Genomic DNA, 144,179 nt, shown 5'->3' with positions numbered 1-144,179 from the left:
GTTTCTATTGATGGATGGAACTCTTTCAACCAGTGTAGATCTTTTTTCCTTTCCTTTTCTGGAAGTAAAGTACAAATCCTGTAGTGTATCAAATAGATCACACTTCTTGTTTGCTCCTCCACCTCCACTTCCTCATACATTTCACACAGATGAATTCGTAGCAGTCCTCGGCAGCCATCCATTCCACATTTTTTCCAGAGTAATTGTCCATGATAGCAGTACGGCATGCATCAGAGAATGCATGGACCTAAAGAAAAAACATCCCTTCCTTTGGGCAAGATATTTTAGTGCTTGGCAACAAGGCAGCTAATTTTTTAATAAAAGAGCTTGCATAAGGAAACTGTCAAGTTCTAATGACTCCCTCTCAAAATTCTAGTTCTGGATACAAGACAACACCTGACCTGGATAACCCAGGCCAGCCTGATCCTGTCAGATCTCCGAAAGGAAGCAGGGCTGACCCTGGATAATATTTGGATGAGCGACTGTCAAGGATTTGGATAGAGTTCCCCCAAGGAACACTAGGGGGTCATGATGTGGAGCCAGGCAATGGCAAGCCATCTCCGAATGTCCCTTGTCTGCCTTCCAGACAATCCTCAGATCTCCTGACTCAGATCTCCTGACTATGCTATACATGACATATCTTTAACACTTTTTGCTCCATTTATTATTTTGGAAACAGCCTCCTGGGTGGAGACTGTCCAGGGCCCTGTCCATCCTGTGCGCCTTCTGATTAGTCAGCCACCCTCAGGGCTGCCTTCCACAAACCCAGCAAAGCCTGTGGCCACCATTTGACCACTGGACATCACCAGGGAAGGAGGTCAGCATCAGGGTCCCCGGTCTGGGGGTGGGTGGTTGAGGGGCCTGCCTGCCACAACCCAGACGGCCCTCAAAGAAGAAGAAGAGTTAGTTCTTATATGCCACTTTTCTCTACCTGAAGGAGTCTCAAAGTGGCTTACATTCGCCTTCCCTTTCCTCTGAGAGAGCCCTGTTATCACTGCTCAGTCAGAACAGCTTTATAGTGCCGTGGCGAACCCAAGGTCACCCAGTTGGATGCAAGTGGGGGAGCGGGGAATCAAACCTGGCTTACCAGCTTAGAAGTCTGCACTCCTAACCACTACACCAAGCTGGGTCTCAAGGCTTGCCTCCAGTGTACCCAGCCTTCTGAGCTCAGTGGGGTGGGGGAGGTGAGGGGGCTGCCTGGCATGTTGGAGCCAAGCCTTGAAAGGCTTGCCTTCCGTGACCAGCCTTCTGCACTTGGTGGAGGGGGGGGGGAAGGCGAAGGGGCTTCCTGGCCTGCCAGAGCCAAACCTTGAGAGACTTGCCTTCAGCACACCCCGCCTTCTGTGGAGCCGGCCTCTACACCCGCATGCTGCCTCCCCATCCCAAACCAACCACTACCCTGCTAGCACCCACTGCATTGACAGCTGCAGCGGGCTTTTTGACTAGTAATAAATAAATAATACAAGACAAGAGAATGCTATTTGTTCAGTTTCCTATATCACATAGAAACAGTTCACAGGGAATAACTACCAACTCTGCATAGGCTCCTACAGACAAAATCAGGTCCACAACTTCTGCAGTAGTTCATGTTACGCAAATGCTTCACAACCCTAGAAGCAAATGATTCTTTCAGAGTCAATAAAATAAAAAGGGACATGGAGTACTTTGATAAGAGGAATTTGACACAAGCTAAAGAAATCCCTTGATTTATAAAAGAAAAGCCTTGTTGAAGGTATGTGAATACATCAATAAATGAACCTCAAAGGAGTGCAAACACATTTGGTACAGGGAGCCAGCCTGACAGCACTAGCATCCTCAAAGAATGGTCTGGGACAATATTTTGTGAGCTGCCTTAAATCTTCATAAGGAATATGGACTGGAAGTAAATAAATAAATAACTTGAAGGGAACCAGTGGAGGAGTGTAATCCAAAATGTGAATTCCCAGATCCCTTGCAATGAACATCTAAAAGCCCCCCCCCTTAAAAAACACTCCTATGTTTACATCAATCTGGCAACAGACCTATTCAAAGGGATGGCACTAGAAATACCAGCTGCATTTGAGATTGTTACAGTTAGTTAAATATAGTTTTAAATGGTTTAATGTATTATTTTAATTGTATATTGTTGCATTGATGTTGCACACTGCCCTGAGCCATATATCAAAAGTACGCTATATAAATGGAATAAATAAATAAAGATGCAGGGTTATGATTCTGGAATTGAGGTGCAGGAGAGCAAAATGTCTCCCTTGAGATAGATTTTTTGGTGTCGGTATAATATTCCTTTTTCAGAATGATTTTCAGAAGAATTGATTTTATTCAATGTGGAGTAGTCAGAATAAGATCTTGGCGACCTGAGTTCAAATCCCTACTCATGTCATGAAAGCTTGATGGATGGCCTGGGGCCAGTCACTCCCTCTGAGTCCCAGTCACTCCCTTCCTCACATTGATCATCTTGAAATATCAACTTATATTGATTCATCCATATAAGAGCCCCATCCTAAAGCATTACTCTACTCATTATACAGACACAATGGCAATCTGCTCCAAGCACAGGGCTATCAAACTCAATGTCTGGAGTTCTCTTGGAATAACACATGTTCCCCAGACTACTGGAGGAAACAGTATACTATAAAACCTAGAAGTAATGGAGTTCAAGGGCAGGGGTGGCCAAACAGTGGCTCTCCAGATGTCCATGCATGAAAATTACCATGAGCTCCTGCCAGCATGCTTGGCCACCTAGAGTGACTATAGAATGGGGATAATCTTGGACTTCCACTTTTCCCATGCTGTACCATAAAGACTAGAAGAAACTGACTGTTAAGACATCCAAGGTCAGGTGCCAGTTGGGGACTGAGAGTCAGACAGGACTGCAGTTGGCGGGTGTCTTCCTATGGGCAATGAGAATGGATTTTTCTTCTTAACACTGAGAAAACATTGAACAGAATTTTGAGAGGTTTTTGTTTGTTTGTTTTAAGGTTGAGTGAAACTAGATAGCGGCCAATTATATCAGCATAAATCTTTAAGATCAAGGAGTTAGTATGATGTATGCGATACGACATAAAAGTTTACTACTGGTGTAAGGTGGGAGAAAAAGTGAGGGGAAGTATTATGAAGTAGGAAATTAAAATTAGATTTTTGGTGTGAAGAAGGGACACAAGAAGAGAAGAGCTAGGGGAACCAGACATGCCATCACAGGATGTGGCATCACAGAAGGTGATATCACATCCCCACTAAGTTCCCTCCCTTCCCCCAATCCCCCCCCCCCGAGGCGTTGTCAGGAAATCTCTGAGAATTTCATGAACTAGAAAACCTACCCAATCTTGTAGAGCCCATAGAGGATAACAGTCATTTCAGCATCAGGAAAATATATTCTGGCATTTACTCCAAGGATATATGTGATAGACCCAGGCTAAAAAAGAGCCTTTCAGAAGATAGACATAATTACCTGCTGGGCTTGGTGCTAGTCACTGGATTATGGGTGACTTCATAGAAGCAATTAGATCAGGACTCTTTGGAAACACACTCCAGCAGTGTCTCTGTACAGCTATTAAAATTATTTTTGTTCATGCTTGTTCAATGAAAGTTAAATTAATAAGAAAAATAATTCTCTGTCTGTCAGAAGTGGTACTACCCATTCTACTGCTGCATGAGTAAATTAAACTTTAGACAGTCTGTGTCTTTGCATGAACTGGAGAGTAGGATTGCCAAAGTTTTGACTACAGGGACTGGTAGTGGATGAAAAATAACCCCCCAAAATCACCATCAGGCTGACAGCATGACATCATTTCTGAGGACCTAGGAGTGACGACATGCCATTGCTGATGGCACTACCACACACACACATGCCTCTGCCCCTGGAGACACCCACCAGTTGCTGGTCTGTGCCTGGCAACCCTACTGAAGAGGCTCCTTTCTGTCGTCTTGGTAACACTTCGAGTGGCACCACAAGAGGGAAGTGTTTGGCAGAAATTTAATTTCAATTGTGAATTGTTTAAGTAGAGTGAGAAAATTGCCCAAGATCCTTCAAAGGGATGTTCTCATGTATGTGAGGAGAAGTGATATAGGGAAATGTTGACGTTTGCCCCAGATGGGGATTACATGAACAAATTATATTCTCCTGTAATTATTAGGATTGCCACCCTGCACCTGAAAATCCAAGAGAGCCTAGAGAAGGGGAGTGTCATTGACATATGAGTACACAGCCTCCCTCATGCTACTCTAGGATTTTCCCCACTCTCAATAGCAAAGCATGGTAAACTGATGTCACTTCCAGTGACAGAACATACAGAAGTGATATCACAGCATATCTCAGATGTTCCCCCTCCCATTTTTTCTCCCTCTGCTGAGGTGAGCAACCAAGCGTGGCTAATGGAGAGCAGGATGGGAACTTGCCTGTCGTGGGTGAGTAACTAGCAACCTTATGAAGGACCATTGTCATGAACTGAAACACTCCCGTGGAGCAACTAGTTGCCTGTATGTTTGTCCCAAGGGTGCTACTCTATGGAGCTATTTCAAGTTAGGATAATGACACTGAGAAAAAGGAAAAAAACCCTTGCTTCTATTCTATTAGGTTAGATCCTAATATTCTGTTTTGCATCATGGCAGTGCTGTATTTGGTACAAAGAGCTTCTTATATTAGAAGTCTTCTTGTGCCAGCAGGGAACTTAGCTTTTAGAGAGGGGAAATTCAGAATGCAAACCTGTATATTTTTATATAGACTGTACACTTTTTAAAATGTACTTTTAACAAAGTTCTTTTACAAATGAGAAAAAAAATAGAACACAAATGCAATAATTAATCTTTAAAAAAAAGCCCATTACAGGAATGCAATATTTAATCCTCAGTGTGTTTTGACTTTTAAACAAGATCAAGAAATAATCACTTGATGAAAAAGAAACTAATAATAATTGGATTCTTTATTAAAACTGAGCTTCTCAGGTGCCAAATTACCACAAAAGAGAAATACTTTTCTTGCTGCACATTGTTTCCTGTGTAAGATTAAAATTTAGTACTTCTTCCTCTGCTGGATCATTTATTTTTCCATTTATTGTTTTTGACATCAATAAGAATGAGCTCAAAAATGCTGCATTCTTGCTGTGAGAATTAACACATGGGGCCTGGTTTAAAGCAATCAGTCCATAACGCAACGGCAAATTGAGATGAAAGAAGCTGCCTAGAGGGAATTGAAATTGGTTAGGCCCTTCTGCTGTGGCCACCTATGTGAACCTGGAAAGGGAAACAAGAGGAGGTATACCAATGTGAACCAAGGCAGCCAGCTGAAAAGCATCGCCAGAGGCCTTATGGCCCAAGCTGTACCCTTCCCCCATCTCACATTGGAGCAACTGGCTGGCAAAATACTGGGAGCTGCGGGGAAAGGGCTAGATAAGATAGAAGAATAAAGACCATAATAAGGCTACTATTATCTTTTCTTGCTTACTTTCCAGCTAGACTATTGTTACCAACTGCAGTTGAGTAACAAGTGTCTGAATTTTAAGCATTTTTTTTTGTATTTCTCCAGGATGTTTCTTCATCAGACCACACAAGATTGCCAGCAGCAATGCTCACCTACAAGCACATCTGGGATTCATTCAGGCTTACTAAAAGAAGCAGACAAATTAATATTGCTGTGGGTTATGATTGATGACTATAATAATATTGCACCTTTGTTATGCAAAGGGATTTGCACATATTCCTCCAATGAATACTGGAGTGGATTAATACTATTCCTGTGCCTCATAGTAGGCCATTACTATAATTGCCAAATAGGTGGAGCTTAATTACTTGTAAAGACAAAAGGATGAAAGTTGACATTGCTGTGAATTGCCTTGAATACTTGATAGAAAGATAACTTAAATTCTTATAAATCTTATAAATCTGTTTTTCCTTCCTTCCTTCCTTCCTTCCTTCCTTCCTTCCTTCCTTCCTTCCTTCCTTCCTTCCTTCCAAACAACCAAATTTCAGGTCTCTTAACACACTTTACATTTCAAAAGAGGCACAAGACATTGTGTTTGTGGAGAGGCCAAAGATGCTAAAATGCTTTTCTCTTAAAAGAGACATACACACCCCTACACCTCATTTCCCCACTCCCTTCTTAACCCATAGCATAGTCCTTTGTGCAAACAGGTGTTCATTTTGCTCTTGCTCCTTTTTTCTCAATCACTACACAGCAGATGGTGTAGCATGAGATGATGATGGTGGCAATGTATCTTGAGATGTATCTAAAGGTGTCAACTGAAGACCTGAATTGACCACATCATGATCAGGCCCAATCTTTTTTTGGATTACTAGTAACAAAAAAAAAGTAATCCGGCTCAGAACAAACTTCACTCCTATTAGAATTCAGGAGTACTATCTGACAACTTTTTTTCTCCACAATCTTAACAGGTGAAGTAAATTTACATTCTCCCTTCCACAGAATCTTACTCTAACAAACAAACCACATTTAAATTTAACATCCTTAGCACCCTATGTTTATCTGTGTAAGTTTTGCAATGCTCTTACTTCTGAAACACTCTCTCAAAACAGACTCTAACCATAAATCAGAAAACTCAACCATGGCCACAGGATTGGAAAAGGTCAGTTTACATTCCAATCCCAAAGAAGGGCAATGCCAAAGAATGTTCAAACTACCACACCATTGCACTCATTTCTCATGCTAGCAAAGTTATGCTCAAAATCCTACAAGCTAGGCTCCAGCAATATGTGGACCGAGAACTTCCAGAAGTACAGGCAGGATTTCGAAGAGGCAGAGGAAATAGAGATCAGATTGCCAAAATATGCTGGATTATGGAGAAAGCTAGGGAGTTCCAGAAGAACATCTACTTCTGCTTCATTGACTATGCTAAAGCCTTTGATTGTGTTGAGCACAACAAATTGTGGCAAGTTCTTAAAGAGATGGGAATACCAGAGCATCTTATTTGTCTCTTGAGAAACTTATATGCAGGTCAAGAAGCAACAGTGAGAACTGAACATGGAATCACTGATTGGTTCAAAATTGAGAAAGGAGTTCGGCAAGACTGTCGCCTTGCCTATTTAACTTGTATGCGGAGCACATCATGAGAAAGGTGGGATTAGAGGAGTCACAAATTGGGATCAAGATTGCAGGGAGAAATATCAACAACCTCAGATATGCAGATGATACCACTCTAATGGCAGAAAGTGAAGAGGAACTAAAGAGCCTGTTGATGCGGGTGAAGGAGGAGAGTGCAAAGGTTGGCTTGAAACTCAACATCAAGAAAACAAAGATCATGACATCCGGCCCTCTCAATTCCTGGCAAATAGATGGGGAAGAAATGGAGATCGTGACAGATTTTATTTTCCTGGGCTCCAAGATCACTGCAGATGGAGACTGCAGCAAAGAAATTAAAAGACGCTTGCTCCTGGGGAGGAAAGCTATGGCAAATCTAGACAGCATCCTAAAAAGCAGAGACATCACCCTGCCAACAAAAGTGTGTTTAGTCAAGGCTATGGTATTCCCAGTTGCAAAGTATGGCTGCGAAAGTTGGACCATGAGGAAGGCCGAGCGTCAAAGAATTGAGGCTTTTGAACTCTGGTGCTGGAGAAGACTCTTGCGAGTCCCTTGGACTGCAAGGCAAACAAACCAGTTAGTCCTAGAGGAGATCAGCCCTGCCTGCTCCTTAGAAGGCCAGATCCTGAAGATGAAACTCAAATATTTTGGCCACCTCATGAGAAGGAAGGACTCCCTGGAGAAGAGCCTAATGCTGGGAGCGATCGAGGGCAAAAGAAGAAGGGGACGACAGAGAATGAGGTGGCTGGATGGAGTCACTGAAGCAGTAGGTGCAAACTTAAATGGACCCCGGGGAATGGTAGAGGACAGGAAGGCCGGGAGGATCATTGTCCATGGGGTCGCGATGGGTCGGACACGACTTCACACCTAACAACAACAATATAAATCAGACCTTACCGATGAAAATCCAGTAACATTTAGGTCCATTCCGCACAACGGCTAATGTTGCCAAATGTTTGCAGTATGCGGAAACACTATATTTAATAGTAGAATTTAGGTCCATTCCGCACACCTGCAATTTTAGCGGAATGTTAAAGTCCCCAGTGGTGGTCTATTTATTCCCCACAGGTTTCTGGTCTCACCAGAATCGCAACAAAGGAGGCTTTTTTTTTTTTTTTTGCGCTTCTGCCTGTCCCTGGCCATCAATCAAACATAACAGCCAATGAACTGTTGTATTTATGCTCCCGGAAGCCCCTTTCCCTTTAATAATTGTTTTTTAAAAACTCAAAACTTCTGTAGCAACAAATATTTGTTCATTCATTGCCCAGAAAGACCTTTTTGGAGCTTGCGCTTAATTGTTTACACACTCTTCAAGTAAAAACAAATGTTTTTGTGTGCATGATAGGGGCAAGTTTTGGCCGAAATTATGGGCAGTGTCGAACTGGGGGCTGTATTGTGCTTGGAAAATTTAAAGACAATTGCAGAATGGAGCTTTGTTTTACTATTAAGCACTTTTGAATTGCTTGTGAAGGGACTTCAGCCAAAGAAGCCTTGCACTCGCTTATTCATTGCTTTCAGCGGTTTATGGGGGGGAAAATGGCAATCCTGTCTCCAGAAGCTCGGGGGCGGAAGCTAGGGAGGGACATTCTTTCTACCACTATTTTGAGAACGCACATGTCTTTTGCTGATGTGTTGCGTATTGTGCTCAGAAGTCACACACTTCTTTTGGGGGGAATCCACTTTTCTGGATCCCCCCTGAAGCGCTATAAAATTCTGATTGTTGCTGGAGTTTGGCAGTTTGTTGGCTTCATCATGCAGAATGCTAAAATTATAGCATTTACATACTGTAGAAGAAGAAGAAGAAGAAGAGTTGGTTCTTATATGCCGCTTTTCCCTACCCGAAGGAGGCTCAAAGCGGCTTACAGTCGCCTTCCCATTCCTCTCCCCACAACAGACACCCTGTGGGGTGGGTGAGGCTGAGAGAGCGCTGATATCCCTGCTCGGTCAGAACAGTTTTATCAGTGCCGTGGCGAGCCCAAGGTCACCCAGCTGGTTGCATGTGGGGGAGCGCAGAATCGAACCTGGCATGCCAGATTAGAAGTCTGCACTCCTAACCACTACACCAAACTGGCTCTCACTTCTGCTACAGTTAAGTTGTGCGGAATGGACCTTAATTTAGTATGCATCTCTCTCCCAAATAATAATACTAATAGTAATTTTTGCATTGTAGCATGTTGGGATGCCCTATACACTTGCACAAAATAATTTGTAAAAACAGTCCACACCTGCCCTTCCCATTCAGCTGTGTGCAAGTTATCTTTCAAACTTCTATTAAACTGCATCATTTCTCCATTCCCTAATACACCAAATACTTCCTATATAAAATATTTAATCTCACAAGAAATGTTTTGAGCTCCTAAAAGGTAACTTGGGCACCATCATCAGAGATTAACTCTCCTTCTCTACTGAAAACTACAGCCAAAAACTTGATCACAGCAGCAGAAGTAGTAGTAGAAGAAGAGCTGGTAGTTATATGCTGCTTTTCTCTACCCAAAGGAGTCTCAAAGTAGCTTACATTCACCTTCCCTTTCCTCTCTTCACACCCTGTGAGGGAGGTGAGGCTGAGAGAGCTCTGATATTCCTGCTCGGTCAGAACAGTTTTATCAGTGCCGTGGCGAGCCCAAGGTCACCCAGCTGGCTGCATGTAGGGAGTGCAGAATCGAACCCGGCTCACCAGATTAGAAGTCCACACTCCTAACCACTATACCAAACTATAGCTTGTGACATAACTGCTGTCTCTAACCACTTACTAAAATAATTATTACAGTAATAGCATAGTGACATTTAACGCGGGCAGTATCAAAACATCCCACACTAACAGTTGCAATGTTTTCCTATGCAAAATGTGGAAAGGAATTGGCTGCAAGCCTGCTGGGTGTGTTAATGAAAAGTGGCACAAGTCTTAATGGCTACTTCCACTTGGCCTCTTATGCACAGCGGCAGCCCTTTTGTGGATTCCCCGAAAAATATACTTTTGTGGATTCCCCGAAAAGTGCTACAATGAAGCGATTGTTGCGGGAGTGTTGCAGATTGTGTACGACGTCGTGCATAATGTTAAAAAAATAGTGTTACACAGTGGTAAGACTTCAGCAACATTAACGCTGTGCGGAATGGACCTGTATATCATCTTCTGTAGTAATACTGAATATGTTTACTTACATACTAGAAAACAATCAAATACAATCATTAAAAGTAACTTTTTCTCTGAGCTAAAAAGCTGGTCTTCAGAGATACACTTTCTTTTTCTTTTGCTTCAAGTTAACAATCTGGTTGTTACATTGATTGTTTGATATTCACAATACAGAAGTAGTGATTGCTTTATATTTTCTGACATTTTCTCAACATGAACAGAAAGACTCTCAGTCAGTCTCTCTCACACACAACCATCAAAAGCCAGCTGTCAAATGGAACACTCCCATCATGCATCAGCCTCAGAGTGTGCATGCAAGGATGCAAAACAAGAATTCCAACACCCTTCTCAGACTTGCATGCAGGAACTAGTAAGTCCTAGCTTTGTACGGAAGTTCTCGAATCTAACCTTTGGTAAAGGCTTGTTGAGGATATCACCCTTTGCAAACCATGCCCTCCCAAGGTCCAGGTCCAACCCAGCTTTGGCCACCCTCTGCGCTCCCTCTACCTGAGCTTCCACGCACCAGCACCATCAACCTGCCTAGCTTATCAATTTCAAACAGTGCTGGGGGAGTGTGCCCAGGCTTGCTAAAGAAGATATATCTCCCATAGCCCATAGCACACAGCAGCCAGCAAAGTTTGTGAGCAGGGACAGGAACTAGAGGGGGGTGACTGTGTCAGTCTATTACAGCTGTTGCAGCATATCCAAAGAGATAAGCTGTGACAAAGAAATACACATTGTGAACTGCGGTCATCAGTCCTTAAGGTACCACTGGTTTCAAGTTGTATTCTGCAGTTGAACAAAACAGAGGTCTAATCATGTAATATGAAGACTGAAAAGATTTTGTGTTGAATGTGGTTGGCCATTGCCCTAAGCACATACCCTCCATTGATCACACTCTTAGACACTCATTCAGATATATTTTGAGCCTATAAATTCCACCAGAAGAAGCAGCGCTACTTGCTCCATCTAGCCTTGCTTTACCTCTCCTACCAGGTGTCATTCCTGTATATGCCTAAGAATCTCTGAGACATGCAGTTAGAGTTGGCTAATTCCTGGAGATTTGGGGATGGAGCCTGGGGAGGATGGGGTTTGAGGAATGGAGGGACCTTGGTATGGTATTCGGCCATACAGTCCACCCTCCCATTTTTTCATGGGAACTGATCTTGGTAGTCTGGAAATCAGTTGTAATTCTTGGAGATCTCTAGGCACTACCTGGAGGTTTCAACCATACTATTGGATCTTAATATGCTAGACCGTTCTCACACAGTTCTGGGCCCATTCTGCACTTGTTGGATAATGCACTTTCAATGCACTTTAGAAGTAGATTTTCATGTGCCACACAGTGAAAGTGCACTATCCAACATTTGCAGAATGGGCCCTAGTTAACTGCACAAGCACATTCTATTCAAGAGAAGGGCTACGGCTAGTCAGTTTAGAACATTATTTGTGATTGCTGCTCTAACAGCTGCTTCTGATGGGTTCTAGCTAATCTCAGAAGGGATCTGAGAAACAGATACATAGATACAAAGACATAAGTTTGAATAAATATCCCCAGGTAAAGTCTCTAGTTTATCCTCAAGTTTTTCCTCATGGTAAAGGGGATTACAGCCTGGGCCAGTGCTAGGTGTTTCCGGACCTCCAGAATCCACTAAAGCATAGCCCTCCCCCTTCTATGTGGGGGCCCTGACCCTCAGGTCAGGCTGGAGTTCTTTCTCCCTCACTGGTCGCATCTAGCGGCAAATGTTCTTATATTCCTCCGGTACAAAGAAGGGTAGAGCCAAGCAGCAGGTTTCCTTCAGCCTGACTGGAGTTCTGTTTTCCCTCCAGCATAGGGATGGAAGAAAACCATCAGTACTAAATATGTTTCCACAATCAAGCCCATTATAATAAAAGAAACACTATTCTTCATTGAAAGAGCAGTTTCTATCAATAATCCACTTTATCTCTGATTCTGATGAAATGATATTGCTCTGAATGGTTTCACTATTTATTTTATTGGATTCTTTATAAACTGATTCCCTACCACCACCAGAAATGAATCCCAAGATTGCTCGTAATAAAATCAACAATTAAATAGTTACTATAGTCAAATCAGTAAGCAATTTAAAACAAGAACTGGTATCAAATGTCTAATATGAATATCAGTCCCCAATTAAACACATGAGACAGCTGAGAAGAACAATGTTGTAGGCCTTCCTATAAGCCTGTGAGACGGCCAAGCTCCAAACCCTTAAAGGTAGGTTGTTTTGCAAGGCTGAAGCCACCACAGAGAAAGAAAGCTGTTCTAATCACAACACAAGAAGACATGCAGATGCAGCTGGCAGACAAGTTTATATAGGGAAAGGAAACCCCTAAAGTACGGGGGTTTCAAAATGCGATGGACTTTGTACTTAAAGAACCTGCACCTTGAACTCAGCCAGTGTACTGATTTGATTATAAACAAGCCATAATTAAAAGTTATTTTAATATCAGATGGCTGCTATTTTCTGTTTATAGCTAGTTATAAAATATACAAAAGCACAAAGTCGGATGGATTCCAGTCAGTGTGGCATTCACCATCAGAATAGCCTTGTTGATATATTTGCATTGCTACTTCATTGAACATTTAACTCAGTATAATGTGAATTAAGCAGATATTCTACTTGTGTGGTGTAGTTTAGAACAGATGGACCACTGAGTACATGCGTCTGACAATCCCAATCTGGAAGCAAACCAGATCTTACCACTTTCATTTCACACTGCAACAAAATACAAGGTAGCTGGAGTCACATTGTGATTTGCACTTGTTGTGCTAATCAATAATTCTTGTGTGCTGACCTAGGAGGATTGAGAGCAATCATAGATGGCATATAGCACCATTAAAGTTCTGCTATATTTTGTCTAACTCATCCCCTTATTGTTGAAGGGGCTGTCAGTTTCAGGGAACATATCATCATGTGACTTAGCATAGCTTTTCTTAAGTGCTGTTTTTCTAGTTTCATGTTTATGAGAGATTACTAAAATAACAAGTTTGACTCAGCCTTCCATCCTTCCGAGGTCGGTAAAATGAGTACCCAGCTTGCTGGGGGGTAAGCGGTAATGACTGGGGAAGGCACTGGCAAACCACCCCGCATTGAGTCTGCCATGAAAACGCTAGAGGGCGTCACCCCAAGGGTCAGACATGACTCGGTGCTTGCACAGGGGATACCTTTACCTTTACCTTTACTAAAATAACTAGCCAGTGTTGCCACTTGGACCCATTATGCACGGTGGCTGCGTCTCTGGGCGCCACCATGCCGTTGCAGCGGGGCAAGATGCCCTGCCATTTCCCATGTATGCCCGGGGGCGGAGCTCCCCTGGCATACGCAGATGCCCCAGCGTAGCATGCACAAATGCACTCTGCAGCAGGGCTGGGAAGCCCGAAACGCTGCCCAGCAGTGGCAGCAGCTGGGGGGGGGAGTGAGGAGGGGCTGGGCCCCCACCGCATGCTTGTGGGGGCAGGGGGACATCCCGGCCAGCTCCGTGGCTCCACGCAGGGGTGTGTGGTGTCCCTACAGGGACACTGTACATTGGGGCAGGGCCAGGCCAAAAGACCATTGGGGCAGGGCCAGGCACAGTACAGGGGTGGGGAGATCATGGTACTCTTATACATAGTATAGTACATTATATTGACAGAATGGTGCTGTTACACACAGGGTAGTAAATTATAATGATCATAATAGCAGTACAGTGTGTACTTCCCATTAAATATCCATAATATGTACCATAGATGAGATGGGAGATCTGAGAAGCTTGAACCTTAATACCTTCCAGTTTACAAACTGCTTAAAACTGATTCTAAGTGGGTAGCCATGGTGGTCTGAAGCAGCAGAATAAATTTTGAGTCCAGTAGCACGTCTAAGACCAACAACGTTTTATTCAAGGTATGAGCTTCCACGTGCATGCACACATGGACACTGTATCTGTGGAAGTGTGCATGCACATGAAAGCTCGTACCTTGAATGAAACTTTGTTAGTCTTAGACGTGCTACTGGACTCAAAATTTATTCTGCTTAAAAGTAACAATGCTTAACACTTTAAAATCCCATTCATTTCAAGGGCAAAGCAATGAATGAGTCTTTGACCCCAGTTCTTTAATATTAAGTAGAGCACAGCTGCTTGGCTCTTCTTCACTGTATACAAATTATTGTTTCTGCAGGAGCAGCTCAAATAATTTTTTGCATTGTTCCAAGTAATCAAGCCAGTAGTCCTCTAGTAGCTATTGGGAATAAGCCATTCAGAATCAAGCACTCCTGTGTAACTGGATTGTGGATAAAAGCCTGTGCGTATTTGGGGCACCAATCACACAGCCGTTCTTTTATGGGTCACCGGTCACCTTGTTCAATAGAATTTAATTTCTGTCTTGTAATTTATGTGCAGATTTAAAGATTAAGTTTTTACCTCAAATGACCCCTGTATTGCACCAGAGGCCTGACCCTTTCCACAGACCTCCCTGAAGAGAAAGGTCTGCTCAGTGTCACTAGGATAATACCTTTTTAAACCCTGCAGCTATTATCTCCTTTCTTATCTGCTTTCCATAATAAGATTCTCTGAGGCTGCTGCTGTTGAGCTGAGAGTAGAAGCCTGTGGTGGTATGACGAGCAAGTAGGGCCTGGAACTGCACCAAAACCAAAGGACTGGTTTTCACCTACAGACTGATCTAAGACTTAGTGAAGGATATGGATGCCAGCCTCCAGGAATTATCTGGAATTACAGCACATCTCCAGATGACAAAAATCAGTTCCCCCGCAATAAATGGCGGCTTTGAGAGTGGACTCTATGACAATGTACCTCACTGAGGTCCCTGTCCTTCTCAGGAATTATCCAGTCTGGATGTGGCCACTTTACAATCCCTCCCCACATCCCCTGCTGATGTTCAGGGAGAACCTGGAAGACCCTGGCAAAGGGATAAATAAGTCCCAGGCAATATGAAATGATACTTGTTTTGTTACTTTTCAGGCATTTGAAAGAAGGTTCAATTGCTAAGATAGAGTTGTTACATTCTTCCCCATTCTGTATTTAGGGTCATCATCACCCTCTAGGTGGAGCCTGTTGTTCTCCCATAATTACAATAGCTTGTCAGATGGCAGATATCGGTTCCCTTGAAGAAAATTCTTTCCTTGGAGGGTGGACTCTGTGGTATTATACCCAGTTGAGGCCCCTTCCATTATGCTCCCTGGGCTTCACCCCTAAATCTCCAGGGATATTCCAACCTGGAGCTGGCCACCAGCTTTGTTACAATAATCTACTACTATACTTTTCTGTACAATTATTACACCATGGTATCTCCCCCTGTCTTTTGAGCCACATATGAGTCAGGAATTGATTTATCTAACAAAAAAACTTATAGACGCTTTTCTAGTTTAAAAAAAATCACCAAGTGTATTTAATAGGTTGCTAAACAGAACATCATTGAAACAGCACAAAGCCCCAACAATTGACTAGTAATGTCAGACCAAGGTCAGCATTAAAACACCCTTGCTTTACCATTCTTGTTTTTCCTGATGTTGCAAGCCAGGATGCTGACAGTTTCTTTCCTCCTAGCTCAGACCCTGACTCCACTACATTATAAATGGAAGAACAGACAATGGTAAGCATCTATGATCTAAACATCTTGGGCTTGAGTAGAACTTTTACTAGCTTCCACTGAAACAGGAAGCTGTTAATGCACAGTGCTTACTTTGGTTATAAAGGGAGACAATCTGATTCTACAACACTGCAGTGGATGTTAACAGGATTTGGAAGCCTTGGAATGTTTGGGAGTGACAACTGTGAGGTTTCACCTCCCTTTTTAAATACCATGTCCTCTATCTTCCTTTATCATGAGTTGCCCTGCCTTTTGTTTGCATTGTTTCCCAATTCTGTAATCCCAGTCTTACATTGTTTATTGGAAGTCTGATTAAATTGCTTTTGTATTTTGAAATAAGCCTTGAGTCAGTGAAAAAGCTGGGCTGGAAATGAAGTTAATAATAAAACAAGAAAACAAACTTTTATGGGAAAGGGGGAGATGTAGCTTAATGCTGAAACAAATACACCAGAATTAGGGCATTCAAACATATGTTAAATCTATAAATATAAGAATTTTTAAAAAATGAGCCTATACCAGCTGGTTTTCCATTTGTTAAAATAAGTTGAGTTTCCCATTCCTGCTCAACCATGCTACACTTTACATCTCTGTTTTCATTCATCTCTTCCATATAATATATTTCTGGTAAGGGAGGAGCTGGTCTCATGGCTTAAGTGCCACTCAGTGCTTAACACCCACTCAAGGCAGCTGTCTCACCCCTGAGTGCCTCCTCCTCCAACTGGCTTGCCTGTTTGTCCAGTGGCCAGCCAATCATCATCTGTCCCCCATCCCTGACCACCCCCACCTCCTTCCACTTCCTTCCGAGGCTCAGAGGCTGCAGATCCCTACCTCGTGGGAGCTGCCCCTGCCGGTGAGTTCCCAAACAGCTGCCTGTAGCCTTTCCAGGTCCTGAGGGGAGGAAGAGGCCGTCTGCAGAGGTCTTCCACCCACACCCCAATCTAGTGCCCGTGGTATTTCTGATTATAATGGGCTTGGCCCCTAGTTTTATATGAATCCAGTACAACCCAATTTGGGTCACATTGCCATAATATCTATTTGTCCCTAGAATACAAGTTGATTTCTGGTCATTGTGCTCTCAGAGTTTTCTTCCCTGGCAAAGTGAACTGAAAGAGGAAGAAAGGGCATAAACACTAAAAAACATTTGATCTAGATTTTATGCCTTAGCTATAAGCAGAATACAAACAGGATGTTAAAACATTCTTTAACATGTTAATCTCTCCTCTTAGGGTTTTTCCTTGATCCTTTCACTCTAATTAATAACAGCTATTTTATTTGAAATATAATTTTTTAACTACATTTACCCATGACGCAGCTATAATAAGAGTACCCGTGAAAGAACTTCTGACTGACTCTAAGACACAAACATGACAATTTTATGTTTATACTTGAGAGACTACAGCAAAATGTTAACTAGTATTATGATCCACCATGAAAAGTTGTAGGTCCACTGTAACCTGCCACCTCCTTGAACCTTCACAGAATCAGCCTCTGTCAGATGGCTATCCAGCCTCTGTTTAAAAATTTAAAAAGTTTAATAAATAATATAAATTAAAAATATCAAATAATGAATAGTCCTAGTAGAGGTCGCTAGAGAGAAAGGAAAAAAGGTGAGTGAAAGAGAATTGTCAATATTTTATTTGATGCATAATGATTACAATTATATTATTTATGACACAGAAAATAAATTATTTTTAAATTTGTTTTGAATTTGTTTTATATAACTAATATACACTGTCTCAGGGATGGTTGGAAATTGCAGAGGGCTCTTTATAACTGTTGGTTCTGATTCAATACAGTTGTAATAAGATGATGACTTCTCTATGCACCTTAAATATTTGAAGTATTATAGAAAAAACATTGTTAAAATTAACTATTAAAATTGTAATTATCAATAACATTTACCTTCCTCACGGGGCAGAGATAATCAAATGTAGTGCAGAATCAGTAACATGTATTATAGGTAGTGCTAGGTGTATGAACATTTTTATATGGAACAGACATGTTATCTCGGTAAGGAATACTCTCGAAAACAGGGAATTTCTTCTTCTTTAAGCGTTCTTCACAGTAGAGAAAAAAAAATTCCATCTGCTGTGTCTGTAAATTCATGAAGGCCATAAGAATACCTTGCATGTCTTCAGGCTGATTTCCTCCTGAGGCATTGTTGTTTCCAACTTGGATCTGCTGCTGCATACCTTCCATACCTTCATTAATGCTCGGCATGGTGAGTAGCAAAAGGAAACGTGGTCACCAGAGGATCCGCTGGCTCAACATGATCAAAGCTGATACGGGGATGACCATGAACCAATTAAAAGAAGCAGTCAGAGACAGGGACACATGGCAAAGACTTTCCTATAGAATCACCGAGGGTTGGACACAACTGAACGGATATCATCATGACCTTCCACAGGTTACCATGTTAACTTGGACTGCCCCAAGCTGGTATGCATTATGGCATTTCTAGCCCCAAACAGCTGCACAAGGATGTCATCCCCATGGATTTCTGTACCAGCTTATTCTCTCATTTCTGGATAAAGTTTACAAGAGAGGAAAATCCTTTAGAGAGTACAGTGAGTAGTTTGTCCTTTTATTTTACAGTTTCCTTCTTCACTTCTTCCACCTGGACCAATGAAGACCCCCCCCCCCCCCGTTCCTCTAGAGATGTATAGATTTTCCTGTATTCAGCCATTCTCTCATAGAATCATACAATCATCGAGTTGGAAGAGACCTCCAGGGTCATGTAGTTCAAGCCCCTGAACAATGCAGGAACTCAAAACTACCTGCCTACCCACAGTGACCCCAATTCCATGCCCAAGGTATCCCCACCACCACCAAAAATCTCAAGAATCCAGCCTTGCCTATAGGAAATTCACCTACCATCCCAAGGAAGGGCCACAAGAGACAAATACTGGCACATCCCTTCCTGCCCATCCACTCACAATCTGCCTAAGTTCATAAAATCAACATTTCTGTCAGATGAATCTGTAGCCTCTACTTAAAAACTTCCAAAGAAGGAGAATCCACCACCTCCCAAGAAAGCCTGTTCTGCTGAGGAACCATTCTGTCAGGAACTTCTTCTGGATGTTTAGCCAAAACATCTTTTGAATTAATTAAATCCCACTGGTTCCTGTCCAACCCTCCGGGGCAACAGAAACAGCTCTGCTCCATCTTCTATATGTCAGCCTTTCAAGTATTTGAAGATGGTTATCATAATCACCTTTTAGTAGTCTTCTCTCTAGACTAAACAGACCAAGCTCCCACAACCTTTCCTCATACCACTTGGTGAGGTCTTACCAGAGTAGAGTAAAGCGGTAACATCACCCCACGCGATCTAGACACTATATTTCTTTTAATACAGCCCCAAATCCCATTTGCCTTTTTAAAAATTTGTTTGTTTGTTTATTTGTTTATATGCCGCCCTTCCCGGAGGCTCGGGGCAGTTTACATGAAACGTATAAAACAATACATGAAACAATCCATAACATATAAATTACCCAACAAGTCACAATGCTGACTCATGTTCAGTGTCTGGTCTACTAAGACCCCTGGATCTTTTTCACATATACTACTGCCAAGACAAGTCTTGCCCATCCTATAGTGATACATTTGATTTTTCCTACCTAAATGAAGAACTTTACATTTATCATTATTGAAATTCATTTTATTCATTTTTAACCCAGTTTTCTAGCCTGTCAAGAGCATCTTGTCTTCTGGTGTGTTTACTACCCCTCCCAGTTTAGTGTCATTAGCAAATTTAATAACAACTCCCTCTATTCCTTCATCCAAAACATTTATAAACATGTTGAACACTGGGCTAGGACAGATCCCTGAGGCACTCCACTAGTCACTCCTCTCCAAGAAAATGATTTTATAAGCACTCTCTGGGAGCGATCTGTCAGCCAATTCTTGATCCACCTATCCATACCACATTTTACCAACTTATCCAATCTCATCATATATATGCCTCTGTCCACTGTTACCAAAAATGCACATGTGTCCAAGACACAGCCAGCCAGCAGCAATGGGTCCTGGATCAGAAGCACACTTTGACTTACCAAATCCAAAGTTTTTATATCTTTTTGAGAGGCGGGGGCGTGCTTGGCACATGGTGGGGGCATGGTTAGGGCATGGTAGAAGCATGATGGAATTTTACTACACATAACACCATTTTCCTCCTTCAGAGGCAAGATCCCCCCCTTTTTTTTTCTTTCCCTTTTGTGACTGAGCTGCCCTACTTAATCTGTTTTCTTCTTTCCTGAACAATTCTGGTTGTCCCAACCTGTCTCAGTATAATATTTTGCCTGTTCTTCCCAGGAACCTGAGGAAAGTAATGGAAGCCCCCTTTAACTTCTAGCCAGGTTGGTGTAGTGGTTAAGAGTGCAGCCATCTGGGTGAAAATGGGTCATTCACAGTTCTTTCAGGGTTCTCAGCCTCACCTACCTCACAGGATGTCTGTTGTGAGGGGAGAGTAGGGAGTAGGTGATTGTATGGTGCTTTGAGACTCCTTCCGGTAGCAAAAAGCTAGTTGCCAAAAACAAGCTCTTCTTATACAGCTTAAGTGGCACTTGAAATGTTTTATATTTGGCCCTTTAGTATAATTTTTATAATTTTTATAAGTTTTACGATAATAGCCAAAAAGCTGGCTTTTGATTTATATATATATTAAAGAAACAATGACTGTATGTTTATAAAAATTATAGGAGGTATGTACTATTGTAGACTAGAATAATGACTATGTTCAGTTAAATATGTTCTCTTCTGTTTTGTAAAAATGGTTGATAAGCCTGTATTAATTGTATGCTTTTGTATTTTAGAAGGACAACCACTGAGGAAAACAAAATTGAAAACGGTTTAATCTAGAGGCCGTTCTGGTTGTGCTTATACACATAAATATACAAGAAGAGATAAGAAACGTTTATTTGTATTTATTGTGGAATTGTTTAATATAGCCCGGGATAGGTTCTGTTTTCTGTTACAATAATTTTGAACCGTCCCTTTCTTTTCGTGATGTTTTATATTCCAAACAAAATAGTTTGTTGAACAGGTGAAATTAGGGGTAACTCTGAAGTAAAAGGAGTACATGCACAGGCTTATGTTTCAGTTTGAAGAGAGTTTCTTAAGCTTTTCACAGTGTTTGCAAAACCCAGACTGGATAGTCCAAACAAGCTTGCTCTCAGAAGCTAAGCAGGGTCATACCTGGCTAGCACGTGGAGGAAGGGTGACCTCCAAAGCATACCAGGGTTGTGACTCAGGAGCAGGCAATAGCAAACCATCTCTGAACATCTCTTGTCTGGCAGCAATCTTAGGATCCCTTGTCACATGTGCCATATGATAAACAGTGACCTAAACTGGTTCCAGAACACCTAACTAGTGTGATGATGGTTACCTCCAGGCTAGATTACTGTAACTCACTCTACATGGGCCTGTTCTTGTCCCTCATCCAGAAACTACAATTAGTCCAGGAAAGGGTTGTGCGTGGCGGCATCCAAATCAGCCTTTCCAGGCCGACAAAGCCAAAGCTGTGCCACAGTGTGTGTGTGTGTGGGGGGGGGAGGCACGGGTGCCAGTGCCTAACTCGGCACACACACGCAGGCGCAGCCCTGGCTGTGTCGGCCTGGAACAGGCATTTGATCCCTGGCCCAAGAGACGTGCTCTTGGCCTCAAGCAGGGCCAGGGCCTCTTCAGGCCTGGCCCCAATCTGGTGGAATGAGCTCCCAGGAGAGTTGCAGGCCCTATTGGAACTGTCACGGTTCTGAAGGGCCTGCAAAATGGAACTCTTTTGCCAGGTGTTCAGTTGAGGCCAATGAACTGTTAGAACAAGATCAAAAGGGCCCTCCTTAGCAACTCTTTCCCACCCTAGACTAAGAAGGGAGCTGCTCAATTGGGAACCTGGCAGCTGCAGTGATCTGAAATGCTTTAAGTGTTTTTAATGTTGTTAAATGGTTTTATTCTTGTGGTAAACAACCCCAAGACAACTGTGCTGAAAGGGGCAGATATAGAAATCTCATAAATAAAATAGATGATAAACTTTCTTGTACCGTAAGAATTCAAGCTGGAGCCTGAAGTATTCCAGATGTTACAGTCCATCATGAAATGGCATAGTATGTCAAAGTATACTAACTTAGCACAAACATAAAGTTAGCATGGCTTTCCATTGGCCTATATTATTATAGTTTTTTTCTCCTCTGATATCAGGTAGTCCTTGGGATCCAGTCATGAATCTCTTTTGATTAAGCTTTCCAGAGGATTTCAGCATCAGTTCCTAATCCCCTTCTCCCATCTGATTATGAAGCTGAGCACAGTTTCATATGATTAACCAATTACCTCATTCTTAACTCTGGCCTTGAAAGAGACAAGGATGGTATCTACAGGAAGGTCCAAACCATGGATACCTGCAACTGGAGCAGGCCTGCTAATAATCATGTTAACCCTTGAGAGAAATTATGGTGCTTTGCTTCCAGTATCTCTCAGCTTTCAAAGAACATCATGTTCTTCTGTTGTTTTTGTAACGTATTTGCCTCTAGTTGATCATTTAAGTACCCATTTCTGAAAGAATTGTGCTACTGCATAGGTATGTTCTTCAGCTCAAACATCAGTTTCCTGAGCTTTTATCTATTTCCTGCAAGAAGACATCCGGGTTCTGCATGCGTCACTGAAGTCCATTTCCTTTGCTTCCTGTGACTGAACCCCAGCTGGCTTTTATTGACTTCACCCAAATGAGATGTAAAACAAAAGAAAACCCATACCTTGTGAACAAAATTGCCTTCCGCTTAATGATGAAATACCTATGTTGTTCAATGAGCACATTAAAAAAAATAAATCTTGAAGCCCTTTTTTATTTAATTCAGACACTCTTTCTAGTAACTGGAACATCATGGTCAGATCATGTGTCAATTTTTATGTTTATCCAGACCAGAGCTGAAAGTAATTTACATTTCTAGCTGGTCTCTCTTGGGAAGTTCAGTGCAAAAGCTGGGGAATACAACTTTGGCCAGTATTTTACAATTACCCTGTACCAACTTGAACTAGCATACTTTCACCGCTGTATCAAATTGAAATTGGTGCTCAGATCCCCAGTGGATTGTAGCTGGACTGTGTGAGTCTACCACCGAGACTCACATGCACAACATCCCATGAGGCCTCATGGGAATTGTAGTCCATGGACATCTGGAGGACCACAGGTTGACTACCTCTGCCCTAAGGCGCTGCTGAGGCCTCCAGGATGTTGGGATTGAGGAATCACTTTTTACAAATCTGTTAATTTGTAGTTTCTAATTCTCAGTTATAGGCCTTTCAGATGTTTACAGGTTTTTCTTTCAGATGATATGAATCCTTTATACACTGAGAGGTTTCTTTACTGTGTTTATCCCATTTTTCTTGGAACTTTGTCTTCCATAGACTTCCCCTGAACTCTCCCTGGTTCCTAGAAAGTAGGCACTGTTAGCTTGAACCACTGCTTTCTCCCTTCCTGGATGAACCAGACTCTCGCTGCCTTCTGAGGTAACAAGCTCCACCTTATACACATGTAACTTGGGAAATACTTCCTTGATTTCCCCTCACCAGCTAAGCAGTGCTGCTGCACCTTGTCTTCCTTAGAAGGTTTCACCTCACATTTTGGCTTAATTTGGGAGCAAACCTCTGTCTATCCAAATTCTCTCAGTCAAATCACTGCCATAGTTGACCAGACACTGTGGGGATTCAATAAGATTTCTCCTCAGAGGAGTTTTTCAACTAAAGTTTTGTTAGACTGACTCATGAGTCAGAATCCAACTCAGAATTAACTGTATCCCATCCAGTCCTCATCTAGTATATCCACTCCCACTCACCTGTGGCTGGCCAGTCACAGGGCTCAGACTGTAGCCCTGGCTTTTTCTTCCTAGTGAGGCTTTCTAATACATTACTACCCATAGCTGTTGTTACAGCACTCAGAACTTCCTTTTCCAGGTGCTGTCCATCACATACATATTGGCCATCTGACTGATATAGTGACTGCCTACAACACTGGCAGATGCTCTGCTGAATCTACTAGATGCAGCAGCTGCCTGGGCATTACAGTACCCAGGATGCTTGTTCTAAGAGACTTCAATATCCAGGCAGATCTAGTCAGAATCTGGACTGAATCTGCAAGGAGCTTTTATTCCAATCCCAGGTCGCTTCAGTCCCTGCCATCTCCATTGAATGAGATTTCCATTTTGATTTTGTCTGATTTAACTTTGATCTCAGTTTCTTGTTCAATCCTGGAATGAGTATTTTTGTAGGGATTTCATTTCTCACTTGTGGAAGACTAGATGAATACATTTTATTTATTTATTTAGACAGCCAGCTTGATGTACTGGTTAGGAGCACAGATTTCTAATCTGAAGAGCCAGGTTTGATTCTGCACTCCCCCATATGCTGGGTGACCTTGGGCTCACCACAGCACTGACAAAGCTGTTCTGACTGAGCAGTGATATCAGGGCTCTCTCAGCCTCACCCACCTCACAGGGTGTCTGTTATGGAGAGAGGAAAGGAAAGAGATTATAAATCGCTTTGGGACTCCTTTGAGACTTCTGGTAGAGAAAAGCGGCATATAAGAACCAACTCTTTTTATTATTATTATTTCATCAATTTCTATACCAACCCTCTCAATTTCCCATCTCAGGGGGGATGAACAACCAGCATTCATTTTATACAATAAAACACATCAGTAAAATCTATAGACTTTAAAAATTATCAGAATTATCAGCATCAGCAATTCATTCCAGGAATGAAATTAATTGAAGAAGGTGTCAGAAGGCAGGAGGAGTAGGAGAGAAGAGATAGGAGGTAGGCCCAGTAGCTTTGGGAGATGTATTTTCCTGGCTCACGTCAACCATAACCTGGCGGAAGAGCTCCGTCTTGCAGGCACTGCGGAATTTAATGAGCATGGTGATGTGTGCGTGTGTGTCTTATAAGGACCTGTCTTTTGGTACTTCCTCTTAAAGAAGGAAATAGGCTGATACTGCCATTTGTTATTGAAAAATTTAAAACTATACATAAAACTGCCCAGAGCCATAGCGAACAGTGGTATAAAAATCTAAATAAATAAATATCTACCTGAGTTTTTTAGTATTAATTTTAATATGCAAATTAAGTAAGTTTCTTACAGAGATTTCTGGAGCACTGCAACATTATCACCAGAAATGGTCCATTTCATTCATTAACTATCAATTAACAATTAGTTTATTCAGCAGCCTACATGTGACTTTTCTTTGCAAAACATCTTTTAAAAGCAGGGTGAAACGGGAATGCCTACCTGTATGAAGCCAACCACAGTCTGATCTGCTGCAGTGAAGACTTCACAGATTGACCAGGAAACCTCACCAGCAGAAAGGTTTCTCACCCTAAGGGGCAGCTAAACCTCATGATTAGTTTCCTTCCAAAACTTTTTTTTTAAAGAAAAAGCTTCCAATCTGGGTACTCATTTTACCGACCTCGGAAGGATGGAAGGCTGAGTCAACCTTGAGCTGGCTGCTGGGATTGAACTCCCAGCCTCATGGGCAGAGCTTTCAGGCTGCATGCCTGCTGCCTTACCACTTTGCGCCACAAGAGGCTCTTGTGTCAATCCTTATCAATGCCTTATTCAATACTTTGCAACGTATCCTGCTTCTTATTTTAAAACACACCTACATTTTGAAAGCTGAATTCAGAAAAGAAATGGTCTAGGCACTGGTGTTGCATTAGGGAAACTAAACAACTACATATTAAACAACTAAATACCTAAGTATTTTTGGGTTTTGTATTCAATGTTGAGAGGCAGAGTCTCCCTTTTCCAGAGCATGATCTCTCTGAGTTTTCAGGGCTCTTTGGAGAGAGCTTTGCTGAAATGCTTAGGTTGAACTTTGTGGGAAAAGAAGATTAAGCATTATCAGTCAAGGGTACTCAGGTGTAGAGGAGGCTTCAAAAGAAGATAAGGTCATGCCAAAGCTTCTGTTTAAGCTGCAGTTTAAAAACAACACCAGTTAGCTATAGCCTACTGATAGGAAAGGTCAAATAATTGTTTGCTGTGTTTAATATTCCTATACTCCCATAGAAAATATATATAAAACTCACCTCTGAATTAGAAACAGGTAACAAAATGCAATATAAAAGCTATGTGGGATACAATATACCAAAGCAGCACAAACAGAACCACTAGCAGCAACTACGTTGTCCATCTGAGAGCACCCAGGTCAAAACAACATTTTACACTTCTGTCATGTTCTCCCATTACTCTCATATCAAATATCTAAATTACAGAGCCTGTATACAACTATAATTTGAAAGCTCCCAAAGAACAGAAAAGTTCCTTCATTAATATGGCTAAAAACCCTCTAAATTGATAACATTTCAACTTTCTGCCAGAGGTTTGTGCTTTTAATCCCATAAAGATTAAAAAATCTTGTTGGGTATTTATAAATTACAATAGAACCATTTTTCATTCAGTTTTTCATCAAGTTGCAAAAGCATTTTGTTATTATAACATACCTTAACACACTTATTCATTAGAATTTCCCTCAATATTCAATGTAGCAAATTGCCAGACCAAGTAAACATGACCACAGCCTATTCATTCTCTCATGTCCAATAAATTAACAACAGTGAAGCAGCACTTAAATACAGAAATTCCTGAAGTTGCTGGATCATCTTCAAGGAACAAAACTCAAATCAGATCCATAATGGAGTGGGGTGCTGCTAATTCGCCCATTTTACAAAAGAACCTATGGCTAATTTGTCACTGAAAATTACGAAAACATTATCCAGAAATCATGCACAAAAACTGAAAATATGATATGATGGATTGATTTCTAAATTGCACAGTCAATTAAGTTCCAATTCCAATATATATTAGCAACTACTTTATGACTTGTAAACATGATCATATGGATTTAAGATTCTTTGATCTGAAGGCAGTTTCTCACAAGATAAATCAGAAAACCAACATTGATAAGATTTTGCTGTAACACAAAGCATTTTTCATTTTTGTTTGTGTTCCTTAATATCTTGGGGTTTGAATAACATTCATCCATTCATGTACAACCTTATTTAGATGATGAGGCATTTGGCTATGTACAGGAGGGCTCCAAAGTGCCCTCTCTTTCAAATTAAAGACACCAATGGTCTTCCCATCATACTTTAAAGACCATGTCATTCCTTAGTGATGACATCATGACCATGATGTTTCACACTAATTGGTATGTGCAATATCTATATAGATGCAATCATTATAAGAATCCTACCTACTTGGCTTGTCCACACACAATTTAATAATGAGGCTAATCAGCCCAATCGCTCAATTAGAATTTAGTATGGTCCCTGACCTCCCTGACTATGGAGGCTCAGGTCAAGAGAGTAGCGGGTCAGGCGTTTTTCTATCTTCGCCAGGCCCGACTACTAGCGCCCTACCTGTCCCCTGACCACTTGGCTACAGTGATCCATGCGACAGTCACCTCCAGAATAGATTTCTGTAACTCACTCTACGCCGGCCTACCCTTGTTTCTGATCCGGAAACTCCGGCTAGTGCAAAACGCAGCTGCTTGGGTCCTCACTGGTACACCTTGGAGGGCCCATATCCAGCCTGTGCTGAGGCAGCTGCATTGGTTGCCAATTGCTGCCCGGATCAGGTTCAAGATTCTGGTTTTGACCTTTAAGGCTATACGCGGGTTGGGACCCACATACCTGAGGGACCGCCTACCACCCTATATCCCCCGCAGGGCTTTATGCTCGGCGGGGGAGAATCTCCTGATCGTTCCTGGCCCTAGAGAAGGGCGCCTGGCCTCGACCAGGGCCAGTCCTGGCCCCTTTTCAGTCCTGGCCCCTACCTGGTGGAATGAGCTCCTGGGTGAGCTGCGGGTCCTGCGGGATTTACCAGCTTTCCACAGGGCCTGCAAGACGGAGCTCTTCCGCCAGGTTTTTGGTTGAGGCCAGGGTCAGCGAATGAGTGCCAGCATTCCCCCCCCCCCCGGACCTAGTAAGTTAGATCTCTCCCCACCCTCCCTGCTGCTCTGATAGCAGGGGGTAGGAATAATGAGAGCTTCCGCCATGTTGGGATTGTTTTTAAAGTCTTTTAATTGGTATTTTAATGGGGATAAGACTATTGTGACCCGCCACGAGCCTACGGGGAGTAGCAGGAAATAAATCTAATTAATAATAATAATAAAAAATTAATTAAAACCTGTGAATCTGGTGTCATCAAACACTCAAATTGACTGAGAGGTTATTCAGCCATATTTTGAAACATGCTTTTTATAGGGTTAAACAAACTCCTAGGTCAACTTTTTTCATTCCCAAAAATAAAACCAATACTATAGATATATAAATAAAATAAACAGTAAAATAACATTAAAAATATCATTAATAAGCACTGGTACCTTTTTTCTAACATTCCGAGATGTACTTCAACCCCTTTGTTTCCTATAAGTGAGTGAAAAACCTCAAGGACATACTTGTTCATGATGCTCCCACACAGGACCAGCAATGAATACTTTAGATCAGGGGTAGCCAAACTGCGGCCCTCCAGATGTCCATGGACTACAATTCCCAGGAGCCCCTGCCAGCAAAGTCTGGCAGGGGCTCCTGGGAATTGTAGTCCATGGACATCTGGAGGGCCGCAGTTTGACTACCCCGCTTTAGATGGAAAAGGATTACCACATGTTTCCCAGTAGCAACTTCCTGGTAGCACCTTCCCAGAAGAAGAGTTGGTTTTTATACCCTGCTTTTCAATGCCCAGAGGACTCTCAGAGTGGCTTATAATAGCTTTCTCTTCCTCTCCCCACAATAGGCACCCTGTGAGGTGGGTGAGGCTGAGAGAGCTCTGAGAAAAACCGCTCTGTGAAAACAGTTTCTAACAGGACTGTGACTAGCCCAAGATCGCCCCACACAGAGATGAGCAGAGAATTGAATCCAGCTCACCACATTAAAAGCCACTGCTCTTAACCACTACACCAAGCTGTACAAATTGCCATTGCTTTAAAGTGATGTAGCTAGAGCACAAGCAGAAGAAGCTGTTGCAGGAAGATAGTGTAAGACTTTTTTTGACATGCTCATTATGGGATTCTTTTCCTTTAATCTTGGATCTTCTGGCCAATGGCTTCTCAGAGCAATCCAAGGAGGGAGACACTCAGACATTTCCTACATGGAGAGATGATTGTGTGGTCAATAAGATTTGCAATTTTAGAATAAAGGAATACTTTTGTCATTTGTGGGGTATGTGTGTGTGTGTGCCACACAGTCCCTGTCCCTATCCCCATCGCAAGCAGCCCTTTCCCCCATAGGGAACTGATTTCTACAGTCTGGAGATGAGCTTTCATTCTGGGGGTTCTCCAGGTCCCATTTGGAGGTTGGCATCCCTGAACAGTGGCAAGGATGCCACCTCCAGCTGGGACCTTCTGGGGTTTCTTGATGCCTGAATAATGTCTCAGGGATTTCTCAATGGTAAAAAAGTTGAGAAAAGCTGACATAGAGGCAGCAATAGAGAAACCTACTGTAAGTTCTTTGCCAACCAATGTTTTCATGTTTGTTTGAAACATACAACTGTTTTTGATTTACTTTGATATTAAACTGAACTGATGAATGTACAGACTGAAAGGTTTTTAGTTCTTCAAGCAAATTTTGCTATCAGTTAAATATTTTCATTGAAGGAAGAAACTGACAAGTGTATGAATTATTTGATATTTAATGTTATTAGCATTTACTGCCACACAGCCTTTCTCTTTGTTTCCCACCTGGAGCTTGGCATCCTTGCACATCCATGGGATCCAAAGCCAGAGAGTCCCCCCTCCCAAGTAGCCCTTTTCTCCAAGGGAAGTGATCTCTGCAGCCTGGAAATGACCTGCAATTCCAGCAAATCCCCAGGTCCCAACTTGAGATTTGCACCCTACAACCTCTATGGGGCACAGTGCCACAGAGTACCCCCTCCCAAGTAACCCTTTCATCACCAGGAACCTGGAAATGAGTTGTCATTGCAGAGTGCCCCCCATGGGTATTTTCCCCTTAGGAGCTGATATCTATAGGCTGTAGATGACGTCAAAATTCGAAGAAAGTTCCAGGCCACACCTTTGGGTTGGTGACTCCTGGGTTAGGAATGTCCCTTGAGGTTTGGAGGTGAGACATCAAGTATCTGGGATGGCAGGAAAAGGAGAGAAGGCTGCCTACCAGCCCCATGGGACCCAGCTTGGCCTCTGCATTCTGTCTGCCTGGCTTTCTTCCTCAATTTACATTTTTGCCATGTAGCCAGTCCCCAGGAAGGCATGCATCCTAGTGTGCATCCTAGTGCCCATTGTTTCCCTGGGCACAATGGGCTTTGCCTCTAGTTTAATAATAATGGAAAGAAAGCTCTGAGAGAACTGGGAGTGGCCTGACGTTACCTTGTGGGTGGCATGTGAAGGTGAAATGAAGAAAAGTCAGATGCCATCCAACACTATTTAAGGCACACCAGAATAATAGTTTTGAACTCCAACCGCAGAAATATTGAGCACTTGGAACTAAAATAGCTCCAGAATGGGCCAGAATGCGCATTAAACAAATAATAGTACCTCAAAAAATGGCACTCCAGAACATTTTGGAAATAAAAACAGAGATATTGTGCACAGATTAACCCTTTTCAAACCAAAGTGCCTCCATAAAGGGAGGAAAAATTCCCCAGTTATAGGGCTGCGATCCAAATTTTGCAGAGGTTTCCAGAGGCATTTTGGCCTGAAAAGGGTTAATAAAGGTACGGGGGTTTTACTTTTTCATTTCTAAAATATAATCCTGGAGTATCTGTAATGCATCCCACTGCTGCTTGCAGTACTCTTGTTTGTTTAATGCCTGTTCTAGCCTCTTCCAGGATGTTCTGGAGGCTTTTTGGCAGGGTAAGAGTTAATTAAGGGCTGAATTTCTGCCTTTTCATTCTAAAATATTGTTCTCAAGTGTCTGTAAAGCATCCTTATGCTTTTTACAATACTCTTGTTTATTATTTATTTATTTATTTATTATTGGACTTATATACCACTCCTCCCAGCCAGCCAGCCAGCCAGCCAGCCTGGGCCTGTTAACAACAATGAAAATACCATTTAAATCCAAACAAGGAAAAATAGACAACCCCAACCAACCCCCCACTACTCTGCCATGCAATGGCTGGAAACGCCACCTCCGACAAAAGGTGGGCTGGTTCAAGGGGGAGCCTGACTGATGTTCCATCAAATGCTTGGTGGAAGAACTTCAACTTTCAGGCCCTGTGCAACTGCAAGAACTCCAACAGGCTCCTCTAGGACAGTGGTCCTCAACCTGCGGGCCGTGGCCCGGTGCCAGGCTGCGAAGGCCATGGCGCCGGGCCGCAGCTCCCTCTCCCCCCCCCCGCAGTAAAAAAACTTCCCAGGCAGCAAGCTTGCGGCCCGGGAAGCTTCTTACTGCGGGAGGGCAGGGAGAGGGTATCAGGGCCGCGCCGCGCACTGCGCATGCACAATTTAGGCTGCGCATGGCGCATGCGCGATGCGCGGGCAGGGCAGTTGCCCTGCCGGTCTCCAGCCTCAGAAAGGTTGGGGACCACTGCTCTAGGGGCTCTTTCCACCAGGTCGGGGGCCCTGGTCAAGGCCAGGTGGATCTCTCTTGGGGTGGGGAATACTAGCCTGTTTAGGTTCTCAGAGCGTACTGCCCTGCTAGGGGCATAAGGAGATTGGCTTACCAGGTTTAATGCCCAGTTTGGCCTGTTCTGGGTGTTCCAGGGGCTTTTTGTCCTGGTAAGGGTTAATAAAGGTGCAGGATTTCATTATTTATTTGTTTATTTATTTATAATTTTTGTAACCGCCCTTCCATACGGCTCTGGGTGGCTTACATATGATATCATGGGGTAATTACATAGAACATTGCAAAAAATATAACAAATCTAACAATCATAACATGCCTCTTCATTTCTAAAATATTGTTCTGGAGTGACTATAATGCATACCACTGGTTTTTGCTGTATTCTGCTTCTTATCCCAGTAGAAGCTTGCATGGATTGGAAGCCTCTTCTTTAGAAGCAATGAGTCGATTTTCACTGGCCAAACGTGTTAGGTAAGAGGTGCAAAAACAAAACAAAGGGCTCGAGGAACCATGAAAAGCAGGAAATACAAGGTGAAATGTAACTATGTAAAATTCAGATCCATTCACTAGTTTTGCTAAGCCAGTTCACAGGTCTAATGGGTGCGAAAGCCCGTTTATGTTAAAATGAGCACCTACGGTTGCCAGCTCTGGGTTGGGAAATCCCTGGAGACTTTGAGGGTGGAGCCGGGAATGGGCAGGGCCTGACCTCGATGGAGTACAATGCTATTGAGTCCGCCCTCTAAAGCAGCCAGTTTCTCCTGGGGAACGGATTTCTGACTCCAGGAGATGAGCTATAATTCCAGGTCCCACCTGGAGACTGGCATCCCTATGGAGGGCTGAGGCGCGGGTGGGAAGCATTCCGTGCACTTCCAAGGCGTGGAAGAGCGTCCTGTTTTCAAGGCGGCCCTTCCTTTCCGCACCGCGCCCTACTCTCTCTCGGCCCGCCTCCTTCCTTTCATGAGGCGAGGGCCGTGGGGCGGGCCGTCCAAAGGAGGCGGCCGCCGCCGCCTGGCAGGAGGGTCGTGTTTGTTCCAGTGGCGGGTGTCGCTTTCTCGGCTGCCTGGTCGGGCCGGCCAAGGAGCATGAGCGGGCCCGGGCTGCCCGTGAGCGGCAGCGGCGGCGGCGGCGGGGCGGCGGCGGGGCTCCCTCCTTTGCCCAAGAGTCTGAGCGGGCTGCTGAATTCCTCCTCCAGCGGCGGCGGCGGCGGCGGCCCGGGCGGCGGCGGCGGGCGCTGGCGGGACTTGGAGCGCCTCTACGCACAGAAGTCTCGTATCCAGGATGAGCTGAGCCGGAGCGGAGGGGGCCGAGGGTCCTCGCGGACACTCAAGCCCCCCAATCTGGACGCGGCTTTGGCCCTCCTCAGGAAAGAGATGGTGAGTAGGCGGCGGCAGAGAGCGAGCCAGCAGTCGGCTGCCGACGAGACCCCCTCGGCGCATCGCTGGGGATTCCTAAGCTGGGAGACCCTTCCCGCTGTCTTGTGTGTACTTTTCAGGACTTTTATGTATGTTTATTTGTGTTTGGACTTAGTTCCAAGGTCTGATTGCAAGTGCAGAGGTTACTTTTGGAAAGCATGCCATACCTCTGAGCACGTGCAAAGTTCACACACACGCTCTGGTTGGCTTTCCCCCAACAAGTCACTGCTGATTTAGGGAGACGCCATAGGATTTTCAAGGCGAGAGACCTTCAGAGGTGCCTTTGCCGCCTCGGTATTCCTCGGAGGTCTCCTATCCAAATACTCGCCAGGGTGGACCCTGTTTGGCTTCCAAGATCTCTCCAGATCAGGAGGGCTCTTTGCACCTTAGATAGTGTGTCTGCCAGTCTATGCATGCTCACTTTTCTCCTGTTTGCTGGGAGTGGTTTGACTTGTCTTTAAAACATGTCTTTAAAAACATAAAGGAATAGTGTATGATACAGTGTCTTTAAAAACCCAACTGGCTAAATCAAGGCATATGACAAGACTAGGAGCTCCATAGTGCCACAGGAAGAGATCTCACAAACCTGCCCATCTTCAGCAGCTGAGGAAAAGCGACAGGGATGGTGCTGTGAAACCTCTTGGGAGGCCAGTCCAGAGACATGGAAAGACCCTGTCTTGTGGCCACCCATTTTGCATCAGGCAAGAGGGGCCTCTGGTAGATTGTATGTGGTCCAAAGGCCTTCTTTTGTTACAAGCATGCATTTGTATTTCTAAGGGATATCTAGAAGACATTTTGTCCAAATGCCTATTAAAAAAAAACAACCACCCTTAGATGAGAAATAGCCCTTAATGATCACAATGAAATGTTTATGATCTGACATTCTAGAGGTCCACAAGTTTTTGATTTCCAGATAGTATGAACTGACCATTAAAGCAAGCCCTGCTTTTTAAATTAGCAGATGGCAGCTGCCCCTAAAGAGCCTCTTGTGGCGCAGAGTGGTAAGGCAGCCGTCTGAAAGCTTTGCCCATAAGGCTGGGAGTTCAGTCCCAGCAGCCGGCTCAAGGTTGACTCAGCCTTCCATCCTTCCGAGGTCGGTAAAATGAGTACCCAGCTTGCTGGGGGGTAAACGGTAATGACTGGGGAAGGCACTGGCAAACCACCCCGTATTGAGTCTGCCATGAAAACGCTAGAGGGCGTCACCCCAAGGGTCAGACATGACTCGGTGCTTGCACAGGGGATACCTTTACCTTTACCTTTACAGCTGCCCCTAGGGGGCCCTTGTAGCTTTGAATCTCTTGTGGAGCTGCCTGCTGAACAAGTCCATAAAGCTTTAAATGGATGGATGTGAATCTTTGGCCAGAGATCCAAAGGTGAAAAATATTATCCCTTTTCTCACATCTCCTAGCTCTCAATAGCAGTGTTGCTGGCAGTGTTTGTGCTGTTGCTTCAGTATTCTAGCCCAAAATGTGATCTGCAAGCTCTGAAAGTCTTGTGCTTCAACTCTCATGAGCTGCAGCCATTGCATTGTAAGTATAATAACTGTACTGGCCTATCTTTAAGGGCTATTCTAGGGAATACAAAAACAATAAGAACTCAAGAAAAGCCATGGTGGTCTATTAAAGGGAAAAATCTGGAAACAGTACTGATAATTTTTATTAGGACCAACTATAATGTTACAACTTAGTGAGCACATTTTTCACATTACTCTGTGTGTGCTTGACATTTGCAACAGGAACATTAAATTAGATTTCAGGAAATAAAAGAAAATGTCACTTCCTGTCCTTTAGTGAGCTATCATGGTAATAGGAAGCTACTTTGGTTAAGCATAAATATACCCTGGGGCTCTTAGTTGTACCCAAGGGCTTGGGCATACTCACTGCTTCATTTGTTTTTTTCCTCTTTGAAAAACAGCAGGTCCCAAAGCCATATCACAAACACTCCTTCAACTTCTTTCACTCTCAAAGGAGTGTTTGCCATGCGGCAAGGGGATCTGTGGTTTGAGGAACACAAGGCTCCTTGGATGTGCAGAAAGTCTTGAATTTTCTTTGACTATAGACCTGTGATTGTTACCCAAGTTGCTGTTTTATGTGATACTTGGCTGGGGTTTGTGAACAAAACATCTATTCTGTGGTGGCAAGATAATACATAATTCAAACAGAGCAGCTCAGTGAGCCAGAAAACACTTAAAAACTGATACGATCTGAAGTATGTGTTCAAAATGTACTTTTTACTTGTCTTTTCTAGATTAAATTCCCTCTTTCTTGCCTATTTTCTTTTAGAAATAACTTTCTCCAACTAAGTGATGTGGTTTAATGCCTTAGTTCTTCTTGAAATGCTATTCTGGCTGAAATCCATTTTTCATTCTTCCTCAGGAGTAAGTGTTGATAGCTGCAGATTACACACAAATTTGTCTTCAGCTATAAAAGTTAACTATTCTGTTTCTTTCCCACTTCTGACATCCCTTCTTTTAGATGTCGGTTAGTTGATGGTTTTCTTTTCCCAGGATTGTTTTTTAATATGTAGATTAAGACTGATTTTACATTTCACAATGAAGAATGAGCAGGGTTTTTTTCCAGAGTAAAATGTTAATAATGGAAATACTGACAAATATTTAATAGAACACACACACTCACAATGGGATAAAGAAGCTTTGAAAATCGGGGTTCGCCTTTAGCATAAATATTGTTTTGTTAATGTTTGTTTCATTATCCCACAAAGGTTTCTTTAAAATTCTACAGTAATGTGAATTGTACCGTAATGTACAGTATTAAGTATTAAGTAATACATGCCTTTTTAAATGAGGGAAGGAAAGCTTAGAGGTAATCAGGCTATTTTGTGCTCTGTGGAGTTGGGCTTAATGATTAGGTACATAACGCTTCTTTGTTTTAAGTCTGTGACATTAAATTTCTAGATGCAAGAATGATTTATGCCATGCTGGCACACCCAAGTTAAATACTCTGAAGCTGTCTGTCTTCTTACTCTTTTGGAGGAAGTTCTAATGAGTGATAAGCAGCCTTTGAATTGGCTTCTCAGAGTTCATGAATATGTACAGCGCAGGAACATTAATTCTGACTATTTCAAGATGTGATTAAAAGCTATTTTCTCCCCACTGTATCTGATGGGACGGTGCTGCCAACCAAGTAATATTAAAGCATCGTAGGACTGTTTTCTGATGCAAGATGTTTTTCTGCAACTAATTAAATTCACAATGTGAATCAAACACATTCAGTGTTCATGTGAGTGTGGGGCAGCATATGGTTAGTATTTGTAGATGGTTGCAGCATGTGCCCTGCTGCTTTGTCTATTCTGGAGAGGTTCTTCAAAAGGCCTCAAAGCATCCAGATATTTGCAGAACTTTCCCAGTATTTACCTAGTATTAATTTTGGTAGAACATAAGCACATGAATGTTCGATGAGCTGCCAGTGAGGAATACTTAACATTTATCAGGAAAATTTGGCATTATGGAAATGCAGTTTTCAGCTTCTGGAGGAAATTGTCTTCTAAATGCATTGTGAATTGGGTGTAGTTTTTGCCCCACATATTCCCTCCAACTGAGTGTCCTTCTGCATTCCCAAACCTTCTAGCTTTCTGAAGTCAGATGTGTGAATGAATTTGCCTATTTTAATAGGGTCTCTCTTATATTAAAAAAAAGACAGGGTCTCTCAATTAAGGCATATATTTAACCCTGTGCTTGTAAAAGGAAGCTGTCTAACTATCTAAATCCTCCTGAGGAACATTAATCAAATATCTTTTGTGTGGCCCTCCAAATCCCCTCACACCTGTGGTCATGAGTCATGACCTAAGTTTGCAGACCTAACCAGACTGCTCAGAATCTCCCTCACAATAGAAGCTTCCTTGGTAATTCCATCATAATCCTAGGAAGGGCCATCAACTGCTGTCAGCAAGCCTGAGTCACTCCTGTTATTGTTCATTGTTGTATTGAGGTGAACATCAAGTAAGTGGACATGGGACTGTTTGTACTGTAGACCGGTGGTCCCCAACCACTGGGCCGCGGCCCGGTGCCAGGCCGTGAAGGCCCTGTCACTGGGCCGCGGCTCCCTCTCCCCACCCCCACCCCGCTGTAAGAACCTCCCCAGGCTGCAAGCTTGTGGCCCAGCAAGCTTCTTACTGTGGGAGGGGGGGAGAGGGAAGCAGGGCCGCGCATGCGCCATGCGCAGCCGGGCAATCGCCCTCCCTGCTGCCGCCGGTCCGCAGCCTATAAAAGGTTGCGGACCACTGCTGTAGACTCTCTCTCCAGATTGTGTCAAAAACAGCAGTCAGACTGATGAAGACTGCTGTTGTTTTAAGACACTTCTGGTACTCTGCCAAATTGAAAGTTGTTAAGATGAGAACCTAGTCTTCACAACTATGATGAGGTCTAAATCCAAAATACTAGGACCCAAATGTGATAGTAGTGCAGCTTGCCAAACTATTTTTCTGTCACAGGAATCATGCTCTGAGCATTGTGCTTTCCAGGGAAGCTCTCCCCAGCGGTGACTGAGTAGATAGAAAATTTAGATATTAGCATTTCAGGGGAATGCCCAATTGGTCTGCATACCAACTTTGTTATGTATTTTATATTATTACAAATAATAATAATGCCTGTTGTGCAGAAAAAGACAACGGGCTCTAGAAAACTGTTTGGGGATAGGCTCTGATCTAGGAAGAGGCATAGAACTAGGAATCAAACCTGTGACCTCTTGCATGTGCAAAGCACAGGTTCTTCCACTGAGCCAGAGCCCCTTCACAGAGGAAGAAGCAAACAAAAACCCGTGCCAGCATTCATAGAATCATAGAGTTGGAAGGGGCCATACAGGCCATCTAGTCCAACCCCCTGCTCTACGCAGGATCAGCCCAAAGCATCCTACAGCATCGAAGAAAAGTGTGTATCCAACCTTTGCTTGAAGACTGCCAGTGAGGGGGAGCTCACCGCCTCCTTAGGCAGCCTATTCCACTACTGAACTACTCTGACTGTGAAAAACTTTTTCCTGATATCTAGCCTATATCGTTGTACTTGAAGTTTAAACCCATTACTGCGTGTCCTCTCCTCTGCAGCCAACTGAAACAGCATCCTGCCCTCCTCCAAGTGACAACCTTTCAAATACTTAAAGAGGGCTATCATGTCCCTTCTCAACCTCCTTTTCTCCAAGCTGAACATTCCCAAGTCCCTCAACCTATCTTCATAGGGCTTGGTCCCTTGGCCCCAGATCATCTTCGTCGCTCTCCTCTGTACCCTTTTTATCTACGTCCTTCTTGAAGTGAGGCCTCCTGAACTGCACACAGTACTCCAGGTGTGGTCTGACCAGTGCTGTATACAATGGGACTATGACATCTTGTGATTTTGATGTGATGCCTCTGTTGGTACAGCCCAAAATGGCATTTGCCTTTTTTACCGCTGCATCACACTGCCTGCTCATGTTTAGTTTACAATCCACAAGTACCCCAAGGTCTCATTCACACACAGTGTTACCTAGAAGCGTATCCCCCATCCAGTAGGCATGCTTTTCATTTTTCTGACCCAGATGCAGAACTTTACACTTACCTTTATTAAATTGCATCTTGTTCTCATTTGCCTATTTTTCCATTGTGTTCAGATCTCGTTGAACTCTGTCTCTATCTCCCGGAGTATTTGCCAGTCCTCCCAATTTGGTATCATCTGCAAACTTGATGAGTAGTCCCTCCACCCCCTCATCTAGATCATTAATAAATATGTTAAAAAGTACCGTTCCGAGCACCGAGCCCTGAGGTACCCCGCTACTCACCTCTCTCCAGTCTGATGAAACACCAATGACAACAACTCTTTGAGTGCGGTTCTCTAACCAATTCCCTATCCACCTAACTATCTGAAAATCCAGATTGCAGTCCTTCAACGTATCCATCAGAACGTCATGGGGAACCTTGTCAAAAGCTTTACTAAAATCCAAGTAAATGACATCAACCAAATTTCCCCGATCCAGCAAACCTGTTACTTGGTCAAAAAAGGAAACTAGGTTGGTCTGGCAGGACCTGTTGGAGACAAATCCATGCTGACTTCCTTGGATCACCAAATTGTCCTCCAGATGTTTGCAGATCGAGCCCTTTAATATCTGCTCCATTATCTTCCCCACAACAGATATCATTCCCTCTTGCTCTCTGCAAGGTGCCACCAAGATCCCTTTCCTGCAGCACCAGAAGCCTCCTGCAAGGCTAAAGTGCCTTTGGCAGTGGGGCACTCGCTCTCTCACTCTCTCGGCATGAAGTAAGGGGCCCACACATGCATGCTCAACTTGTGGGGGACAGGACACCGAAGGAGAACCCATTGGAGGCCAGGTGCCAGGAGATAGACAGTAAATCCTCCCTGTCCCTGGCAAGCCAGTTACATGGCTGGGATCAGTATTGGGTGTCTCCATTAGGAAGCAGTGGCCATGCTACTCTGCTGTGTCCAGGCACCCCTTGCCTTCCTTGGAGGCCTCCCTGGCTGCTTCCTGGGGTGGAGCTGGGCAGATTCCAGGTGAAGGACTCCTTCCCCAGGGTGGGTGGCATCGGAGCTGTCCTCTTCTACAAAAGTCCTCTGAGGGCCCCCAGTAATGGGCTGCAAGGGAGCTATGGAAGGGGGCACTCCCAAATGCTATATGGCAAGCAGAGGGACAAAGACAGGCACTGGTGGGCTGGCCTGGTGCCATTGCAGCCCAAAGATAAGCAAAGAGATTTAGCTAAAGGCAAGGGACAGCCCCCTCTCCTCCCATTCAATTCTACTGACCCAGCACAGGAACAGCAGCAAATGGTGCAGAGCCCCCATTCATGTCAGGAGCCTTGCCACGCCCTCCGTGTGCCCTAGCCCAGTGGTCCCCAACCTTTTTATCACCGGGGACTGGTCAACACGACAATTTTACTGGGGCCTGGGGGGGGGTGGTCTTTTGCCAAGGGATGTTGCCGCCGCCTGTGCCCCTGCTCCACTTGCTTTCCTGCTGGTGCCCCTGACTTCCCACTGCCCGCTGAGGGGTGTTGCCAACAGTAGGGGGAGCTCCAGCCATGGCGGCCACCAGAGAGCACCAAAGGTGAGCTGGCGGCAGAGTGGCAGGGCGGCCCATGAGGCAGCATGCGGGGAGGAGGACAAGGAGGAGTCCCTGGACCGGGGGTTAGGGACCACTGCCCTAGCCCCTCAACAAGCAATCCAAGCCAAACTAGCACAGCAATCCAGGAGCTGTGATCCCAGCAATGATCAGAAGAGGTAGCCATTAGAACTCTTATGGCAGTCATCCCCCAAAGTCCCACCTCCCCTCCAGAGTGCTGAACCAGTTGCATCCTGGTTGCAGTGAGTTAGGGGGTGGTGGGGGGGTTGGCACGTGTTTTATTGTGTGGAAAGATATGCTTCCTGTATGTAACTCTACTAATCAGTAGATAATAAACTGCTATCATTGCTGTTTTAGTGGTCTGCAACCAGACACCTCTCCTGGTCTCATGTTACCCTGGTTCGGTTTCCTGGTACCCATTTACAGTAGAAAGTTTGAAATTACTCTTTTGAAATTACTCTTTGCAGATCCCAATTTTGCACCAAATTTGGCCAACAGCACTGTTTTCCTTGAGACCAGGTAAATTCAGATGGGTAAGAAAACTATGTAAAGTCCTCAATTTTTTGTTTTATCCTGGATTTTCTTCTATCACCACAAGTATTAAATAATTGGATTACTTTTTCAAGACAAGCAGAATATCTTTTCCTTCTCCAAATTTGCTTTTGCCAATGAATTTAGCCCTCCATATCTTTCTACCCACTTCTTAGCTTCTCATTTACTTCTTTTCCATTGGTATGTATTACCATCTGCTGACTTTCTCACATAGCATGTCCATGAATCATAGAATCATATAGTTGGAAGGGACCTCATGGGTCATTTAGTCAACCCCCTGCACTATGCAGGACACTCACACCCCAATAGCTCATCTACTTTAACCTGCCACCCCCTTAAGCCTTCACAGAATCAGCCTCTCTGTCATGAGGGGAAAGTAATACAGCTGAACACAACAGCTGTACTAAAGTGATCGTTTTTATTCGATTGCTGCAAGTAGTTTGTAGGTAAGAGAAATGACAAACCATGGCTTAGCAAGAAAGTCACAGTAATTAATCACTTCATCTACATATGCATGCACAAGCACAAGCCGACAGTTATGTACACCTACTTGACTTTGCAACTCTAAATAGTCCTGTTGACTTAGAATAGAATCATAGAGTTGGAAGGGGCCATACAGGCCATCTAGTCCAACCCCCTGCTCAATGCAGGATCAGCCCAAAGCATCCTAAAGCATCCAAGAAAAGTGTGTATCCAACCTTTGCTTGAAGACTGCCAGTGAGGGGGAGCTCACCACCTCCTTAGGCAGCCTATTCCACTGCTGAACTACTCTGACTGTGAACATTTTTTTCCTGATATCTAGCCTATATCATTGTACTTGTAGTTTAAACCCATTACTATGTGTCCTCTCCTCTGCAGCCAACAGAAACAGCATCCTGCCCTCCTCCAAGTGACAACCTTTCAAATACTTAAAGAGGGCTATCATGTCCCCTCTCAACCTCCTTTTCTCCAGGCTGAACATTCCCAAGTCCCTCAACCTATCTTCATAGGGCTTGGTCCCTTGGCCCCAGATCATCCTTGTCACACTCCTCTGTACCCTTTCAATTTTATCTACGTCCTTCTTGAAGTGAGGCCTCCTGAACTGCTCACAGTACTCCAGGTGTGGTCTGACGTATACAATGGGACTATGACATCTTGTCATTTTGATGTGATGCCCCTGTTGATACAGCCCAAAATGGCATTTGCCTTTTGACTTCAACAACTATTTATAGAAGTAACTGTAGAAGTGATGCATTTATGGGCCTTAGATGTATTTATGGCACCTATTTGTGTGGCTGGTGTTATAAAATGTCCTAAATGGTATTAAGTGTGAAGAAATATAACTGGATATAAGTTCATAACTCTAAGGTAAAACTAACTGGATATGAACATACTCATATCATAAATCTTGCATATGGTTTTTGGGTAAAAATACTGAGATACATAGCTCTTATTGTTTGGAAATTTCCCTGTAAGAGGAACCTAATTGACAGCTGTCTCATGGCTTGGGAAGAATCGTGTGGGGCCTGAGAGTTACCTGCTCTCAGTTTTGCAATTAAATTGAATTCCATTGCATGCAGTCCTGCTATATGTAGTGGCTATGTGCCTGGTTCAGAGGAAATGCTGGGTGCATGCAACATCCCATGGGAAGTTCTTCTGTTCCATCAGCGTCATGTTTCTGTTGGGCTTCAGAGGCATGTGAGAATGTGGTGTTGTCCTTTTTCCTGTGTCTTCTTAGTCCTTGGGGATGGGGAATCCCCTCCCTGTGTGAGATTAATCTGGTGATCTATGGTTTAACAAGATCCACTGACAAATAATCTGCTGTACAGCCTGTGTATTCACAGCAAAAATAATATTTTTCTAAGCAACATACATATACACTTCCCACCCAATCCCTTCTAGGGAGCACCCATACTTAGAAACAGCGTTTTGAATCCTATAATTATGGACTTTGGGGGGGTGTTTTCATTCGTCAGCCCTTCCCCAGGCAGCCTCCTTCATCCTTTGAAAGACCACACATGGTATAGAAAGGGAGATTGTAGTACCCACATGGCAGGAAGCATCCCCCAATACGTAGTGGTGGTGGTATTCCTGAGGGAATAGTAAACTGTTACAGGAAGGGGACATTGAAAAATTGTTTCCATTAACTTGCCTTTTTCATGGAAGTACAGAAGCCTGTTCATGGGAAGCAGCCCTGAGAAATTGTACTTTTGTTACTTCTGGCAGTTCAAGAATACATTTTCGGTGTCTCTATCACAGGATGCTTATGAGGGAAAGTGGAGGATAACTAGGACAGCTGTGTGGTGATGGCTAAGGGGTTTACATAGGCACTGTCCAGTGCCTTCTGCTTTAGGGGCAAGGGAGATATCGTGAAATGTACTTGTACGTAACCCAGGAAAACATGGCGAAAGAGGAGCAGCTTTAGAGGAAATACAAATGAGAGACGTTATAATACACTACTGCTATACCATGCAGGACCTTAAATTGCTCCAACTTCCTGTTTAATCGGAAAATCGCTGTCAACTTAATTCTGAGTCACAAGTCTGACCTGCAGTGTTTACATTTTCCTTTGTGTCATTTGGGTTGGCCTCAGTAAAAGCTGTTCCATCACTTAATAAAACAGTGTATCGGCCTAGGATGACAGGGCTCCATGGCTATTAAAGAGGGCATGGCCCCATGACTTAAGCATCAGGAATGCTTTGCAACACTGCATCCTATAATGTCACTTTCCCCACAACTGTTTCATCTTGTTAGTTCAGTAAGGGATGGAATCTCCCAAGTAATTCAATTATCTTGCTGTATTGCGTAATTGACAGGTGCAACACTGTTTCTTTGGGGCCAATTCCCTGTGGCGAAAAAGAAATGTGCATTGGCCAGCAGTTTATAAGCAAAATGAAGGTATAAACACTAATAATTTTGTTTTTCTTTTACAAGGTTGGCCTCCGGCAGCTAGATATGTCATTACTGTGTCAACTGTACTCCCTTTATGAATCAATTCAAGAATATAAAGGTGCCTGCCAAGCCGTATCAAGTGCAGACTGTGCGTACGCTCTGGAAAATGGATTTTTCGATGAAGAGGAAGAATTTTTCTGAGAACACAGGGTGATTGCCAGGAGCTGAGTGTGGAGGGAGCTTGTACTCTACTGGAACATCTAAGTGCATCCCTGCTTTGTATTGGACGAAACACACTCGGCAACCCATTTATTTCTGGCCATTATTAGCACAGGTTGCACACTGGGCTAATCCTGCTTTAGATAAACAACAAACGACAAGCTTTGAAGTGTCCTTGAGTGCATCTTGACAGGCCAAATCAGTCTAGTTTATGCACCGGGTGTTTTCAACTTGAACATGCTGGTCAGTGTCTCTTTATAGCCACAGTTTGGACTATGCAAGAAAGCAGTGAACATTCTGACATGTAGAAATGGTAGTTAATGTAACTGCCTAGAGTGTGTATGCATTTGTAATAATAGCAAAGAGGAATCTCGGCTTAAAAAAAAATCAATTAACATCTCGAACTATGGAGCCAGCTCTGGTACAGTATTAGATGAGGCCATCTTAGCACTGTCTTAAATATCCTGTAAAAGCTGCTATATCATAGCTTTTATCTTCCATCTTAAGGCTTACATGTATGAGTAAATTTAACCTTTCCTTCCAGTGATTCAGTTCATTTCCCCTTAAATTTAAACCAATATAATGAGAATTGTTTTTAACAACTTTGTATATTTTTACTCAGATACAGTAACGTCAACAGTCTGCCTCATGTTGTGTGGTTTAACAAGTTTGCACAAGTATCATTTAGTTCTCTCATGCAAACTACACGGGTAACAAATGTGAAGAAATACTGCACAAACTCTCATATAAGCAGCAATATTTTATATTCATTAAATTGCCTGGAAGGTAAACTGTGAACTTTGTTTCTTACAAATCAAATAAACTTGCACAAAGATTCTGGAGAATATTATACTGCATTATAGATTTTACAGTATCATAACTAAGAATTAAAGCTTGAATAGTAATTTATTAAATTCTTTTAACATCATAGAGTGTGTACGTATAATTTTTTAAAAGCAAAAAAGTAGCTGGCTGCATTTGCAGATTCAGTTCACTTTACCAGATTTCCTGCACAGAAAATGCTTGGCTGTATGAATCTGCTGGAAGCTTATCCTTAGAGTGGAAACAGGTGATGGGATTTATTTTGGTTTCAACATTGCCTTGGGCTTCCCAGTACATCTAAACACAGATTGTGTATTGCAGGCAGGAATTTGGAATCATATGAATGATTTAAATCTCTCCCAGTATTAGCATAAGAAGAGTCCTGTTGGATCAGACCAAGGGTCCAACTAGTACAGTTCCTCTGGAGGACCAACAACAAGCCATAGAGGACATGGCCTTCTCCTAATGTTACCTCCTGGCTCTGAGGTACAGAGGATTAGTGCCTCTGCAGGTGGAGGCTCTTCTCAATCACCATGGTTAGTAGCAGCTAATAGATTCATGGAGGATAAGTCTATCTAATCCCCTTGAAATCTGTTTATTCCTGTGTCCATCAGTATATCCTGTGGCAGCAAATACCATATTTTAATCATTCTGTGTAAAGTAATATTTCTCTTTGTGGGTAGATACACATATACGTGACACTGTCTGCAAAACACTGGATAGCCCCTACTCCCCTGCTGGCTTCCTACCTTCATTACTGTTTAGTCATTTAAAGAGTGTTGCAAGGTCCCCGGGCTAAGAACCACAGGCCAAGAGCCCTTTGATTCTCAATCTTCAGTTTATGCCAAAGGCTTCTGCCTAGGAGGAACCCGACAGCTCAGAGATCCACAGCCACTGCCTCCCAGCAGTGACATCAGAGGGTAGGCAAACAGATTTTGCTCAATGAGCAACAGACCAGACAAAAGACCCAAGAGACTCAGTCAAAAAACACTCTCCCAACAGGCTACAAGCACTTTGGGTGGTATATTCAGTTAACCAATTTCCTCTATCAATAGTTAATTTGGTGGTTGGATAGTTCTGATTGTTCCTCTCTCTCCTCCTATATAATAATCAGTGGTCTGCTAGCAAAGGCTAATTGAACAAGGTCAATGATCCTTGTTCCGACCAGAGTGGCTGGAAACCATAAGAAAAAGTGCTTTTCAGCAAATGCATGTCTCTCGCTTATAGTGTACATCAGAGGCATATTCCCCAGTAGTCAGTCCTGCACATGCTAGAGGCGGCAATCACATTTCAACTCTGTGCGGTGCATTTTCCTTACATGTTCCTTCCTTTTACACACTGAGTAAAGAATATTGTTGCTCTTTGACAGAATGCCAGTCATTTTCAGTCGCATGATCACAAAATTCCAGTGAGGAAGATCTCTCAACACTGACAAAAAGCTGGAATCAGTTTACTCCTGTCCATGTGGGTAGCTGTGTTTGTCTGAAGTAGCACAACAAAAATTTATTCAAGGCATGAGCTTTTGAGTGCATAAACTCTTCTTCAGACTAAATCGAACAAGGATTGCCCTCAAACTCTCTCCTCTCAAAAGCAACCTCAATTAATGCTCTCCAGTAATTTAGTAGCTTAGGAAGCAGTGTGTGTGGGGGGGGGGGCACACCTTCCTAGCAGCTCTCTCCTGAGTCATTTCTCCTAGCCTAGCTAGTTTAGTTCATAAAGCACTGGGTGGTATCCTAAGTGCTTCTGCACAGGACAGGGTACTTAAAAAAATTCTGGTTGTAGCCCCTTGCAGGCCATTTGAATACTATTCTGGATGCTGAGCAACTCCCAAATTTTCTAGTGCCCTCTGTTGCTAGCTTTTAATGGGTGAACCTGTTCCTAGCATTCTTCCCCCCCAATAAATGTAACTACATAGTTTGTGATTTGTCTACCAAAGTCAGCAGTGGCACTATCAGGCTGTTAACATGAGCACAGAAATGTTAATCACTGGACTCAATGAACATCCCTTGTAGTATCAGATCAAATATCCATCCAGTCCCTAACTTGGCAACAGCGATTACCAGGGCCTTTCCCGCAGTTATTTGCCAGTGCGGTCTTGCCACATGACTTCTGGATGCCGACCCTGATTTTGTACCTGGCATTCTACATTTGTGAGTTTCTTTAGCACTGTCCAGGAGTCCATTCATGGCTTGCATTTTACCCTTCTGTCAGGAGAGTAGGCATTTCTGGCTCCCGCCTTGCTTCCCTTCCCTTTAAAAAAAAAATCTGAGCATGCATAATAACATAATGGTGTAACTCCCCCTACTTGTTCTTGTGTCTTACTCTCATTGCCAGCCCTCCCTTCCCCCGCCCTTCTTTCCCCTCCTGTGGGAAAAATGACCAAGCACTCTCCTTTCCCACATGCTGTATGGCTTGGGAAAATGATGCCTGGTTGCACCTTTGTTTTAACTGGGCCACTTCAGGCAAGCATCCTGTGTGGTCAATTTCCTCCCCCCTCCATGTAGTCCATATTATTATAATTAAAAAAAAAACAGTTGTTACCTTAGGACACTATGTTGTAAAAAAGCAGCTTTCCCCCCTGTACTTGGGGAAAGCTGCAGAAGGCTGCTGGATGAAATTAACAATGTTAGTTGCCCCCCTGCCTGAACCTGACCACAGCTTCATTTCTCTTCATGAAATTGACAGTGTTCTGTTGAACTTGTCTTGCTGGAGGGGGAGACAGGGAGGCAGTGTGTGTGTTGTGCCTGTGCTACTTAGGAATCATAAAAGGTGAAGGTAAAGGTGTCCCCTGTGCAAGCACCGAGTCATGTCTGACCCTTGGGGTGATGCCCTCTAGCGTTTTCATGGCAGACTCAATACGGGGTGGTTTGCCAGTGCCTTCCCCAGTCATTACCGTTTTACCCCCCAGCAAACTGGGTACTCATTTTACTGACCTCGGAAGGATGGAAGGCTGAGTCAACCTTGAGCCGGCTGCTGGGATTGAACTCCCAGCCTCATGGGCAGAGCTTTCAGACTGCATGTCTGCTGCATTACCACTCTGCACCACAAGAGGCTCTTATAATAACATAATCATATTCAATTTAAAAAATACAACAGGGAATGGAGGAGGGCAGGCAGAGACGCAGCATTGGTTGGATTTCAATTGTCATCATTTTGAGGTGGGACAGTGGAGGAAGCCAATGTGACTTTTGAGTTTTCACTTTAGGTTACTGTGGGTTCCCTCCGGGGGCAGGAGGGGGAGGATCACGTTTTCTTAGGATTCACAAAATGTGTGGCAAACAGCAAGAGCATTTGATGCTGTGTCTGAATCAGGAGATTTTAGTGTGAAAGTAATGAAATTCCATGGAGCTTTATGCATGGAGCCACAACGTTTTTAGTCACTGCGGAAAAGGTCCAAGATATTTATAATGTAATGTTCGACACAAATTGGGACAGACACTCCACATAAGCAAGGCCTAATAACCCCCACTGCTTGTACATAGCTCTTGCTAACAATACATATAAGTCTGAATCCAAATGTGTTCTAGGGCAAGGGGAACATGTCCATCATTCAAATACAAGCCCCCCTATTATGTTTCCCAAACCGCTGAATTTTTTTTTTTTTGATACTGTGTAAGATACGTAGACAAGAAAGATTCATTCAATAACTAGAACTTATTCCTTGGCTGCAATACCTTTGGACTCTGAGGACAGAGATTAAATAGTTGAATCTGCTGCAGCTTATGAACTGAAAAAAGCATTTTTCATAGCAAGAGCCATACTACGTTAATGTATAAGACAAAAGCAGTGCAAACTGATCCCATCTTGTCTATGAAGACAAAGGGAGAAAATTACTTCCTATACAGAGGGCTAAAATTATATGCTGCTACATTATGCAGAAGGTCTTACATAACAATCTCATTTCCTCTGATGAGTTATTTGAATGTGAAGCCAAAAAACTGAAACATGCAGTGTCTATTTAATTTCCTGCTGTTATTCCTCTGCATGCATATATCTGACAATGAAAATATAATTCTACAACAAATAGATCTATAAAATCTCCCTGTTACTTAATATTTCAGCCCTTTTCAGTCTTTTAGATACAATATAATCCTACTGTTGGGACTAAATCAGATTTTCCCATGTAGTAAGCCACAGTTTATCCAGGTGATGCTACAGTAACCCCTAAGAGCAAATAAAACTCTGTCCACTGTGATCCAAGGAACAAGTTTATAAATTAATGCAGTTATTGCAACCAAATGAACTAATCTAAACACCGCCAGCGGCGCCGCGGACTAAATAATTCGCTAAGGGCTTCTGGGGTGGGCTCTGTCCGTGATGAGGAAGGGTCCGGATTGGACCCTTCCTCTGGACAGACGATCGGAGGGACCAATTGGCAGGCGCTTCGCGCCTGCCGATTGGTCCCTCCGATTCCCAGCCCCAGCAACTGCGAGCCGCACACAGCGCGGCTCGCAGTTGCTCCCGGCCTGATGCGGCGAGAGGCACGAAGCTACCCGAGGGAGCCTCCGGCAGCCGCGCAGAGCGCGGCTGTCGGGGGCTCCCTGCCCGGCGGCCTGACGGGGTGAGAGGCGCCTCTCACCGCGTCAGGCTGCCGCCAGACGCAGCCCCCGGCAGTCACGCGGAGCGCAGCTGCTGGGGCCTCCCTGCCTCCACTGCCGCCGCTGCTGAGACACAACACCACAGGGAGCCGCCGCCCAGAGCCGTCACCGCGGGACACCCCACACTGTAAGTGCCTAGCGCCCGCTGTATCCCTTATACAGTGGGCTATATTTCTAGTCCTTTTATGACTGTGAAACACAAACTGGTGATAAAGCTCCCCTAACAATGAATATTGCACTGAGGAGTATGATCTGATCATAATAGGAAATAGTCTTCCTTCCTTCCTTCCTTCCTTCCTTCCTTCCTTCCTTCCTTCCTACCTACCTACTCCTAGACTGGCTGGTTCTTGGCAGGTTACAATGCTTAAAACCCCACAATAACACATCCCTTAAAAAATCATAGCACCATTTGATCTAAGCCCACCCCTAACCACTTCTGAAGCTCAATTCACCCCCCATATCCACCCTGTGTCGGGGGATGGGGAGTCAGCCTGTTGTCCCAGCTGTGTCAAGGAGGGGCCCATAGTTCTTAATTGCTTCAGCCTCCTGGTGGAAGAGTTCTGTCTTAGAGGTCCTTTGGAACTGCGAGAGCTCCTGAAGGGCCCTTAGGTTTACTGGGATCTCATGGTTGAGGCCAGGCACATTTCCCTTTGGCCAGGGACCACCAACAGGTGTGCACCCACAGAGCAAAGGACCATGCAGGCACCATAAGGCAATAAGCAGACCCTCAGGATTGTGGGGCTCAGAGTGCAAATGGTCTTGAAGATGACCTTGCAGGTTTTGGCCTTTCCATGCAATTTTCACAAGCCAGACTTCTGTATTGATAGGCTAAGATCTACTGCCTCCATGTTAACACTATTTAGTAGACATTGTAGTCTTTAAACTAAGGCCGTGAGTGAAGTCCTTCCTTTTTTTGGATTTGGGGATCTGACATTCTGCAGTTCCATCTGAAATAGGAAACTTCCAGACAGAAATAACAAAATGAGCGCAGTCCCATATTTTTTGCATGAAAATCACAGTAATGCAGGATGATTTGCGTTTATGTCACTATGCCATAAGGCCTGGAGACCAGACTGTATCTGGAATCTAAAATTTTCTGGAAGTCTAAAACATGAATAGCTTTAGTTCAAGAGTGGAATGGGAGACTGGGTGCCCACACAACTGTACTTTATAAGTGTAGGCTAAATAAAGCTACAAGGGTATATACACATAGTAGTCTCTTTAAACATGCTTAATAACTGAAGTTTTCTATTTATTGACTTGACAAAGACTTGCAATTCCCAGTGGTTTATGCATTTCCAAGGAAAGCAAAAAAGAACTGTTCTCCTCAAAGGAAAGATACCCATGTATCTGTAAAATGTTAATCCTGCTGCTGGGAATACGTTCCTGTGTAACTGTGTAACTACACAAAGTTCAGTTTGCTCAACTTGGTTTGGGCTGTTTCCACATCCATCTGGTATTTTTTGCAGATTCACAAGGACAGCAGGATGTCAGGAAAGCAAAGGAAATGGCTTCCTGCTGTGGATTTCCCTTGTTGTCCAAAAATGTCAATATATTTTATGTCAATATTTTAAAAGGCAGTTGTTCCTTTTGAACTGATGCCATGGGATTGCCAGGAGTCAGACATGACTGAATGGCTGAGAACAACGAAATAGAGAATTCATGGGATTTGGACATTTAACTATTGTCATAGCCAGCAAATCTAGACTGCTTTCAGGATTATAAAGATGTGTTTCATTTCAAAGGCAAGACTTTTTAAAATTCAGTTATCATTGACAAAATATTGTGAAGGAGTTTTGTTCTGCATGAGAGCTTTCCCTTCTCACCCAAGAATAATCCTCTTGACCAGTATCAGGGCAGTAAAATAAATAAATAAGAGCCTTGACGGGTGGCAAGTGCCAAAGCCCAGATGCCTGTGAAGGGTCCCCAAGCAAAAACCCCACAGGGCTCCAAGCAAAGTCAAGGGGCACATGAGTTACACTTCCTTACTTCTGCTTCAGACTAATGGCAAGAGAGCGTGCAAAAAAGCAAGTGACTGAGCAAAACAGAGACCTGCCCCTTTCTTCTGCAAAAGAACTAGGAGCACGGCTATTTTGAAGATGAAAAGCATGACAGCAAGATCTTGCTCCTGTCTTTCTGTGCAGCCAAGCTAGAAATGGCAACACTGTCTCAAGAATGCCTGCGTTGTAAGCCTGGGAGGCTTTATTTTGGTCAGCATCTACACATTTCCATTTTTTCCCCCTCACAAATATTTACTTTTTCCTGTCAGCCAAATGTCTGACCGCTCTTGGGTCAAAGAAACCATTTTGTAGAGCTGGGTAGGTTGGCACATGTGTGCTATTCAGGTACTCAGCACTAGGCTCTGTCATGAAGCATAATTATGCCTGTCTGAATTGTGCCAGCTATTGCTTAAACTGTTTTGACTGGGTTAGCAGAAAAGCCTTTTGAATCACTTGGAACAAAAAGTCAGAGCATCCTAGGCAGACGTGTCTCTAAGGGGATACCAAGAAAACAAAAACAATTGTAAGAAAACTACCCCCCTTTTTTTGTTGTTGTTGCACTTGTGTTCATTTTCTCTCGCTCACTCATTGGACTGGTTGTAGCTTATGGGAACTTATCCAAAGATTTCAAATTAATCCTTCAATTTAGTTAGACTGGTAATTGGAATTTAACAGCATATTTCAGGGTCTGTAAAACTGCTAAACTTAACACACTGGGAATCCTAGAAATGTATTAAAGTAAAAGCTATCCTGATAAAATGATGAAATATCAGGCAAGGGATCAGGCCCGGATAGTCTGATAAAAGGACCGGAATGAAATTCTTGCTTTAGCTTGGCAAAAACAAAAATGAATTTTGTTTTTGTGATTTTTGTGAAATGGTCTTAGATCCAGCAGTCCTCACTTCTGAGCATCTCCTGTTACAGACCACCGATTAGCCTTTCATGCTGGTCCTGAGAGTCTCCTGTCTCTTATGAGTTCTATTTTATGGAGCAGTTGGTCTGCAGCAGTAAGGGGGAAGAGAAGAAATTTCATTATGCTGGCAGAGATTTATTGTGGAATCTAAAGAATTGTTCCAAAATATGCACAAGGATTGCTTTACTTTACATGGAAGTATGTCAAAATTGTCAAAGCACAGCACGACTCTGCAGTGTCTGAGTATAAGCATAAGCAATATATGTAGCTGTAGTGCTTTGTTTTCCTGCCCACAAGGGAGGGAGGGGAACTTTTGTAGATCCTCTTGCAAGCTACATATAATTCCAGCTGTTTTTGCTTGTTTCTTGCCTGCAGCTATAAGAGTGGGGCACACCTCGACAGTTTCTGCACGGAGAACCTACCTAGCCGTTATGCTGTATTGTCCCCTAGTTTTCTGCCTTGGGATAGCTTTCTTGATCTTGTTGTGGTTATTTATATGTTATGGGTTGTTTCTTATATTGTTTATATGTTTTATGTAAACCACCCTGAGCCTCCAGAGAGGGCAGCATATAAATAAATTAGATAGATAAGTAAGTGGTTGTATGGAAACAGTTCCAAATGGCTCTGGGTCCATAGCTTGCACTCGGATAGCCTACAAGAGCCAGCCTTATAATAATAAAATTTAATTTTTATACCACCCCTCTCCATATGGGCTTGGGCCAGTCCACAACAATAATAAGATCAGGATCCACCCAAATGCTCAATATGCTCAAAACCCTTCTAACTTCCGTTCCATCCCTCACTAGGATGGAGGCAGATGTAAAAATCCGCCTCTGACACAGATGCTGTACAACACCAGGTCAATAAACAACAAAGTCTCTACTTTGCAGAGCAAGCCTACTTTGCAGAACACAGATTGGACCTGGCGTGCATGGAAGAAACCTGGGTCAGGGAGGGTGAAACAGTGGCCCTTAAAGAACTAGCCCCTGCTGCAGTGGTCCCCAACCTTTTTATCACCGGGGACCGGTCAACGCTTGACAATTTTACTGAGGCCTGGCGGGGGGTAGACTTTTGCCGAGGGACGTCGCTGTTGCTGCTGCTGCCGCTGCCTAAGCCCTTGCTCCACTTGCTTTCCTGCCGGCGCCACTGACTTCCTGCTGCCCACTGGGGGCATGCCAGCAGCAGCTGTGCAGTGCCGCACCGAGGGGGAGCCCCAGCCATGGTGGCTGCTGGAGAGCACCAAAGGTGAGCCAGTAGCAAAGTGGCATGGCAACCCCCAAAGCAGCAGCCGGGGAGGAGGACGAGGAGGAGCCACGGCCTGGTATCGACTGATCCACGGACCGGCACCGGTCCCTGGACTGGGGGTTGGGGACCACTGCCCTGCTGGGTTCTCTGTCCTCCATCAGTCACAGACAGTGGGGCAGGGAGGAGAGGTGGCAATCCTAATCTGTAAGGGATTCTCCCTCAGAGCACTCCCTGCTACGTCAATACCAGGAATTGAATGTGTTGGTCTCGGGTGGGGTACATCTAAAAGTGTGGCCATCTGGTTGGTATTCCATGCACACAACACACCACCAGATGCCTTGCTGGAGGCAATGGCGGCCTGGACATTACAGTTCCCTAGACTACTAATTGGGGACTTTAATATCCATGCTGAGCTACCACCCTCTGGAAATTGGTTGACCTGGTGTCAGTCATGGCAAGACCAGGGGTCTCACAATTTGTTGTTGCCCCTACCCATCAGGTAGGCCACACCCTGGACTTTATTTTTTCTGCAGGGTTCAGTGTGGATCTGGTCTTAGCAAATGCCATGCCATGGTCAGAACACCATCTTAAGGCTCAGCTTAAGGCTGCCACCTCCCCCTCAATTGGACATCAAGCATATTTTAGCTTGCCGACTAAGACTTATGGATCTGACTGGATTCCTGAATGCTTTGCAGGACCCAATACCTCCTGGCACTTCTCTAAATGGACTGGTCAGCGGCTGGCATGACAGAATGCTGGCTGCCATTGACAAGATAGCTCCCCGCCATCCTTTCTGTCCCTGTCTTAAGCGGGCCCCATGGTTTACCAAAGAGCTCCATGAGAAAGGCCATGGAGAGTCTAAATTTTTTTAACTTCTGCTCAAGAAGAAACGGGAACTGAGATGACTAGAGTGAGTTTGGAAGAAGACTCACGATGAAGCATTGAGAACATCTTACAGAATGCAGATGAAAGCCTATGAGATGGCAGTGAAGTCATTAAAATGTAACTTTTACTTGGCTTCCATTGCATCTGCTACCTCACACCCAGCACAATTGTTTAGGATAGTTCGGTCTCTCACTGCCCTGGAAGAAGGGCTCCAAAATTGCCAATCAGATATCAACTTTGAGGCACTTACGAGTCATTTCATAGACAAAATCTCAACACTCTGCTGTGACCTCCCTCGAACCTTAGACACAGAAAGCAAATGAGAGGCTTCTTGGCCTTCTCTGGAGGGAACACTGAGTAACTTCAGATGATTCCCGCTAACTGAAATGGACAGGATGCTAGCTGCAGCGAGGCCAACCAATTGTCCACTAGACTCCCAAGCAGAATAGGGCTCTCCGTCCAGAAAATAATCAACCTCTCCCTCTCAACGGGAGAATTCCCGGAAAAGCTAAAAGAGGCAGTGGAACACGCATTGCTGAAAAAAACATCTCTGGACCCACAAGAGCCTGACAACTACCGACCTGTCTCGCACTTAGCGTTTCTGCAAAAAATAGTTGAAAGGGCTGTTACAGACCAAATATCAACATTCCTAGAGGAAACTTCAGTCCTAGACCCATCTCAGCTAGGTTTCCGGCCTGGCCATGGGGTAGAAACAGTGCTAGTTGCCCTGATGGATGACTTCTCCCGGCATTTGGTTGAGGTCGACCAGAATCAATATTTTCCACTGGGCCCCTGAGCCTCCCTCCCATGAAATCCAACGGCTGAACATACAATCATGTATGTATGTTATGGTTATAAATGTACAGCTCTCACTGTTTATTATAGTTCTATTGTTATTTATGGTTACAGATTTACTCTCTACTGTTCCTGTTATGTTTTATGTGAACTGCCCTGAGCTTCAGGGGAGGGTGCTATATAAATGTAATAAATAAATAAATAATAAAAAATTAAAAATTAACTAACTCCCACCCATTCGGGAAACCCTTCCAGGGCCACCAAGAAACCTCAGGGTTAGTGCTGGCTTAAAGACTGCCAATGAGGGGGCACTCATCATCATCTTAGGCAGAGGATTCCATTGCTGAACTACACGGACTGTGAATTTCCTCTTGATATCTAGCTGCTACCATCCTACACGTAGTTTAAACACATTACTGTGGATCCTATCTTCTGCTGCTGACAGGAGCAGCTTCCTGCCCTCTAACTGACAACCTTTCAGATACTTAAAGAGAACAATCATATCGTCTTTCAACCTCTTCTTCTCCAGGCTGAACATTTCATAGGGCTTGTTCCCAGGCTCTGGATCATCCCCACTGCTCTCCTCTGCACCCCCTCAATTTTGTCCATGTCCTTTTTGAAGTGTTCCATTTTGACATAGGAACATTTTGAGATTTGGTGCTATAATAGATTTTTAATGGTAATATTAGTACTTTAGTACTAAAGCTGTATTTTTGAGATGTATACAAAGTACAGCTACCTTGTCACTTATGTAATCTGCTATTTACGAGAACTGTCAAGTTGGAAAGGATCAGATAACCATCAATCTCAAACTTGTGCCCAAGTAAGCAACAGAATCTTCTACATTCAAAACAGCAGGAGTATGCAAGAAGTCCTTACTTGAATGGCTTGCAAATCCTATGTACCTTGGTACTTACAATCAGTCATTGCTGAGGGCAATCCTCATACAGACATACCTTCCAGATTGCAATCTTATATAGGGAAACCTATTGACAGGATTTTTCCCACCAAGAAACCTTTTAAAGGGACATTTCTTTGTTACTTGGTCCTTAAATCCCTAATACCACAGAATGAGATTATATACAATGGCTTGTTTTAGACTACTGGCGCAAGACTAATTCAATAAAACACTCCAGTTGCTTTCACTGGACTAAGGATCTGATGGTATAAAAATAAGTTAGAAACCAAGCAAAAGATTGCATGAGGTTATACAAACTGTACATAATACAAACTCTTTTAATTTCTTTTAAGTTAATTTTTTTAAGAATGTTAAAATTTACTTTCATATTAGACGTAATGCAATTTGAGACTTAACTTTTCCATTCCTTTACTATTTAGAGATTCTGTAAACATCAGCAGTCTGATTACAAAATGATTTCCAAAGCACAGCTGCCAAAATGATCACCCTCTAAGGTAGGGGTAGTCAAACTGCAGCCCTCCAGATATCAATGGACTACAATTCCTATGAGCCCCTGTCAGCAAATGCTGCTGCTCTGAACTGCTCTGCTCTGAGCTGAATCCTGTGGTGTCTAGTGCTGAAGTCTAGGTTTTTTCTTTCCCAAGGGCCCAAACACAGACTGATAAAGTCCATTTTCTTTGTACTGCTCTCCTAGATACTTACAAATCCAGCTATAACAGCAGTCAAAGACCTCTTTGGCAAGACCAAAATACCAAAAGATGCTATAAAGTAAACTAGCTGTACAAGAAAACTGAAGTCCTTGGCTTGGTTTCAGCCTTGAACCACAGGCACACTCAGAATTTCCTAACCATGGCATTTATAGCTAAAGAGCAATAACACTGTAGTAAAGTATGAGACCAACTCCAAAGGTGTAACTTTCTTTACATCTTCAAAAAAATAAAATAAATCCATCATTAGCAAAAAGTCAGACAACTGCTTCAAACATTCCATCCTATCTTCTGGAACAGATAGATGATGCCATTTTCCATAATTAGTCCACTCACAGTGGCCAGCAGACAAAGCTTTCGGCTTGTATTCAAGGTAACTGCAAAAGAAAGGGAAATGAGATGGGCAACATTCCAAAAGGTTTGCTACGGTAGGCATAAATGGATTACTTCGGAAAGAATCCTATTCCCTGTTAATATTTGAGACCTATGAATAATGGCTAGGATCCAAGGTAATGTGTCCACAGATAGGCTTTCTACCCATGGAGCACAACTTTTTTACTCCCCCCCCCCCCAGTCCAAAATGCCCTCAATGCTTCAGGGGATCTGAGCCAAGGCCAACATGATTTGGAACCATGTGTAGAATCAAAAACTGTTACTAGAGTTTCAAAACATAACTGATTATATGTTTCTAACCTTCCTTTCTCCAAAAGGTAATCCAGGGTAGCTCATTATTGATAAGAGAAATCAAGCCCCATTCTTAACCTATGTGACCTATTATCTGAATAACTTCATTTTACAAAAATATGTTTTTAAAAAGTTAAATTTTATAATCTCAGAAAAGCAAACAATAACTGAGAAGAAAACATCACAGAAAACATTCAAGTATAAATTTAATAACATTTAAAAATACTTCATTCTGCTGAGCAAAAGTGAACCTGCAAAGGGGAGGGGTCCTGAAGATTATGTCAGGCCAAAGCTATGAAGAACATAACAGCACTTTGACTTAGACTTGGAAACAAACAAGCAGTGAAACACAGGCTGGTGTGTGTGTACTGAGTTGTGCCTAGTTCCAGATAATCATAGCAGGCAAGCTGCTGCCTTTTTTTTTGTAACAGCTGAAGTTTTCTAACTGTCAAAGGCAGTTCCATGTACAACACAAGTCTAGCCTTGAGGTAAATGTGGTATGGATCATGATGGCCAAGTCAAGAGGGTGACAGTAAATTTTGTTGGGTCTTAAAGATATCACAGGACTCAAAGCTAGTTCTGCTGCTGTAGACCATGGCCACCTAACTGAAACCAGAGAGACTGTCTTTTAAAAAATTAAAAAAATTGTATCCATTTCTTTAAAAAACTGTATCCATGTCACTAGGTGAATGTTATGGTCAGAAAATTTACAATTGTCTTGAATTATAATTGCCTACAAATTAAGTTAGACCCAGTATAAAAGATCCAGTATAAAAGATCTCAGGAGTCAGTAGATATTTTTCCTGCCTTTTCCACAAAGCCAACTGTTGGATTTGAAAATATACTTAGAAGACCAAGAGAGCCTTGTAAACAAAATATGCCATGGTATAGGGTACTTGTGAAGCAGATGCTCTACCCCATCTCCCAGCCTTCTCTTCCTCACTCTCCTGCACTGCTATCAGCAGTTTGGTGTAGTGGTTAGGAGTGCGGACTTCTAATCTGGTGAGCCTGGTTTGATTCCCCCTCCCCCACATGCAGCCAGCTGGGTGACCTTGAGCTCGCCATAGCACTGATAAAACTGTTCTGACCAAGCAGTGATATCAGGGCTCTCTCAGCCTCACCCATCTCACAGGGTGTCTGTCGCGGGAGAGGAAAGGGAAGGCGATTGTAAGCTGCTTTGAGACTCCTTTGGGGAGAGAAAAGTGGCATATAAGAACCAACTCTTTTTCTTCATCAACAAAAAGGGAGGCAGCAGTGGCTGTCAGTCCTCCTGACCAGTCTGTCTGCTCATGTAGCGGATGAGGGGGCACTGAGGGACTGCTACAGTACTGTTCCCTGCTCCCTTCATCTTTCAGATCCAGCAGCAGCTCCCAAGCCTCCCTAAAGCTGAGGTGGGTAGCTGCTCCTGGCTTCAAAAATGGCAGATAAGATCTTGGTCTCTAAAGATATTTTTGACATTCTAAACATGTTCTGTATTTTTCTGCAGACCTGAGGGATTCCCCCCCTCCCCCAGTTGGCCCATACTCTGCATCAATCACTCCTGGGGGCCAGATTCAGAATTATTTATAGCAGTGGTCCCCAACCTTTTTGAGGCTGGGGACCGGCAGGGCAACTGCCTGGCTGCGCATTGCGCATGCGCGCCCGTGCATGCGCGACCCGGCCTCGCATGCCCAATGCGCGGGCGCGGGCCTGATTCCCTCTCCCCCCCCCGCAGTAAGAAGCTTCCCGGGCCGCAAGCTTGCGGCCTGGGAAGTTTTTTACTGCGGGGGGGGGCGGGGAGAGGGAGCCACGGCCCGGCGCCAAGGCCTTCGCTGATCTATAGGACAGAATCCTTCTTGAAACAGCAGTGATTTTGCTTGGACTTCCTAAGGACTTGGGAAATAAAGAACACCAAGAACAGATCTGGAAGTTATTAACATTCCATTGGCAAAGGACTGAAAAAAACAAATTCCTGGGCACAAAGAACAGTATCATATTTAATACATGTGAATAAACCAACCTATTTTTTCTGTGTTTGTGTATGCATTTCTATGTTAGGCAAAACTAGTACCACATTTTATAACCTACCCAGCCTTGGGATTCCTGTCGATCAGAGTTCAGCCATTTATAATGTCCAATTGCATTTTCAGCCTGAAATGACTTTTAAATATAATGTACCTATTCAGGTCAGCTACTACACACCTCAATCCCTTTCCACTGGAATTTATGACTCAGTGACTACAATTTAGCTTCTCTGGAGTTTTACACCTTGATGCTCAACAGGTTACAGTGGATGAGCGATTGGGATGTGAGTGTCCTGTATAGTGCAGGGGGTTGGACTAGATGACTCAGGAGGTCCCTCCCTACTCTATTGTTCTATGTCAACAGATGAACCTGTATCAGCTATATGCTAGGAGGTGTCAGACCTTGAACTCTTTCAGAGTAAATTATAGTAGTAGTAGAAAATGAGAAAAATACCTCTAATTGCTTGAGAATTTGATGTCAAGACAAATACTTTAATGAGCTTGAGACACAAATGAGTATAGTCATGCTCCCAAATAACAGCTGGAATCAGCAGAAGTTTTCCATAACTAGACAGCAGTAGTGCTTTCAGAAGTAAGATGAAATCTCCTTTGTTTTTTAGGACTTGTGGTCTTGCTAACCACAAAGCGGTGAAGATGCCAAACAAAAAGGCAGTTTGTTCTGAATGGAAGAGGGATGAAAGTTTATTATTTATATTCACGAGGTTAATCCATAATTTAAAAAAATAATTTTACATGTAAAATAATGTAAACAAATATTCATTTCATGGCCTTTACTAAACAAGACTCGAACTCTTAACTATCACTAAAGTTCCCATGAAACCTTACAACTCCCCAAGCCAAACCATACCTCGGCAAACCCTGACACTAACCCCAATATCTACCCTAATATGAATCCATATTTTTTTACATGTAAAATAAGGTTAAAAAATTATTCTCTTCATGGATTTTCCTTAAGATAACTAACTCTTCCATAGCCCTCACATTAAATGTTTCCACTCCCCAACCCGAAACATTCCTAAACCAACCCTAATCCTAACCCCTCAAATTCACACTAATATGAATCCATGTTACATACATATAAAATACGGTAAAAATATTTATATACCACATGGCCTCACCTAATCATGACAGTAAATCTTCCCTACTCCCAACGCTCCCTCTAAACCTAACCACACCCAAACCAGAATAATACCTAAGCTAAACCTAACCCTAAAATTAAACCCAATACAAATCCAGAAATTTTTGACGTATTTTTTTACACATATAATAAGGTCAAAAAATATTTATTGATTTCCTAAACAGGACTCTTCCCTAGCTCTCACATTCCTACTACACATTGCTACTCTCCAATCTGAACCCTGCCTAAAACAACCCTACTCGTAACCCCAACATTTACCCTAATATGAATCCATGTATTTTACATGTAAAATGAGGTAAAACATATTTATAAATCACATAGCTTTTCCTAACTACATCTTTAAATCTTCCTTAACATTCCCTCTAAACTTAACCTCTCCCTTACCTGAACCATACCTAAGCTAACCCTAGCCCCAACCCTAAAGTTAACTCCAATAAAAATATGTTAAACAATATGGATGAATATTAGGGTAACTTTTGGTGTTAGAGTTTGGGTTGCCTGAGGTATGGTTCACATTGGGGAGTGGTAATATTTAGAGGCAGTATGCCCACTAGGGAAGAATAAGAACCATGTTTAGGAAAAGGCATGAAATGATACAACAAAATGGTGTGGAAAGGAATAGAACATGCCTTAAACATTTATTTGGTTTCAGGACGCAGTCCCCCAAATTTAAACATCTAAAGTCTAGACATCCAGAAGAAGTTTCTGACAGTCAGAGCAGTTTCTCAGTGGAACAGGCATTCTCGGTAGGTGGTGGGTTCTCCATCTTTGGAGAGGCTGGATAGCCATCTGACGGCTGATTCTGTGAAGGCTTAAGGGGGGTGGCAGGTTACAGTGGATGAGCAATAAGGATGTGAGTGTCCTGCATAGTGCAGGGGGTTGGACTAGATGACCCATGAGGTCCCTTCCAACTCTATTTTTCTATGATCACACCACTTCTTGGGGTTTTCTCAACAGAAAAAAGGTGATAAAAGTTGCTCTAAACCTAACCACTAACCAACCCAAATAATTCCTAAGGTAACCCTAACTCCAAAATTAACCTCAATGTGAAACCATATTTTATGCGTATTTTCTCCATTTAAAGTAAGAAAAAATATTGATTCATTGCATTGTCTTTCCAAAACATCTGTTATCTAGCCCTAACACTCACTCTAAACGTAACCACTCTCCAACCAAAACCATATCTAAGCCAACTCTAACCCTAACCCCAAAATGTACCCACTAGAATCCATATTGTTTTAGATATTTTTACATTCAAAATTAGGTAAAACAATATTAATTCAGCCTTTCCTATCTATGTCTCTAACTCTTCCCTACCCCAATGCTCTCTCTAAGCCTAACCACTCCCTAACCCATACTATACCTAAACTAACTATAACCCCAACCGTAAAATTAATCCCAGAACGAATCCATAGTTTTTAACATATTTCTTAGATTTAAAGTAATGTAAAAAAATTATTTGTTCATTATCCTGGCCTGTTCTAAACATGACTCCAACTCTTCCCCAGCTGTCACACTCCCACTAAATGTTACCTCTCCCCAACACAAACCATACCTAAGCCAACTATAACCCCCAAATTTACCCTAATGCAAATCCATATGTTTTTACATATTTTGCCATATAAAATAATGTAAAACAAATACTTATTCACTTCATGGCCTATCATAAACATGATCCTATCTCTTTACTAGACCTAATGCTCCTTCTATAACTAACTACTATCCAGCCAGAACCATATCTAAACCAACCCTACCCTCAATGCCAAAATATACCTTAATATTTATCCATATTATTTTACAAATCTTTACATATAAAATAAGTCAAAAATATATCTACATCTAATGGCCTTTCCTAAAAATAAATTAACCCCAGGATTAATCCATAATTTAAAACCTAATTTTATATGTAAAAAGGTTTTTAAAAAAATTATTCATTTCATGACCTTTCTTAAACATGACCCTAACTCTTCCCTAGCCCTCACACTCCTACTACATGCTACCCCTCCCCAACTTGAACGATACCTAAACCAACCTAACCCTAACCTCAAAATTTACCATATTTTTTTTACATATTTTTATGTATAATTTACTATGTTAGGATTAGCTTAATTTAGGTACTTTTAAAGTAGTTTTGATTGGAAATATGGATCATTTGGGATTGGGATTGGTCTGTGTAATTGGCAACAAGTATCTGAACATGATCATCCCAAAGTTATGCAGAGTCAGAAACAGTAATGTCTCTAATCTCAATGAGATCTCTTATCTCCAATATTCAGAAACTATAAAGTTGTATCTGCATGGGCACCAAGATTTTTCAGGCTCCTTTGCTCCATATTGGTCTTTTGCGCTCCCACAAAAGCCACTTATTGCTCTTTTGGGGATCTCAAGATCCACAACTGGTAAATTGCAAAGGGTTATAGCTTGAACTTAGACATTATTTCCAAGACGGCTCAAAGCAATTTACGATTAACACAAAGCACAATAGCCAGGAAAAATCAATGTAAGATGAGAAATAATTAATAATCATCATTTCAATACAATACATAGATTCTGTATTTGTGATTTAAAGGCACTTCAGACATGCTCTAAAATTACATTTTTAAAAGACTATTTAGCACTACCAACAAATCTTACCTAGGGATGCTATTCCAAACATTCGATAAAAATCCCATTCTTTGGCATATCTAATGAAATCATCAGGGTCAGGGCTTTGACTTGAATCCTGAAGTTGTAACCACCTGAGATAAGCTTCACAGAGCAAACAAAATATGCAAAGCTTCCCTTGGATCTTGGGTATAAAAGAATGTTAGCATCAGAAGGAGTCATTCCAATTAAAATAGTATATTGGCTTTCACAACCGTATCATCCGCAACCTTATCACGCATACTGTATTATCATGCAGACTGGATTGGACATACACTTCTGGGTCGCAGTATATGTGAAAGAGAACTTGGGGTACTGAAGAAGAGTTGGTTTTTATACCCTGCTTTCCACTACCAGGAGGAGTCTCAAAACGACTTACAATCTCCTTCCCTTCCTCTCCCCTCAACAGATAATCAGTGAGGTAGGTGAGGCTGAGAGATCTCTGACAGGGCTTCTCTGAGGGAACAGTACTATCAGGACTGCAACTAGCCCAAGTTCACCCAGCTGCCTACAAGTGGAGGAGCAGAGAATCACACCTGGCTCATCAGACTAGAAGTTGCTGCTCTAAGTACTAAAACAAGCTGGTGTCATAAGCTAAATATGAGCAGTGTGATGCGGCAGTAAGGAAGGCAAATGTAGTATTGGGCTGTATCAACACAGAAGCATCACATCATAATTGCCATATATCTCATTGGTCTGACTACATCTATAGTGTGCAGTTCTAGAGGGCTCACTTCAAAAAGGACAAGGACAAAATCGAGAGGGTGCAGAGGAGAGCAACAAGTATGATTTGGGGCCTGGGTATCAAGCCCTATGAGGAAAGGCTAAAGGACCTAGGAATGATCAACCTGGAGAAGAGAAGAATGAGAGAGGACATGATTGCTCTCTATGACCCCTTCCAACTCTATGATTCTATGATTCACCCTCACTTGCAATTGCAAAGCACATAGTTTTTCTAGGTTCTATGTTAGTTCTTTTAAGCCAGTTTTGCACTTTTCTCATGTTGGGAAGGTGAGGAATGAGAAGCAGAATGGGTGACGTATGCATGAATTGCACAGATCAGCCTTTCTTCTCTTCCCCCAGAATGGTCTTGCAGCATACTAGGCCTAGCACGAAGAAAACCATCAGGGGCAGCATAAGTCTTAGGAACATATTTTTACATCTTTTTCTTCCTCATCAGCCCAGGCACAAAAATCAGGGGGGGGGGGAAGTTGGCAAATGAGGGAGAAGCAAATTGCACATGGACTTAGTTCCTCCCTTTGCTTACCCTACTTAACCTGAGTAATAGATGAGATGGCCTAGAATAAAGGGCAGAATCACTAAGCGGGTACAGATGTGGGAAGGGGCTTGAACCCCCAAATCATACTCTACCATCCACCAAACTGGCAGATCCTCACTTAGTGGACAGTTATAAATGACCTGGCTTAAAATAGTTCAAAGGTTTCACAGCAGGCCACAAAGAACAAATACACAGAATATTTAGTATATAAAGAAAGATGTCATCAATTTAATAGAGGCCAGGCTATGATGGCCCTTTTTATGACTGTACTGTCAAGCAGCTATCCTCATCACTGAAAAGCACTGAGTGCAAAGCTCTTTGAAGACGTAAACACATTAAGGCAAACCTGTAATAGATCTGACAATGGGACAACATCCTTATCCACTGTTGTTCCTCTATATATTTATGAAACAGCCTAGAGGGTGGGACATGTCCAGCTGTCCAAGTTGGAGTAGGGCCAATCAGGGTGCAGCCAGCTTTGTCCTGATTGGCCCGTCCCCGCAGCTCCTGCCCTCCGTCCCTGGACTGTAGCCTCTTTGCTCTCAGACACCTCAGTGTCTGGAGCCAGCAGCAGGTAAGGAGAGAAGGCCCTGGGCAGAGGGTCATGGTAGAGGGCTTGCGAACGAGGGCCTCCCAGCCTGCTAGGCCAGGCCTGCTGAATGCCTGCTAAGGAGCTCTGTTCCGGCCCTGCTAACGAGCTGCCCAGCCCCCGCCCCCGCCTCACTTGATCTGGCTGCGAGCTGCCGCCCAAAGCCACCTTAGGCTGCCTGGCCGGAGACTGGGGGAGGGGGCCCTTTCAAGGCCCGTTCTTAGGAATGGGCTTTGAAGCTAGTTGTTAATAATGCAACAAGCGGATCACGCAGAACCTAATTTGTTTAGCTCAACTTCTATTCTGCCCTTTTCCAGTGGCTCAGGGTAGATCACACTTGCATCCAAGATACCTAATTAATTTCAAAGTACCCCATGCCTGCTTAATCCTGAATTTCTGTTCAGCCACTGTTAGGAAGTATAAGCTCCTTTCCTGATTAAAGCAGAACAGAACTGCCCTAAGAGGGCAGTTTAAAAAATAAATGAATAAATAAAAAACCTCTCAGTGTTCACGTTTCAACATGTTAAAGTAGCCTTTTTTAACCTTTGGATAAAAAGGATGGGGACCACTGCTCTAGTACACTTATAAGAAGTGGGGGAAGGATCAGTTCCTGGTGATGAATCAGACTAAGGGCTTTCATTATTATTTCCCTTAGTTATAAGCAGCTCTATGCACCTTATAAGCCATTAAGATGAGAAAAAAGTCCCAGGAACTTACATTTATCTTTGTATTGAACAGAATATGCCTGTAGGCCTGTGCTTTGCATAAGATAGCATTAATTAAAATAATAACAGGATCATATTCAATATATTTGTCCACTGGTTTCTGGCAGGATTCCTGAAAATAAAAAACAGAAGCAAGTTAAAATGCTTATTAAGATTCCTATAAAATTCACACAGCAGTCCCTATTTTGGGTAACAAAAAATGTTTTTGCTCTGTCTTCCCATTATGAAGGACTTATTCAAATTCATCTTCCTGTTGGTGCTCAGTGAGTCACCCAAGCTCAGCTCAGAAACTCTACAGCTTGTATAATTTAACTATCAAACTGTTAACTATTCAACACATATCAACAAGAACAAAACGGAAAAATAAGGATTTGAGAATAACACAGAAGGGAGAACAAGAAAAACAGGTGAAGATGAAGTTAAATGGGAACTGGGAAGTCATGTGAAGAGAAGACTCAGTTGAAGAGGGATGTAGACAAAATGGAGCATGTCCAGAGGAGGGCAACAAAAATGGTGAGGGGTTTGGAGACTAAGACATATGAGGAAAGGTATGGGGAGCTTGGTCTGTTAAGCCTGGAGAGGAGACGACTGAGAGTTGATCTGATAACCATCTTCAAGTATTTAAAAGGGTGCCATGTGGATGGAGCAGAATTGTTCTCTCTTGCCCAAGAGGGACAAACCAGAACCAATGGGATGAAATTAATTCAAAAGAAATTCCGTCTAAATATCAGGAAGAAGTTCCTGATGGTCAGAGCAGTTTCTCAGTGGAACAGGCTTCCTCGGGAGGTAGTGGACAATAAAGATGGGGAGGGTTTGGAGACCAAGACATATGAAGAAAGGTTGGGGGAGCTTGGTCTGTTTAGCCTAGAGAGGAGATGACTGAGAGGGGATCTGATAACCATCTTCAAGTATTTAAAAGGGTGCCACATGGAGGATGGAGCAGAATTGTTCTCTCTTGCTCCAGAGGGACAGACCAGAATGAATGGGATGAAATTAATTCAAAAGAAATTCCATCTAAACAGCCGGAAGTAATTCCTGACAGTTAGAGCGGTTTCTCAGTGGAACAGGCTTCCTCTGGAGGTGGTGGGTTCTCCATCAATGGAAATTTTTAAACAGAGGCTGGATAGCCATCTGACAGAGAGGCTGATTCTGTGAAGACTTAAGGGGGTGGCAGGTTACAGTGGATGAGCAATAGAGTTGTGAGTGTCCTGTATAGTGCAGAGGGTTGGACTAGTTGACCCAGGAGGTCCCTTCCAACTCTATTATTCTATGATTCTATGAAATATGTTAATAATGTCTTCATAAAAACACCCTCATGGACATTTCTGTTTCACATTCTGCCTAATAATAATAGGAGGGCATTTCTGATCTCCTCAGGCAATGCATACTGAAAGGTAGGAGTCACCGGCCTGCCAACAAAAGTGTGTCTAGTCAAGGCGATGGTCTTCCAAGTTGCAATGTATGGCTGCGAAAGTTGGACCATAAGGAAGGCCTAGCGTCAAAGAATTGAGGCTTTTGAACTCTGGTGCTGGAGAAGACTCTTGCGAGTCCCTTGGACTGCAAGGCGAACAAACCGGTCAGTCCTAGAGGAGATCAGCCCTGCCTGCTCCTTAGAAGGCCAGATCCTGAAGATGGAACTCAAATACCTTGGCCACCTCATGAGAAAGAAGGACTGGAGAAGAGCCTAATGCTGGGAGTGATCGAGGGCAAAAGAAGAAGGGGACGACAGAGAATGAGGTGGCTGGATGGAGTCACTTAAGCAGTCGGTGCAAACTTAAATGGACTTCGGGAAATGGTAGAGGACAGGAAGGCCTGGAGGATCATTGTCCATGGGGTCGCGATGGGTCGGACACAACTTCGCACCTAACAACAACAAAAGTCTTTTCCTGCTTGCTCCTTACCATGGGATTCTCTCCCTTCCCATCTGTCTTTCTCCCCACTGAGGGCTCAAAGGCTTTTACAAAGAACGTGTGTGTGTGTGTGTGTGTATATATATATATACACTTTTTTCAGACTAAAATATGGCCGCTGCACAATGAAAATAAAGTGGAGGCAATATAGCGTGTTTTGAATTTGCAGTAGATCTAACACCAAGAATGGGGGGCGGGGGCGCACTAGGGATAGGGCAAGGGCCACCACTGTTCTACAGTTTGGAGCTGAGAGTTACAACCTGGCCCATGACAAATTGTCCTACATTCCTCTAACTCCACAAAACCCTTTCTCTTTGGTTTCTCCTCGATCCTCCTTCGCTTCCCTGTAACTTACACAGATGGAGATGCGCAACACGCCTCGCTGGTAGTCTCTATACAGTTCCGGAGCCTTCCTGTTGCACTCGATGCACCTGTAGGTGCCTGGCGATTCCATCGCCTTCCTTAGAACAAAGCCGCGTTACGACAGAAAAATAATTGATCGCCTTGCAGTCGCTTCCCGCAAAGCAGTTTGGAGCTTGTAGTTTAGCAGCTATGGACGGAGTCGTACAACATACCCAAGAAGTTGGTACTACAACTCCCAGAATGCAGCTCGTTTACCCGCGCCCCGCCCTAAGTGTTACAAAGGAAGGCAGGGAGGTGAAAGCGGTAAGGGCTTTGCGCAGGCGTGTTAGGAAAATGGCACTTGCCGCCGCCTCTTGGTGCTCGTGGCCAAGCCTGGCTGTGCTGCTGGCGGTGTGGGTCACTCGGCCGCTGCTTGCCCTGACTGAGCCGTACCCGACGCTGTCCTTGCTCTGGCAGGAGCTGCACCGCCCCCAGGGTCAGGGGCTTCGGGGCTGTCCGGAGCTCTTGGCGGCTGACAGGGGTGGGGACCTGTATGCGGCAGCTGCCGGCGACTGTGGTAAGTGACGGAAGGGGAAGAAACAAAGGAAGGCGCCTGTCCAGCTTCCTCCGTCTAGTTCAGCCGAGGGGTCAGTGCAAGGCACCCAATGGGAATAGTTTGACTGGGGAGCTTTGTAGGATTGCGATCTCGAATGCTCCCGCGTGGGATAAGGAGAAAGCCTCAGTCCCGTCCCAACTGGCAGAGCCATGTTAGGTTGGAAACGAGACTAAGCTATTCTCCTTTATATGCTAACTTTCTGCGTGCAGATTGAAATGGGTACCCCTGTAGGTCTGAAGTCGCACAATAAAATCAGAGTCCAGTGACACCTTTAAGACCAACAAAGATTTGTTCAAGGCGTGAGCTTTCGAGTGCAAGCACTCTTCCATGGACTAAGAACTCCCTACGTGACAGTGGGAATATATAGCAAAAATTAATTCTGTTAAATTAGTAAACTGTGTCACACATCCAAAGTTCTGTGTGCAGATTGTTTTGAATGGGGGCCAACATTTCAACATGGAATAGCGTTCCAGGAGAAAGTCTGGATTCTGCCCACTAGCTGACCCTGACTGCTCATGGCTGAATGAAGCTGAGGAGGGCTTGCTATGGCTGAGAGAGAGATTCCTGTTGCGTTAGTAGGGCCATTTACACAGCACAGAGATTCTGTGTTTCCTGGGTTAAGGCTTCTTTGTGGCGGCACTTTGCCCTTCTCCCTCCCGGATTCCCGAATGCCTGAATGTCTTGCCTTGCTGCTCTTCAGAAGAAACTGCTGGCTGAGAAAAGAATAATTGCTGTCCTCACATTGCAATTACTAAGCCGCACAGCCTCATGTCAGAGGTCATCAGTAAGAAATGCTGCCTGGAGGGCGGTTTCCAAATAGTAGCTCATGGGATGGTAAATTCAGGGCAGAGAAACACTTCCTTTTGGTCTTAGTCTTTAAGCTTAAAAGATCGCTACTGCTGCCTAACAATTGGTTCATAAAACTACCCTTATCAAAATGCCTTTATACAACAACCTAACATTTCTAAAACCTATAGTTGAGTGTGCTTTAGTGTATACAATTTTAAAATGTCCAGATTTTTCATACATTTCAATGCTGTCACTGCTAAATATTATTCATTTTGGATACCAACTGCCTTTGTGCCAATTGTCTATGGAGATTTAAACTCGGACTTTAGAGTTCAGAATATCCCACCTGAATGAAACAATATTCCAATAATATTGAATGTTTTTGTTAAGTTGGTGACAGTTTAGGTTAGGGGGTGGGGTGGGATGACTGTATTTAACCACAATAAAAAGATGTGATATAGATCAAGTTGTGTGTTAGGCGCTAACTGTACAAAGCATAAAAACAATGTACTCTTGTCCCAGAAGACTTGTAGGCTATCAGAATTGAACATCTTGAATGCTGGTTTCCATTTAGAACCAGTTCATTGTTGTAAGCTTAAGGAGACTGTGTTGGAATAGTTAGTCTGGAAAAGTTGTTTCCATGGTGTGCATCCTATAATTCTGCTACATTTTAAATTCTGCTTAAGCGTAACTGTTTTTTTTTTTTGAGCATACTCATTAATAAGGGAAATGTTTCCGGTTTAGATTCTTCTTTTTTGAACTTTCTTGACTCAGACTGTGAGCTACAAGGATCTCCAGCTTGTGAATCCCTGCTTTCACTCAATACTGAAAAAATTTTGGTACGTTTATCTAAAACATTGTGACAAAGTCGTGAAACTTCCATGCTGAGTGGGTTCAGGGCACTCATGTTATTATTTGACTTTTACCCCTTCATTCCCCCAAAGGGCTCAGGGTGGCCTGATTGTGGGCTTATTAATATTTTATTTAAATTTCAAAATGTATTAGTTGTATCCTTTTAGATGTGAAATGTGTTTTACCGAATGTCTGTATTAGCCCTAGCATGAGAAAGTCCAACAAGCTGTTGTACTTTATTGAAAATAAAACTGGAATTGGAATCAGTTTTGGTTCTGGTGGGCACAGAGATGCAAGAATGTTCTGGTTTCAGGGTACAAGCCACTAGCAAATGCTAGTGATCAATATTGGGCTGTCAGTGCAGTAGCAGTTTTTCTGTGCTACTTGGGCTATTTTGCTTGATGATGGTAAAACTTGCCTGTCTTCCATTTCCAAACACGATACAAATAAGTTGCATACATAAGAACAATACATTTAGAACTATGAATGTTGTTTAAATGGCATTGAGTAAGTCAGCATGACATAGTGTTAGATTAGGACTGCAGAAACCTGGTTTAAATCCCTGTTCTGCTGTGATGTTCACTGTGTGGCTGTAGGCCAGTTACTGTCTCTCAGCTTAGCCTACCTCACAGGGTGTTCTGAAAACAAAAGGGAGAATGTGTGCCACCCTGAGCCAAAGGATAGGATAAGAATGTGTATCATAAGACCAATGACTGCCTGCTTTTTTAAAATAACATGCTGCCTTAGTTACTTTTAATCCAAATGCTTTTACCAGTACTAAATTTTGAATATTGACTTTGCAATCCTAGACTGAGTGATTTGTTTTAAAACCCATTTCACTTCAGTGAACTTGTAGGTATAACTGCGCTTAGGAAAACAGAGTCCAGTAGCACCTTTAAAAGCAACAAAGATTTATTAGAGGCACGAACTTTCGAGTGCATGCACTCTTCCTCAGACTAAATGAACAGCCATCATAACTTGAAATGTTACTTTCTGATGAAAACCCATTTATTTCAAGGCAAGCAGCCAAATCTTCTGCCTATGTGGTTAGCCAAACGCTATGTCTGTCTCACTAGCAGAGGACTCTTCCTCTGGTAGAATAGCTCTGGTGCAAGTGAAAAAGGAGTGTTCTGTCAGAGGAAGTCTAATATTCATGGAATGTATTCAATAGGAGAATTATGCTGCAATAATAGCAGAGTTTACACCCTTTTAAATCCATTGATGCCTTTAGGTTTTAAAGGGTGTAACTCTGTTTGGGATTACAGTGTTAAATTTAGATGTCTCCTGCTGAAATTAACTTTGGCTAGATCATGTACTTACTGCTCTTTTGATATCAGATTAACTTCTTAAATGTTTTACAGAATCAAGCGAAATTGCTTGCTGAACAAAAAAGAGTTCCCTTCGCCTCTGAGGATGACAATACCAATGAAGAGTTAGGTAAGATGCACTTCATGTGATCTGTGCCTTTAAGTAGATCACAGTGCCCAAGGAGCACTGCAAGTTCTTCTGAAATTGCTGCATTATTAATGGTGAGTCACTTTTAATTACTGCAACAACTGCTTGCTTAACAGAGTTATGTTGAAGGATCTTGACATATACAAATTATTCATTTTTTTGTTTTTGTGCATATATATATATATATGCGCACAGAAACAAAGATATGATATGTCAAGATCCCTCAACATAACTCTGTTATGCAAGCAGTTGTTGCTGTAATTAAAAGTAACTCATCATTATATATATATAAGAAAATTGGAGATATGAAGAGAACGTTTCATGCAAAGATAGGTATGATAAAGGACCAAAATGGTAGGGACCTCACAGAAGCAGAAGAGATTTTAAAAAGGTGGCAAAAATATATAGAAGAACTATACAAGAGCGACCGTAACATCCCTGATAACCACGATGGGGTAGTCACTGACCTGGAGCCAGACATCCTGGAATGTGAAGTCAAATGGGCCTTAAGAAGTCTGAGCAACCATAAAGCTACTGGAGGTGACAACATTCCAGTTGAACTATTAAAAATCTTATAAGATGATGCAGTAAAAGTGCTAGACTCAATATGCCAGCAAATTTGGAAAACTCAGCAGTGGCCAAAGGATTGGAAAAGGTCAGTTTACATTCCAATCCCAAAGAAGGGCAATGCCAAAGAATGTTCAAACTACCGCACCATTGCACTCATTTCTCATGCTAGCAAAGTTATGCTCAAAATCCTACAAGCTAGACTCCCGCATTATGTGACTGAGAACTTCCAGAAGTACAGGCAGGATTTTGAAGAGGCAGAGGAACTAGAGATCAAATTTGCCAACATAAGCTGGATCATGGAGAAAGCTAGGAAGTTCCAGAAAAACATCTACTTCCGCTTCATTGACTATGCTAAAGCCTTTGGTTGTGTGGAACACAACCAATTGTGGCAAGTCAAAAAAGAGATGGGAAATACCAGAGCATCTTATTTGTATCTTGAGAAACCTATATGCAGGTCAAGAAGCAACAGTGATAACCGGGCATGGAATCACTGATTGGTTCAAAATTGAGAAAGGAGTTCGGGAAGGCTGTATACTGTCACCTTGCCTATTTAACTTGTATGCGGAGCACATAATGAGAAAGGCATGACTCACAAATTGGGATCAAGATTGCAGGAAGAAATATCAACAAACTCAGGTATGCAGATGATGCCACTCTAATGGCAGAAAGAGAAAAGGAACTAAAGAGCCTGTTGATGTGGGTGAAGGAGGAGAGTGCAAAAGTTGGCTTGAAACACAACATCAAGAAAACTAAGATCATGGCATCTGGCCCTCTCAATTCCTGGCAAATAGATGGGGAAGAAATGGAGGTAGTGACAGATTTTATTTTCCTGGGCTCCAAGATCACTGCAGATGGGAACTGCAGCAAAGAAATTAAAAGACACTTGCTACTAGGGAGGAAAGCTATGGCAAATCTAGACAGCATCCTAAAAAGCAGAGACATCACCCTGCCAACAAAAGTGCGTCTAGTCAAGGCTATGGTCTTCCCAGTTGCAATGTATGGCTGCGAAAGTTGGATCATAAGGAAGGCCGAGCGTCAAAGAATTGAGGCTTTTGAACTCTGATGCTGGAGAAGACTCTTTCGCATCCCTTGGACTGCAAGGCGAACAAAACTGGTCAGTCCTAGAGGAGATCAGCCCTGACTGCTCCGTAGAAGGCCAGATCCTGAAGATGAAACTCAAATACTTTGGCCACCTCGTGAGAAGGAAGGACTCCCTGGAGAAGAGCCTAATGCTGGGAGCGATTGAGGGCAAAAGAAGAAGGGGACGACAGAGAATGAGGTGGCTGGATGGAGTCACTGAAGCAGTCGGTGCAATCTTAAATGGACTCCGGGGAATGGTAGAGGATAGGAAGGCTTGGAGGATCATTGTCCATGGGGTCGTGATGGGTCAGACACAACTTCGCACCTAACAACAACAAATATATACACACGCACACACACACACACACACACATCTATATACACTAACAAGAAAGCCCTTGCATGCAGGGGTGCTAATGGGGGGAGGGCACAGTGGCCATGATGTTGCCATTGGCAAGGTAGCTTGCTGGCGGCCGGCCGGATCGGCAGGCTTTGCTGGCCTCCTGGGCAGGTGAGCAGGGCAGAACAGGACTGCCAGCCTCCGCAGGCTACCTGCCTGTGGTGCCAGCAGCATAGGTGAAGTTGGGGGCAGGCATCCTGGCTGGCGGGTGTCTGAAGCCATGGCCTGGTCAGGGCTGGGGGTGGGCGCAGGAGCTGGGGGTGGGTGCTGTAGGGGTCAGTCCAATTCAGGTGTGGCAGCTTTGCTGGCTGAGCCCAGATTGGCCTGCTAAGCCGGAAGCAGTGGCCAGACACCAGATGTGACAGTGCTCTGCCCTTCGTGCCTTTTCTCAAATATTAACGGCACTAATGGTTACAGATATAGCGTTGTACCTTTATTCAGAAATCTGTTAGGGTGGATTCCTGTGTGATTCTTCAGATGTTTTTACAAAAAAAATAGGCATGTTTACTTACTTGGTGGAAGATAAACCGAAATCTGCACAGATGAATTTACCTGTATTTCTAGTCTCTCTCCCAGTGTTCATTACAGTTTATTTAAGGATGGAGCCCTGATTCATTTCTCCAGGACAGTGACATTGCTCATTCCATGTTATCCCCCTGAACTGTTTCCTGTTCACAGAAACGAGATTACTGCAAATGTACTGCTTTCAGCAGTAAATTTTAAGATGGATGTCAGTAGATAATAGGAATAGTTATATTTGTGCATGTTTATAAAGTGTCCAGAATTTTGCAAGATAAATGCATAATGTCTAGAACTGTGCTGATGTATTTTGCTTCATGTATGGCTCTCATATATCTCTTTAGGCCTGAGTTTGTGTTGAGGCTCTGTCTTGGTGTTAGGGTAACACACTGGGGAAGCTGTAGGAGGCTTGCTATTAGATCCCATTAAGGGATCAAGCACCCTGCACATTTCATTATTAGATTCTGGAAGAACAGTTGTGCCAAAATTCATTACACCTATGATCTTTTGCAACTGAGCAATATGTAAAGAGTTTAAAGAAGGAAATAACAAGTAGAAGTGTTCTTCTCTGTTGCTTAGAGTACCACAGTACTAACTTCTAATAGGGTGGTTAGGATAAATTGGGGTGTGAAAAACCCTGAATGTGGTTCCATGGTATTTTGAGAAAGGCAGGGGTAAAAATATACTATACTAGTAGATAATAAAATCTGTAAGCCAGTGCACATTAAAAATTGTCTTTTAAAATGTACATTCATGCAGCTACTCTTTACAGAGTACACTATACACTGACTACTGAAACTGTTTGCTGATTATTATCATTCAGTAATGCTGTGTGACAGGCTAGGTTAGGCCTCTGAAAAGGCTTAAAATTTATGACTTTCAGCATTCCAAAGCAGTTCAGCAACTCTTCATATGTATAGCAATCCATGGGAGCTTGAAATTCAGACTCATTAATGCATAGTCTTGTTTGACAGCGGTCGCTTATGTATTGATCGGTAGTGGCCTCTATGATGAAGCTATACATCACTTCTCAACAATGCTTCAGGTAACTTTACACTCCTTTTTATCTGAACTTCCATACTGGAATTTCCCAGTGTAGGAGACTTTTCTTCCTGGGGAACAGAAACAGAAGGGAAAAGTTGCGTTATGATCGACCATGATACAAAACAAAATTGAAAAGGTATGGCTGGTACACAGATTTTACATGCATATGGAAGAAAGGTGGGAGTCCAGGCAGATGTCACTAAGTATTTCTGTGTCCTGAAAGCCCAAGAGGTTGTGTGGTAGAAGGAGAGAGATTCACTTTTCAATACTCTGAAATCAGGAGTGAGGAGATCCGGTCATAGAACTTTGTCAAGTCTGCTCAGACTTATGACCAGGCTGCTGCGGGGGGGGGGGGGGGGTCAAGAAAGGCTGTGTGCAACATGTCTGAGTTGGTCATGAAAAGGATCAAGAAATACCTAAGTTTGAGAACTTCCCTTATAGCTGAACACTGGCAGTTCCTCATCCAATAGGGTAGAGACTGCTGTGTGTTAATGATTTATGTATTAATGCATTTGAATACATTTTACATGTATGAATATCCTAGATGAAATATGCAGATGCAGCATCACAAATCCGTGCTCTGAAACTAGCAATAACTTTCATGGTAGTAAATAGGAAGGCCCCAGCGATACACAAAGTTGCTGTTGGATCTTTTCTGCCCTCGCCAACCCCCTGAGACCTCTGTAAAGTTGAGGCTGGTGATGGCAGGATCCATATGTGTAACCAGCTTTGAAGCCCATGGAGGCAATTTCAACCATTTCTCCTATCTTGGTCCCACACCAAATCTCCCCCCCAGTGACCTCCCCCTCCCTGGATCTTGGTTTTTATTGAGCACAAAGGCCTTTGTAGCATTCACCAATCAGGGCCTGTGTGCCCTGGGACCTTCTAACTGTATTGTGCTCTGAACAGGAACAGCCGGAGCTCATTAGCGCAATGTATGGAAGAGGGATAGCCTATGGGAAGAAAGGACTGCACGTGAGTATTTATATTTTTGAGACAGTACGATGCTATAATTCCAGTATTTGCTGGCGTATAAGACTACTTACTTTTCCCCCCTGAAAAACATGCCTCCAAGTGGAGGGGGGGTGTCGTCCTATACGCCGGGTGCACTTCAGTTGGGATAGACAGAGCTGCCCATAGTGGCCCATAGTACTGTAATGTAACTATATTTTGAGTGGAAATGTTGGGGGGTCATCTTATACGCCCAGTCGTCTTATACGCCGCCAAATACAGTATATTGATAGCTTGAGCTGCTGTTTACATACATTGACTGTACTAAATATTGATGCAGTCATGAGGCTACACACTAGCATAATACATGTATTGGTGGAACAAAGATGTAGCAGGAACTGGTAGCATGAATTTAGCCATTTTTGCTCTGATGTCACATAGATGGCTGAGACTGGCCTTGAAATCCTGGAAATAGTGTAGTAATTGTTTGGGAAATAACTATTTGGTACTCTCAACTGAAAACCCTACTGTATTTCTGTTTGCAAAAATTTAAGCCTTCAAGGAAGAAATAATCGTTTCTAGCTGGGGGTACTGTTTCAGAGCTTCACCCCTCAGTAATTATGTTGCTTTGGTCAGTGTTACAGCAAAGTATCTGAATACAGCTGTGATTATTAAACAGTATGTTTTATGCAGTATGTTTTATGCTAAATTATATATTAAGGAAAATGAATATGCTAATTAATTGAGCTCTTCTTGCATTTCATTGCTATGACTTCTGGAGCAGGTAATTTTGAATACATGAGTATCTTGCAGATTAACAGGTACTCCCTACTGGATTTTATGGCGCTGAATGGGCACAGTGTTATGAATTAAGGATATTTATCAATCCAACTTGGCATAGTGGTTAAAAGCCTTTAATCTGGAGAGTTGGGTTAAATTCCCTTCTCATGCAGCCAGCAGGGTGACCTTGCACTGGTCACTGTCCTGTTACAGCTGTTCTCACAGAGCCATTCTGTTAGAGCTGTCTCAGCCTCACCTATCTCGCAGGGTGTCTGTTGTGGGGAGAGGAAGGGAAGGTGATTATAAGGGAAGGGAAGCTGCTTTGAGACTTCTTCAGGTAATGAAAAACGGGGCATAAAAACCAACTCTTCTTAATGCATGGGGTTGGATCTCAAGAAGTATGAATGGTGCTGCAGTCTTGGATTAGATCTTTCTTGCTTCTTCTGTCTACTGATGTTGGAAGAATTTGAATATGCAGAGAAGTGCAAAGCACCAGGCTGCTTAAGAGTAAAATAGTTTTTTTAATAGAAACTACTATATATAGAAAGAAAGGCGAGAGAGTCCTGAGGATCTAACTGTTCTGTATTCATTCTGTCTGTTGGGGAGGCAAGCAGAGAGGAAATAAGCTCAAAGGAGCAGGAAGACTCCAAATGAACCAATCAGGGCCCTGGAGGAGATAATTTTTAAAAGATTAGGAAGTTCCTGCTCTAACTATGCTTACGCATTTCCTCTTCATATCGTTTTTGAATCGTATAGACTGCAGGTCTTACATATTCCAACACCTGCAACCCCTTGATCCACCAAAAAGAAAGACCTATTCCTGAAGGTCACGGGACTATTGGGAATAGTATAGGGCAGGGGTAGCAAACGCTGGCAGGGGGTCATGGGAATTGTAGTCCATGGACATCTGGAGGACCACAGGTTGACTACCCCTGGTATAGGGTACAATTCAGGAGACTGCATGTTGAATCCAGAATATGTGGAATGGAAGTGCCTTCTCTTTGCATAAGAGCATCTTTGAATCTAGCCCATAGTAAGGATATACCTTATCTGAATCAACTAGCTAGTATGCCTGGGCAATTGCACAAGGCCTCTCCATCCTTTGAGCTTCACATATTCATAGTTTTCGCCATACTGAGATGATACAGAACTTGGCATATCTTTTTAACTTGTGAGCTGTTTTGATTGACTTATGGGCAATCTAGTCCTTTTACTTAGAACCAGCCAGACCATGGGTTCAGTTTTATTAGGAAGGAAAACTGGCATCCAGATTGGTGTTCTTTAGTTTCAGATCCTTTATATGAAAAATATGTTGCAGCTAATGGTTCTAAACCAGCTGGATGGCATCTCTGCCAGTGGAAAGGAGGGGAGTTTTTGCCGACTCCTCCCACTTCCACTCCAGGGCCCCCGTGCTGTCCCGGGTAGAAGGAAGTTGTCTTTTGAGCCTTGGAGGATCTTTTTGAAGCCATGCCAAGGGTCTATTGGGAGCGTAATCTGGCATATCAATCAATAAGCCACCCCCCTCAGAATCCCATCAACAAGCCCTGGACCTGTTTGTATCACGACTGTTTACTGTTATACTGTGTTGTGTTTGGTTGCAATTGTTGGTTATTGATGTACATGTTCTACAGACTGCTTTATGTAAGGTTCTTTGTTATAATGTAAACCGCCCTGAGCCTCCGGGGAGGGCGGTATAGAAGTATGATAAATAAATAAAATAAATAAATAAATATTAATTTGACATGTTAAATATGGTAAACTATTTTCAGCTGGAAAAACGTCTAGAGATAAAACGTTCGAAATGTTTCTCCCCTCCAAACTACATCAGATTCAAATATGTATTCAGCTTGTGAGCATGGAAATATTGAGTCAGTCAATTCATAGTATTCATCTACCCTGATCTTTGTCTTAGATACTATGCTGACCGCATGGAGAAAGAGTTAGCAGGCCAAGGGGAGGATAGTTGGCCAGTCTCAGGAGAATGTTTTCATAGCTGTCTGACAGGCTGGTATGACAGGAGTCCAAAGGGAAATGGGAAGTGCTGCTGATGTACATCTCAGATTTGTATGAAAACCATATACTTTGCATTCCTGAATAATACCTTACAAACTGTGAACACCATTGCTAGAGAAATACCTCAAGCATATTTCCATGTCTCTGTTATTCAAGTTGCTTCTTGTCAGTTAAAAAAAAAATCTCAGTCCTGTTTGAGACTGTTCTCTGGAATTGTCAGACACTGCTTGGTTGATTATGCTCTTGTATCTGGCTGAAACTAAGGGCTTAAGCAGATGCTAGCAGGAATTGTGTGTCTGTTTGTACCTCTTCATAACAGCTAGTGGCATTGCACTGTGTCCAGTAGCTGGTGATTGATGATGTGAAGCAACATAGAACAGCACACAGCATGTCATGCCACAGATCATATAATATGAGGAAGCTGAGAAAAGAGGCATGGAGCATTCTACCTCTTATACCTGGCTAGATTCAATACATGCCTGCTGTGCTGCCTGCCAAGATGGCCGTAGCCTTCCCTGAGCTCATAATGGCAGTGATGATATTTACACAGCCATGACAGCCCTGCATTCTGAGATTAACGCAGGTACTAGATGCAGAAGCCACACTGGAGAACTCAGATCTCCAACTATTAAAGATTAATGTTGAAAAAGGAATGAATTTTCCTGTGTGCTCTTTGTAGTTTGTTTAGTTACCACTAGTAAGGCAAACCACCGCCTCTTTCCAGCGGGCTTCTTTGCAAAGCAATGGGTGGAGAAGGCAGCAGGTGTGGCAACAGAGAAAGAAGGTGCTAGGGCAGATGGTATACTCTGTCACACACCCTGAAGGCCAATGAGTGCAATGTAATATATTAGCAACCCCATCACCTTCTCTGCAGGCCTCCATACAGTGAGTGCTATTTTGGGTTTTTCCCCCACAAAAATACTGCTTCAAACAATCGTTCGTTCTTAACTGTGATGAGAACAGGTTTCAGCTCACAGGTGCTTGTCAAATCCTAGTTTGCCTTTAACAAGGACTGATTGAATTGTCCATCCTTTGAAGCCCAGAGGGCCTTGCCAGAGAATGAGACAGAATTAAATCAAGGTTAACGCAAAGCATCTTAAGTTCAGACATCATGCAAAACCATTGTTAAGACTAACTGTGGTTCATAAGCCAACCTCGCATCCTGGCTTTATGAGCTCTAATCATATTTAGTGGAGTGACTTTCATTCAGGCAAGCTTGCTAACCTTAGCTATAGTTTGCCCTGACATCTGAAATGAGCATAAATTTACTGCTGCTTATATTTTCCATTTTTAAGGATATTAAAAATGCTGAGCGTGCTCTGTTTGAACTGAACAGAGTAATTAGCCTGGTACCAGATCACCCAGAAGTATTGGAACAGCGAGCAGAGGTAATTGTGTGGATTTCTTTTTCTTGTAAAAGAGCTCTGGGTCCCAGTACTTGGTACGGTTCTTTCCCCCTTTTGCTAGAGTTACTGCATTTTTATTGTTGAAAGTTTATGTCACAACAATATGCCTCCATTTTTGAAAGGGCTGCAAAATTCAAAGAAGGAATGTGCACTTGGCAATATTTGTAAAAAAAAAAAATGATATGATGTATACAGACATATAGCTATTGATGGATTAAGGAATAATTCCTGAAACCTGCTTAATTAGAAGTATTGTGTAATTTAAGGTGACCAGATTTTAAGATTGGTAAAGAGGGACACCATTGACCAGGGGGGAGGGTCTATATAGAGGAACAAAATTTTTCATAGAACGCAAAAATAGAATCATAATTTTTTAACAATTAAGTACAATTAACGCTTGATATGGACTCAATGTGAACACTACTTTGTTTTAATTATATCTTTGTTTTAAAATAATTAATATTTTTAATATTTTTAAAAAATAAATAATAAAATAAAATAATAAATAAATATATTTTTAAAAATAAAAAATATCTTTGTTTTAAAATAAGATATTTTGCTTCAGCATTGGGTATGTCCCTGCTTGGGGCCTGTTAGCATCTCCTGGGTCTGAGCAGGCCTCAGGGACCAACCCCCTAAAGGTGTCCTAAGCAGTCTGAATATCCCTGGTGAGACGAGCCTAGCCAAGCCAAACAAGGCCGGCCATCTCCTCTGCGGGTGGTTATTAATTAAAGCTTTCAACTGTAAAACAAGGAATGCCTTTGCCTGCCAGCCACCAAGTAACATCCAATACTGGCTGCAATAAGTGTTAATTATCCAGTTCCAACTCCAATCATGGTGGAGTCTGTTGAGGCAGAAGTTCTGGGGACCTTCTTACCGGATCCTTCTGGGGAAAGCGCTCTCTTCCAAGTCATAAAGGCAATGGGCCATGCCCTCTGGGTAGCCCCCTCCAAATCACTGATCCCCCCCCCCCACGACCTCCCAGCCGGCCTGTGCATCTGCAGGGGTGTGCGGAGCAAGCTGAAAGCAGCAGCGGTGCTGCCTGGTTGGAGGGGCTCCTAGATAGAGCAGCTGGCTGGGACAGTTTTCCCTTCCCTCGCTCCTTCTTTCTTGTTCAGCTGCCGCCTCTGGAACAACCAGCCATTGCCAGCCTGCGCGCTTCCCCTTCCCCTCCTCCTCCTCAAGGACGCGGGGCTGCCTTTCCTCCGTCAGGGGGCAATGCAGGAAAGGGGGGGCGCTAGGGGGGTGACAGGCGGTCACAGGTGCTGCTGCTGCGGGCGGGCGGCCACCTCTGAGTCACGGGACAGGTACCTTCACACCCCAACCAGCCGCTGCTCCCTTCTCCCCGCTTCGGTCTCCTCTCTGCCCGAGTGCTGCTGCCACAGCTGGGCAGCTTTTCAGAAGGCAAGTGCTCGATTCTTGAAGAACACGGCGGCATGCGGTAACTTTTGTTCAAAGGCGTGACAGTCCCGCGATAATCGGGATGCATGGTCACCATAGTGTAATTGAATGTATAATATACACTTGTTAAGGGTCCCATCTTCTAAAGTATGAGCTTGTATATATTTGTGATGTTTTATTTAGGGGTACTTGTAATAGGCACAATTAGAACTATAAATTCTGCAAGTGGATTGCCAATTCTTTGACAAGAAAGATACTGTTTCAATATACTGCTAAATATAGCCTTGTTTTGTGTGTTTACTTCCGCTGTAACCTGCTTTTCAGTTTAAAAAACTTCCAGGGCTATTTGCAACCTAAATTTAGTTAGACCACATGCTGAAGCACACTAATAGTTCCCACAAAATCCTAAAAGCAACAGTGACCATAATTAGATACCTGGTCTTCATATTTTTTTACTGGCTTATGTAATGAATGTGCACTGATGAATTGTAGTATACAATCTCTTCTGTAAATAACAATGCCCTTGTTTAGTGTAAATATTGCATACAAATTCTCAATTGTGTACTTACTAGTATTGCGTATTGAAAACTGTGTTGAGAAGTAAAGGATTGTATGTTCATGCTAGGCTAAAGTGCTACCTTGGCTTTATAGATATTGTCACCTTTGGGTCAAATTAGCGAAGCACTGGCTGATCTCACTAAAGCTATTCAGCTGAAGCCTTCAGCACGACTCTACCAGCAGAGAGGTACTCTTTACTTCATGTCTGAGGTTAGTTCTTAACTAGACACTTTTAGGGAGCAAGTTGATAGATGTTTATTGTCAAAGACAACCTTTGAAAGTGGGCTTGAAGCCAAGCTTCATGCTAACATGTATATCCTTTGTGGTTTACAAGGCACATACTACATTTCTTCTGAAATTCCCCCTTCCCATACAGGAAGATTTTGGGAGGCTGCCTGATTGGGGGAATAATGGCTGCTAAATACTTAAAGGGGGTGTGAGGAAGTAGTGCATGTTATTTAAGCAATACTGTATTTGAAAGAAATCAGTATTTAGAGATGTGATACAAATATAATTTCAGCATTTTCATAGTTCATCATATCAGTATTGCTATTTCAAAAAGTGCAATGAATAAATGATACCCTTAGCAATTAAAATAGCTGATTTCCAGATACCAGTTTTGTTGAAAATAATCTGTAATTGCGAGGTAATTTATGTAGAGCAAGCAGGTTTCCCTTTCTAATGGAAGATGTGTTTGTCCAATAGGACTATGCAACAGCCTATGAAGACTTCCAGAATTCCCTTCAGCTGAACAAAAACCAACCTATAACTGTGCTTTACAAAGGGTTGACATTTTTTCACAGAGGACTTCTAAAGGTAATTACTTTGAAGGGAGACAAAACTGTAAATGGCTATAAAATGTCTCAAGGTTTTCTGTCACATGTGTTCACCTGGTCCCGGCCAGGGCCAGAGCTTTTGCTGCCCTGGCCCCAATCTGGTGGAATGAGCTCTTGGAAGAGCTGAGGGCCCTGTGGGAGCTTCCGGCATTCTGCAGGGCTTGCAAAACTGAACTCTTCCACCAGGCCTACAATTGAGGTGGGAACACAGAAGATCAGATGGGCCCCCTTAAAGAGACTGCCACTGGGCCAGATCATTGTCGTGGATGGAATAATGCCAGCAGTCGTAGACTCCTATGGTGCCCCGAGAGACAGCCTCAGTGGCTGTGGGGATGGGAGATAGTTTTGCCACCAGGGTATGTTTTAATGGCATTTTTTGTATTGTATTTTATGTGGGGGTTTTATTGTGTAATCTGCTGCAAGACGGTTTGCTGGGTATGTCTAGAAGCCTTAATTAATATCTTATAGACATGTTTAGATAACACTAAATTGATATATAGATATTTTATAAGCACTCCACAATTTTTAAATCTGTTAAGATTACATTTGATGCATAAAATGTGTATTGCATAAAATACCTTGTATATTTGCATAGTACAGTGTGTTCTGAGCTCTAAGAGAAGGTAAACAATACAATCTTTATTTTACGGTCATTCAGACCAAAATTAAGAGAAGGTAAACATTTTGGGTTTTTAAAGGAAATATTTGATTCATAATAGTTACTGGAAGTCTTTTCCCTGTACTTGTATAGAAATAGTAGTGCTTGCCCTGTTCAAACCGTAGGTCACATCTTCCATTTACATGGGTTTGGATCCAGTGGCTCCTTCCACAGAGCTTAAAATAACAGTGGAAAGTTATTTGGTTCTAAACACGGTCATTCTAAAATCCTATCAGGAGTAATAAGTGTGAATTGATATAATGTTAACTATTTGCATTCATTAAACAGGAAGCTATTGAATCATTCAAAGAAGCCCTGAAACAGAAAGCAGATTTCATAGATGCATACAAAAGTCTGGGGCAAGCCTATCGGTAAGCAACCTAAAAATAGGTTTTTAAGTGAGCACTATTATCTGAAGAATTTGGAATAAAGTTACTGTGTTAGATCCTGTATAGCAGCGGTCCCCAACCCCCGTTCCGGGGACCGGGACCGGTCCGTGGATCAGTCGGTACCGGGTCGCGGCTTCTGCTCATCCTCCTCCCCGGCTGCTGCCTGGGGGGCTGCTCTGCCACTCTGCCGCCAGCTCACCTTTGGTGCTCTTCAGCGGCCGCCATGGCTGGGGCTCCCCCTCGGCGTGGCACTGCACAGCTGCTGCTGGCAGCACCCCCAGTGGGCGGCGGGAAGTCAGGGGCACCGGTGGGAAAGTAAGCTGAGCAGGGGCTCAAGCGGCGGCGACATCCCTCGTCAAAAGACTACCCCCCCCCCCCTCGGCCTCAGTAAAATTGTCAAGTGTTGACCTGTCCCCGGTGATAAAAAGGTTGGGGACCACTGCTGTATAGGTTTTTTGCTCAAGCAGAAGGTGGGCATTAATACATTTTGCCAATGCCTTCCTCAGTGCAGTTTATCAGGTTCAGTCCCCGGTAGTCAGTGGGTCTCCAGGAAATGGTTGCATATGTGTCAGTGGGAGTGAAACGGGAGGACTTCAGTGGGAAGTAAAAAAGAAAATCTCCCTTTTACAAGTAGAAAAGTCAGTCTATCCCTGTGCATTTAGCAGAAATAACTTGTATTGTTAATTTTCCTAGATCCTAATTGTTAGGGTTCTGCACAACAGATATGTAAATGAATCACGTATACTGTTTTGTCATGTTAAGTGAGGACACTAATTTTTACAGATTGTTGCTTGTCGTTAATATTCTGACTGTGAAATCCTAAAAACACTTTCCTCTGAGTAAACCCAATTGAATGGACTTTAGTAGAATTCAGAGTACACCTTCTTAGGATTGCTCTCTAATTTATTTTCTTTGAATTAAAATTATGTTGCTTTTCGGTGTTTATTACTTCATGAATACATCAGAGAACTTGGTAATTTTGAAGCTGCTACAGAAAACTTTCAGAAGGCATTGATGCTAAACCCAAATCATGTTCAAACAATACAGTTTGGGGGAATGATGCTTTATCACCATGGTAGCCTAGAGGAGGCTCTGAAGAACTTTAAGGTAAGCACAGGTAGAACTGTAGTACACTACAGTTATGATGTGGATGCTGTTAACTGGTTATTACAGATACATGCATGTATATGCACATATATAGGATCCAGCATTTACATGTATATTATTAAGTTCTTATTAAGCACAACTAGTCACATGGCTAAATTGATCAGATAAACCCCTCAATATGATTTAGCATGATTTTTCTTATGCTGTCATAACAGGTGCGGAAAATACTTACCTGTGTTTGACTGTAGAAAGTATAATTAAAATTATTTGAAGATTAGGGTACATTGTGGACATTAATGGAAGTGCATTGAAATAATATGAACTGTGGTCTGTTATCTGAAAACTTATGACTGTGTTTGATCTATTGTTTCTTCCCCCCCCCCCCACTAATATTTTAGAGATGCCTGCAACTAGAACCATATAATGAAGTGTGCCAGTACATGAAAGGTCTCAGTCATGTCAGTTTGGGGCAGTTTTATGAAGGAATTAAAGCTCAAACTAAAGTTATGTTAAACGATCCTCTTCCTGGCCAGAAAGCTAGTACAGAATACCTAAAAGTAAAATACCTCAGAGGTAAGTTGGTGCTAACAAAACACTGATTTGGGTCTCAAATCTGTATAAATGTATCATACTAGTTAATATTTTAAAACAGATTTATACCATCTCTGTGTAAAGCAGTGTACAGATTGTATAGAATGCAAAATCTATGTTTCAGAATATATAGATTAGCCTTTTTCAACTTTTTTGCCATTGAGAAACCCCTGAAACATTCTTCAGGCTTCAAGAACCCCCAGAAGTGGTGTGATTGGGTAGAAACTGGTTGGAAAGCATAACTGTGTACATGCCCACCCCTCCAGGCCCATCATTGGCCATTATTTTTTGGGGGGTGGAGTATTAAGACTTCAGAATTACTTGAAGATTAGGGTATACTATGTACCCTAAACAAAAAACGGTGTTGTTGCTTGGCAGAAACCTCTGAAGTAGCTACGATGGTGAACAAGGGAGATCAAATTCGGTTTGGAAAGACTAGATTACTATCTTTTCCTCCTGTTACATTGCATGGCATTGCTATCTTTGTGTGTTATACAATATCCCTTTTCATACAGTTTTTAAAATTAAAGAGCAAATTTCTACCGATGAATCCATGTACTTGCTGATGAATTTGATGCAGTTTGCCTCGGAGAGATGTTATTCAGAAAAGAAATAGATAGGTGTAGTGGCAGTAGTGGGGAATCTTCACTGAAAAGGCTAATGGCAGTAACTTCATGACAATATCATAAGATTCATAATTGTCATTGTCCCAAAATATGTGTTGCATTCCTGACTTTAATAGTCCTTTTGCTTGAAGGAAAACCACCAGAAGTGGCACACACTGCTGACAAAAAGTGTGGATTACACATCTGAGATATGATTCTCTTTGGTTACTCTTTAAGGATAATAGCAGAATGATGAAGATTTACAAATTAAATCAAAATAGCCTTCAGGTCCCTTAACTTGCCTAACACGGTAAAAAGTTTATGCCTTTCACAGAATATTCTCGCTATCTACATGCACATCTGGATACCCCACTTTCAGAATACAATGTGGATATGGATCTTCCTGGAAAGTTTAAAGAGCATTGGGCCAAAAATCTTCCTTTTCTGATAGATGACTATGAAGAACAGCCGGGGTTACAACCACATATAAAGTGAGCATTTTTATAGGAAGAGTTTTAATGCTGATGCATAAGGGTGCTAAGCCTTCAACAGTTTGCACGTGGCGCTCCATTCAAGATAACTTAAATTGTTCTATTTGAGTAGTTGCAAAGTTGGGGTAGGAGGCTGTCACCTAAGATATGAGAAGTTTTCCAAATATTTAGAACCCTGCCTAAAGATTGACAGGATCAGAAGTTTAGTGGCTGTGAAAGTATGTTCTATATGGTGTATTTTTTAACATGAAGTTTAAAGATATGACCAGCTAACTGATAAAAAGTATACACTTATAAAACATACCCTATTTGAAGTATATTAATTTCATTGGTCACATTCAGCTGTGCTGTAGACGGCTGAGTTACAGACTCCATGGCCCCTGCAATGGCAGTTGCAGCAACAGGAACTACTCAGAAAAGCATCTTCATGAGAAAACAGCCTCTTCTCGACTCCTTGGTGTAATCACCTTGGTGTTTAATGTTTTGCTTATGATTTTAAGGGATGTGCTTCATCAGAAATTTGAAAACTATAAACCCGAAATACAAGAGATGATATGTGTAGCTGATCATTTGGGTTCACTGATGCAGTCCGAGACAGCAGGATTTCTTCCAAACAAGAGAATACAAAGAGGTATGCTGGAAAGAATATCTGTGTGTGAAATAAAAATAGATTTAACAGTTGCTTGATTGCAAATGTATGCAGAATTTTAAATAGTAGTGATGACTTGTGCTAATATTTGCACTAATAAACAGATGGAATCATGCCAGCTACTTAGAGAATATTGTTAATTGTTCCTGTATATAAAAGAAGTGACAGGACTGACCCAAATAATGACTGTCCAATTAGCCTTCTCGCAGTACTAGATAAACTCCCCCCAAAAAACCCTGCAGTATTGAATGGATATGGAAGAAAAATTAGGTGCCGAGGAAGCCGGTTTTAGAAAGGGTTGTATAAATCACTGCCTTACCTTGGCCTGTAAGACACATGTAAGATACACCCTGTTTCTTATATGTAGTCTTTATTGATTTAAAGGCTGCCTTTGATTAATTCCCTCATATGCATTTACGGAACAAGATCTGGCTTCTGGGCCTAATAGGACAACTTGAGAAACTTGAGTACTTTACCAACATGTATTGCCTCTTCTGTAATGAAACTTGAACTTGGCTTCCCAAAAATCCCATTGTTGATGTGGAAGGCCATAATAAAATATAAATATTGACTGCTTAATGTTAAAAACATCTCAGATTTTACTGTATCATCAGTGCATGAAAGAAACTAGTCAAGATGGCATGACATGGATCGTAAAATGAGGCACTTGGGGCCACGGAAAATAGAAAATCTAACTCAAAGGACAAACGTTGCTCATACAGAAACTATTTAAATATGATTGGAACACTCTCCAAAGAGATGCTAGGTGGAAATATTCTCCACTTTATCTTGAAATTAAATATTCTACTGAATTCGACCTGCTTCTGTATTTCAATACATTAACACTTCCTAAATTGATACGGTCATATATAATTGTGTGCTGCAGTTCATTCCCAGCAGCTCAGATGAAGGAGCATTTTCTTCAAATATTTCCCAACCGATGGTATTGTGACTGCTTAACGGTGGAACTTGATTCATTATTCCATGTTTTCTTTTATTGTCCTAATTATGAGGCAGAAAGATATATTTGAGAAAATGGATGCTGAAATATTCATCCTTTTCTGATAACTGCAAGACTGAGATGGTTTCTGAGCAGTTTATGACATAACTGTTGTGGATGTGGAAAACTTTAGCTTTACTGTTTTTTATATACCTGAATTTTTAGGAGCATGGCTTATGGGCTATTAATTAAGCCTTAATAAACTGAACTAAATAGTTCTGATGGGCAGCTTCAAAACACTGTCTTAAATTCTAGAGCCAGTTTGGTGTAGTGGTTAGGCATGTGGACTTCTAATCTGGCATGTCAGGTTCGATTCTGTGCTCCCCCACATGCAACTAGCTGGGTGACCTTGGGCTTGCCACAACACTGATAAAACTGTTCTGACCGATCAGTGATATCAGGGCTCTCTCAGCCTCACCCACCTCACAGGGTGTCTGTTGTGGGGAGAGGAAAGGGAAGGCGACTGTAAGCCGCTTTGAGTCTCCTTTGGGTAGAGAAAAGCGGCATATAAAAACAAACTCTTCTTCTTCTAGGTCATTCATTCATTCAACAAAAAGGCTCACATTTTCAGAGCTACTATATACAATAATAAAGATCATGCCCCTGTGGTGCATGTCCTGGTAACATCTACATTAGTTTACTGCAGTGCGCTCTGTGGGAGGCTGCCCTTGAAAACTGTCTGAAAGCTATGATTGGTGCAAAATTCTGTAGCCAGAGTGCTGACTGGAGTGGGTCATTGGGATCATATCACTCCAGGCTTGTTCCACCTACACTGGCTTCCAGCTTGCCTCCATGCTCATTTCATGGTGCTGGTATTGGTTCTTCAAGCTCTGTGCAGCCTGGCACCAACATATTTTCAAGACTGCACCATCCCATATGAACCTTTCCGTGTACTCTAGTGACCTTTGGAGGCCTGCTTTGGTTGCCCCTGCCATTTGAAGCTAAATAACTGGCAATTCTCAGTCATGCACCAAGAACTTTGGAACTCCCTCCCCAATAAAATTCATCTGCTTCGCTCTATCAATGACTTTCACCAGTAGGTGAAGTCTTTTTGATGTGGAACATCTACTTGTGCAGTCCCTATAACAAATGATAACAGATGTGATGTCCCTTTTCTCGCCTGAGGGAGCGCACCAGTGGTTGGCCCACAGCAGCGGTGATAGCGCCAGAGCAGCGAGGCCTAGCACTGAGGTGCACTTATTGCTCTGGTGCCAGAACCACTGCCAGTCTTCCGAGACCGCTCCCACCCTCTGAGGAGCTGGAGTGGCCTCGGAAGACACTTGCCAATGGCTGCGGTGCCAGAGCAGTGAGCATACCTCAGTGCTGGGGCTTGCTGCTCTGGCGCCACAGCTGCCAATCTTCCAAAGCCGCTCCCGCTCTCTGGAGAGCAGGAGCAGCCTTGGAAGACTGGCAGCAGCAGCAGGCGGGCCTTAGCTGCAGAGGTCAAGCCAACTGAGGCACCCAGGGGCCACACAGGTAAGTAGGGGAAGGGAGTGGGAAGTGGTGGGGGGGAGGGAGTCTAGGTAATTGGGAGACAGGAAAAGGCCAGGGACAAAGATTCTTGCCTCTTATGTATATGTTCCACATAAGGGGTAAGAATCCTTGTTGGTAGATTTTTTGGGGCGGTCTGGCATAACCCCTTTAATGGTTATTGGCCTTCCTGTAGTGCTTGTTTAAACATTTCATTTTATCATTTTAAAACTTTATTTTTAGTTGTTAAACTGTTTAAATTCTTTATATTCACTGCCTTGTAGACCCTAATCAGGTGGAGAGCCAGTATAAAATATTTCTAAATAGTTAAAATAAGCCTTTCATACTGATATTAAACGTCCTCCCTTATGAGGTCCTTGTCTACATGTATTTATTGTCCCCCAAAATGCAAGTGGGCATAACTAATAACCTGCTTTGTTTGTTGTCCAGCAATGGGTCTAGCTGTATTAGAAGTAATGCAAGCAGTGCAGCGAACATGGGTGAACTCAAAAATCCGAATAAATGGAAAATCTAGGCTGATGCAGTGGAGAGATATGTTTGATATTGCTGTGAAATGGAGAAGGTAATAAAAAAGAGTAACTGGGTCTTTATAGTGTGGATTTGGTTACATTAGCAGACATACAGACTTGAACTGTATACAATGCATAAACACAGGCTAAAAGTACCAAGGAAATGGCATATATAATTTTTGAATGGTTTTATTTCCTCATTTTTCTGTGGATTTCATCTTGGATGTGTGTCTGATGAAGTGGAAAACTGGCTCAGGAAATCTAGGGAACCGTTTAAGCTGACAGGCTCTTTGCTAGAGAAAATCAAACCAAATAATATTGCCTAGGTTACTCTAGGCCAGCTTTTCTCAACTTTTTTACCATTGAGAAACCCCTGAAAAATTCTTCAGACTTTGAGAATCCCCAAAGTGATGTGACAGTGCAAAATATGGTTGGGAAGCAGAGCTGTGTATGTGCCCACCAAGCCCAAATTGGCTTGGGGGTGGGGGTGGGGGAGATTGACATGACCATATATGGTCATATCGCAATAAATATTTAACAAATTTTAAAATATATAAAAATTAATTTCCACCCATTGAAGAAACTCTTCAAGGGCTGTCAAGAAACCTGAGGGTTTCATGAAAGCCTGTTCTAGGCTTTGTCTTTTGCAGAATAATTGTTGGTACTGAAGCTTATGTGAACATTTCACTGATATTTTTCTGATCTCCAGTTAGTCTCTGCCAAGCATACCAGGAGGAAAAATATGGAGAAACAAGACAGGAATCTATGTTGCCCTCCCATTGACCCCATTCTTGTTCTGTCCTCAACCCTCACATGTATGCGTGTTTTTTAAAGCACAAGTAGCTCTCCACCAATCTTGCTGAAAGCCACATTTTGTAATGGTTGGTATTGTGTATGCATGCAAAGAATGTGTAAGTTACCATGTTTGTGTATAATCCACCATGTTTATGTAATGTATGTATGCATGCATGTGGGGGACTCCCACAGAATTGGAATAATATACTCTTGTCCCTCAGTGGCATGGTCCTATTGTGTAGATTTTGTTGATTCATATTGTGGAGCCATTTAGGGAGTCAAACATATGATTGTGTTTGTATCTATATAATTGTTGAATCCTCAGCCATGCTAATGCAGTGTCTTTTTCAGGATTGCTGACCCAGACAAACCAGTATTATGGCTAGACCAAATGCCGTCTCAAAGTCTTTGCAGAGGTTTTAATAATCATATCAATTTAATCAGGTACGGCGGAATATTTTTGCAGTGAATTGTGCCAGAATCTTAGGATTGTGCATGGTACAATTTGTCTTGATGTTTATGTACATGTTTTGCTGAGAGCCAGCTTACTGTAGTATGTCATGGAGCCCCATACTACATGCCATGGATTCAGGTAATAAGCGAACCAAAGCCCTCGGACTCTTTGGGCTCTAATCCTGTTTTTCCACTCCCCCCCCCCCACACACACATACACTTTGAATTTGGTTCTCAGTGCTGTTCATCTGTAATCTCTTTCCTGGAAGTAGAAGATGTCCTTCACAATACTCTTACTCTACATTTTATGGCTCTAGTGAGTAGTTCTGGCTGCCTTTTGGCCACTAGGTGTAAAATTGTAGAATTTGCCTTGTTCCAGCTGACCTTTGAAGATTAAAACCCTTCTGTCATGGGAAGAGCTAATGGCAGGAAAATGGCTAAGCTAGTTCTTAGCAGTAGACTTCTATCATGATTAGGGTTGGGCACTTTGGCATCCGAAGCTGCCGTTCACGCTCAAAGCACCCTGCGCCATGGCACAGCGTGGGGTGGGGAGGGGAGGTGCGGGCACTGGCTGGTGCACCAGCGCCTCCCCCCTCCCCCTGTGCTACGGCACTGGCTGCTTCAAGCATGAATGGCCATTCCGGATGCCAAAGCGCTCAACCCTAATCATGATACTTCCAGATGTACCTTCTTAGATTTAATAAAACAACTCTGAACTCTTTTTCTATAAAGAGTATCTCAGTTGTCTTGTCTCTTAAGAGAGAGTAGCCTTGGATCATAACATTATGACCATAAGAGTGGCAGCTTCTAATCTGAAGGACTGAGTTTGATTCCCCACTCCTCCACATGCAGCCAGCTGCGTGACTTGGGCACAGTTCTCAGAGCTCTCTGTCTCAATTACCTGTTGTGGGGAGAGGAGACTTCTGAAGGTAGTACAGAATTGAAGTACAAAAAAAAGCTGTTCTTCCAGTGAAACTTTGTGTTGTGTGTTTTCTAGAACAGAATGTAGCCTTTATTATCCATATTTTTCTTTGTTAGCTGAACTTGCACATCATTTCTGCCTTGTAGGGAAAATAAATGCTCATCTTTGTGGTTTCTGTGCAGTCCCATATTGAGACTACTTTTTTGCAGCTGGCTACAGAGAAGAACTAGCAAGCATTATTGAGAAGTTTCATGCCGGGCTGCAGGCTGAAATTTTAGTCATGGCAGGTTGCCCCACCTCTTCCTGCACCACACGGGGGAGTATTTGGACTGGTGTACCTCAGCTGCCCTCTATTTGTGCTCCTGCATGGGAGCTGGGACAGTGAACTTCTCAGTGCATAAATGGTCCGTGGCAGACATGCTAAAGTTCAGTTCCCATGTGAATCTGCACATAAGACCACTCAATGAACCACGGTTCAAGTAAATGTAAACCCCATTTTCTCCACACTTTTGGATTATCTAATTTGCCCTTCATTCCTTATTTGTAGCAATTCTTCTCTAAAATGTTAGCACATGTCTCTAGAAGGTAGCAATACATCCAGAGGAAGATAATCTGGCATTACTATGTGCTTCTTCACAAGAAGACCCAGCTGTCAGCAAAGGGTATTTCAACCATTATTGTATATACTCTCTTCTCTTATATTACAAAACAAGATGGCAAGCATTGTAGGGTTCACAAAGACTTGAAGGGAAAAATGGCAAAAACGTTGTCAGTCACAGGGGTTTATGTCTTCAGGTTTATGTCTTCCATAGGTGTGCAGTTTTTTCCATATTAGGAGCCATTGAATCCTTGTCATGATCTATTACTTTTATTTTCTGAAATTACTGAAATGTGTGAATAGAATAACTGTTGCAGGTTGTGGGTACAATCCAAGTATAAAACTTGTATGATGCCTCATTTGCTTTATTAGAACTTCCATGCAAGTATTGCTAATCACTCGTGATGATACTCCAGTGTATCTCGATAAGTATACTGTGCAGGAAAGCATAGCTCTTTCTATACTGACAATTCAAATAACCCTCTGGGCAGGAAGATAATGTAGTATTCTAAGAAGAGAAATGTACATAGAGTATAATGCATTGTTTTTGCAAGCATTCTACTCCGTCGTCTTTTGAGTTCATCCTTGAGTTCATCCATATTTCACAAAAAAGTACCTTTTTTGAAGTCTTTTGAGTTCATCCTCTACCAAATGGGCCTGTTTTTCTAGCTTGGAATGTTTCTACTCAATTTATTTGATTTATTTAATTGTTTTTATTCCGTTTCCAAATCTATTAATTTATATATAACAGAATCAAAAGATCTTTATTAGCATACAAACCCGGAAAAGTACATAATAAAAGAATTAATTGTTCTACAATGGTGAGACCTCATAGTCGGCTGTAAAAACTTGGCAACTGATTCAGTTACTAGAGAGTTGTTGTTTGCTAGTAAAAAAAATGTCTTAGCCTCATCAAATCTGTGTCACGTAGAAAGAAGCGGGTTGATCAGCTGCCCATGAATAATGACGTAGAGTGAACAATAGAAAAACATTACGATGGCTTCAATACAGTCTAAATTACAGAGACATATTCTTGCAGAATAAGGCATTTACAAACATCTCCCTAGAACAGCAGAGGGGAGAGCATTAAATTTCACTAACATAAATGTTTGCTGGGGGGCAATTAAATAGTAAAAATATGAGGCACGTTATTTGTATATTTAGGAGAACATTGATTCATAAGAACACCAGAAGTTGGAAGCAATATGATGGTGCACAAATGGAAGATCTGAAGTCTGCTGGGCATACATGGATATCGACTGTCAGTATCCTTACAGTGTCATGTATATGCAGATATTCCTTAGAGGCTGTGCCTCTCATGACACTGCATTAGCTTCAGCTATAAAGAGGAGCATTGCAGACATTTTAAACATAATGAAATTAGCTTTACATTTGTGCAGTTTTTGGTTTGAACCATGTCATCAGCATGTGTGACTGCAGGATGTACCATGAGAGAAAAGTACATAGAATTATCGCTTTCCTTTCTTCTCTTAAAAAATCCTTGGGTTCTGGCAAAGTGCACTAGTGAATCCGCCTTTGGAGCCCTATTTTCAGACTTCCTTTGGAAGTAGCTATTTTTCAATTCTTGTTTGGGCACTATAGGTTTTTTGTATGGTTTTTAAAAAAACAATAAGGCTGTGAAACGTATCTAAATATAACCAAATTAGGTAAACAGGCCTCTAGATGCATTGCATAATTAACCCCTGTGATTGACAAGTAATTTTGTCTTCTGGCATTTGCAGCTGTAATGTTTGCTTTATAAAATCTTGTTTTGTAGACTGGGGGATGAGAGAGGACTTCAACAAATGGTATGTAGTTTGCCCATTGGAGTTGTTCATGGTATGAATGTGGTATATGGTCAGAAGGAGTCAAGACAGAACTTCTCATTTGCATTTGTTCAGTATTTTTAATATACTTCCATTGACTTATGGAGGGACTACAACACTATCAATTATCAATATGACGCCTCCGAAATATTGCTTCCAGCAGATACTGTTGTCAGTATTGGCATTGTGGTAACATACTTACTGATCATTTACATGTTTTGTCACTTCTAAATTGCTGGCAGTTCTTCTGTGTATAAAAATGTACAAATTATGTGCTCAACTTTGCCATGTAGACCTCTATCTTGTTTATAATCAGCTAGGCAACTTTTCTGTTCTGTCACTGCATTTTTCATGTTCTGATTGCAGTAGTTTTCAGATAGTGTTCTGCAGCATTCTGTAGAAACTGATATGGCTAACAAAAAATGATAAGCGTTGTTGCATCAAAGGTAGCTTGTGTGCCGTTATATCTAATCATGCCGAAGTGCTGTGAATCAGGCACCAGGTTCCACCATTGCTCAGCACCAGAATCCTCTGCAGTGTTCAAGAGATCCACAGTAGGCAAATGGGTGTTGAAATTGTTTCTTGAGAAAATTTGAACTGCACTATCTTACTGTATATTGCACGTTTTTTATTACTGATATATAGAAGATGCCAATTAAGTCTTGAATGTCCTTTTAAAAAACTTTTTCTTCTCTACAGTGGGCAGGTTATTAATATGAGATACCGTGACTATTTTGAAAAGTTCCTTGATTTTATAAAAGACAGAATCCTTGTTTACCATAGGTAAATATACTCTTCCGTCTCTTACATTAATAACATTTTTATTTTTAAAAACACAAGGTGGTCACTGTGCATCTTACGTATTTTAAGATGGATTCAGGTGGGTTGCCATGTTAGTCGGAAGCAGAACAAAATTAGAGTCCAGTGACGTCTTTAAGACCAGAGCTTTAATGTGCCAAGCACACTTTGTCAGATACTGTGAAACAGAATTTCCTCAACCATTACATCTATGTGTGTGTGTGGGGGGGGGGGGGTGTTAGTTTCTGGGATGAGCTAGTCAGATTCAAGATGCTGGATACATATAGCTGAGATTGGATTGAAGCAGTTGATAGATGGCAATAGATTAGCACATAAATACAAGAGAACAAACAGATATGAGAATGAAGTTTGAGTCCAGTGGCATCCCTAAGACCAATAAAGTTCAGGTCTGGGTATAAGCAAGAACTGAGAGGGTCAGATACAATGAAACACATATCCTCAAATGCTGCATGGGGGAAGGGGTTGTTGTCAGGAAGGGCTAATTAGAGTTAAGATATATAAGTAACTGAGCAATAAATACAGATAAAATTGGAATTACCCACTTGCTAAAATATATGAAAAGCAGTAAATGGTCATACAGTGTGTACAGCTTAATGAAGATGTTTAACAGATTCAGGGACCAACCAGGAATAACAAGCTTAGTTTATAAAGTTATCATTAGTTTGGGTTTAATTCTGAAGGAGGGGCTGTCAAAATGGAGTTGTGAGAGTTGAATGAGGTTAGCATATGAAACCAATGTCCCTGTTGTCCTGGGAAGTCCGTTGTTTTAAGTGTTGTGATAAATTACAACTCATCTGTTTCCCTTTTTAGTTTGCTCCTGAAGTTCCTTTGTAATAAAACAGCTGCTTAATAGTCACCTATTGAATATCCTGGAAGGCTGAAATATTATTCTACAGGTTTCTCAGTTTTGTGATTCTTGATGTTAGATTTGTACCCACCTATGTAAAGAATGGAAGGGCATTGTTAGCATTTAATGGCATAAAGAATGTTAGAAGATGAGCAAGTGACTGTGCCTGAGATAGTGTAAGTGATGTTAGGTCCAGTGACTGTGCAGTCTGGGTGTATGTGGTAGCAAAGTTGGCATCCGGGTTTAGAAGAAGAAGAAGAAGAAGAGTTGGTTCTTATATGCCGCTTTTCCCTACCTGAAGGAGGCTCAAAGCAGCTTACAGTTGCCTTCCCATTCCTCTCCCCACAACAGACACCCTGTGGGGTGGGTGAGGCTGAGAGAGCACTGATATCACTGCCCGGTCAGAACAGCTTTATCAGTGCCGTGGCGAGCCCAAGGTCACCCAGCTGGTTGCATGTGGGGGAGCGCAGAATCGAACCTGGCATGCCAGATTACAAGTCCGCACTCCTAACCACTAAACCAAACTGGCACTAAACCAAACAAGAGCTTTAATGCAAGCTCTTGTATATCAGTGGTCTTAAAAGGTGACACTCCACTCAAAGTTTTTTCTCATATTTGATGAGACTATAAGGAAAGGAGAAAGGCACACAAGATAGAGAAGAAAAGCAGAGGTCAGGCTGAGAAGAATGATGCTTCAAAACAAGTATGTGCAAAGAGTATGAGTGTTGGGAAGTGGTGAGTTCCAGAGACAGAAGGCTCAGCCAGTGAGTAAAAAAAGATGAGAACATAAATTAGGAGTGATTTAAAATTCAATCAAGAAGAAACTGTCAGCAGAATAAAGTCAACAATGGTAAATTGGAACAGTGAAGAGGTTCGCAAACAGCAGCTTAAACTGAGATGGTAGTTAGTGAAGGGAGAATTACAAAAGAGAAATGTCCAAAGTGAAATGCAGCAAAAATGTGCAACACTGTCAAGGAAAGGGAGAAGGTGAAGAAAATCAGAAAGGAGATAATTGCAACAGCAAAGGAAGTAATAAACTAATGGTTTTGCAGAAGCAGGAGGCAAAAAGGATTGTGTTTTAATTATTTGAAAAGTTGGAAATGGCAAGTGCCAAGAAGAAAAGAGGAAAATCTCTTAGAGAAGAAAACAGAATCATTACCCAGAGAGAGAGAAAGATAAGGTGATCAGATATTGAAGGAGGAGGACAGGCCAATATTTCAGTTTCGGATAAGATGGTGAGAATAATCTAGCCGGAAATAGCAACTAGACAAGCAGGAATATTAGAAAAAAAGATAAAGATCCAGAAAAATATAGTAGCAGGCCATCAGGGTAGAAGTGATTTTAAAAAGGAAATGAAAATACATAACGAACCTTGGAGCAACTCCAGCTGGAAATTGCTGGGAATAATTATTGTTTATCATAAAAATGTGTATGTAAGTATCAGTAGGATAGGTGAAGATTAAACTGAGGAAAGCCATGGCCCCAGAAAAGCATGATAATACCTAAGGCTAAAGGCAAGTAGAAGAACAGAAAATTATGTGACTCAGTAAAACATAATTGGAAATTGAGAGCACATTTAGTCAAATTGCAAGAAAGCTACACTTAAAGGAACTGAACAGTGAATTAGCAAAAGGAACCCAAAAGACATTCAAAAACTTTCTAAGGGAATGGTGAAAAAGAAATAGGACAGTTAAAATAGAACCAGAAACATTCCTTCAGAGTGGGAAAAATAGCAGACTTCTAGCAAGAAGACTAGCAAAGTCAAGAAGCAACAGTGAGAACCGGGCATGGAATCACTGATTGGTTCAAAACTGAGAAAGGAGTTCGGCAAGGATGTATACTGTCGCCTTGCCTATTTAACTTGTATGCAGAGCACATCATGAGAAAGGTGGGGTTAGATGAGTCACAAATTGGGATCAAGATTGCAGGAAGAAATATCAACAACCTCAGATATGCAGATGATACTACTCTAATGGCAGAAAGCGAAGAGGAATTAAAGAGTCTCTTGATGCAGGTAAAGGAGGAGAGTGCAAAAGTTGGCTTGAAACTCAACATCAAGAAAACGAAGATCATGGCATCCGGCACGCTCAATTCCTGGCAAATAGATGGGGAAGAAATGGAGGTAGTGACAGATTTTATTTTCCTGGGCTCCAAGATCACTGTAGATGGGGACTGCAGCAAAGAAATTAAAAGACGCTTGCTCCTAGGGAGGAAAGCTATGGCAAATCTAAACAGCATCCTAAAAACCAGAGACATCACCCTGCCAACAAAAGTGTGTCTTGTCAAGGCTATGGTCTTCCCAGTTGCAATGTATGGCTGTGAAAGTTGGACCATAAGGAAGGCCGAGCATCAAAGAATTGAGGCTTTTGAACTCTGGTGCTGGAGAAGACTCTTGCAAGTCCCTTGGACTACAAGGTGAACAAACCAGTCAGTCCTAGAGGAGATCAGCCCTGACTGCCCCTTAGAAGGCCAGATTCTGAAGATGAAACTCAAATACTTTGGCCACCTCATGAGAAGGAAGGACTCCCTGGAGAAGAGCCTAATGCTGGGAGCGATTGAGGGCAAAAGAAGAAGGGGATGACAGAGAATGAGGTGGCTGGATGGAGTCACTGAAGCAGTCGGTGCAAACTTAAATGGACTCCGGGGAATGGTAGAGGACAGGAAGGCCTGGAGGATCATTGTCCATGGGGTCACGATGGGTCGGACACGTCTTCGCACCTAACAACAACAAAGCAAGAAGACTAAGGAAGCAGTGCTAACATCTACTTGTAAATAAATCCCATGTTGCTCAATGTGACTTGCTTGCAAGGAATGACTGCAGCCCTAGGGATGGAAGAAAGTAGTAAAAAGACAAAACACAAAAAGTAGAACTCACAAAGAATTGTCCTGAAGCCCAAAATTTAAGAAAGTATAAAATGGGCAAGATGATGACAGAGAAGTACATGAGAATAGGGAAAAGATCTAAGGGGGAAAATTAGGACATGAGTCAACATAGAGAAATTTTCTTGCTAAACAGGAGCTCAAGAAAGCAAAAGGAAGAAGTGTAAATCTGAACTGAATAATATTAAGGATGGGATGTTAGCTATGCATGTGCAGAAACATGGGTACAGGTCAAGGATAGTGAAGGAAAGGAATTAACCTAGGTTTAGGAAGCAAAAGACTAGAATTTGCAGCAGGTGGAGCAAAATTATTGTGTGTTCCAATGTAGAAGAGAGCAGAGCAGCAGCAAAACTGTGAGGAGGCAGAACAGGAGGTAAGAAAGGAGAGATGCAGGAAGGACAAGAATCCATATCGAGTGACACATAAGAGCAAAGAAGAAACAACGAAGGCCAGCAGTATTACATAGGAGAAAAATCACCCCTTCCCATGTGTCTAGTTGTATGGAAAGAAATCCAAAATAACTGTTCCAGCTCTTTGAAGAGCTTCAGAGAAGTGTTCAGGTTATGGAGAAGCCTAAGCAAAGTCCAAAGCAGTAGCCAAAATTTTTTTCCTCTTTTTAATGTCACTTCTTCTGCCCCCTCCCACTAACTATTCTTGAGGGCTGGATGGACATCTCAGGAATAGCATGGGATGTGGCTTGGGCAGCTGCAGTAAGAACAAGGCATTGAGCAAAAATGGTATTCCTTCCCATCTTCCTGCAAGCTTTTGCTGAGTTCAGATAAAATTTTGTGCAAAGGTAGAAAGAGGCAATTTCTGCTGATTCATCTTCTATGAGGACACTGTTCCCTGCAGTATATCCCAGGTTGTTTTCAAGGCTCTAGGCTGGGGAGGGAGAAGTGGCAACATTCCATTCCACTTGGCACGGTGGTAAAGAGTGGCGACCTCTAATTTGGAGACACATGAGCCAGCTGAGTGACCTTGGGCCAGTCACAGTTCTCTCAGCCTTACTTCACAGGGTGCCTGTTGTGAAGATAGGAAAGGTAGGCAATCGTTAAGCCCCTTTGAGTAGCAAAAGCAGGGTATAAAACCCCAATTCTTTCATGATGTATTGGATCCAGAGTGCTTCAGCCTAGTAACCCCCGAGCTGGGAGTTCTTCTAAATAAGAGCAAGATAGGAATATAATAAAACATAAACAATGTATTTGGACTAGTTAACAAATTCATATTTTAAATAATCTAAGCAGAAAGACTTGATTAGAAATGGCAGGGTGTAGCAATAACAATACTTTACAGTTCTGTAGCATATTACAATATTCAGTATCTCTTGGAAATAATCTCAGTTACATAGATTAGGGTGGTTGAGTGTATTTGCTATAATTAAGCATTAATATCAAAATTAGAGTAAATATGCAATAAAATGCATTCAATCTACTATCTAACTTCCAGTATGAATAATCCCAAAGAACTTGTTGAAGTCAAGGAAGCACTGGGCCAGGTACACAAAATAGAAGACCTTCTCCCAGTAATGAAGGTAATCTTTTCTCTTTTTTTCTGCCCTTCAGTGAGTTTTGACAATAAGGGGAAGTCATGCAAGTACAGTACATGGTGTAGAACTGAGAAATTAAAAACTCTTCATCAATAGACTAATAAACGAATTGCCATATTATAGATGTGTTAAAGAAACTGTTTCTTTCTAGTGGGAGGGGGCTCAGGAGGCTCCATTGCCCGTGTTTCAGACATTATGTTGGTTTGTGAGAGCAGGAGAGGAAAAGCATGTGCTGCCACCCCTTCTCTGTGATGTCTGAAGTGGGGAATATCTCATCGGCCTGCAGAGAAAGTCCAAAAGAACTGAGCTGACTATGGCGAGCTAGTGCCTCACTCTGTGCTTCTGATATTTTTCAACAAATATAAATGGAGGTGCTCAAACTTTGCTTCCCATGCCCACTTAAGCATATGTTTAAAACCAATTCCATTGTTTTGCAATTAAGTAAAAGTACTTAATGAGCCTCTTGTGGCGCAGAGTGGTAAGGCAGCCGTCTGAAAGCTTTGCCCATGAGGCTGGGAGTTCAATCCCAGCACCTGGCTCAAGGTTGACTCAGCCTTCCATCCTTCCGAGGTCGGTAAAATGAGTACCCAGCTTGCTGGGGGGTAAACGGTAATGACTGGGGAAGGCACCGGCAAATCACCCCGTATTGAGTCTGCCATGAAAACGCTGGAGGACATCACCCCAAGGGTCAGACATGACCCAGTGCTTGCACAGGGGACACCTTTACCTTTACTTTAAATGTACTTAAGCAATTAAATAAGTGGTTTGGAACCATTTGGGGTGACTGTAACCTAAAAGAGGCAAAATAGCTGTCCCCTTAAGAGCTCAGAGTCGTTTAATTTTCCTAGAGAGCCAGCTTGATGTAGTGGTTAGGAGTGCGGACTTCTAATCTGGCATGCCAGGATTGATTCTGCACTCCCCCACAGGCAGCCAGCTGGGTGACCTTGGGCTCGCCACAGCACTGTGGCAAATGTAAGCCGCTTTGAGCCTCCTTCGGGTAGAGAAAAGCGGCATATAAGAACCAACTCTTCTTTCTTCTTTCTTCTTCTTGTGAGAAAACCTTTTGTGTTGCCAGACATTAGAGCTCTTAATAGAAAACACGTCCCTTTTGGATCCAATCACTGTACCATGAGCTAGGTGAAAGTGGTCTTAAATTTTTTTTAGTATATCACCAATCAGCAAGGACAATATATCTTGTTTTCTATTTTCTCCTGTGTTTGAAAACAGTTAAGCAGTAAAACAAGAGATGGGTTTACTGCCGGCACCAAAGTCCGTAGCCTCAAAAGTTCAGGGAAGGAATATGATGGATTTACTGTTACCATAACAGGAGATAGGTATGATTATTTTTTTGTTTGTCCTATACCTATCAACCCTCAACAATTAACATCCTTTGTTATAATTACCACTTCAGTAAATTAAAGCTGTTTCTAAAGGTTCATTTTTTCATTTCTGCATTTAACTGACAGCTGGGATGAATTTTAAAGACTGATCATCGATCATTTCATGCACATTTTGATATGAGCATTCATATACATGTTTTTAGGGCTGGGAATATATTATTTTCACTGGAAACACAGGCAACAGAAGAAAGAACACAAATGTATCATGAAGAAATAGATGCTCTTTATAAAGACCTGACTGCCAAAGGAAAAATACTTGTTTTATCTGCTGAACTTGGGGTAAGACTTTTCACTGCTTCCTTATTTTGATTGCCTAAATCTATAGATTGTATGTTTATGGCTGTAGATTGGTTTTTCTCTAACTGCAGTCCCTGTTCCACTTGGTGAAGCTCAGCTGATAAAAGAAAATGAAGTAAAAAGTCCCAGTGGGCTAGCACAGCCTCCTTGTGTGAACCAAAGTAGCTCCTGCATTCCAGGCCTAATCTCTGTATCCTTTAAGCATATTCCTTATTTGTCAGGACGGATTCCACCTCTAGAATGTGCTTTGACACAAATGTGGCCAGTAGAAGATTGCATAGTGTGAGCTGCTGTTCTGTTTCTTTGGTTCTGAAGTTGCTTTATTATACTGAGTTAAACCATTGGTCTATCAGGATTGGGATTGTCTGCTCTGATTAAATGTGGCTCTCCGGATCTGAGGAAGAGGTCTTCCACATCACCTACTGCCTAGAGATGCCTTCAGTTGAACCCGAGTCCTTGTTCAGCTTCCACAGAGGATGCCTTCCATTCAATCACAGTCGCTATTTAATTATATTTCATCTGTGTTGATTTCATGTTATTAGCAATGTTGTGGGCCCGATACTTCATTTTAACATATCTTTAAAAAAAAATCAAACTCTGTTTCTATGAAGTATGCAATACAGTTCTTGAAATCAGACTCCTTGTTTCTACGAAGTATGCAATAGGATTCTTGTCATGTTGCAGTAAAGAATTATACTAACCCCAGAATACATTGTGATGAAACTGCCGTTTGGATAAATTCCATCCATCAGATTTCATTTCCTTGATGTTTGCAGTTTTTTATAAATCAAGGATGCCTGCTTATAAAAAAAAGTATTGGCAAGAAATGAATAACACCTGTGCTTGTCAGGTTTCTAGAAAGTAGTAAATTGGGCTTGAGTGTAAGAAATAACACTTAATATGACCCTATGAAAACCTGTATTATTCTAATAGTGTTCAATCTATGACATATTATAATTCTATGTTCAGTTGCTATGTCTAGCATAGTCTGCAGGAAATGCTCACTGAACTGCAGGGAAATATTTTAGAGATATTTCCAATTGAGGCATAAATATGTATTGCTGCATGTGTGCATGTTTTGAATTTTTGTTGTTGTTGTATTTGCATTGTATTTTCTTATGCTAAAGAGATGGTGTTATTTTACTTAGGAGGCAGATGCTGTGTGCAATCTGATCCTGTCTCTTGTATACTACTTCTATAATTTAATGCCTCTGTCCAGAGGTTCCAGGTTAGTATCTTTCTTCCCATAACATTCTACAGGCCAGTCTAAAATCTTGTCACTAATCCAAGGTTCACATCACTCTGATGATCAGTGCTGCTGGATCCATCCAGTTTTTTCCACTGGTGAAAAGGGAAGAAATTGATGACTTTTAACCACCTAAAATACTGTATGCCTGTAGTCTTAGGATCTCCATTGATAAAAGCTATGTGGAACAGAGGTTGAAACAAGGAGGGGAATTGGAAGATATTGAGCTCTGCCCTCTGACTGATGTGGATGCAAGTTGGGTTAGAGGAACCTGGACCTGACTTGGGGGAGAAAACATCAGGTCTATGGCCATCTCCCAACAAAAATGGCTTTTAAATAACAATCACCTGATGATCTGCATTTATCACCTGCATTTATCTTTCTTGGGTAGCTGAGCGTCCCATTAAATGTCAGTCTGAAATAGCTGGTTTAGTAAGTGTCAGAGAATAAACATAATACAAATTATGAATTTTTCACCAGAACTATGAAACATCTGGACTATGCATAGGTTATCTCACTACATTTAGGATAAAGCCTCTCTTTAAAAATTTCTATTTACTTTTACCTGTCTAACCTGTAATTAGTTTTCTCTGAAGCATCCAAATGTTCTAGTCCTATAAAACACTTGATGTGTGATTGTTTGTTTTGTTTTTAGTGTTGTGGCTTATTCAGTGATAATGGGAGCACTGATGGCAAGTGGGAAAGAAGTGTCTGGGAAAATACCTAAAGGAAAGGTATGCCACAATAAGTAAGGCAGCTCGTTATATGTATATGTGACATTTCTCACTAATGTGTCCAAAGTCTTCTCTCAAGTATATTGTTGGAGTGGTTTCAATGCCTCTATCGCAAAGATTCTGGCAGCACCTAGGAAGCTCCCATGGTTTCTTAAGAGGAGACCTCATTCTAATATCGAAATGATGCCAACCTGACAATTGTGTTTTGATTAATAATTTCTGGGCACTTGATATGGAATCATAATCAGTCCTCTGTGATTGTGGTTCTCCGATATAAACATATTTTCTTCTGAAATCATGCTATTACCTTGAGCATATCACATTTGAAGTGCTTTGTAGCAGCATCAAGTGTGAGAAAGAAGTTAGAAGTGTTCAGGTCCTTCCTTGCATGGTGATATACATCCACAACCTTGGGGGCTTAAGTTAAAATCTTTTTTTACGAAAATGCAATTGACATGTGTTTCAGCTTGTTGATTTTGAAGCCATGACAGCACCTGATTCTGAAGCCTTCAGTAGAACAGCAAAAGATTGGCTGAATTTGAAAAGGTAACACTATTAATGTTGACTCATTCTGTTGAGTATCCTACAGAAGTTTTTTACTATCCACTTGAACAGTCATCACTACTATAAATATTTCCAGCTCAAATATTTTGAACATTTGCATTGATTGCAAAATCTAGTTGTCATACTTAAAACATTGCATCAAGCAACTGCCCTAGTCGGTCAAGAAAGCTATATCTTTGTTTCTGTTAATCTTTCTCTTTTTCCCCCAGCATTTCGCCTTCTTACAAAAGTCTTCCATCAGTATCAGAATCTTTCTCAACATTACGAACCATGATTGAAGCCTTGAGTACAGATTCATCTCACTGCCTTAAAAGGCTTTAGCTGCTGTATAATAACCCAATAAAGAACAATGATACCTTCACTTGTATGTTGTTTTTAAAAGGAAAGATTAGAAACTGAGGGGTTTTGCTGATACATTATAGAAATTAAATACATTAATTTTCCTTTTGGAGGACTGTGTATAAAAGGAAACTTTTTCAATAATTGAGGATTGTTGGAGAAAATTTTGACTTATGTTCAATGCCACCACTTCCTGATAGACAGTTGTTTGCAAGATGTGATTTAGTTCTGCCAAACGAAACTGGATACATTTTGATACTGAGGCTGCTTTGAGCAATGCGCTCCTCCTTTGATGAAGAGAACTCTCCTTCTGCTCCCATCTCAGCAGCAGAGCCCTGAGTAGCAATTTCACTTCTCCATTAACTGAGCAGAAGAAAGCAACGTATCCATGGTAGGAAGAAGCACGAACATGCTCAATGCACATCAGGTTTTCTCCATGATCATCTTGTTAAATGTTCTGTTGCTCCGCAAGATCTTTTTCCATATTTTTCATTGAAATGTTATTTCTCAGGAAAAAGCACAGTGCCTCATATGGTTGGAAAATGTGGGTCTTCCAATAGTTGAAGCCATTTCAATTTCAGTCAAGGATATAGTTGTATATCATATTTGCTTATTATCTAAAACACTTTAATTCCACAGATCATATTAATCTTTGTTTCTAAAATAACCCCCCTTAAAGATACCTGCTGTCATACCTCATCAGAAATCCAAGCAAACACAAATTCCTGGCTGCCACTGCAGAGAGCCATTCTATATGTTAAATGGATTCAATAAAATATCTTGGCTATAACATCAATTGTTGACAGCTTTTTCTAGCTACTAGCAGTACAACCTTAAGTAAAGTTACAACCTTCTAAACTGTGGGCTTTGATTGGGATTTTTGAGATTGCACTGTCAGATAAAACATATTCCTAGAACAGGAATTGCATGGATAATGGGTTAAATCTGCTATATTGGCATGCCTAACAATAGCGCCTTTAAGAGCAACACAGATTTATTCAAGGTGTGAACTTTGCATGCATGTGAAAGCTCATGACTTGAATAAACCTTTGTTGGTCTTAAAGGTGCTATTGTACTCAAATTTTGTTAGGCTAATTCAGACCAATACTTGAATCTATCACAGTAGCGTAGTTCGGGTGTTAGCCTCAGGAAGACCCAACTCACCATGAAACATTTTCACTGACACTGTAAACCTAAACAGGTTTAGGTCCTTCTAAACTCATAGAATTGAGAAGATCATAACATATTACTGTACTATGAATAAGACTGTCTGATCACTCTTTCTCAGGGTATTTGTTTTGAGGATAAAATGGAAGTTAGAAGAACCCTGGGCAACTTAGACAAAGGGTGGCATTAAATACTACATCTAAATGGAAACCTTTTCCTTAAAACTAATTTAAAACAAAGTGCACTAATTATAGAACAAGAGCAATCATTGTCCAAAACCACACACTTATGGGCATCCGAAGAAGACTGCAGTGACCCACAAAAGCTCATACCCTGCCACAAATTATTAGTCTAAGGTGCTACTGGATACTTGTGCTTTTCTGCAGCATACTGTGTCAAAATCTCCTGGTGTAGTGGTTAGGAGTGCGGACTTCTAGTCTGGCAAGCTGGGTTTGATTCTGCACTCCCCCACATGCAGCCAGCTGGGTGACCTTGGGTAAAGCTGTTCTGACCAAGCAGTGATATCAGGGTTCTCTCAGCCTCACCTACCTCACAGGGTGTTTGTTGTGAGGAGAGGAAAGGGAAGGCGAATGTAAGCCACTTTGAGACTCCTTTGGGTACAGAAAAGTGGCATATAAGAACCAACTCTTATTATTATTTGAGATTACCTAGGAAGTAGTATTAAATATATGCTTTGACAATTTGTGGCAACATGGCCTTATACACATGTTTAATGTATTCACCGCCATTTTCACAGGATATCATAGTAATGGATCACTTTCTTCATGCTGATGACTTAGAAGAATGATGTGTGTTTGTGAAGTTGTTTCGGAATTATGGTGACCCTATGAATTATTGATGTCCAAAGTGTCGTATTGTTAATAGCAGAATGATAGGAACAAAGTATTCATGTCATGTAACTCTTGACTTCGAGGCGGGATTCACCTTAATGGTTGTTAATAGGTTGTGGCAGGGGTAGTCAAACTGCGGCCCTCCAGATGTCCATGGACTACAATTCCCAGGAGCCCTACAATTCCCAGGAGCATTCGCTGGCAGGGGCTCCTGGGAATTGTAGTCCATGGACAGCTGGAGGGCCGCAGTTTGACTACCCCTGGGTTGTGGAGTCCACTGCCTTAACGACTGTCCCCATCTGGAACTGAGCTGGTGTATACCACTAAGTCCTGGGTACCAAATGCACTATTAAATGGTTACATAAAGATCAAATGGAGTGAATACTGTGCCCTGTAGCATTTTAGCAGAACAAAATGTACCCACTGAAATCCCTCTATATTGTTAATGGCTATTACAGATTCCCCCTTCAAGGATCGCTGCCTTGTTGTGGCAAGGGGGCTTGCGTAGTTCAGTGAAGCTATGAGCTATACCGTGCAGGGCCACCCAAGACGGACAGGTCATAGCTGAGAGCTCTGACAAAAGGTGATCCACTGGAGAAGGAAATGGCAAACCACTCCAGTATCTTTGCCATGAAAACTCTATGGACAGTTCCAATAGGCACAACGATATGACGCCGGAAGATGAGCCCCTCAGGTCGGAAGGTGTCCAATATGCTACTGGGGATGAGCAGACGGCTAGTACGAGTAGCGCCAGAATGAATGAAGCGGCTGGGCCAAAGCCGAAAGGACGCTCAGTTGTGGAAGTAACTGGTGGCGAAAAGACAGTCCGATGCTGTAAAGATTTTTATTCCATAGGAACCTGGAACGTCAGATCCATGAATCAAGGCAAGCTGGACATGGTTAAACAAGAAATGAGAAGACTGAACATCGACATTTTAGGAATCAGTGAACTAAAATGGACAGGAATGGGTGAATTTAATTCAGATGACCATCAGGTATACTACTGTGGACAAGAATCTCGCAGAAGAAATGGAGTAGCCTTCATAATCAATAAGAGAGTAGGAAAAGCAGTCTTGGGATACAATCCCCAAAATGACAGAATGATCTCAGTTCGAATCCAAGGCAAACCATTCAACATCACAGTGATCCAGGTCTATGCCCCAACCACTGCTGCTGAAGAGGATGAAGTTGATCAGTTCTATGAAGCCCTACAACACCTTATAGAAGCAACGCCAAAAAATGATGTGCTTATTATCATGGGGGATTGGAATGCTAAAGTAGGAAGCCAAAAGATAACTGGGATAACAGGCAAGTTTGGCCTTGGAGTACAAAATGAAGCAGGGCACAGGCTGGTAGAATTTTGTCAAGAGAATACAATGGTCATAGCAAACACTCTTTTCCAACAACCCAAGAGACGACTCTACACATGGACATCACCAGACGGTCAACACAGAAATCAGATTGACTATGTACTCTGCAGCCAAAGATGGAAAAGTTCTATACAGGCAATAAAAACAAGACCAGGAGCTGATTGTGGTTCAGATCATGAGCTTCTTGTTGCAAAATTTAGGCTTAAATTGAAGAAAGTAGGGAAAAGCACTAGGCCACTCAGGTACGAACTAAATCATATCCCCGACGAATATACAGTAGAGGTGACAAATAGATTTAAGGAATTAGATCTGATAGACAGAGTGCCTGAAGAACTATGGATGGAGGTTCGCGACATTGTACAAGAGGTAGCAACTAAAACCATCCCAAAGAAAAAGAAATGCAAGAAATCAAAATGGCTGTCTGAGGAAGCTTTACAAATAGCTAAGGAGAGAAGGGAAGTGAAAGGCAAGGGAGAAAGAGAAAGATACACCCAATTGAATGCAGAATTCCAGAGAAAAGCTAGAAGAGATAAGAATGCCTTCTTAAATGAACAGTGCAAACAAATAGAAGAAAACAATAGAATGGGGAGGACCAGAGATCTTTTCAAGAAAATTGGAGATATGAAGAGAACGTTTCATGCAAAGATGGGTATGATAAGGGACCACAATGGTAGGGACCTCACAGAAGCAGAAGAGATTAAGCAAAGGTGGCAAAATTATACAGAAGAACTATACAAGAGCGAGCTTAACATCCCTGATGACCACAGTGGGGTAGTTACTGACCTGGAGCCAGACATCCTGGAATGTGAAGTCAAATGGGCCTTAGGAAGTCTGAGCAACAATAAAGCTAGTGGTGGTGACAGCATTCCAGTTGAACTATTCAAAATCTTAAAGGACGATGCAGTAAAAGTGCTACACTCAATATGCCAGCAAATTTGGAAAACTCAGCAATGGCCACAGGATTGGAAAAGGTCAGTTTACATTCCAATCCCAAAGAAGGGCAATGCCAAAGAATGTTCAAACTACCGCACCATTGCACTCATTTCTCATGCTAGCAAAGTTATGCTCAAAATCCTACAAGCTAGGCTCCAGCAATATGTGGACCGAGAACTTCCAGAAGTACAGGCAGGATTTCGAAGAGGTAGAGGAACTAGAGATCAAATTGCCAACATACGCTGGATCATGGAAAAAGCTAGGGAGTTCCAGAAGAACATCTACTTCTGCTTCATTGACTATGCTAAAGCCTTTGATTGTGTGGAGCACAACAAATTGTGGCAAGTTCTTAAAGAGATGGGAATACCAGAGCATCTTATTTGTCTCTTGAGAAATTTATATGCAGGTCAAGAAGCAACAGTGAGAACTGAACATGGAATCACGGATTGGTTCAAAATTGAGAAAGGAGTTCGGCAAGGCTGTATACTGTCGCCTTGCCTATTTAACTTGTATGCGGAGCACATCATGAGAAAGGCGGGATTAGAGGAGTCACAAATTGGGATCAAGATTGCAGGGAGAAATATCAACAACCTCAGATATGCAGATGATACCACTCTAATGGCAGAAAGTGAAGAGGAACTAAAGAGCCTGTTGATGCGGGTGAAGGAGGAGAGTGCAAAAGTTGGCTTGAAACTCAACATCAAGAAAACAAAGATCATGGCAGCCGGCCCTCTCAATTCCTGGCAAATAGATGGGGAAGAAATGGAGATAGTGACAGATTTTATTTTCCTCGGCTCCAAGATCACTGCAGATGGGGACTGCAGCAAAGAAATTAAAAGACGCTTGCTCCTAGGGAGGAAAGCTATGGCAAATCTAGACAGCATCCTAAAAAGCAGAGACATCACCCTACCAACAAAAGTGCGTTTAGTCAAAGCTATGGTATTCCCAGTTGCAATGTATGACTGCGAAAGTTGGACCATAAGGAAGGCCGAGCATCAAAGAATTGAGGCTTTTGAACTCTGGTGCTGGAGAAGACTCTTGCGAGTCCCTTGGACTGCAAGGCGAACAAACCGGTCAGTCCTAGAGGAGATCAGCCCTGACTGCTCTTTAGAAGGCCAGATCCTGAAGATGAAACTCAAATACTTTGGCCACCTCATGAGAAGGAAGGACTCCCTGGAGAAGAGCCTAATGCTGGGAGCGATCGAGGGCAAAAGAAGAAGGGGACGACAGAGAATGAGGTGGCTGGATGGAGTCACTGAAGCAGTAGGTGCAAACTTAAAAGGACTCCAGGGAATGGTAGAGGACAGGAAGGCCTGGAGGATCATTGTCCATGGGGTCGCGATGGGTCGGACACGACTTCGCACATAACAACAACAACAACAATTACAGATTCTTGACTGTATCCACTCATCTCATTCCTGGGTGATGGCCAGTCTTCAAGGACTCACAGAGGGCTTCTTTTAAAAGCTGTTGGCATTTTCTTGTGTCATTGTGATCTGCCAAGTATTATATGGCTTTCATCTGTTCCACTTAATATTTCTGGTAAGGCTTTGGAGGAGGAGCGTGTCTCACGGCTTAAGTGCCTTAACACCCACTCAGGGCAGCTGCCCCTGAGTGCCTCTTCCAACTGGCTTGCATGTCCAGAGTGCCAACTGACTTGCATGTCCAGTGGCCAGTCAATCACCTTCTGTCCCCCATCCCTGACCACCCCCTTCTCCCTCCACTTCCCACTGAGGCTTGGAGGCTGCAGATCCCCACTGCAAGAGAGCTGCCCCTGCTGGTAAGTTCCATACCAGCTGCCTGCAGGGGGAAACCATCCGCAGAGTTCTACCACTCTACTTGGGAGTAGATCCCATGGAAGATAAAGGGAGTTTGGAGTAGGTTTGCCTAGCCTCTACTGTATGGCCCTCTTAACCACTACACCACACTAGTTCAGTACCACAATATATATCATTTCAGACCTTCTCTCCCTGCATCCTTTCATGATTCCTAAGGTGGTAAATAACGTTTATGCATGGGGCATTATATAATTTTGAATTGGGGCCCTGAATAAATATCAAACTCTCAGTCATTCCACATAACTACTAGATGGGGGGGGGGGTAGAGAAGCAGTTTGGAATGGGAAGTTCAGCTCCATCCTTGTGAGTAAATACTCCTTAAAAGGTAAAGGTGTCCCCTGTGCAAGCACTGGGTCATGTCTGACCCTTGGGGTGACGCCCTCCAGCGTTTTCATGGCAGACTCAATATGGGGTGATTTGCCAGTGCCTTCCCCAGTCATTACCGTTTACCCCCTAGCAAGCTGGGTACTCATTTTACCAACCTCAGAAGGATGGAAGGCTGAGTCAACCTTGAGCCGGCTGCTGGGATTGAACTCCCAGCCTCATGGGCAGAGCTTTCAGACTGCATGTCTGCTGCCTTACCACTCTGTGCCACAAGAGGCTCTTAAAATACTCCTTGGTCTCTATCAAAATTTGGTACACCCATCAATTTCTTTGTTAAGACTTTGACAGACTTCTCTGGCCCAATACTGTTCCTGATTCAGACCAACAAGTTCAGATACGAGAACAATAGACAGCCTTAGTAGTTGCATTGGGACCTCTTTGACACCATAGGCATAACACAAGCCCCATTCACAAGTTACATAGGACACACACATTCTGTATACTGTAAATTTAGTTCTCTCTGTATGCTGCTGAGTAATTCTCATATAACACATGTACAGCTGATGTGAGCGAAACCTCACGTTCATCCAAGCACTGGCCCTGTTTCATTTGTTGGCTCTTTCTTATAGACAGATGTACAGGCAGGTTGTGGATGTGCTTCCTGTGACCCAGGAGGCCATTTGTGCTATTTCATTGGGTCTGGTCCCCACAGAACCCATACAGTGCTTTTGTTCAGGTTAACAGGAGCCACTACTGGAGAGGTGCAGTCTAGGCAGCTGGGATAGCTGGCCCGTTATCTTTGGCACTGGGAAGATTCCAGTGGCTGGGGTGCTGCTGCTTCACTGATACTGCTCAGTTTAAAAAAATGAAAGCCCTGGGAAATGTGGTCCAAATAGGGTTGCCAGGTGTGTGCAAGGTAGAGTTACCAACTCCAGGTCGGGACACTCCTGGAGATTTGGTGTGGAGCCTGGGGAGGGCAGGGACCTCAGTGGGGCACAATGCAATTTCCTCAGCAGTCTGGAGATGAGTTTTAATCCTTGGGGATCGCTAGGTCCAAACCTGTTTGCTTTTCTAACGACGATGTTTCACAGCAAGGATCCGTACAAAGTGGTGCGTCAAAAACAGCGCTCCGTGCATCCCTCGTGGCCTGTAATCACCATGGCTTTGATCTCTGCTGCGTAAAAGTTGTTTTAGTCATCCGGCTGCGCGCGTCGCCTGTCAGTATATTCGACCGATGTATTCTGGACCAAAGTGGAGGTGGATACGGGGGGGGGGGGGGGGAGGCAGAATCTGCCACAGCCGCCCGTGCGGCCTGAATTGCTAGTGCAAGCCTAGCAGAGAAGCGTCGCGCTCCGACGTGCGTGTCTTGCCTTGCCTTGCCTGCTGCACACGCCTAAGCGTCCCCCGCGGCTTCCCCTGCCTGCGAAGGGGAGGAGAGCGAAACCGGCGGAAAGAAAGGGAGGCGGATCCGCGGCCGGAGGCGGGGCCCGAGGCTGAGGGGAGGCGGGGGGCGAGGCCGTGCTGCCAGCGCCAGAGCGAGCGGAAGGCGCGGCGGGTCGGGTCGGGCTGTGCCGTGCCGTGTTGTGCCCGTGGTCCCGCTCCCGTGAAGCCCGCCTCTGCCCGCAGAGCCGGCTCCTGCCTGGGCGCGGGCGGCCATGGCTTCCATGGCGGCGGCCATCGCCGCCTCCCGCACCGCCGTCATGACCGGCAACCGGCCGCTGGACGAGCGGGAGCGCAAGCGCTTCAGCTACTTCTCGTCGCTGAGCCCCATGGCTCGCAAGATCATGGCGGAGAAGGAGCGCATCCGCGAGCGCTACGGGCCCGAGTGGGATCGGCTGCCGCCCAGCCAGCAAGACGAGGTCATCGACAAGACCCTGGTGGAGCCGCACGTCCAGGCCCGGTACGCGGCGCACCGAGGGGCCGCTCGCAGCTCCCCGCCTCCCGCCTGCTACCCGAACCTGCGCCCCAACACCGGCCAGAAGGTGGTGCACTTCGGCGACGAGGTAAAGCCGCCCGGCCTCGCTCCCGGCACAGGCTCAGCCGCGGTTTCCCCTCACCTCTAGCCGGCCCAGACTGCTCAGGCGGGGGATCAGGCCGGATAGAAAGAGGGCTTTGTTGACGTCGAGGCGGGATTCACGCGAAGGGGTTATCGCTCTCCCTGCCAGCGCTTTAGTGCGAAGGGATTAGGGCATAGGCAGGTAGCATGCCCGGTGTTCTGCCACATTGGAATGGTGCAAGCGGCTCTCTCCCTGGGAGGGGCACCAATAAGGACTGATGGACGGCTTTCGGAATAAGGAGGAGGAGGGAGGGACCTCCTAGCAGACTTGACTCTTCCTATTCCTGGCTGTTGAAATTCAGGCGCCCTGCCAGGAACTGGCTCCTGCTCCTAGTGATTTAGGGCTTTGAATTCTACAGGTGCTGCGCCGAAACTAGGCGGACTTTCCAGTAGTCTGCAGTTGGAGATTATGGGCTGCAAAAACAATAACTGGCCCTGCTAATTGTTGATGCCACTTTTAGCTGTGGCATCTTTCTGGCATGCATTCCAGCTGTCGCTGCCACTGGCAATTAGTAGCGTCAAGACTCACGAAAGACACTATTGCTCCACTGTTAAAGAGAGGCTTTGACTGAGATCATAATAGGAGGCGTGGTGGAGGCAGCCAGGAAGCTGGCTGTCACTACCTGTTGTTCTTTGGGGGTGCTCCTCACTGAATTCAGTATGCATTTCGGGTCTCCTGGAGAATACAGAAAGGCGCCATGATAGAGTGTTGCATTCCAATGAAATAACATTTACAAGGAGAAAGCCGTGTATGCTCTCCTGAGCTTCCCTGGGTGGGATAAAAATGGGGCAGAGAGGCTGGTAGTGGACTTACTGGGGCCCAAGGATCAGTCTCAGCAATAAGATATGTAAAAGTAGACTGAGAAGATGACCTGTATATATTTATATAATATTTAAAACGGCCTTTTGCCTAAGGATTTTTTTTGGGGGGGGGGAGCAAAAGAAAAATGTGAGATGGCTTAGTCAAGAGTTTTTTAAAAGTGGGCCTTATGAGTTCAATTAACTAAATTCACACATTCATGAAGTCCCCTTAAAGTCCTGCCTAGGGGTACTTGGAGGTCCTTCGGTATGAAGAATGTACATGCACATCAATATGATACTGTTGTCATAACTGAGGGGGCATGTTTGTCCTGCCGATTCAAGAAATAACTGTATGTCACGGTGTGGTGTTTGAACTATGGTGTTTGCGTAGTTGAGGACAGGTATGTATGAAGTGGAACTGATTGCAGGGCAATTGTAACTGTGGTGAATTAGTTCTAAATATTTTCCAGTTCTGTTATCTTTGCTGATGGGATACATTGGGATTCCATATCATTAAGTGGCTGTTCTTTCCTTCCACTGTATGTCCATGTGCATAGGTTGTACGTAAGCCATTATCTTAGTTGCATAATTCATGTAGCTTTTAGGGTGCCACAGGACTCTGCCTCATTTGTCGCAATCATAGCTGAATACATTCTGAAAGAAATAAATAAACTCACCACAATGGAATGGCAAATATCAAATTAATTATACAAGTAGAACAGGTATACAGATATTCTTACAATTAGAAAGGGTATATAAAAGGTACACAATTAACAATCTTCTATTATAAATGAACAGTAACTCCCACTTTGTGGATACTCCCAACAGGACCCAGGAGCTCTTGGCACTTGAGAGACATGATGTCTTATTTGGTAGCCCATGTTTAAACCTTTTTTGGCTGAAGAGTACAGCCTTCTTATGACCTGTTTTTGGCCCTGACAACCAACAAAGGACTTGTGTTCCTTCTTCTACAGAAATTATAATCCACTTCCTATTAAAAGAACATTTTGGTCAGCTGTTTGCTCCCCGGCAGAAGCTGTTGCGAAACAGGCAGAGCTCCTGGGTCCTGTTGGGAGTATCCACAAAGCGGGAGTTACTGTTCATTTATATGCAATCTGGATTTTCAGATAGTTTGTTGGATAGGGAATTGGTTAGAGAACCGCACGCAAAGAGTTGTTGTCAATGGTGTTTCATCAGGCTGGAGGGAGGTGAGCAGCGGGGTACCTCAGGGCTCGGTGCTAGGCCTGGTACTTTTTAACATATTTATTAATGATCTAGATGAGGGGGTAGAGGGACTGCTCATCAAGTTTGCAGATGACACCAAATTGGGAGGACTGGCAAATCCTCCAGAAGATAGAGACAGAGTTCAGTGAGATCTGAACACAATGGAAAAATGGGCAAATGAGAACAAGATGCAGTTTAATAAAGATAAGTGTAAAGTTCTGCATCTGGGTCAGAAAAATGAAAAGCATGCCTACTGGATGGGGGATACGCTTCTAGGTTACACTGTGTGTGAACGAGACCTTGGAGTACTTGTGGATTGTAAGCTAAACATGAGCAGGCAGTGTGATGCAGCGGTAAAAAAGGCAAATGCCATTTTGGGCTGTATCAACAGGGGCATCACATCAAAATCACAAGATGTCATAGTCCCATTGTATACGGCACTGGTCAGACCACACCTGGAGTACTGTGTGCAGTTCTGGAGACCTCACTTCAAGAAGAACGTAGATAAAATTGAAAGGGTACAGAGGAGAGCGACGAGAATGATCTGGGGCCAAGGGACCAAGCCCTATGAAGATAGGTTGAGGGACTTGGGAATGTTCAGCCTGGAGAAAATGAGGTTGAGAGGGGACATGATAGCCCTCTTTCAGTGTTTGAAAGATTGTCACTTGGAGGAGGGCAGGATGCTGTTTCCGTTGGCTACAGAGGAGAGGACATGCAGTAATGGGTTTAAACTACAAATACAACGATATAGGCTAGATATCAGGGGAAAAATTTTCACAGTCAGAGTAGTTCAGCAGTGGAATAGGCTGCCTAAGGAGGTGGTGAGCTCCCCCTCACTGGCAGACTTCAAGCAAAGGTTGGATACACACTTTTCTTGGATGCTTTAGGATGCTTAGGGCTAATCCTGCGTTGAGCAGGGGGTTGGACTAGATGGTCTATATGGCCCCTTCCAACTCTATGATTCTGTGATTCTGTGAAGAATCCCAATAATCATTTGAAAAACCAATGGTTACGCATGTTGTATCTCTCACCTTCTCTCATGGCAGCTTGAGGATTTCTATTAAGCAGGGGAGTGTATTTAAATGCTCTTCTCCAGTGTTTGGGCCCTACCATAATACAGGCCCTAATTCATTCCTACTACCTTTTCTTTGAAAGGGTGATCCAATCACAGATTTTCTGTGACATGAACAGTCCTGCTTTTAATAGGGTATTTTTCTTAACATACAAATGTGTGCATGCAAAAGAAAACAACTATGAATCTGTCTGAACATTATGTTAGAAAACTACTGAGCCAGTTATACCTGGTGCGTGGCTGATGTTTTAATGGCAAATTTTGAAGAAAACATGACCACCGTGCCTCAGAAATGCAGACAGTAACTCAATCAGCCTAAAAGTTCAACCGAGAAATAACACAATTTATTAAAAAGAGCATGCTTGGTATTCATTAGTTTAGCAACAGATGGTAGGAAGTTATTGCTAAAATTAGATTTGAGGAAACATTTACATTTGACTCTAGGAATCTGGCAGCCTTTCCATGCTTCTTCAGGGAAGCCTGGCTGTATAGTATTATGAATATTCCAGTTTCTGATGTTTTAAAAAGACTTCCTCAAAAGGTTTTCTGCTTTTGCTCTTGAGCCAGGAAAAATGAGGGTGTGGAAAAAAGCAGTTTATTGGGGTGACATAGAAGTGTGCTTAGCTTTGGACATTCAGCTATTGATGGCTATTTGCTGCAGAGCTGTTGGGGGGAAAACATCTGGATTTCTACATCAATTATAAACACCAGTGTTCTTTCTTGTATGTAAGACAGTTGGAAGAGTGCCAAAGTACACTCTGAACACTAATTGATGTTGCAGCCGTCTTGTGATTGGGCTTCATTTCCATTCAGGGGATTGAAATAATGCATGTAAATCAGGCACTGTTCTGCTGAGCCCTGGCCTCATTGGCAACATACAAGTCAACCTAGCGGATAAGCACACAGATATAAACACGTTATTGCTTGTGGCATTGAGCATCACATGGGAGCCAGCTTGGTGTAGTGGTTAAGAGTGGCATCTCCTAATCTGGAGAGCTGGGTTTGATTCCTCAGTCCTCCACATGCAACCAGCTTTGTGACCATGGGCCAGTCACAGTTCTATCTGAGCTCTCTCAGCCACTCCTATCTCACAGGGTATCTGTTGCGGGGAGAGGAAGGGAAAGTGATCGTAAGCCGCTTTGAGACCCCTTTGGGTAGTGAAAAGTGGGCTACAGAAACCACCTTTTCTTCCTTTTTGAACTATAGCACTCTCACCTCACACACACAAACACCCAAACTATACAACAAAGGGTTTAGGGAAATCTTTTCTATCTCAAAAGATGCTTGTTGTGTAGCTGCTGTTCAGGACACCCCAGCTAAAAGCATGAAAGTCACTGAAAGAGCGCAAGAGCTTAATATTTGGAATAAAAACTACAATGTTTAACATAGCAGCAGCCACAGCAGAAAGCATCTCTCTGTAAAGACTGGATTAGTGACATATTTGACAGACTTATCAGTTTGCTGCACAGTATACATACTGTATTAGCACATACTGTATTAGCACTGTGCCTGGATCACAGTTCCCAAGGTGCAGTGTAATTGCAAGTTACAGCAAAACAGTCCTGGTGCAGACGTGGCAGTGTTTCAAACCAGAACTCTTGTAAAAAGAAAGCACTCCTGTTTTCTCAGAGTGTGCTGGGAAAGGAGGAGCCAATAACAGATGGAGATGAGAGGATCTTTTTGTTTTTCAATGATAGATTTTTAGTGTTCAGTAGCATAATTTGGGGTTGTTTTTTGGGGGGGAGGGGTTGCAAGGCATATCTAGACTTTAACCCAGATTTTCTCAACTACGGTTTCGTGAAACACTCGGGTTTCTTGACAGCCCTGCTTCCCAACCATATTCTGCACGATCGCACCACTTCTGGGCTTTCTCGAAGCCTGAAGAATGTTTCAGGGGTTTCTCTGTGGTTAAAAGGTTGAGAAAGGATGCTGTGACCCTTTATTATGGTACAGATATAATTTAAGTATCCTGTGGAAAATCTCTGCCCTCAAAGAATAAAGTTTTAAGGTAACTTCAGAGTATTGGATTCTATAAGTCACGGCATCATTGTGATACACTACAACATTGTAAATATGGCACTGCGATTCACGTGGACCTCTCTTTCTGATTCTGTAGGTGACAAGTGAATGTGCTTCTGCATTTGTAAGCATGGATAATTTGAAGTTTAAGATAATTAGAATTTAAATTCATTACCAGCTATAAGGGTATAAAATTGGGATCATGTAATGATTATGGGAAAAAAATGGGTAATAATGCTCAGCCTGAGTGTGGATTTTTCCATCCAAGGAAGGCTGCTTCTACGCTTAGAACAAAGTGGTCATCAGAGAGAAGGGAAGGCAGTTTTTTGCTAGCCCCCCCCCCCCCACTGGCAGCATTAGCAGAGTATTTTGAGCTGCTGGGGGAGGGAGGAAGTCCTGCAGCTGTGCTCTAAAGACATAAATCCTTTTCATGCACATAAGTTGGCAGTCTTTAACATAATTATGGACATATAAGTTCTGGATTCTGCTACAGCTGAAAGATGGCATTTAGAACCGTAATCACCATTCATGGTGCTGTCTCTGTTCCATTGTGCTGCCAGTAGATGTGGGAGATGTCTCTTCTCATCATCTGGCAGAACCAAGTTATGATTTCTGCTTTTACTAGTTCTATGATGGTATATATTTGCAGTGTTTTATAATAATTTACCTAATATCTTAACCCCCGCTCGTGGCGCTGCGGACTAAATAAAGCCGTAAGGGCTTGGGGGGAGGAGTTAGGGCGGGCTCTGTCCGGGATGAGGAAGGGTGCCGATTGGACCCTTCCTCCGGACAGACCATCGGAGGGGCCAATCGGCAGGCCCAAAGCGCCTGCCGATTGGCCTCTCCGATTCCCGTCCCGCAAGCGAAGCGCCTCCGACGCGTCAGGCCACCATTTCCCGCGTGCCGGCGACCTGCCGACTTGCTGGCCGCGAGAAAATGATCTAGCGCCCGCTGTATTGTAAGTACAGCGGGCTTGATTACTAGTTTAACATAATTGTGAATTTTGAACTTACTGAAAATTATAGATTCTGTGTTTCATTAGTCAGTTATACTTAGTCCGGCCATATAACTTTTATATAGTTGTAGCTGTTTAATTAAGAGTTTTAATCCTTTACAAGCTGCCCTGAACCTCTGGGAATGGGTGGGTATAAACGTAATTGATGATGATCATGTCTTATATAGTCTGGAATTTTGGCTATTATTTTTACCACCCGTAAGAGCCACCTCCCTGGTCTTCTGGCTAGGACTACCTTTTTAATATTTGTGCCTGTGTATCAGCAGCACAAGCTCTCCAACAGTACAGTCTTGGGCTTCAGTCTAAGTAACCGTCCTAGGCAAGTTACTTCACAACCAGCAACTATTAATTGCTGCTGCTGAGACGGCCCATTCGGCTACTTTCCTGGAAAGAAGGTAGGGACATTCAGAGAAGATTGCAAAGTGGTAGCCATTAGTCTGTTTTACCAAATTAAAACCAAAGTCCAGTCACCTATTAAAGACATCGTAGGCACCTAAAATGACATAAAAGCCCTCTTATTTAGTTATGTGTGGAAATCAAACTGAGAGCCATTCTTAGGGGCAGGTATAAGGAAGGGAGGAAAATATAGAGGGTTAGTTCTGTCATGGGACTTTCTAGTGTAGATCCACTCTGTGTGTGTGTGTGGGGAGGGAGAAATCAAGAGATATGGATCCAGTCATAAAACTTCATAGAGTGACTTTGTTATATGACGGAAACAGAATTGGCAGTTAGCGCTTGGAGGTCTGGACATTATCATAGCAATAGAATTATCAGTGTAATTGAAGTAAGAGGGATGCCATTTCAGGAAGGCGGTGGCACTGTGGCAGTTAGGTGGTTTTGGAAATCATCCTTTGAAGAAATGAGAGGTGGCACAAATATACATGAAGAGCAGCTTACCGATTACAATAGATTTTATGGCTGGGCAAGAAATCCCTGGGGTGAATTTAAAATTTATTTTAAACATTTCTAGGATGCTTTCCCTTTACACTGTGGGCTTGGAACTGTTTGCAAGAATGTGCTAGACTAAATCCTCAAACCTTCTTTCTCCTTCCGACAACTGATAGCACTTTAAGACCAGCATAAAGCTCTACAGAATAAAACACTACAAGCTCTCCTGAACACAGACCAGGCCCTAGCAGTCCTTGCAGGAGTGCCCACTGGAAAAGCTGTAGAGCATGCCACTTTAGAGCCTTGTTAAGGGAAGGGACAGTGTAGAGGAGCTGGGGAGTTCTCGATCCTGATGAGAGAGCTCATTTGACCAAATGCTGAACACAGGGTGAGAGTTAGAACTTGGATTACATTGCCATCTTGAATGTTTAGGTATTAAGGGGTTTTAAGGGTATCATTTTTTATTGTTTTATTGTAAACCGCCACAAGACTATGGTAAGCAGCAGTATAGAGAGTCAGTTTGGTGTAGTGGTTAGGAGTGCGGACTTCTAATCTGGCATGCCAGGTTCGATTCTGCGCTCCCCCACATGCAACCAGCTGGGTGACCTTGGGCTCGCCATGGCACTGATAAAACTGTTCTGATCGAGCAGTGATATCAGGGCTCTCTCAGCCACACCCACCCCACAGGGTGTCTGTTGTGGGGAGAGGAATGGGAAGGTGACTGTAAGCCGCTTTGAGCCTCCTTTGGGTAGGGAAAAGCGGCATATAAGAACCAACTCTTCTTCTTTTCCTTCTATATAACTTTAAATATAAATAAATAAAGCAAGCAGGCTTGTAGGCTTTTAAAGGGAGAGGCAGTCTTCTGGTGGGTGGGTTTCAAACCTTGAAGAGCCTTTACAATAAGTATTAAAACTTTATTGGGAACCAAGAAAGTATTCTAAGTGCAGGTGTAATATGGCAGAAATATGGTGCCTTAGGTGGAAAGTTACCCACTGTATTTTGAAGTGTCTAAGTTTTCTAGAGCAACCCCATTCTGAGAACTCATTTTGAATAGAAAGGTGGCATGTAAATGTCTAAAATAAATATTGCAATAATCTGGTTGATGTTGTCATGACATGGATCCATGTGGCTAGATTAGCCACGTCTCCTGTTGGCAGGATTTTTGGTTTATGTGCTTGACTGTTGGTGAAAACTCAGTGGGAGTACAGTATCAAACTTGCTGGTGTACGCTCCTTTATCACATGCTAGCTCATCCATAATACATCAGATTGCCATGTGTGTCCCCCCTAATTATGCATCAATTATTTCAGATTTCTGGGCACCGGCATATGAGAACCAACTCTTCTTCTTCTTTACAAAAATGATAGGTATTCTTGTTCAGTCTTAGTATTGAGTTTGGTGCTGTGCATAGAAAAATATGTGCCTGCTCACATGGAAGGCAAAGCTTGCCCAAGAAGTAGTAAGGGCTGATTACAAGATGACTAATGTGATATTCATGTAGAGTTCGCCTATACATGTGTTTGCCAATGTCTTGGAAAGAACTCACGTGCACTGTTGAATGTAAAGATCACAAACTGCCTGAGAAGTACATGTGCTCTGGTTGGGAAATCATGATAAGTTAGTACACACTTCAATTTCCTCATGAGTAACACCAAATACTTGCATAATTGTCATGCATAATGATGACTGCTGATTTTTCCAAACTGTTTGTAGTGATATCTGTGTAGGCATGACTGGGCATGTATATTAGAGCCCCATAGCCAACAAAAAAAGGGGGCTGGTGTACACAGTTTCAAATCTTGCCTCTCCTGCCTAACCAAATTCTTTCTTCAAGGTTTTCCTAAGATGCCTAATAAAGCAGCTATATAAGAAGTCTTCAGTTGCCAATAAAGAGATCTTTTGTGTGGATTTGGGTAACAGAGCAGTTATTCGGTGCTGACAGTCAGATCTCTGCTATGTCATTCACTGTCAGGAAAGAAAGATGCCAGTGTCTCTGCCATTTTAAATAAATAATAATAATACAATTTTATTTTTAGACTGCCCTTCCAATGTTGCTCAGGGTGGTAACAATATTCGTAAAACATTATACAATATGTTAAAACAGCAATTCATCTAAAACCCAACTAATTTTCCAGACAGAGGGGCTTAAGATTCAGATGCCTTTTTCTACATCCTTAATGTCTGTTGTGCTTAGAGGCAGCCTTATGTAGCTGATGCTTTACAGCTGGCTGCTGAGGTCAGTTCTGTGACTGGATTCTTGTTTGTGGATGGCATTTTTGTCATGAGTTCAAATGTTCAGAAATTTGCAGAGAGGGAGAGAGAGACTCTTCCCCTTAAATATGCAGCAGGCCACTTAGGAGAAGTGCTGTGTTTCTTACATGTTTGGAAGTAAAAGATCTATTTTGATTACTTGAGCCTCCCAAAGCATATATTCTAAATTACACTTAAATGTTTGCTGGAATATTTAAAACATGGCTATTTCTGTATGCCTGGCCCCTGAACGGATGCATAAGACTGCTAGTCATCTCTGTGTGCTGCTGGCTTTACCAGTAAATCGACGCCTGTGGTCCTGCCTGGCCTCCGACATAACCAGAAACATCCTTGCCAGGGATTCATTCACTCATTGCTCCTGTTACACTATAGCAGCTATTTGCAACTGAATTGTGTTTTCCCCTCCATAAAATCCAGTTGCAAATAATTAGTGTAGTGAAATGATACAACAGCATCCAAAAACATGTGGATGCAGCCATGCTTCCTTCAAGTATGGAGTAAGTAAAGTTGGAATGCATCAACTTTTAATATTCATATGCAGAGTGAAATCCCATATGATGTTGAGTATATGATAGTATCACACAAAACAGAAAACTATATATTAGATATTAGATATTGTTGTTGTTGTTGTTGTTGTTATTATTCATTTGATTTATATTCCCACCCCTCAGCATCTTGAGACGGCTAACAAACATAGTTAAAATACAGCTTAATATACATTAAGAACACTATAAAACCATAGATCAATATAAAACATAACAGTCCATAAAAATAGGATTAATAAGCCTCAAATTACTGAATGGCAACGGTCATAATCAGACCAGTCCTTCTCAGAGGGATTCCCGGTATAATAGTGCAAGCTAGGGGAGTATGTGTAGGGGGAGGCCCATGATTTCTTTATTGTATCTGTGCTGTCCTCAGCTGAAGGCTTAGCAGAAGAGCTCTGTTTTGCAGGCCCTGCACAACTGCTGTAGCTCTGACAGGGCTCTGAACTCACTTGGGGGCTCATTCCATCAAGCTTGGGCCAGGGCTGAAAAGGCCCTGGACCTGGTTGAGGCAAGACACATTTTGGGGGGCTTGGGAATGCCAATGCCAGCAGGTTGACTGAGTGTAATGCCATATGGGGGACATATTCAGAGAGGTGGTCCCTAAGATATCATTTTATTCTAAAGGAGATAACTATATAAAACTCGTATGATTCGGGGATTCCATTGTACATCAGTTGGGGATCCATTTGTTGAAGTGGAACGAGAGCTGCTCTTTTCCAAATGGTTGCATTTATGTTACATCTCTGAATGTTTCTGTGTTCAGAAGTGTACATGTGCATCCTAACTTTTGCATAATTTCTATTTCATTTCAGGATATTACCTGGCAGGATGAACACTCAGCTCCTTTCTCCTGGGAAACCAAGGTAATTTTGCAATCAAACTTATGGCTCTTTGATGTTATTTCCCCTTGTGATTTTTAATGAGTTTAATTAATTGAAAGATTTCCATCATTTATACCAAAGCCAGATGATGCCACTATTGAGGATCCACAGTAGAGGGCAACTCTTTCTTGCCCAAGATTGGAATAATGTCTGAGATCACTAAGCACAGCTTCTTACAATACTGTATCAATTATGTAGATATTGACTTCTCAAAGGTGACGCTTAAGAGTGGCCGGCTCTTGGTTCTGGGCAGTGGTACCTTGTGCTATTGTGTGCAATATGAGCAGGATAGACTCCAGCAGAAAGACAGCTAGCTAACCAGGTTTTAGAAAAATGCATGGTAACTTCAATTTCAACTGGTGTAGCATGGAGGCTAAGAGCCAGCTTGGTGTAGTGGTTAGGAGTGTGGACTTCTAATTTGGCAAGCAAGGTTTGATTCCCTGCTCCTCCTCCCCACATGCAGCCAGCTGGGTGACCTTGGGCTCAGCACAGCACTGATAAAGCTGTTCTTACTGAGCAGTAATATCAGGGCTCTCTCAGCTTCACCTAACTCACAGGGTGTCTGTTGTGGGGAGAGGAAAGGGAAGGCGACTGTAAGCGGCTTTGAGCCTCCTGGTAGAGACAAAGTGGGGTATAAGAACCAACTCTTCTTCAGCATGACAGTGGTTCAGATTTCACTTCAGCCACGAACCGTAGCCAAACCTCAGTCCTGTCAAACTCTGGGGAAAGTTGTGCCTTAGATCCTCCGGTGAGGCAAAGAGCAGGTCTCTTGAGTGCCACTGTTCCAAGTGCCCCTGGAAGGTACAGAATTCCTAAGCGCCTTTTTGGTCATTTACAGGTTGGCCGTGCTGCACATTTGCAACATTGCTGTACCTTAGAGCGGGGGTCGTCAACCCCTGGTCCCCTGCCCGCTACCGGGCCGCGAAGGCCTTGTTAATGGGCCGCCACGCCTGCCTCTACCCTCCCCTTGCAGTGAGAAGCTCACCAGGCTGCAAGAGAAGCAGCCGCCAAAGCGGCCACTTCGCTCACGGCCCAGCTAGCTTTTTGCTGTGAGAGGGGGGGAAAGAGGCAGGCGCGGCTGCCGGCACGCCGACGGGCACAAACGTGCATGTGCGGACCTGCCGCGCATGCACATTAGCGCCCTCTGGTGGTGAAAACGCGTGTGCGTGGCAGCTCTGCGTATGCGCGTTTTCACCATCCCATGTGCGGTGCCCGGGCCGCTGGCTCTTCTCCACCCCCGGAGGCGGTCCTCAACCGAAAAAAGGTTGGGGACCGCTACCTTAGAGGGCTCTTCTCAGAACTTGAATGAACAAACATAACAAATAGTGCTGGTTCTTCCATGAAAAGGCTGACTTGAGGTAATAAGTACCCAAAGCCGAGGGCCTTTTCCTGTTCGTGGGAGAAGAAAATGTGTTTTGTATAAAGTCGTCATCATTTTTCTGAATCAGCTCCTTCTGTAATGTAGTTTGGACTCCTTCATTTCCCTTGGAGCATTGCATATAAAGATCTGATGGTTTAATGGAAAGAAAAATAATACAGAGAGCTGAATGAAGGTTTCTTTTTTGCTGTCCCTCCTACAGCGTTTTCTTTCTACATGGTTTATAAATAATGTTGATGGGAGGCCCAAGTTTGCCAGCAAATAAAGACAAGCTTATTTCTAGGGATTTAGTTCTGGAACAAGTCAGTGCCTGGATGGAAAAGATGTTTGAGCTCCTGTATGCCTCTGCTAGGTAGATGGTCAGCCTGGATGAAAGTGGGTGTTTTCCTGATTCAGCAGAGTAAGAGGCAGGTGTAGTTTCTCTTCCTCTCCCAAGCCTGTTGTCAGTTCATCTCCTCTGTCTAGGTAGGACTTCAGGAGGGCTCTTGGGGAGGGCAGAAATGAATGAAGAAGAGGAAGAACTGCTACTGGTGGTGCTGTTTTTTTGTATCCTGCTTTTCACTACCCAAAAGAGTCTCAAAGTGGCTTACAATGGCCTACCCTTATTCTCCCCACAACAGGCACCCTGTGAGATAAGTGAGGCTGAGGGATTTCAGAGAGAACTGTGACTAGCCCACAGTCTCTCAGTTGGCTGCATGTGGAAGAGGAGTGGTGAATCATACCCAGCTCTCCAGATTAGAAGCTGCTTCTGGTATCTACTACACCAAGCTTGCTCTCTTTGAGAGGAAAGCTGTGAGAGAAAAGGTTGGGGTGCACCCCCTGGGGGTCAGAGCTCTCGCCTGTCTCAGGATGAAGAAAACCAAAATGCCAGGCATTGTAGTGCCCCTTGGCAGGTATTCTGCTTTTATTTAGGGGTTCCTATACAGAGCCTCTTGTGGCGCAGAGTGGTAAGGCAGCCGTCTGAAAGCTCTGCCCATGAGGCTGGGAGTTCAATCCCAGCAGCCGGCTCAAGGTTGACTCAGCCTTCCATCCTTCCGAGGTCGGTAAAATGAGTACCCAGCTTGCTGGGGGGTAAACGGTAATGACTGGGGAAGGCACTGGCAAACCACCCTGTATTGAGTCTGCCATGAAAACGCTAGAGGGCGTCACCCCAAGGGTCAGACATGACTCGGTGCTTGCACAGGGGATACCTTTACCTTTACCTATACAGAAGCGGGGGCACAGGCAATCTTCCCCAACCATCAGTCCTGGAGAGTGCAAACACTGTCCCAGTTGCCAAGTCCTGACCTAGGCTCTTCGTTCCAGGCAAGGCTGTCTTTCCCTTTTCCGCCATTTGTGTCTGTCACCCCGGTGGTGGTTCTTGTTCTCTTTGCACTCTCTCACTTTTACTTGTTGTTCTCCTCCTCTCCTTCACTCCTTCTCTCACTCACCACCCTGTGGCTGTCTCCCATCTTCCCTTTTTATTGTTGTTGTTGTTGTTGCTATTGTTGTTATTAAATTGTTGCCCACCACTCCTGGAACCAGCTCATGGCGGGTTACAAATGTCCAGTAAAACCCCAATAAAACCCCATTAAAACAGACAGCAATAAAAACAGAACGACATGGCAGTAAAACTTCCCCAACCTCCTCTCCCTAAAACTCTAAGGGAAAATAAAGAGGGTCTCCTATCAATCCAGCTCCTCCTTCTGAGGTTACTTTAACTCCACCTCCCGCTTTGGCCTCTTTGCCACTCGGCTCCACCCCAGCTACCAGCCAGGCTCCTTGGACAGGCCAAGCACAGTGTTTTCTGGGGTCAGCACTGCCACATCTGGAGACCCACACCTGGCAGTCCTGCTCCCTGGCTGCTCCTCTCTTGTTCCAGCCTGGCCATGCTTGGTAGTGCTGTGGGAGGTAGACCAGCCCTGCTTTCTGCTCGGCCTGTCCTAGTCCCGCCACCGCCTCCTGAATGCTGGGGAATGGGGAAAAGGGTCAGCCATGGACAGGCCCTGTGGCTGGAGAACTGGCCCCAGCAGCCATGCTGACTGGCTGGGCTGCTCCTGTCCCAGTGCCACCTCCTACCTGCTGGGAACTGTGTAGGCTAGGCTTGTGGGCTAGGCTTGTTGCATTCCTGAATGCAAAACGTTTCAGTGCTAGTATCATAATAAAGTAGGTTTAGGGAAGGTACAGGAAAAATATCAGGAAAGTGCTGGGTGGAAACTGGCAAAGACTGCACATTATCATCCAGGCTGGATCAAAACACTAGTGTGGAAGTGACCAAAGTCAGAAGTGGCTTCTTGTTTATTTTCAGTGCTACTTTTCCCTTTCTGTTTTGTCTGAAGAGCCAGCAGCTTGATTTGTCCTCAGAAAGATTTCTTTTTTGGGGATCTTTTTATAAAAAAATGAAGGGTTCTCTGCTGACTTAGTGTTTTCATAGCTCTACTCATACCTCAGTGGTTGTGTAATAGTCTGGAACATAATGTTCTTGGTCAATTCTAATCCCGTCAGTCAAAAAGGTCCTTATTTTCTGTCACTGAAGTGAGCTGGTTTTTGGCTTCTTGATATATTGGCTTATTTATAGATTACTTACATGCATGCATGCATGCATGCATACATACATACATACATACATACATACATACATACAAGCTAATATATCAAGAAGCCAAAGACCAGTTCACTTCAGTGACAGAAAATAAGGACCTTTGACGATGAGATTTGAATTGACCGAGAACATTATGTGTGTGTGTATATATCTATAATGTATGTATGTATATGTATATTTGTATGACTAATTGCCATTCTACAAGTTTTATTTCAGCATCGTACAGGTTTGTTCTTTTTCTGCTTTGTTTGGGAGTTGCCAAGACAAACAGCTTGCTTTGGCTGGGCATGCTATGTATTTAATGAAATACCACACATTCTTCCTGAGTGAATAAGATGTAAAAATAACTGCAGTTCTTGTGGTCTTCTCCATTTTTAGTACAGGCTTAGTGAGTTTGATGCATTGTGATGAGAAGGACAGCCTTGGGATTTTTACATTCTTCTGGTTCCCTTTGCCACCACTGGAGCCTTGGGCAGCCCAGATGGAGCCCGTTGCTAAGGGCCTCAGTGGCAGAGCTATGGTGCAGCTTTCAAGGGCTCCCTTCTAGCCTTAGTGCTAATGGCCATTTCTCAGGCTAGAAGAGAGATGGAGGGTGATGCCCTAGCATGAGGACAAGACCGAGAATTGGGGTAGTATGCAAGAATATAACTGGCATTGGTAGAGATTAGAGGCAGAAAGAACACAATACAAACAGACAGAAAAACATTTATTATTGAACACCAAGAAAACTGGAACTTTTCAACATACTGGAAAAACTTTTTAAAAGGTTTTATGGAATTGAAGTTTAGAACAGTTGACCAATAGAAGGATGTGCATTCATTTTTTTCTTGAAGCATTAATTCAAAAGGAGTGGGTTACATGTTTCCCTTTCCGAAGGATGAATTTTCTAGCAATTGATGAAATTTCATGTGACAAAAAGTGTATTTCATTGGTTCAGTTACCCAGTATCCCCCATAAACCCTTTGGACTCCCCTTCTCACATTTTTCAGTCTGTAGCCCCCTTAAAACACGGCAGGGTCTCCCGAGGAGCCAAATGGCCCCGTTAGGAATAGATTTCTGTCGCAAAAAATGCCTTTTTTCATGTTGAGGCTTTGAAATGAAAATGTGGAAGGCATGACCCACAGAAAATTAACTGCCCTGAACTCACATTTGACTCTGTTCTTTTGTACTCCATTCCTCACTTTAGGCTTAAATTAGGGGAAAGCTACAGCATCGTGACTAAGATGGAGTCAAATTTGACTTCTACCTCTGTCATGAAATTGCTCAGTAGTCTTAGGAAAGCCTGTTCCTTCACAGTCAGCCGTCTCCCCTCCCCATCTCATCTGCAGTATGGTGTTGATGGTACTGACCTTGGCTGTGGCATGCAGCTTTATCTTTCTGGAAGGAATGTAAAAGAGATAAAAGCTGTTTGCATCACAGAGATTAGGCTAAAACTATTTTGGTAGCTGCTGCTGTGTTGTCTGTACAGTGTTCAGAGAATATTACAAAAATGTGTAAAATGCGAGAGGATGGAATTTTACTGTTAATAGAAACAAATATTTTGAAGAAAGCCAGAAGATTTTAATTATAATTCAGGTTTAAGTGACGTAACATTCGTAGTATATCTCTGGTCTAGTTATCTACATAAAGTGTTTCCTGGCTTGCAGAAACTCACTGCATGGACGGTATTCTTTGGGCTAGGTATTCAAACAGAAGAACCTTTACAAGCCAGATTTATCCAACAAGCCATGCATCACCTCCCCTACCCATATGCATAGCAAGAAATTGGATATGCAGTTTGTGTCAGACACAATGACTTTCAGACATCCTAGTCTGACTGAATATATTCTGCAGGCGCAATCCTCCATTTGTTTCTGTAAGCATTTCACTGACAGAGTTCATTGTATGCTAAATTAACCTCATTGCCTTGCTGCAGGATTTCCCCCTTCTCTAAAGCTGTAGCTAATTCCAATCAGATGTCCCATAGAATGCTGGCTTAACGCTAGAGACATGCTGATGTCATTTACGGCGGAGGACTTGGATGAGATGCTACTAGACTAGATTACAAAGTTCTCAGAGAGACAGGACCTAGTAGTCCTAGGAGATTTCCATTAATTAGATATCTGTTGGAAGATCAGCTCTGCCAAAAATGAAAAGTCCAATAAATTCTTGACCTGTCTTGCTGACAACTTCATTTCCCAGAAAGTGGAAGGGGCAATCAGGAGTTTTGCTATTTTAGACTTGATTCTCACCATTAGGGAAGAACTGGTTGACAAGGTAAAAGTTGTGGGCGCACCTGGTAGTAGTGACAATATGATTTTGAACTTTATGTTCTTGGGGAAGAGAAAAGCTGTATGTAGTTACACATTCAGGCTGAGGCCCATAGGCAAGTTCTTTTGCCTCACCATCATTATATTTAAATCACATTTTGGCTTTTGCATTATGATATTATTATGCTTGAATTATACAACTAGTAGTCCAAACCTTCTGGAATACTCAATAGGGACACTGCCTGCAGTACACTAGTCCACCATAGTAGCAGCCCCAGATCCTATGACCCCACAAAGTCAATACCTACTTTTGCTGGAGGAGAACTTTTAGGAACAGGTAAGCCACCGAGGGATAAGTTTTACTTGCCTGTGCTCCTTGCAGCTTGTTAGTCCAACAGAACCTGTCTAGCAAGCTTACAGAGATGGAAGTCCAAGAAGGTTGGGAGTTTCTCAAAAGTGAAATACCGAAGGCACAATCACAGACAATTCCCTTCAGAAGGAAAACTGGGAGGAACCAAAAGAAACCAGGATGGCTCAATAAACAGTTTCCAAAAGAATCTGAGTAATAAAAAAGACTCATCAAGGAAATGGGAGAGTGTTAGAAGAAATTCTAAAAATTCTAAAAACAACAACAAAAAGGGGATCTTTAGTGATATTCAAGGTAAGAAAAAGAATAGGGACATTGTAGAACCATTATGGGGGCAAGAAAGTGATTTGTAACATGTGATGAAGAGTGGGCTGAACTGCTCAATTCCTACATCTCCTCAGTCTTCACTTGCAAGACGAATTGTGCTCAACGTGGCAAGATCATTTCATGTGATGAGGGATGGGAGTTGCCTAGGATCATTGTAGGGGTAGTCCATAAACACCGTATCTCAGAAATTGCATTTTATGAATTTAGGCAGATTGTGAGGAAGGAATGTGCCAGTGTTTGTCTCTTGTGGCCCTTATATATACAGGGAATTGCTAACTGCCATTGTGAGATGGTTTTCTTCCAGACCAGGTTGGATTCTGGATCACTTAGGCATGCATTGTGCAGGGGGTTGGACTAGATGACCCTGGAGACCCCTTCCAACTCTGTGATTCTATGATTCATTTCCAGGTGAGCTGGAAGTGACATCAGTGTATTAGTCCCCACCTGCCCAGCCGAAGAGCAGCAGTGGACAAGCTGATAGGGGACTCCTGTACCCAGCAGGAACATGAGAACCCTAAATTGTTGGTGGAATTTTGGATCTCCCATTAAAAAGCATTCATATCACCTCCTTGCATGTTACATGCAGAATAGTTCAGGTCTGATGGGAAGGAAATAAAACACACTCTAATAGAAACCCAAGTGGGTGGAAAAAGGAAATAAAACACAAATAAAGTAGCTGCCCAAGTGGGGAGTACACAGTTTAACTTTGTTTATATTCCTGTTCTTTCTTGGTTGCTTGTTCCCTTTCCTACCCACCCCCAAATCCCCATCAAGGCAAGAAATAAAACAGAGAGTGTCTTGATCTCTTTGTGGTGCACCTCTGTTGACTACTGGATGGGAGAAGAAATGCTTGGACAGGAAGTACAGTATTTTACATCCTGTCCCTCTCTCTCCAGCAGCCAACTGGATGCTGAACAAGCAAGTCAAGCACTTCTCTGCTTTATTGCTCAAGGATATTATGGACCAAAGCCACCTTGCCCCCCTCCCCATCTATGCAGATCAGCTACAGAAACTGCATCAAACTGAGAATGATTTAGCTTTCTCTGTGCCCAAAATGGCACCATTCCTACCTGTACAATAGAGCAGGGGTAGTCAACCTGTAGTCCTCCAGATGTCCATGGACTACAATTCCCATGAGCCTCATGGGAATTGTAGTCCATGGACATCTGGAGGACCACAGGTTGACTACCCCTGCATTAGAGCATGTATAAACTATGACATAGAATGGCAATTAAACTGAGAGAAAAAGAATTAAGTAGAGTTATTGGTTTTACCACTTTGAAACTGGATAAACAAGATTTTTTGCATTCTTTGGGGTGATTCATATAGCCACACACCAGGCCGCTTTTAGTAGCAACAGTAATAACTCAGTATTTACAAAGCACCAGTCTTTAAAAAAACAAAAGTACCTGGCAGCAATCATCTTTGCTCGTAAAACAAGTGCTGCCCCTTTAAGCAACTTGGTGTGCAGCTCTTCCTCCTGCTCTCTGGGAAAAGGGGGGGGGGATTCAATCTGGTGAACCTTTCTCACGTCACCCCTTCCCTGCTTACCCCCATCATACTGCAAAATGTAGTCCTGAATCTAAATGTTTAAAAAGATGATGCCTTTGATCTTAGGACTTTACATATCAGTGGCATGAATCTTCTCAAGGTGTTTTACATTTAATTTTTTTAATTGCAAGATTTAGGATGGACAGAATTGCAATACCACCACGATGACTTACTTGTTCTGATGGAATGTAGGTTGATGTTCAGATTTGCTTGAGCCCCGAATTGCACAGTTTGCCCTCAAGACTTGCAGAATGACTGAGGCCCCCCAAAGCAATTGCATGGCAAATCTACATACATTACAAACAATTTTTGTAGGTTGTATAATTCCTTTTTTCTGGGCACAGATGTTGTTTATATTAAAACATCCAAACTGTGTGCCAATTATACAACCCTACCCTGGCTGTTATGCCACAAGCCTTGGTTCTGAATAACTCCGATACTATCCGTGAAATGTGCTATCTCTGGAAATCCCACAAAGCCCCCTCCTTTGATATGTTCTAATTACTTTGTCCATGTGAAAAGATTTGAAGTTCCTTTGTTTTTTACTCCCCCCACAGAGTCAGATGGAGTTCAGTATTGCTTCTCTGTCGATACAAGAACCAGGTGGAGTGTCATCACAGAATGAACAGAAACAGCCTGTCAAAACGGCTCCAGGCCCTCAGATTCCGAAACCTTCACAAGGTGGTAAAACCGTAATCTCCGATGGGTTTATACCTGCCAGGAAAGAGGATGAGGCCTCCTTCTGGAAGATAAATGCTGAACGCTCCAAGTTTGAAGGAGAACAGTCTGAATTCTGTTCCCTGACTCCTAGCCAAATCAAATCCATGGAGAAAGGAGAGAAGACCCTCCAGCCTTATTACAGGCAAGAATCTGGTCCAAAAGAGGCCTCTAAAGCAGAGAAGCCGACTGCAACAAAACCTGAAAAATTGATTGCGCCCTTTCTCGCTCCTACATCGATGGAATGGGAGAAACCTCCACCTGGCCAGCCTACTGTGAGCACCACTCAGGCCCTTCCTGAACCAGTGGAAAAACTGACATCTCCTGAGATGAGAAGCGAAGATTCTGATAGCGGCTTCCTTTCAGACTTGCAGACACTTGGTCAGGTAAAGGCCAGTGTTTTCTCCCTTGCCTAATATATGAGTGCTCTGCCACCTTTCCCCCTCCCCCTTGAAGTTATGCAAGAAGATTAGGTGCTCTGTGGAATGCTAAACCCTAACTGAGCTTCTTTCCCCTTGATTTGGAGATCGAAGAAATAACTTGGCTAATGTACCATCATTTTCTAAATGGGGTGTTTTTTTAATATTGTTGCCTAGCATCCTCTTTGTTTTAATTCATTTTAATTAATGGAAGCTGCCTGAAAGCGGAGGCTTAGATGTGGGGCTCTGAGAGAGCCAGCTTGGTGTAGTAGGTAGGAGTGCGGACTTCTAATCTGGCGAGCCGGGTTTGATTCCTCGCTCCCCCACATGCAACCAGCTGGGTGACCTTGGGCTCACCACAGCACTGAGAAAGCTATTTTGACTGAGCAGTGATATCAGGGCTCTCTCAGCCTCACCCATCTCACAGTGTGTCCGTTGTGGCGAAAGGGAAGGTGACTGTAAGCCACTTTGAGACTCCTTCGGGGAGAGAAAAGTAGCATATAAGAACCAACTATTCTTCTTCTCTGCATGTATGGGGGTGTGCATAGGCAGAACTCTGTGCCTGCCTGTGTGCCAACCATGCATGTACATCTGATGCACAAAGTGGTGAAGATTCACTCAGTATGGGATTACATTGTGTGTATAAATGGCAGTTCATCTGGATGCCCATTGCAAGTAAAGATTTCCAGTAGGGGATTGGTTAGAAAAGCTTTTTTCATAAATCAGAAGTTTCTCCTTCCTGGCCTCATGTTGTCTCGAGCCAGGCCATTGGGTAAGAAAATGGCTTTTGGGATGCCAGAGTGCTGCAGTTGGTGGCAGCATGGCAGTGAGTGCTGTGGTCCACAGATGGCAACCAGTAGGAATGTCACTGGAGGATGTCACTGGAAATCATCTGGTACAGCCATCTTGCTGAAGTTAAGCAGACCTGAGGGCCAAACAAGAGGTGTTTGTTTCTAAAGAGGTGGGTCTGGGTTCTCTACAGCCACACAGCAGCTGTGACAGAAGACGCTGAAAAAATAAGAGGAGCTCCTGTTTGGGCTTATCACACCACTGTGGGGAGAGGAAGAACTCCAGTCTTCTCTTGCGTGAGCTGTTTTCCTATGTTAAACCAGCTCTGGGAGAGGAGATTTCCCCACATGGAGCAGCAAGTATGCAGATGCCCCCCCCCCTTTCCATGTGCTGTTTCAGTGCAGAAAAATGGCTGAGAGGGAAGGCAAGAGCCCTTCCTTCTGCCTGTTGTTATTGTGAGCACAAATGGGTTCTCCTTTGTTTTATTTAAAAGCCCTCTCATACAGCTACTGTGTGGCTACAGGGAGCCTAAGTTGTATACAAGGAACCTGAACCCATCTCTTTAAGTACATCTAATTTGGCCCTGAGTCTGGAGACCTGCTTGGAATCCTCTGTAAGCCATCCTGAGGATCCTTAGGATATACCATAAGTATAATAAACAAATGTGTTAGGAACAGAAAGAGTAAATCTCAATTTCCTCCTTCGTGGACTTTATATGCTAACTTCTAACATCAGAGTTGAACTCTTGGTTGTCCCATTGATGATATGTGTTGAGAAGAGCTGCCGCTGGGGCTCATTGTGTTTGTGTGCCCAGGGGTACGTTGTGCCCTTCCAAGGATCCCTGCGGTTTATGGACCCTCTTGACAGACAAATAGCTAGGAAGAATTTCTTAATCTGGATTTATTCTCAAGGTAGGAATAGGTATGGCTAGTCATATCAAAAACTAAGCTCAGAAGGAAGATGGGAAAGAAAGGAAGACTGCAAGGGCATAATTGACCTGGGAAATCTCCCAGACATTTTGTACAAGAGTATGGTCATGTTGCCATTGGTTCTCCTGTACGTTCACCCAGTGGGAAAGACGTCTTGCCATGATTCTGTTGCATTATATAGATTTCTAGTTTTGTTGTATTCTAATGTCCCTCTCTCTATGTCTATAACAATTTACTTTGTCTCTTTGCAGAACAATACAAGTAATGTTATCTTGAAGACAGGATTTGATTTTCTAGACAACTGGTAAAGAAGAACCGAATGACTTCTGTTTGGAGAGAGATGAAAGGAGCATCTTTCTCCCTCTATCCTTTGTTTTTGTTACTGGCTTTTGTGTGTTCTTTAAAAACAAATTATAATTTTCCAGCTCTTTTAAATGTCACCTTTGTATTAATACTTTTTGTAAACTCAAGATGGATATTTGTATTTTGAAATGGTCCCGTATTAGTGTGGGGTGTTTTTTTTTAATTATCATTTTTACAATCCTGCAAAATGATTAGCCATTATGAGGATGGACAGGAGTTGTTTCCTAATCATTGCCTATGTATTAAGGACACAGAGGGGCATCTGGCTTAGAAGAGATGCTGAAATCTCCTGAGGTGCCCATTTGCATATTGCTGGTAGTGAAAACACTAACTGGCTGCACCATGAATTACAAAGAAGACAAAAAGTGTTATAAAGGATAATAAATGATTGAAGCACAACATTCAAAATACCAAAACTCGTCATGCCTCTTTGAAATGAATCATAAAGAAAGTAAAGCTGCAGTTTTTTAAAAGAAAATATTTTTGTATTATTACGCTAAGTTTGGCTTATTTCTGTTGCAGCTGATTTGTCTGGGATGTTTGGTGGGGGAATATTTTTGAAATGGGAAGACTTTGCCAAAAGGGGATATTCAAAGCAGTACTGTAGCTGTACTTGAATAATTCACTGAAACTAAAGCCAGGGTTGGGGGTCAAGGCAGAAAATAAAGACATACAGTCATTTATAGGCTAAAATTGCTTGATAAAATTAACTTTTGTGGAGAACAGTAGCTCAAGTGATGATTGTACCAATCTATAGGGGTGTAGATAACCCCCTGTTACTACATCAGTGAACTTTATTTACATTGATGAAGTATTATGGGAATGCTTTCTAAAAACTTCTTAAATAAAAAGTGGTTTCTTTTCAGGACAGGATTATATAATCCCTGAGCCGCAAGGGGAGGGCGGTTTATAAATATAAGAAATTAAATAGATAACTTCTGGTGCTACTTCCTTTCATGGGACTAGAACTTCTAGGTGTCTCATAGCCTACCTGATGTGGGGGGCTTCAGGGGGGCTTACTGCTTTTTTAACAGGTGAGAGTATTAAACATAGTGTTGCCCACTTGCATTTTGAGTTGGTCCAGTTCACCATACCACTTCAGGATTCTGCCACCTAAGTTTGCCTCCTGTGCAGGCTGGGCCTCACTCTTGCCTAGTGTTAAAACGCATGAATAGAAATTTGTGTTGGTCGGATTGCCATTTAAGATGTGCATTGTGGAATCTATCCTGCCTCTGCTCTGTCCTCATTATCTTTAAGCCTTAATTCCTGGTAGCACACAAATGGGGATCCATTCAATCCAATACTAGACTGACCCTCTCTTTAACCTCATGAACTGGATTTTCAGACTATTGGTCCAATACAGACCCTTGAATCCTTACAAAGCCCCAGCATCCTCAGACTGGTTTGCATACTCTTAGGACAAAAAAGCCAAATTTACACTTTTTCTTGGTATTTTAGTTGTCCTGTGTCATTCCAGTGTCAGTTACTACCGGCCTTCTCCAGATAGGCTATGCTGAGCTTGTTGAAAGCCACTGGAGGGGGCGAAAGATCAGTAAGCATAGTGTGCCTGTTTTTGCTCTTGTGCTGGTTTATGTTCTTACTCTCCTCCTCCCTCTCACCTCTGTAGGGCTTAATGCAGGCCCAGTGAGGGGATTTTCTATCAGGAAGCCAGTGTATGGGGACAGAAGGTTACTAGACACAGCTTCCCAACATCACAGTCCAATCTATACTGAGGGTTCTGCCTACAGCTACATCCCAAGTCATAAGATGCAGTTGTACATCAGATAGGTTGGATGCTTTGCTGTGAGGCCAGTGTGTGTTGTGTGTCTCCTCTGCATATTTTACATGTTGCCCTAGCACTGTGGTCTCTTGCAGTACTGGTGCCATGCAAGTATGAATTGACTCCTGGGTACCAAGCAGCTACCATTTTGATTAGGCAAATGTTGTTGATAGCATCCTATCATTTCTGGAACCATTTGAGTTAAATTACTCATTCAAAACAGAGACAAACTAAAGCAATGCCTGCTGTAATTCAAGAAGATGTCCAAAGTTCTGATGGCCACTGATGAACGCCTTGTTGGCTACCGAAGATAGTTTTTGCTGATCACATTAATATAAAAGACATTCATACTTTTTAAGCTATTTTGCATTTTTAAAAGCAACTATCTAAGAAACAAACGCTGGAGCACAAGTCTTACAAATATAATTATATTTCTGATTTGCACTTGGGGGGGGGGGCATTTGAAAGAGAGTCTTTGCAATCTTGTTTCAGTGGAATGATGTAAAGTGTGAATTTTCCAGCTCAGGTTCCAAGTTTCCTTAGCTGAAAAATTAAATTAATAGCTTCAATTTTAATGAACAGTGTAACTTTCCATCCTGCTTAGCTCATAAGGGGACCTTGGCTTAGTTTCAGGCACTTGGTTTTTCATGCAGAAGGTCCCAGCTTCAATTCCTGGCATCTCCCGTTAAAGGAACTTGGGTAGAAGATGCTGTAAATGGCTGCTCTCTGCCTGAGATTCTGGAGAAGTCCTGCCATTCAGAACACACAATACTAAGCAGGGTGGACCATTGCTCTGACTTTGTGTAAGGTAGCTTTTTATGCTTTCCTGTGAGAAACTGCCCTTGGACCATTCTGTGCTGTACAAATTGAAACAAGCAGGTTTTATATCCCCAGTTTGTCTCCTGGATACATTAAGGTACAATATTTTTGCTCTACTATTGCACAACTCCCATTAATTTCACGGAGACTATTTCACGGAGACTGTGTTGGTGGGTTGTACCCAATAAAATTAGCCATCAGTGTATGCCGCAGAACCAATACTTATCCCCTTCAGACTTCCTTTATTGGGCTTTGAAGCCTAAATCTGATGTTTCTCCTTTTGTTAGATATGTTCCAATTGACGTTCATGCTCAAAATTGTAAGTGGTCACATTTTATATCAAATAATTACTTCTTAATAAAGTTACTTGATGTAGACCAGTTTTGCCTTCTTTGTCTTAGACATGGTTGCCATGTTGACTCTTCATTTAATCAGTTAATCTTTGTAAAAATTGGCTTTCAGTAGGATCTCAAGACACGGGTATATATCCTTAGGACTGCAACCTCGGTGCATCCTGACATATTTGGGTAATTCTGATGGAATTGTAGGAAAGAGAAAAGTAGGTGCCTCCTACTATACTATCCTCTCTCACTTTACAAAATAAGTCAAGACCAATTTTTCTCACACTTTAAAAGATAACATGGACTATTGCTACCAAATGTGGCAAATGAGGTGGCCCAGGTAAACTTCTCGGTGTGAACAGGATTCAGGTCAAGACTCAAGCTGAAGGAAGGTTGAGCTTAGCATGAGCTTAGAAAAGAAAATGAGGGCTGTAAGAAGATAGACTGATCCAAGACAATGCATTGAAGAGAGCCAGAGTTGGAGGCAAGCAGTCGGAGCAATACTTCAGTACACCCCAGCACATAGTGCTACATAGCACATCAGTAGCAGTATCTGATTCTGGCAGCCACCTAGTAGTTACTTCCATCGAACGGAGAATATCTGAGGGAACAGAAGTAAGTAGAGGAGCAAAGGGAGGGGGGAAGGTATTGCTTATCCTTTTAAATTGGAATCATTTGGGATGATGGCTTAGTTCTATTTACCATGAAACATGCACATGAGCTTAAGGCTTGTAGGCCTGGCAGAGAAGGGAGGAGGGAATGCCAAGTGGACAATCTATCAACAGTTTAAGACAATCCAGAGAAAAATGTGGAGTGAGGCTGGGTCTGATTAGTGTGCCCTCTTCTGCACTCTTTCCAATTCTGCTGCTTTTGTAGTTCACCCAGCTGCTCTGGAGTCTGATCGGCCATGGATGAAGGAAAATGAAGACAGCTGTTGCTGAGACTATACTTCTCTCCACTGCATCGAAATATATGGTATAATTGCTGTGGTAGTCATGCTGCCTAGGGTTGAGACTGCACTTTGCTTTTCCCCCCAGGTTGAATAAACCCCCCATTCTGCATTCAATTTGATTTCCATTTTGATTTTGGGTGCTTTGAATTTTCCCTCTGCTACGTCCATGATCAAGTCTGTGGTGACAGTACCTTTTCTCTATGATATCCAAGAGGGGATATAACTCAGTACATCTGAGAAAAACACTCCAAAAATGAGAGTAAATGTCAGTGTTTTGCTGAATTAACTTCCTTCCCCTTCTCTGTGCCTCCAAGACTGATGTAGCAAAGCAGTCTGTCACTGATTGGTCAGAGCGTCAGTTCAAAGACTGCAGGAAAACTTGATCCTGGTTACTATTCCCTCTCAGGATATATTTTTGCCCTTATTTTGGGATCTGTTTTAAAGTGACTGCGCTCCACTTCTATGAGATTTGCCTTTTGGATTTACTTTCCCCTCCTCGTTTTATGTAAGGCTGCTGCCCCCCCCCTCTTGTGCAGGAGAAGAAAGATAAGCAAGTAGCCTCGTTATCCACTTGCCCCTCCCCAGGCTTGCTCTGGCTGTATCATCAGGAGACAAAAGGCAGGAAATAAAACACTCTCCAGCCTTGTGCTCCTTCAATGCCAAATTAACTTCCTTCCCCTTCTCTGTGCCTCCAAGGCTGATACAGCGAAGCAGTCTGTCACTGATTGGTCAGAGCGTCAGTTCAAAGACTGCAGGAAAACTTGTTCCTGGTTACCATTCCCTCTCAGGATATATTTTTGCTCTTATCTTATCACAAGAGCTTGCTAGCAGTCCCATGTGTGCCTTCACAGAAAGCCACTCAATGAACAACAGTTGCAGGTAAGTGTAACCTTGTTTTCTGAACCAGGATTTAAGATATGTCTCCCACAGTTCTGCTAAAAACCCACTGTCTTCAGGATCCTGTGAAGTACAAGAAAACGCAGACATAAGTTCAGCCAGCAAGCCCCAGCTTTGGATACAATCCAGTTATAAATTTGCTGCTCTCTAATGCAGGCCTATAAAGTTCTCAAACACAAATGCAAAGTTTGCCTAGCTTTAAAGCAAGCTCAGTCTTCCACAGCTTCTATTAATAGAGTTGGCTAGAAACCACAAACCCACCTCTTTGCAATCCAAGAAAAATAACTTTTCTGGTCAAACTGTTCTAATCGCTAAAAATTTCAGCCAAAAAACCCCAGACAGAGCACAGCTTACATCAGGAGGAGACAGAGTAGAGTTTTGTCAGTTCCAATTGGTTGCCGTCTTGTTCTGTAGTGATTATAAAGACAGAATCCCTCAAATCCTTGGAGCCATTTGCATTATGTAACTAGAGGTTAATTCCAGTTTGAACATATATATGGAGTTTGACAGGGAATTAGAAGATGCTTGGCTTATCTTGATCAAAGTTCAGCAAGTCCTCCTATCTCTATACCTTACAGCATTTTACAGCTAAAAGAGGGGATAGGCAGACTTTGTTAAGGGCTTGTGCCTGAACCTTTTCCCCATCCACCTAATAAGAGTGCTCTGATGGTGGAAAGCGTCATCAAATCATAGCTGACTTATGGCGACACTGTAAGGTTTTCAAAGCAAGTGTTGTTAGAAGTGGTTTGTCATTGCCTATCTTCACATTATGACCCTGGTATTCCTTGAAGGTCTCCCATCCAAATACTATTTAGACTGCTTGACTGATGTAGGCTCCACTCATTTTGTGTGCAATATATTTTAAAGCCCAGGAAGTGGGTGTTTTTGTGGTGAAATGCATTAGAAAATCATAGTTGTCATGCAATCTGTTATCAGCTGTTTAGAATGAACAACACTGGCCTGTGAAATGGCTGACAGGCAGGCAGGCAGTGAAAATAGCTCCCTGATGTTCATCCATGTTATTTTTGTTGGAATGTGCAAGACCTGCAGTGTGCATGATTCAAAAGCAGATGAAGAATATACAACAGGGGGCATCAGAGGAGATGTGTATTTAGCATAGTTAGATTAGGAGTTTCCTGATACTTCCAAATTGTCTCCTCTTATATCCTGATAGGCTCTTTGGAGACTTCCTGCTCCTTTGAGCACACTTCCTCCATGCTTATCTCCAAAACAGAACTGAATGAATGCAGACAGTTAGATTCAGGTGTTATACAGTTAGTTAGTTAGTCTTCCTTTACAAAGTAGTTTCTCTTCTAATGGAGTCATCTCCATTGGATATAATGGAGGGATGGGGGCACCCTCTTTGGGAGCCCCTAAATGGGGACCCCTTGGGCCAATCTTTTTTGAAATCTGGAGGGGAATCAAGGAAGTGCCTCCCAGAGCTACCCTGAAAGTTTGGGGGCTGTACCTCAACCCCCCCCCCCAGGCCCCACGAAAGGCGGGAATGCCAACATTCCCATTATAGTCTATGGCACCATTGACTTCCATGGGTGCTGAAGCTGCAGCGGCCGAATCAGGCCTTTGGTGCACAAGCCTACTCATGATCCCATAAGGGGTGGCGTTCAGAAGCACTATGCATCTATGATTCTATGCATAGGATTGTAACTGAGAAATATGATTTTTAAAAAGTTAGTGGGCATTGCAGTACCTTTAAACCGTATCAGAATATGGAGGAAGGGGATTGGTTGGCTGAATTGATTGACTGGTGGAAGTGTGATGCATATAAGGCACGTTGCTCTCTTCCACCTCTTTCAGCAGCAGGTAAGGAGAGTAAGATGCCCAAAATGAAGGCAGACAAAGGCAAGACAGCAAAAGGTGAGGAGGGCTGGGGGCACATGATATAATGTCGCACTTTGCCATTCCGCGGGCGTGACGCTATTTTTACTAATATGTGGAAATACCCCCAGTTTTTAGACTATCTTGGCAGAGCATTGAATTCTGAAGGCTCCAACTTGTACAGTTTTTTGCTGTCTTCCTCCACAGAATTTAGGATGGTACCCATGATTTGCTCTTTCCTGTTTTATCCTCGCAACAATTGGGATCCCATAGTTGGGGTCATTTGCAATTCAATGGTACTTTCTTCAGTCTTTTCAAAGGAAAGTCTTCCAGCCGGGAAGCGAGCATGGTAGACATGTTTCTGATGTGAGTGAAGTTCTGAAAAGGGAGGCTTAGTGTGGGAGTGGTGTTCTGGAGGAAATTCCTGAGACATAACTTGTTAAGGAAAAGGAGGGAGTACATGGAGGTGGGAAGGAGGAAAGGATTTCATTATCCATTCAGGATGTGCAGTGTCATGTGAGAGGCAGAGGTCACTGGGCCCTTTTTGTTAAGAAAGGACTCCAGTAAGAGAACAAAACATTAAAAGACCCTGAAACTGGAATACCTTGAACAATACTTTTTGGTGCATGATCCAGCTGCAAAAGCACATTGGAAGTACATTATCCAATGTCCATTATCCAATGTGTGCAGAATGAGCATTGGGTGTTGCAAAATGTACAGAAGAGACCTTGCTGGCTCTGAATGGTTTGGCAGGCATCTGTTCCACATAATATATTTCTGGTAAGGCCTTGGAGGAGGAGCGTGTCTCATGGCTTAAGTGCCACTCAGCACTTAACACCCACTCAGGGCGGCTGCCCCGCCCTTGAGTGCCTCCTCCAACCAGCTTGCCCGTCTGTCCAGTGTCCAGCCAATCACCTTCCATCCCCCACCCCTGACCACCCCCTCCT

The 144,179-nt window shown here is 42.9% G+C and overlaps 4 protein-coding genes across 6 annotated transcripts; 3 read left to right on the top strand and 1 right to left on the bottom strand.

The window, feature by feature from the left end:
• Positions 1 to 32,075: 32,075 nt before the first annotated feature.
• Positions 32,076 to 44,363, top strand: FAM89A (family with sequence similarity 89 member A). Its single transcript, XM_077346560.1, has 2 exons — positions 32,076 to 32,699; positions 43,259 to 44,363. The coding sequence occupies exons 1-2, from the start codon at positions 32,409 to 32,411 to the stop codon at positions 43,415 to 43,417; spliced, it is 450 nt and encodes a 149-aa protein (XP_077202675.1). The 5' UTR covers positions 32,076 to 32,408; the 3' UTR covers positions 43,418 to 44,363.
• An 11,548-nt stretch (positions 44,364 to 55,911) lies between these two features.
• ARV1 (ARV1 fatty acid homeostasis modulator) lies at positions 55,912 to 67,898 on the bottom strand. The gene is made up of 5 exons (XM_077346546.1): positions 67,667 to 67,898; positions 65,394 to 65,513; positions 62,800 to 62,953; positions 59,461 to 59,685; positions 55,912 to 56,696 (listed from the first exon to the last, which is right to left on the bottom strand). Exons 1-5 carry the CDS (start codon positions 67,763 to 67,765, stop codon positions 56,590 to 56,592), a joined length of 705 nt encoding a protein of 234 aa, XP_077202661.1. The 5' UTR covers positions 67,766 to 67,898; the 3' UTR covers positions 55,912 to 56,589.
• Positions 67,899 to 67,968: 70 nt separating this feature from the next.
• Positions 67,969 to 105,701, top strand: TTC13 (tetratricopeptide repeat domain 13). 3 transcript variants are annotated; one of them, XM_077346530.1, is made up of 23 exons: positions 67,969 to 68,230; positions 69,833 to 69,897; positions 71,272 to 71,347; positions 74,909 to 74,979; positions 75,888 to 75,953; positions 80,018 to 80,110; positions 82,181 to 82,297; positions 82,793 to 82,903; positions 83,870 to 83,952; positions 84,936 to 85,077; positions 85,476 to 85,650; positions 86,608 to 86,764; positions 87,265 to 87,395; positions 90,334 to 90,466; positions 91,560 to 91,652; positions 95,707 to 95,790; positions 101,000 to 101,084; positions 102,327 to 102,433; positions 102,643 to 102,778; positions 103,945 to 104,024; positions 104,698 to 104,776; positions 105,243 to 105,322; positions 105,550 to 105,701. In XM_077346530.1, the coding sequence occupies exons 1-23, from the start codon at positions 68,008 to 68,010 to the stop codon at positions 105,659 to 105,661; spliced, it is 2,499 nt and encodes an 832-aa protein (XP_077202645.1). In that variant the 5' UTR covers positions 67,969 to 68,007; the 3' UTR covers positions 105,662 to 105,701. The 3 variants fall into 3 exon arrangements, 2 of the variants coding, with proteins under 2 accessions (XP_077202645.1, XP_077202640.1); XM_077346525.1 differs by having other exon boundaries at positions 67,970 to 68,230; positions 69,803 to 69,897; XR_013232954.1 differs by lacking the exons at positions 105,243 to 105,322; positions 105,550 to 105,701 and having other exon boundaries at positions 69,803 to 69,897; positions 102,868 to 104,024.
• A 7,953-nt stretch (positions 105,702 to 113,654) lies between these two features.
• On the top strand, positions 113,655 to 139,586 carry C1H1orf198 (chromosome 1 C1orf198 homolog). The gene is made up of 4 exons (XM_077346516.1): positions 113,655 to 114,165; positions 124,869 to 124,919; positions 133,948 to 134,493; positions 136,496 to 139,586. The coding sequence occupies exons 1-4, from the start codon at positions 113,818 to 113,820 to the stop codon at positions 136,550 to 136,552; spliced, it is 1,002 nt and encodes a 333-aa protein (XP_077202631.1). The 5' UTR covers positions 113,655 to 113,817; the 3' UTR covers positions 136,553 to 139,586.
• The last annotated feature ends 4,593 nt before the right edge of the window (positions 139,587 to 144,179 follow it).

This window comes from Paroedura picta, chromosome 1, assembly GCF_049243985.1.
Source record: "Paroedura picta isolate Pp20150507F chromosome 1, Ppicta_v3.0, whole genome shotgun sequence".
Classification (NCBI taxonomy): domain Eukaryota; kingdom Metazoa; phylum Chordata; class Lepidosauria; order Squamata; family Gekkonidae; genus Paroedura; species Paroedura picta.
Note: the sequence above shows the minus strand (reverse complement) of the source record. Positions and strands in the feature narration are given on the sequence as shown.

Coding starts and splice junctions, on each gene's coding strand:
- C1H1orf198 (XM_077346516.1), top strand. CDS start 113,818: ATGGCTTCCATGGCGGCGGCCATCGCCGCCTCCCGCACCGCCGTCATG. Junction 124,920..133,947: donor CTTTCTCCTGGGAAACCAAG/GTAATTTTGCAA, acceptor CTCCCCCCACAG/AGTCAGATGGAGTTCAGTAT. Junction 134,494..136,495: donor ACTTGCAGACACTTGGTCAG/GTAAAGGCCAGT, acceptor GTCTCTTTGCAG/AACAATACAAGTAATGTTAT.
- TTC13 (XM_077346525.1), top strand. CDS start 68,008: ATGGCACTTGCCGCCGCCTCTTGGTGCTCGTGGCCAAGCCTGGCTGTG. Junction 85,651..86,607: donor AAAAGTAAAATACCTCAGAG/GTAAGTTGGTGC, acceptor TGCCTTTCACAG/AATATTCTCGCTATCTACAT. Junction 101,085..102,326: donor ACCTTCTCCCAGTAATGAAG/GTAATCTTTTCT, acceptor GTTTGAAAACAG/TTAAGCAGTAAAACAAGAGA.
- FAM89A (XM_077346560.1), top strand. CDS start 32,409: ATGAGCGGGCCCGGGCTGCCCGTGAGCGGCAGCGGCGGCGGCGGCGGG. Junction 32,700..43,258: donor CCCTCCTCAGGAAAGAGATG/GTGAGTAGGCGG, acceptor TTCTTTTACAAG/GTTGGCCTCCGGCAGCTAGA.
- ARV1 (XM_077346546.1), bottom strand. CDS start 67,765: ATGGAATCGCCAGGCACCTACAGGTGCATCGAGTGCAACAGGAAGGCT. Junction 65,514..67,666: donor TGTTGCGCATCTCCATCTGT/GTAAGTTACAGG, acceptor TTTTATTTTCAG/GAATCCTGCCAGAAACCAGT. Junction 56,697..59,460: donor AAATTCTCAAGCAATTAGAG/GTATTTTTCTCA, acceptor TTTCTTTTGCAG/TTACCTTGAATACAAGCCGA.